Genomic DNA, 137,934 nt, shown 5'->3' on the forward strand with positions numbered 1-137,934 from the left:
TAGGTCACTTTAATTATTATTCGGTACTCACAAGGAAACCACTCAAATTGGGGTTCACTTCAATTTTAATGAAATCAAATTTCAAGTGTCCATGTTTATTTCGGCACTTCTAGCGAATTTTTGAAAATTTAAAAAAGCTTATTCACTTGAATTAGGGCAAATTATCACACTTTTCCATTTTTTTTTTGCTTTTTTGAACGAATAAATATATAGTCTCTTCATTTTAAATTTCACTCATTTCCCCTCATCCAATTGCTCAAAAACAATCACTTTTTTGGGCCATTCGGAGAATTTCACAGTAAAAATTGTCTAAAATAGATCGAAAGGGTCCCAAATAGGCTCCTAATCAAAATTATCAGTGTCAAAGAGTGGATTTTTTTGTCTTCTAGAGAAATAAAAATTCTTGGCGAAAATTGGAAACTCTGTGGCGACTTTAGAATGGTCAGAAATTGTATTTAATTTTTTTTTTTTAGTAGTGCCTACGTGGTTTTGGAAAAACCGATTTCGACGTTATTTTTCGAATTCATTGGTCAAAAATTCATGTTTGAACTGGAACATCTGCAATTTCATAGAATCGGTCCAAATCAGTCTAGATGGTCAGCAATAAGCACTTTACCAAAATTGCAGGAGCTAAGATTCATTCGTGGTCTTTCTTAAGTCATTAAGAAATTTCTCGAAAAACTAAAAATCAGCTCGAGGGTTCAGAATAATGTCAATAATATGGTTGTAGGTTCTGATTTTGAGCATGTATCAAAAGGGAGTTGAAATGAAATAATTATTCGGGCTTGTTCGTTTCAATCCTCAAAAAAGTAACTAAGTTGGAAATTCGCCTGAAATAGCAGTTTTAAAAATTTTTTATCATTCAAAAATTCACCAGAAAATACAAAAATGAATTGGAGCTCCAAAAATTTTGGTAAGTACGTGTGCAAGGATGGGGAGGAAGAGGATAGGACAGGACACGCTCAGGCTCTCAAATTTTGCTCAGTTGAAATGCTTCACTGCTTGAAAATGCCAATTCGGATTGGGATTGTTTTTTTTTGCTGCAGCTGCTTTTGGTATTAAAATTTTATGTTTTTCAGTTGAGACATGCCTTAAAATTGTAAGAAAAAAATTAACGAAGAAAAGTTGATAATTTGTAACTTTTCAAATCATTTCGATCAAGTTTATTTTCGTTTTACAATATTTTGAATAACTTTCACATAATCTTTCACAAATCTTACCACTATTTTCTTGAAAGATTTTCGTTATTTAAAAAATTGGGAATTTAAAATGATCTTTTTTTTTTCATATTTAGGTCAGTGTTTATGCCAGACTTGAGTATTTTTTTTGTTTTTTTGCAATTTTTAGATGAGTTTACTCTCGAATTTTCAATTTTTTTTGTCAATTTGGAACTGTGTTTAACCTTGAAAAAGGGCCCTCTTTTCGAATAGATGAGTAATATTTTACTAGAGAAGCATTTTTAAGTAAAACTTTTTTTTTCATTAAAAATAATTGAAGAGCTCTATTCCAAAGTGGGTTAAGTCATTTTTTTCACCAAAAAATGCGTTTAAAATTTTTGTTGCTAAAATTTGTTCTGTTTCCAAAGGTCGGTGCACCTTTCCTTTCTTTGGACATAGGAATAGAGCTCTTCAATTGAAGAGCTCTATTCCAAAGTGGGTTAAGTCATTTAAAAAAAAAACACGTTTTACGGAGATTTTTACTTCAAAAGTGAGTTAAGTCATCGATTTTTCAAAGTGATTTTTTCTACAAGCAATTGTTCCATGTCCAAAGAAAGGAAAGGTGCACCGACCTTTCGAAACAGAACAAATTTTAGCAACAAAAATTTTAAACGCATTTTTTGGTGAAAAAAATGACTTAACCCACTTTGGAATAGAGCTCTTCAATTAATGTTAACTTTATAAAAAAATTTAAATTGGAATGCTTCGAACTTAAAATCTAAAGGACCACGTTGATTCGTTTTTAAGGGATTTTTATCAAAACTTGGTCCGAGTGAAGATTATAATTTCCTAGGTTAGATAAGTTTTTGTATCTGAAATTGAATGTTGTTTTAATTATGCAAAAATGAGAAGTAATCGACGCAAAATGTAATTGAAAAAATTATCAAAGATCACAGCTTTTGCTTTTTGAAGAAGATTTACTTGGTCATGCCTAGTTTTTTGAAAACAGACCTAGTTTTCTTGATGAATTTATATGGATTCCCAAAATCACGAGGGAAACTCTCTTGAGTGATTTAAAAAAAAAAGATCCGAAAAAATATTATATTTGGAATTTTTAGACAGACATTTACATACGAGTACTTGGCTTTTAAATACAACGTGCTCCAGAGTTCCAAAATATATGCTATATACTTTTTTACAGCTTTTAAAAATTACAAAAACCTCATGTCATCTTCAGATTCTACCCTAAAAAATTAATTTATAGATGTAAAAGCTGGGAATGGAATTTTATGAAGAGGGTTTTAATTATCCACCGTCTCGTGTACCTATTTAAGCTAATTGATCTTATTTTTAAGACGTCCCTTTGAACCTAATCTCGTGGAAAAATGATTGGGTCAACTATGTACATATAATCAGAAATATGAGGTGCAGTGTCAAAAACAGAAGTATACTTTACCTTGACTCAAAATTTCATTTCCATTCATTTTTTGAATATGTAGGCATGGCCTAGAAGGTACATTTTTCTATTAGTAGGTATACTAATAAATTCAAAGTCAACAATAAAATCCTCAATTATTAATGTTCTTCTCATACCAGGCTCAAAAAATATCCAGATCCGGCGAGCTCTTCAAATGGGCCAGAAGACTGCTATTCTCTTATATAACTCAAAGCATCATTCATCTCATCCTATCACGCCCCATCAATAAATCAACATTCAAGTTACCCATATATTATTTGAAAATTGAAAGCAAAGTCTTACTGCCCATAACAAAACTCTTCGCTGCGCACTTCGTTCTCAAATAAATCAAAAATCACCCTTTGGTTCCTCTGCACTTATTGGCGAAATTTTCAACTCAAGAAAATGAATAACTTAAAAAAGACATGGGGAATATTTGAGAATACATCAACCAGCCATGAGGAAGGTTAAACGTACCCTCGATATAAATACAACCCTGTTAACGTAGTGGGATAACTCGCGAAGAGGTATACCTACGAAAGAGATTGTACATAAATATAAGAATCGAGATACACAATAAGTATATAGATGAAATAGAAAAGAGTAAGAGAGAGTATGTGAGAGAGAAAACAAGATCGAATAAAGTCTACATGTACTATAGCCATATACATAATACATAATACATACTATATAGCCTATACTTCTACTACCTATATATCGCACTTTACAGTCTGATGATTTCGCTGAAAAGGGAGAGAGTTGTGTAAAACGTGATTGGCTTGTACTGCGAGCTTCGCTCGTTTAGGCTCCACCTCGCCCTGCTCAGTACGACCAAAGAACAGAATGAATACAACCACTCTCCTTTTATACCACTCGTCTTTTCCTTATATATTTTTCGTTTTTCCCAACGCCGCCGCCGACGACGCTGCAGCTGCGCTCTCTCATAATGTTAAATCAAAAATGGAAAGCCGTAAAGTTTTCGCTATTTTTTTTTCGCTTTCTTCAGCTTCGCAAATCGACAAGTATTGCGCTTTTTCATTTCTTTATAAACGGCGCAGCGCAGAATATCGCGAATACGAAAGCTGAATGCTCTTTTTGCGTAGGTATTACATATATTATTATTCGTACCATATAATATACGAATCGAGAATCGACTGAGAAGCTGGTAATTTTCTCTATGTGTTCAGTGTTCAGATTCGTCCCCCCGAAAGTTTATTCTCTGTAGGCAACATCAATTCGCCCTTCCTTCGCGTACCCCTCAGCCCTCATCGTCTTCATCATCGCGTTAAACTACAATATTTCAAGAAATTCGCACTCTCATAGCGTAAGACGTACCTAATATACCATTTCCCCTCCGATGCATCAGCAGCATTCTCTCGCGCGTTTGCTAAAAACCAACAGCCGCATTAAGCAGTTTAAACTCCAAAACCGGGGTAATGATCCGTGTAAATGTGACTAATTAATTTCATCAACAATCCAAAACAGATAGCCGAGCTTTTGGTACGCGAAATGCGCTTCATTTTGCCGTTTAAATTAACCGTGAAACGTGTGCAAAGATCGTTTCCCTAATAACCTCCCCTCGCCCCGCGTCGTCCTTCGTAATACCTCATAAGCAGCTCCGGTTTCTCGTTGCTCGGTATACTATACCTACAGCTATCGCGTAGAATTTTAAGAAAAATGAAAATTGAAGATTAACGCTCGTGATGAAGTATTTGCTCGTGCACGTGTATGTTGTAGCGTGGCTTATTTGCTCCTATACATGTATACTCCTCTGTCCCTAAGTAGAGTGTAAATGATGTACAAGATGACGTGAGCGTGATCTATGAAACTAATTGAGGACACGAGCAGAAGATGACTGAGGAATAAAATGGTGGTGTGGTGAAAAAATTTGCATAGCTAGGTAATAATTACCTATTTAATTTATGTATAGTGTTTACCAGCGAACGATAAAAGGTACGTAGTTCCAATTTTCAAATTACGAATTCGTATATTATCCAGGTTACTTTATCCAGATTAATTCCTTTTGATATAAAATCATTAGGTACCTACTTGAAAGTTCTGACCAATGAACTCTATTTAGGCGCATATTTGGATTTCAGTGATTTTTTTTTCAAATTGAAAATTCACTTCAATTTCAAAAAAAAAATCAAACAAAAAGATGACTTATTTTCTTGAAGAAGTTTGAAAAATTGCAAGAAAATCTGGTCAATAGCTGCTGCATATTTCAAATTGTCTTCTTCAACATCATTTTGAATTTTAGCAATTTCCCTCGTCGATTGTGTCGAACCTAATTTTCATCAACTTTCTGAAAAGTGGGTCCAAAATATTAGTGCTATTAAAATTGAAGTAGACCTATAACTGGCAAAAAAATTTAGAAAAATTGTGATCACCCAACAAACTTTGTATCGTATTTTCTTTTGCAATTTTTCCAAAATAATTGTGCCCCAAAATATTTTTTTTCTAATTGTATTTTTCTCATGTCCAAAGTAAGCTTCAAAATACCGGACTAGGAAAATCAAAATACTGATGAAAAATGACGACGAGTTTCCAGGTTGCAGCTACACCGAATTTTTCACACTTTTTTCCAAAAAAAAAGGATTGAAGAGCACTATTCCAAAGTGGGTTAAGTCATTTTTAAAAAAAACACGTTTTACGGAGATTTTTACTTCAAAAGTGAGTTAAGTCATCGATTTTTCAAAGTGATTTTTTCTACAAGCAATTGTTCAATGTCCAAAGAAAGGAAGGGTGCACCGCCCTTTTGCAACAGAACAAATTTTACATTTTAGCAACAAAAATTTTAAACGCATTTTTTGGTGAAAAAAATGACTTAACCCACTTTGGAATAGAGCTCTTCAATTGTATCCCTAGTTTTTTTTTTTGTAGAAAATTGGTTTGAAAACGACAAGAAAATTGAATACCTTTGAATCAAACATGGAATTCTCCCAATTTTTAAGAATGCGGTTTCGACGGTTTCGAGTTAGTGGGTACTGGGTATAGGATAGGTAGATACCTATAGACTGCCAATCTCAAGTTTCACCAATCTAACACCATTCTACTGTTATAGAGGCGTCCAAAGTGTAGGGTTGGTATTAAATTCCTCTAGGTTTAACTCCAAGATGCTAAAATTTTATCCTGATGCACTCGATGGAGCTGCCGGAGCTGCCGAAAGTACTGACGATGATGAAAATGAAGATGATCCTATAAAGAACGTTGTGAACCAAAGCTAGATAGCAAAAAATTATGAGAAAATTAATGACCTCAAAATGTCGAATTCTTCGGTCAACGCCTAAGCCTCCTCCCTTCCGTGGCTTCCGTGCGAGCTCAAATTTTGAATTTTTAAAAACATCTTGTTGAAGTCATTTTGCCACAACTTTTGGCTAAACTCTATCAAATTTTCAAAAAAAATTGAAAACGTCCCTCTTTATAAGTCACCTGCTCCTCCCCTTTTCGCCAAAAATCTTTGAAAGATTAGTATTTACCTATTTAGATTTAGAAATGCAAAAGGGATGGAAAAATTGATAAATTGAAATTTTGGATTGAAAAATTGAGATTTTCCAAGTTCTGGTTTTTTTTCTTTCCTGATCCCCGCTCCCCCACATCGCTTTGAACCAAAAATCATTAATTATTTTGAGAAAATAAGTTTACAAAAAATTTATTGCAAAAATAGAAAATCAATAATTTTTCTGGTGGTCTTTTCCAAAAGTTTTTTTTGCATGTTTTCGATAAAGATTCCAAAAGTTCAAAAGGAAGAGGTGTCCATTTTTGTCAAATAAGTATATACCTACTCGTAAGGGTATAATTTTTAGAATTTGGAATAACACCTAAAAACGTTATCTTTTTTTCCTATTGCTCCTACAAAAAAAAAAATTCTAATAAAAAACATTCCCGTTTTCCCTCAAATTCGAACACTTTCTCTCAAAAAATCCTTAAAGTTCTGATCTTGGTTCTTACGAAAATTTTTAGAAATAGAGCAACATTTTTATTACAACAAAATGTGTTTAAAATCAAATTCCTTTGCGAAAGAGTAGTATGCTGATGCTCGTAATTTTTCTCACTCCTCCTCCATTCATGTAAACGTAGCCTCCCCCTCCCCCACACAAAAAATTAAAAATATTGTTCGAACCAAAAAAAAAGTTTAAATAAGATTTATTTCTCGGAACCTAATCTACATTTTCAGTTACCTACAATAAAATTTAATTTTAAAAGCAACTGCTGCTCCTCAAATAAGAAAGATTTTTGAAAATCATTAACATAATCGTTGAAGATTATACGCTCACGGTATATATTATTTGTGAAAAATGTATTGTTTTTGTTTGAAATACTAAATGGACTCAAAATTGATCCCATTTGGGCCCCAATCTCGAAAATAAGCAGGTTTAGCGCTGGGGAAATTGCATTTTTAGCGAGAGCTCGCCTAAGCCTATTTTCCAAGCAAAACATTTCACTTCCCCGATTTAATTCACAAAATCGTTTTTTTCAAGTCAAAATTTTTGTTATTTTGAAAAGAATTTAGTAAAATGAAAAAAAAAAAAAAAAACACAAACAAATAGACAATTTTTATAAGTACTTTCGACTAAAAATTAATAAATAAAAAAAAACAAAATAAGGAAAAAAATGAAGTTTGGAAAAAAAAGTAGGTAGCACAAAACTAGAGAATTTTATCGAAAAAGCAGGATTTCAGCAGAAAATTGACAAAAAATATTTCAATGAGGAGGGGGAGAGGGGCGTGAATTTATTCAAGTCAACATTTTTGTATTTTACGAAAAGAGAACTTTAAAAAATGAAAAAAAAAACATAAATGGAAAATTTATAGGTTTGATAGAAAAATTGGGAAAAATTAAGACACTTGAAGAGTCCAGGGAAAGAACCAGGTAAGTCACTTTTTCAAACTTTTGAGTTACGGCGTTTTGAAGTATCAGAATGCTCCAATTCTGTAGGGAATTTGAATTTCATCAAGGTAATGACTGGAAATACATCACACAACATCCTACAAACACAACTTGAGGCATTGTTGAAAAAAAATGAAGAGATGGGCCAGTCACGACTTGAAAAGTCACTCTTTTCGTGAAAAAATCAAGCAAAAAATCGAAAAATCAGTGTTTTGCAACTACTCGAATTCGATAAAAATCGATTATTATGATGACATAATGAAAAATTTTTGTATTCTAAATAGTTAACGATGTTGAAATTTTCTTCCTATCGCCTCACATTTGGTCTCGGCTCATTTTTCTCCTCTCCTCTTTTTTTTAAAGGCCATTTTAACCATGAAAAATAGATTTTTTTCAAAATCTAAATGGACTACATTTTTCTACTCCTCAGTGTGAATTTAATTCAACCCTAAACTCATTTTTGAAAAAAAGTGACTTACCTGGTTCTTTCCCTGGACTCTTCACTTAGCGGGAAATTTTTCAAAAATATTTTGATGTAGGGGAGGACAGAAATTTATTCAAGTCAAAATGTTTGCATTTTAAAGAGAATTTAAAAAAATAGAAAATACCAAAACTTTTAGCAGGAAATTTTCAAAAAAATATCATTTTGATTAGGGGGAGGGGGAGAGAAGGACGTCTAATTCTTCATGAATTTAGTTTTCGTCAAATTATTGCTCAGTGTCAACAACATTCAAATGTGATGCTTACAAAATTTGGAAAAGCTCACTTCGATGAACTGGGTACGACTCGAGGAAGACTATTTATAGGTATTGACTTTTTTATAGCAAGAATCATTTTGAAAAATAGTTGAGAGGAGGGAGGGAATCTACAAACCCTGGAATCTCGGAGTCTTCATCGAAAAATGCACCAAAATCTGTGGTGTTATGTGCTGAAGATATTTGTACAAATTTTGAAGAAAACCTGCATTTTTACATATTTGGCGATTTTTATTAACTAGGTAAGTGTATAGGTAGGTATTCTGAGTTTTTGAGTCGTTTTAAAAAACGATACGGAAGTAGGGTTCGTACCATTCAAAAATGATTTTGAAATATTTTTGTGCATAAATCAATCTATGTAAAATATCACAAGCGAGTGGTTAGTTCGAGTTAGCACTTAGCAGGTACAGACGAGTTCCATTAAGGCCCTTTTTATGAGATGATTTTCTTGAAAATCTACAGAAAATCTGAAAATCCAATAATGGAGAGACCTTAGAAGAACTACTCGAAAATGTGGCGAATTGATTTGGGGCATTGGAAATTTATATTCACATAAATCAAATTTCTACTTTTTGTCGTAATTTTAATTTTTTTTCTGAATAAAAATTGAGCCCAATTTAAATACGTAGGTACATAATAAATTCAGCACCTGAAATTTAGATATTTAGATCTTCTTTCGATTTTTCTTCGTAAGGTCTTGAAAATTTCCCTAACAGTTAGAACGTTTGCTTCACTTGTTAGTTATTAGGACGTCATTGGCATTATACAAGCTTCTAGCCCGAAATTTTGAAGGATCCTTTTAATTGAACCTGAGATGTTCGTTAATTGAAGCAAGTAGTCTATTAAATAATTTCATGGATTTGAAAATTCTATCAGAAGGCCTAATCCTCCAATATAGAGTTGCCAAATAATGAATCAGTAACTTCGAAAAAAAAAAAAAACGAAAGAGAACGCATTTCTGGGCCTACTTTTAAAAAATGAAGGAAAAAAGCACTCGACTTTTACGCGTAGAAAATGAGGCTTTCTCCGTGAACTATCAACTATAAGAATACAGGATGATTCGATTTCAGGGTTTAGACTCCAGATACATACGTGTAGGCACGTTGTACACGCACATACTATTATCACCATCACAAAATAAAATCTTCCAAAGGATGGTAAGAAGACTCGTACATTCGAATTTCAAAAGGACAGCGCAGTTTATAAGAAAATTTCACGTGATAATGTACCCGACGACGACGACGACGACAACTACAACTACGACTATACGACTTGGGTGTGTGGAGCAGAGACAAGAATCCACAGAGAAAGAGAGAGAGAGGACAAGAACGACGTCGGCAGGCAAAAAGCCATTTAGCAGTCGAGTATCTTTAGTGTAGAATTGCAAAAAGGAGCATTGAGGATAGGATACAGAAGGGAACGAGAGCCAGAGAACGAACGAGGGATGAAGTGAAGAAATAATAAAAATTCTATAAATTCAAAGTACATACTGTTTAACAGTTTGAAGAATAAGTTAGTAATATAATTCGATTATTATGATGGGGGACACGCGGCGCGGCCAAGGTACCTATACATAACCGGATAGGGTGAGGTTCGAGGGAGCTATATAAGAGTGAGTACGCGTCGTGCGCCCGCTTAAAGAAAAGCAAAAAGGTGGAGCCGCGTTGTAATAAAAAATTATATCCGTTTAAACGTTGGTCGGATGAGTGAAAAACAGGCCTGCCCCTTATACCACTTATATACAACTATTCTGTATAGTGTACGGATAAACCTCGCGAAAACACTTCGGTACTCTTCGGCTATAATCATCGTGGTGCGTGGATGCTGTGCCTGTGCAAAGGAACGTACTTACGAGTATATCAGTTTATACAATTATCATATCGCGGGTATGATTTATACCGCGATTTCGTACCAATATTTGTACATATTCGCGGTCATTTTTATTCGTCGATTGTCGCTTGTGTCTCGGTTAGATTTTACGCGATTTTTGAACTAGCTGTGTGGTGCGGTGGAGTTCGCGGAGTGTGATTTTCTATTCGAGGTTTTTCGTAATTTCGTATACCTATTTACTTGGTTTAATCGGTGTTTTGATATGGTTTCGGGTGAGGCGGGTGTCGTAATTTGGGTTTTTTGGTGAGTTTTTTTAAAATTATTGTTGTTGTTTTTTTGTTACGTTCTGTAATTTTTATTAAAATTTATAGATTGAAGGTACATCGTTGATGAAATGTTTCAGCGAAATTTCGTTTTCTATTCTATATTATGCCTATTTAAATTATGAAAATTTCAATAATCTATTTTCGGGCCAATAATAATCATCATTATTACAACTACGTGTTTGAACATTTAATAGTTGATACCTATGAGGAAATAAAAGCTATAAAAATTGAAAAGCGAATACCTATAGTTAAAGTTTCTGTAGTGTTATCACAAGAACAAATTATAGGTATCAGTTGACCTTTTATGAGTAGATAGATTACTTTATGAAGCTAAAAAAAAAACACTCTAAATCCTTCAAATTGGATTTTGACATTTTAATTCTTTCGTGTCCATTTCTCAGAACAAATAGGGTTGACTCAAAATCATCTGTTTTGAATTTCCAATGAAAAGTTTTATCGAAATAAAAACTCCTCGAAACAGCAAAAAATTCTGTTTGCTCTCTTCATCAATGTCTTTTGTAATTTCAAATTTCAATACTAAAGGTACCGGATTACAATTTTGTGTTTGTTAGATATTTCGGAGCTCATTTTGTTCTCAAATTGAAAATTTTGATATTTTTAAAAGCAAGAAGAATGTACCTACCTCGTATAAAAAGGATGGAATTGAAAGGTTCGTTCTGATTTGAAAATTTGTACAGAAAATTGCTTATCAAAGTTCTAAAAAGTTTCATCACAAACCTTTGGTAAATGATCCCTAAGACATCTTAGCACCTATTTAAAGAAATGTGTGAAATTATTTCAAAAATTCAGTTCGAAAGTTGATTTAATGGCTGCAGTTGAAAGAAAAAGTTACGCCCAATTTATTCATCAACTAGAAGAGAATGTGCTAGCAAATTCTGTAAAGCATTAGCTCTTTAGTGAGCTCTACTGAAAAAAATTTCACAACATCTCAGGCGTAGACTGAGACTGTCCTATGATGTTAGCGTAATGATCGCTGAGGTTCCTCGAATGCTGAGAGGTCTCAGAGAGACTCTTACAAATCGAAATGGCTCCAGTTAAAGCTATCATTGACTGTTATTAAATTCATTTTATCGATTCCTTTCTCATATTATATAGGTTTGCTGCAAAATGGTCTTGAATAAATTTCAAAATGTAAATAATTATTCGAAATGGAGGTACGTATCTCAAATCAAAAAAATACATTCCTCTTCTTTGAATGAAAAACTTAATGCTTCACATCTTTGTTTCTGATCATTTTTTGTAGGACCTTCAGTTCTTGAAAATCGATTTTTTTAACTCGCAGATTTGAAGAAAAAAGACGATTTTTATAAGACAATTTATCGACTTTTGGAAAAAACAAAAAATACTTCAAAAATTGAAGAGGAACAAAATTATGGAGCAAGAAATTTTTCATTCGTAGAAAATGATTGATTTTTTTAGGAGCTTTTTGTTCAAAATTTTGAGCTCTTCATTGATAGATCTTTTTTTACTGATCTTTGTTCTTTTAAATGGGCCTTTTTGCAAATTATTCAAGTTGAGAATATTTGTTCTATGTCTTTTCCATCTCTCTCCTCCTCCTCCTCCTCCTCCTCCTCCTTCTTTTCCTTATGAATTCAATGTCATTTTGACGGAGGGCCAATTTTTACAACCGCCATTGCCTGATGAAGTTTCTGACACATTCTCATTCCTTTTTCAGTTTCATCACTAAATGAAATTATTTTTCAACATTTTTTTATCAACTGCACTTGAGTTGGCCTTGAGGATATAATCACTTACTGCATACATTTTTGATTAAAACATAAACTTCTTCGTATTTTCATCCCTCTCCCCTCCCTAGAATGTACATTTTTTCAACTTTATTGCCTTGAAAAAATACAAAATGAGAATTACAATCTAATTTTTCAGAATCTTTCAGAACTTTTGGCAGAAGAATCAGCTAGAAAAATAAGAAAATTGGGGACACCATAAAATTTAATTCTCATCGCGAAACATTCAGATAATTTTTTCTGAGTCGCAATCATGAAATTAAGAATGGTAGGGATGGTTTGAAAAAATTGCATAATTTCCACCTTCCGAGTTTGGTTTCTTGAAAAATTGTCTCCCATTTGGGATTTTTAATCGAAATTTTTAAAAATAGGCCTACAAGGTATGTAACTAAAAAGGTTGCATAAAAAATGAAGTGAAGATTTAGGTAGTATACATAATAACCAAAAGCATTACAAATATGACCAGTTCTTCGGAATTTTTGGTTATTTTGAAATTTTCAGCACTCCCCCCCCCCCGCCTTTAATTCTAGTTAATCGCTTAAAAATGTAGAGAAAGAATTCCGATGTTTTCCTCACTATATTTTCACGAATAGAAATTAACATCTTTCATAATTCACTCGGTGTTTGATTATTTTGGAATTTTCAACGCCCTCTCCCTCCTTTCATCTTTTTTTCAGTAGTGGATTTTCCTAAAAAACCAGAAGAAGATAATTTTTTTCTAGTTTTCTCAAAAAATGATAATATTACTCTAGAGAAAAAATTGTTGAGAATTTGAAAAATTGCAAGAAGCAGCTCGAGGAAAACAATTGAATTTTATATACCTATGAATTTGAATTCATAAAATTATTCAAAATGAACGAAAATGCCTCTGGATTAAAATTACATTTTCAGAATGGCTCCAGAAGAATCCAATAATGGTGTTGTTTTTTTTTTTTTGGTAATAAATCAAATTACGCAAACGCATTTGTGGACTTGGAATATTGTGGTTTTTTTGAATCCCTCTCTTCTTTAATCGACTTGCAGTTTTTCTTGAGTTGCCAGAATTTTGAAGTTCTCAACTTAGATTTGATGAGTATCTTCTGCGAGTTGAGGGGCTCTGAAGTCTGAGGATACATCTTAGAAAAAATTAGAATTGAAAGGGAAAATTTTGATAATGATTCAGCTGTTCATTTTATTCGCGAAGTTGATGCTTTTACCTGTGCGAGCTCGTCTTATGGGAATGTTGGAATACTCAAAAACTCTTATTTTTTTTTCAAAAACCTAGTATCATGTTGGAAAATTTGAAAGAGATCAACCATCATCAAATTTTGTGAAAAGAGCTCTTTCTCTTGTGATTCATAATTTTGATCGTGAAAAATTCAACTCTACATCAGTTCATTTTTCAATGCATATTTTTTCAAGAATATTATCTTTGCCATGCCCCCTTCCTCCTAAAAAAAATCAATTTTATCCATCCGTTTTCTCATGAAAAAATTACCTCGAACCACTTTTCAACGCGTGCCTCTCCTCCTCCTCCTCAAACGACAAAGTTTAGTGTCTTAAAATAATTAGCTGTTTTTACCAGATGTGAATACTCTTTTCCATTTTTCCTATTAATTTTTATATCGAACTAAAAAAAGCTACAGCCTTTTCAAAGTCGACTAATCAGAACTTTTGAAAGAATTGTGACCAACTTGAAATTACTGCAGACCCCCCCCCCCCCCTCATTAAAATCGGCTTATAAGAGTTTAAGTGTCTGTTTTAGAATATTCCAAAAAGTTCAATTTTATTTTAGAAAACTTTGAATCCTAGGTACTTTTTCTGAAAAAAGTATTTTGATCACTATAATCTCTGATTGAGGCCCTGGAATTTCTTCTCATTATTTATTCTAAAATAATGGTAGGTAAGATCCTACCAGAGAAATACATAATTCAGGGTCATGGGTATTTCAGTACAGGATGTCCTCACACAAAAAAGCTTTGAACTCCCCTCCCCTCCTCCTACACCCAAACATAGTCAAATTTTTGGAAATTCTTCCTCCCCATATTTAGAGCCCATTTGGTCTTTGAAGGTTTGAAGTTAAATAATTTTCAAAAAGTAATTCTGCGTCCTTAAAACCGCAACCCCAGGTAAATTTTAAAAAAATTAATAAAAATGATCCCACCAAAGATCCGCAACCCATAGAGGAAAAATAACAATTTTTGAATTACCCTTCATTACACCTTTGACCTGATAGTCATTTAAAGCCCTTCATCTCTCCTACAAGAATATTAAATGCTTTGAATTTAAGCATTTATTCTGCCGATGACTGCGATACATACACGTAGATATATCAGATCATGTCTGCTAATGACATAATGGTCTCTCGTGATAGAATATACCCCTTTTATTGCTCTGCTTGAACTTGAAATTGAAAGTAGATATACAAGGACCAGCGACAATATAAGGGTTTAACCGCTGTCTAAATCTCAATGGATCAACGTCGCTAACACAGTGTACACTGAACGATGCATAAGCTTTCGGATGATATGGGGTTTGCATACCGTACGTCGTCGCTCATCGCATCATTTGACCCCTCTTTAGACGCGTATAAAACTAATTTTCAATTTATCGCAATATAGAATAGTTTAACATAACAACATGATGATAAGCTGAAAGAGTAATGTAGCTCGAAACTATAGCTGTTTCAATAAAATTATTCGTATAGGTAGCTCTGGGCTATAATTTTTTAATTATTGATAAAATCGATTTGGATTTTTGAAATGAAAACGTGAATTGGTGATGAATGAAGAGGGAATTTTAGGTTCGAGTTTATCAAATCAATATACAAAACAAATAGATAGCAAGTGTCTGTATCAAAATGTTTTCCTTTTTTACTTCGTGGCCAACTCCGCCATTTGTTTTCAGCCAATATATCCCTCTCTAAAATATCAAAAATGCTTCAAATTAAAGTTTGAAGGAATGTCGCGGAGAAAGAAAAGAGTATGTTCATTGCTCAATTCATGAAACATTTGAAACTTGTAGGTAGGCAGGTACTGTGATTGTGAAATTTTATTTTAAGCTAGACACCGACTCGAAAGTTTTCCTACAGAAGGAATTTATCAATGCAAAAAAAAAATAAAGAAGGAAAAGTAGAAGCATTCATCAAGTATAATAGGTATACGAAAGAAAGTGACCAAAAACATGATTTCCACTGTAAAATAGGTAACCCAAAACATGTGCGTGCGTGTGGTTTTTTATAGTGGACTGAGTGTAGTAGGAGGGGGGGGGGGAGTTCTAATGAAGTATAAACCAAAAAAATTTCCCTCGATAGAACTTAATTTGTACATAGGTCTTTTTTTCTCATAAAATTCGCATTTACAAACATTTCTCAGAATAAAAGAACTGTTCAGAATTGAATGAGGTTTTCTGAATTTCTGACGGAAAATTATCATAAGACAGAAAACTTCAATAGGTAGCGTAAATCTTAAACTACAGCTCTACAGTTCAAAATCCAATTTCTCCAATCTTGTTTCAACACCATATACATTTTTTTCAATGTATACTCGACTCGATAGTAAATTCCAGTTTTGAAGTTTAAAAAAAACGGACTGGCAAATATTCCTCATTTAAAATATTAATTTTATCCATTGCTATAAAAATTTTCATTTTGGATGAATTGATGTTATTTTTAGGCCAAAAACAATATCCATGCTGAATAAATTTTGTTTCGTGATGGGAGAATTTATTTACGCTCTTATTTCAATTGATACGTTGTTTTAATTGTTTTTCACTCGATGGTCTCGAAATTTTGAACAAGATTTTGATTTCAATATAGGGACTGGGGCGATTAGGTAATATTATCAAATTCATAAACTTCAAGTTCCCATATTTCAGCTTTTTTTTTTTTGAAAAATTGTATTTAAAAATGCCCGAATACAGAGCGGATAATTTTTGCAATAATATAACTTGTATGTATGTCAAAATTTCTTAGCAATAATCACCCGTAGGCCTATATTTAATTTTTATAACAACGTTTCCAGAAATTGGATGCGATTCTTTTACGCATGTCGAGTATCTACATGACCTTTTTAGCAAGCCTCAATCAGCTTTGGTTCTATCAACTGCAAATACAGAAATTCAAATGCACCTGCTGAATCATTGTGGAAGGACTCAAAAAATTTTCAAGGTCAGAATGTTGTGAAAATTTTTCAATTTCTCCTTTCACAAGAAATGCCAATTTTTTGACATACTTAACATAATTTTTAGGTTTCTGTTTCGGTTTTTTCTTCCCAAGATTTTCACGGGTAACTAAAAATACATAATAAGCCATTACAGAAAATAATCATAATCGATTTTATATTTACTAGAAAATATTTTCATCGCTTCCTATCTTACTTCTCTCACAACTTGCTACATCATATCGTACAAATCATAATTATAATATGCCTAGGTATGATAAAAGAAACCCTAACCACGTTTTGGTCAACTAATAAACCAAACAAAATAAAACCAAAATCAGGTAGGTATTTTCAATTAAATCACACATCACGTTACACATATTTGTACACAAGCTATCTCTACCAAAAGTGGTGTTAAATTCGCGATATGCAATACCGTACACACGCGTTGAAAAACAAGGGCAGCGAAAATTAAAGGGGTAGAAATGTGCGACGTTTGTTGTTATTTATTGACACGCCTTTGAAAGACCTCCCTCACGCGTCGAACTTATTTTTGTAAGCTAATTTTACACGTTGTACCGCATTCATTCGCCGTATTGATACAGCCATTTGTACACATAGAAAACCAATAAATTAATTATCATAATTTTCGTTTGTAAAACACAGCTTCGAGCTTTCTATACTCGTATTTTCTATATTATACGTGGTGCGCCTTGCAAACACATTTATCCGATGAAATTAACATAAAACGGATATGTTTCCGGAAATCAGGCCACATAACGTGGAGAGAATCGAGCACAGTCGTAAGAGTCTTACTAATTCGTTAATTTGTCGTAATATCTACGGTGGTTATTATTATTTGTATGCACTCGTGTTTCAACTGCAGCTATTGCAATTTTACGTATTTATTTTGCAATTTTACTTGATTTTCAGGTCCAACCCCATCAATCAACCTGCTCGATCATGATTCCACGTCAGCACAATAATTGATCCTTCATCGTCGCAAATAAACACCAAAAAAACAAAAAATAAAGTGTGATGTTTCCAAACGTTTTAAACTCGCAATCTCTGCAATATTACAATAAATATATCACAGAGTACAGACACCACTACGAAGAGATCCTAAAACACTACTCGTCGTCCAAATCGAAAACCATCTACCAAAACCAAGACGCCATAATAGTACCAACACCTCCATACTTCGTAGAAAACCTGTTGAATGATAAAGCCGATAAAGAAGAAAGCTCCGTAGAGTCGCCTCTATCCTCCGAATACAACGACGACGTATCGCCTCAAAAAACGCCTCCCATGACGACCAATCATTTGACAAACGATGCTCGTGGTAATGCAGAATCGCCTCCAATGTCGCCCGTGTCGCAAGATGGTCATTACGTCGATGGTGCTTATCAGAAAACTGCCAAAAAATCAAATTCTTCGGATTTACCCAAAGATTACAGCGTGTATAGGACGCAGCAACAGTACAGGCATGTGTCTAGTTACGCCATCGATAGAATCTGCCCGAGTCCGAAAACGGTTGCTTCGTCGAATGGTACGAGTAGTCCGGTCGATTCGGAGAATCTGACACCTCCGGCTGTCGGTGAATATAATTCGTATTCCGAGGATGCTTACACGGCTACTCCTTGCTCCGAGAAATTATATGGTAAGTGGAGGAGTTTCTCAAAAAGAAGACTGTATTCAAGAATATGTTGGAGGAGAAAAAATATTCATACAATTGTGATTTGTTTTTGCAGATTCCAATTTTAGGCCAAGTATAGAAAACGACGACTCTTGGGAGAGTAATCGTAACAACATGATCAATTATTATAAATCTAAACCTCGAAGAAATTCCGAAAGTCAATCCGACGACGGTGACACGAAATGTAAAACGTCGTATGCCGATTCTACCGATATACCGCATTCCGAACCCGAAGAAGAATGTGGCCAGAGATCAGACAATAATAATCAGTGCAATAGTTACCTCGCCAAATCCAAGCACGAATGCGCTTTATCGTATATGAAAAACGAAGATGGACAGACTGTCGTCGTTAATCGGCCAGAGATACCAAATAAGCCGATACTTAAGTTTAGTGTGAATGCTATTTTAGGATCCGATCATGGAAAATCTGCCAGTAAGCCGGGTAAGTGTTGAAAATGTTTTTTCGCATTTAATGATATAGGTATGTAGAAAATTTATTCTTAAAAAGGGATCAGTCTGATGGAAAAGTTTTTTCACTTGTCAACATTGATATTTTCTGATGATGGAATTCGGTTTGAAATTTGTGTTTCACTGCAATATCAGCTGTCACTGAATCAAAAAGTTGAAAATAATACAGCTTCTTGTTTGTCCAAGAGCTTAATTTACTGTATCACAATCATGTCTCCTTTCTAACAATATTCAATCTCAGCTTGATTTTTGTCTTCTTTTTTTTTAAAACTGGTCTCAAAGGTTCATTTTCACCGATTCTGAGCACATTAAATTCCTCCTGTTCCTCTTTCTAAGAAATTAAATCGAACTCGTAGTAATCAGTAGGTATTGGGTAGATACATATTTGGTCAGTGTTGTCAACCCTTCGAATTTACTCTTGAAATTGAAAGATATTTCATGCCTTCTCAAGAACAACCAAGGATCTTTAGAAATCTCAAAAAATCTCAAGAATCCTCGAAAAATGATAATAAAGTTCTAGAAAATTCCATAGACTAATTTCTATAAACTTTACGGAAAAATGCATCAAAATTTGACTCAAAATTAAGTACATATCAAAAATTGAAAAATTTTTAACGTTGACCAATTTTTATGCTTTTGAGATCTCATTTTTATAATTTTTATATTCATTTGTACCTTCTAAAGCAATTAGAAGTGGACATTTTTTCACTCCTGGCGCAGAACCCGCCTACCACCGAAGTCAAAATTCCTCTTCACAGCCTTTTAGTAATTTGTAAGATGTGAAAATTTACTGGAATGGAGGGTGATTATAGTCAGACTGCACAAGTGTCAAAAAATTGATTAGGGGGGGGGGGGCGAAAAAAATTTCCAACCACAGATTACCACTTCAAAAACATGATGTGAGAAAGAAGTATACAAACTATTTTCTGCCCATTCGGTCCTTATCAAAGCAATTGAACAATTAATAAAGTCAAATTTTTGCATTCCTGGCGCAGAACCCGCTTACCCTCCAAGTTAATATTTCTCATCAGAACAGCTCTTTTATCCATCTTACGCATTCCTTTGGCCCAAAAGAATTTTTGAAAAGAATGGACATTGGGACATTACTTCTAAACTTTAAAAATTGTGCTTTTCATGGTCTGAAATGTTCAGCCGTATTGACAATAGAAAAACAAGCACGAGTACATATATGAAAAGGTGAGCCCTAAAGATAGGTAGGTACGAGCAATCTGCACAAAGTGAAGAGGTATTCTTGAGCAGAGCTTCAAAAGAATTCTAAGTGCTGAATGTTTTTCGATTTTTGATAAATTAAAATAAATTTTGACTTGTCTCATTTTTCGTAAAAAAATCAAAATTTGATTGAGCTGAAATTTTTGTTTCTACCTACTCTATTAAGTAGGCTATTTGAAATGACTCCCTCAATCGATCGGTAATGATTTCCAACTATTCTGGAGCCTCTCACTAATTTTTGGATTTTCCAATTCTGAAAAAACTGCGCCTTAAAATAAATCAAAAAGGAATTCATTGTCTTTAAATTCGAATTGATCACTTTTAAGATTCTTTTGATTGATATAAGTACAAATTTTAGAACTTTAATTCCATAGATTCATTTCAAACATAGACTTTTCTCCAGGGTTTGTTTTAACAAGAAAAGTAAGTACATGTGAACGAACAAAAAAAACAAAAAAAAAACAGTTAATCAAAGATTTATGGATGTCGAATTGCATTTTAGATTTCTTTGAAACATTTTTCCAAAATGGGAAAATCTGAAAAATCCCCTGGATGCTCCTGAATGGTTCGAAATCATCACTAATGTAGGTATCTACTTATTTGGTAGATCGAAAATGGGATATCATACTAACCAAATTTAAGCTCTCTGCCTCCGCCATGTTTGATTTTTTTTCAAGGGTAAATTTGCAAAAATAATCAATTTTTAAAATTTTGCCTTGTAACATTAATGTTACCTGTGGGTTGGTCACTGTGCCATGTACAGCTACAAGGCTACAGGCACGGGTTATTTTATACTGTTACATTAATGAAAGGTATGTAGTTGGATTTTTGGAGAAAGGAGAGTAAGACTGAAGGGTTTTGAGCTATTTCAGGTAGAGTTTTAGAAAGGTTTAGTGACGTTCTTAAATTGGTATGATCTTGACAGGTGAGTAAGATGTGGGAGATAGTGAGTTATACTTGACATGAAGAGCATATTGGAGGGGATTCTTGTTAGAAGAGGTAAGAGTGCATGGGCGAGGAAGGTATGGCCTGTATATATGTAAAAGGCATAGGGTAATGGCCTGCTTCCTAGGGAAATCTTGAATGTTGGTGGTGTGACTTTGGCTGGGATTAACTGCAAACATATGGATTCCATCACATCAGACACGGGGACGGTGTTTCTGGTACAGGTGAAATTTCAAGTGACTGCTTTGCTACTAAGTCGGCTGTTTCATTTCCCAAAATTCCTGAGTGAGCTGGAATCCAGGCTATGGTAACATGCATGTAACATTGGAGAGATGAGATTTCTGAGACAATTGGATGTTGCTTAGATTTAGATCTTAGTTGAGAGATGGAATTTAGTGAATCTGTGAAGATCACAACTTTGTCGAGTCTGCTCTCAATTGCCATGGTTGAAGACATAAGTACATACTACCAAACAAACATGGAAGAGGAAATAGCAAAACCTTGCTATCATGAATGGCCAAACAACCACAATGATCCACGGGTTTTGACCCATCGGTGTAAAACAAAATGAAATTGATATCATTATACTGAGCAATAAAGTTATTGATGACTTGGGTGCTGAGTTGAGAGTGTTCAAGTACCTAATAATGTATCAAATGAGAGAATATTTTTCTTAATTTTTGTAGGATTTTCTGGATGGAATGGGGGAAGAGGATATAGCTGAATGGAGTTTAGAGTGGAAGAGGCTTTAAGGAGTCATAAGCATATTGTGACCATCCTCAACAAAACCCATGTTGGTCGCAAAAATCAAAATTTTTTCCGAGTATATTTGTCCCCCAAATGGTTAAGGGGGCAAAAATATGAGAATTTTTTTTTGATTTTTGCAACCAATGGTTGGTTATAACACGGATGGTCACATATGGGAGATTGGGACCAATTTTTGAGTCTATGGTGAGGGGGAGACAGTCAACAGTTCTAAGGCGAATAAAAAATTAGGAAAGGATGAGTTTTGATCGTATAGAGGGGAGGATTTCAGATGCTTCCTGATATAATAAGTGTATTATAGGAGTACCTCTGAGGGCTTCAGTAGCCAGTTGAAGAGCAGTGTTGTGAATAGTGTTCAGTGCTTTATGTGTGTTGACTGTTTAGCTGATGAGTAAGTTGGCAACCCATAATCAGAGCTCTATAAATCGATGGCGTGGTTTAAATTGCACGTAAGTCCAAAATCGTAAATTTTTCAGGAGAGCAAAAAAATGTTCAAAACATTCAGATGTTGTTATTTGCAGTTTTAGATTGCATTATTATATTTTAGGGGTCACTTTAGATGAAAATTGCAGTTTTTGGGATTAGCCTACCTTCATTTTTGAAGGATCCATGCAATTTTGAAGTTTTGAAACAGATCAATTTCTGAGAAATTCCAATCATTTGACCGAATAAATGTGCATAAAATAAGACAAGAGTTGTATCAAAACATATCCTCATTTTTTGAAATCAGCATGGTTGAAAACCTAAGAGAATCGACATTACTAAGTCGTGTAAGGTAATATTTTTTCGTTATATTCGCTCATAGATCAGTTAGGGAGTTGAATTTCTATGTCTGCCTTCTCTCGAAAATTAGGAAGTTGATGGTTTTTTCGCCACACGAAGTTATTTTATAATAAAAGAAAGTAAATGAAAGCTGCCTTCCATTAAAATATTTTAATTTATTAAAGAAATCAGATTACACGAAGAAAATATTAAAATACCTATACGATCAATGAATATTTCAAGTAAATAGAAATTAAAAACGATGGAAAAAATATTTGAATTTAAAAATGATCACTTGAAACGATGGTAAATAAAAAAATAAAATAAGATTCAATACGAGTAAGTAAAAAATTAACGTTTTGAAATTCCTACAAATGATTCAAAATTGTGGGGAAAACATCCCTTTTCAACTGTTTACATAAGAGGCAACAAAGACAAACAAAATTCGAGAAAACACCAGCCAACACAATTTTTTGATTCGCGCTGTTGCTCGTTGTTTTCTAGGTAGACACCAACTAATAGATTTTAAAAAAAATTTTAAATGTAAAAAATTCAAACGTTTCCTTTAATTACTAGAATTAACGAGTCAATTTCATCCTACACTAGAGAGTCATTTCCACTTATGTTCGGATCCCTTCGATCAACAATAGGACAGGCCGTTTCATCACTCTCTCTTAAAATACGATCGATTTTATTTCTGGTGTCGATTGGAATTTTCACCCACTTTTTACTATTGGTTTGTCGATGTTTCAAGAGCTTTTTTTCGATTAGTATCTTCATTATAATTTGACCTTGCACGAGTAATCGTCGTTGCTTTCGTAACGTTTCCAATTCTACCAATGCACAGTTCTGAAACAAAATTCAGTCTTTGTTAGTAAAGGTACTAATAGTGGAGGCAAATAAGAAATAAAAAAAAAAAAACATTTTTGGCTACCCAAGCTTTTATGATTAAAAATTGTCAAGGGTGGTCCCCTGAATAATTCCTGAGAAGTGAGAACTACCACCCCACAGACCCCTTGCTAATTTTTTTATGAGAGGGGTGAACCCCCCTCAACCCTGAAAATGAGAAAATATTCAAGTTCTAGGTTTAAATTGCTCTCGAGTATGCACGAATTGCATGAGTCAGTCATGCACAAATTCAGGTTCCTTAGACGATTTCAATGATGCTGACGACCTGGAGCTTAAAGAGATAGCAGATCAGGAGAGTGACAACTCAGTTTCAGATTACGAATAAAAGTGTTCAATTTGATTACTGTGATTCATTTTTTATTAATATTGAAAAGATGATACCTTTGGGAGAGGTGCAGGAAGGGGGAATGAGGAACGATGTTTTCTACTCTGCAATTGCGCAAGGTAAATTGTCACCAAATCTGCAATCTTGATTGTTAATAGGCGTAAAAAAATGAAAAAAAAACGCTATTTTGAGGGGTAGGAGAGGGGGTTGAAAATTTTAGTGGGAATGGGAATACCTACTAAAGATATACATAACATGCTGAAAAATTCTCAAAATCGGTTAAAATGGGACTGAGAAAAGTGTTATTGAAATTGCAGAAGGGGGGGTCCCAAAAAGGGGAGGTGGTGTGGATCTGAAATTTTTCACGCGGATATTTCTCGATGGTACCCACCTCCCATTCTAGTATCAATCCGAACGCTCTCGAAGGCCATTTCACCCCTCCTATACACCGATATTTTTTTGTGTTTTTTAGAAAACTCCGCTCATTTGAATGATTCCAGCCCCACCCCCTTGGGGGTAGAAGGACAGTTGATATATCACTAGATAGGAAATTTTACGTAGAGCAATAAAATAAAGCTATTTTCGACGTAAAACCTGCAACATCTGTGGATAAAACCGCAAAAAAAACATTTTTGGAGGATTCACTCCCTCATAAAAAAATTAGCAAGGGGTCTGTGGGGGTGGTACTTCTCAGGAATTATTCAGGGGACCACTCTTGACAATTTTTCATCATGAAAAGCTTGGGTAGCCAAAAATGTTTTTGTTTCTCGAAAAATGATGCTAATTTGCCTCGACTATAAAGAAAATTTAGATCCTATAGATCAAATCTACTTACCAATTTTTCTGTACGTTGCGCTAACGTTGCTTCACACGATTTATTTAGTATTTTAATCTCTGCAAATTCTCTTATAATGATTTTTACTAAAGTTTTTACGGGTAGATCTTGAAAAGGTTTTCCGTCATAATTTTCAACGAGCGCTTCGTATTCTTTTTGGATCTTCTGACAACAAAAACAAAACAAAAAAAATTAATTCTATTCTGAGTAGTAATGAAAAACTTTAGATTCATACTTTCTCCGAGGAATCTACGTCTGTACAAATACGATTTTCAAGTGCAAGGCATTTCCAACCCTGTTTGAGACTCAAAACTACAAAACATGAGGAAGAATAATTAATGATGCAATAAGGTTGATTAATAGTAGGGTAATTCTCAAAAAAAGAGGTCAATTTTGATATGCAAAATTTTGAAAAACAAAAATCATTTTTTTGGAAAATTTCAAGTGGGAATCATTTGTATAGGTGTCCCAGATCCCTTTTCCAGTGTTGGCCTCAATTCAATCCCCCCACTGTGGGCCCTGACCCCCCTTAAAACGGCGATAATTAGAATTCGACCCTCATAGATGTGTAATGTTTCGATTAATATGTTTTCGAGGTCGTAGAATTCGAATATGGATTTATTTTTTTGGTAGGGGGGTGGTGAGGTGTGGGGAGGAGGAAAATGTCTAATTTTGCTTGTATTATCGTGTAATATCTGAACTAGCGCGATAAAAGTACAGCTGTCTGAAATTTGGACAAGTCGAAGGACAAATGAGCGATGGACAAGCCGAAGGGCAATCTCAACCTTTTTTCGTTTCTAGCTTTACATACTGGACATAATTTGATTTTTAACACGTAATAAATGTGTACTTATCATGTAGAATAACTTCCCTTTCTCAATTATCGTTTTTGGCGGGTTCATCAGGGTAAATAAAAAAGCTAGCCGAAGGACACATTTTTTCCGCACATCAAAATTTTACAGATTAATACGATCAGAACGAGCTGTTACGTAGGTTTTTAAAAAAACGGTGCGGGGTAACATTATCAGCAGCCACTTCAATAACGACGAGAAATAAATAGTCGACGAGTAATTTCAATTAGAAAAACAATTATATTCAAATAAAACAAATTAACTCGGAATAATCATCAATTAGCAAAAATACAGTACAGAACACATAAGTCACGTACGAGGAACAAACAGCAAGTGCGGTGAGTTGAATAAGCTCAGGACGCACATCGTAGGCTTAAGGCCTGGTTACACAGAGCAAGTATCACAAACAGTTAAGCGGTAGGGAGCGCAGCCTAGCGGCCACCAACACTCCCTCCCTGCGCTCGATAGCGCTTAAACAACGTATTTACAGCTTAAATTATAAAATCAGGTAACAGATATCAAAAACGTACAAATAAATCACACAAAAATAATTCATCTTCGGGTAATCAAAATTAATCCTAAACAAAACAAAATCAGGAAAAATCGGGCAAAAATCAGTCTCTCGGATACGCTTGTTCTAAAAGCGGATGGTTTCCCAAAGGTCGATCCGGAGGATTATCCTTATCGGAATCGGATTCGGCGCTTGAGATATAGTCTTCGCAAACGCCTTCGTCGAATTCGGCGGCAGCTTTCTTATGCGCCTTGTTGCGCTTCTTCGCAGCTTTCGCCTTATGACGTTTTTGGTCAGCAATATTCATCCGTTCCACACGTAAAATATCATATGTCCTCTGCGGGATTTCTTTCAGCGTCAGGTTGTGATCTCGGGATAGCCGTAACATGAATTCTAACGCACTCAAAACCATATCCAAATCTCCGGGATCTGTGAACAAAGTTTAGAAAAACACGAAAACATATTTCTTCATTAGTACAGGAAATCGGGCGAATAATTTAATCAGGTATTTCAGGCGGACAATATCGGGAAAAACTCATACTACACTCAACAATCTGTCTCTCAGCTTCTGAAACGCTTCTCTCGGTAACGCTTTAGTCAGGATATCGGCGTCTTGTTCGGCAGATTCTACCCATTCAAGTTTCACTTTATTCTTAATCACGTAATCGAGAATTGTGTGAACTTTAATTTCAGTCAGGTGTTTCAGTTTCGGGGATCCGGGTTTGTTGGTACATTTCAGGGATGCTGTATTGTCTCCGTAGATTAAAATCGGGTCAAGACGTTTTCCAGTAGCTCTTCTTACGGTTTCGTTAACTCCCACGCTTTCGAGGAGACACGAATTTATAGCTACGTACTCAGCTTCGCATGTCGAATTCACTACAGTACCTTGTCTCTTGCTGGACCAAGTCACTAAATCTCCATTCAGACGTACTAAAACTCCGGCTGTTGACTTCTTCGTGTCGTCACAGTCACCAAAACTGGCGTCAGAGTGTCCAACAATTCCTTTCTGGGTTCCAGTATATTTCAGGCCAAGTCGGGTAGTGCCTTTCAGGTATCGGAAAATCTGTTTTACAGCTTGCCAATCAGCTTGAGTCGGGTTACACTGTTTTCGGCTTAACCAATTTATCGCGAACATAATGTCAGGTCGGGTGGCATTTCCTAAGTATAGCAAACTTCCAATTGCTTCTCGGTACGGAAACGGGGCTCCATCAAATTTGGTTTGATTTAGACGATTCATTCGTCTGCGTTCTCTCTTGTTATACTTCTTTCTCTTCTTTTTCTCGGGTACTTTTTCAGGTTTCTTTGATTTTGGGCACATCGGGATTTGCGTTGAATTACAATCTTGCATGTTGAAACGCTTCAAAATTTCTTGACAATAATCAGATTGATCAAGCGTTAAAATTCGGTTCTTTCTATCTCTCTTTACATTCAGGCCTAAGAACTTCGTCGGTTCTCCCATATCTTTCATCTTAAAAATCCGTTTCAATTTCTTGATATATCGGTTCAGTTTTCAGGTCATTTCCGGCAAAAATCATATCATCGACGTAGATAATCAGGAATCCTTGGAATTTTCCATTACGAATCCAAAACAAACAAGGGTCGTTCACATCAGCTTCAAAGTCGAGCTTTTTCAATTCTTCTGCGAACTTTTTATTCCAACATCTAGGGCTCTGTTTCAGGCCATACAATGACTTCTTTAGTCTCAAAACGTATTCTTTCTTTTCTTCAGCTGTTGGTTTCATGCATTCGGGTATTTCCATGTACGTTTCTTCCTCTAAGTCTCCATTCAGGAAAGCTGTAGTTACGTCCAATTGTCGAGCTTCTAAATTCAGTTTGTTGATGATTGAGAATCCTGTTCTCACTGTCGTTATTCGGGAAACTAGTGCGTAGATTTTTGAGATCGCCATATTCCGGGTGTCTTTAAATCCTCGGGCAACAAGTCGGGCTTTGTACTTGACATTTCCTTTCGTATCAATCTTTCGTTTGAAAACCATAGTCGAGTCTACGACTGTGTGTACTTTATGTTTCGTATTAGTCGGGCGGCGGACTTTTTCCCAAACACTGTTGTTTTTCATCGACTTTAGTTCTTCATCGATGGCTCCTTGCCATTGAACTTGTTCACTGGAATTCATCGCTTGTTTATACGTCATCGGGTCAGCAATCATCGACGTCATTAACGCAAAAGTATTCAGGTCTTTGTTTGAGTCGGTCATGTCATAATACTCTTTTAATCGGGCAAACTCAGCATCAAAATGTTCCTTTATTGACATATCTTTTTCCACTTCTTGAGCATTCAGGGCAGTTAATTCAATTTCCTGTTCAATCCATTCGGTTTCTGTCTCGGAATCAGAGTCGGAATCAGAATCAGAATTCGGTTATCTATCAGGTTTACACAGGATGGATATCTTAATATCGGTTTGGGTTCCAAACTCTCGGGTTTCAGGTTTATCGGATGGCTCGTACGGATCAGTTTGCGTATCTCTGCTAGCTGTAGTTAACAGTTTATCAACAATCGTTGGCAACGGAGTTGTTCGTGGTTTATCTTCGGGTTTTCGGTAGATTTCTTCAAAATCTTTCAGCCACTCAGCTTCCGGTACTACTGGACCATATTCCTCCGAAAGACCTTGAATGTCTCTGTAGTTTTTGAACTCAACGCATTTTACGTGCGTAGATCGTATTATCTTATTGGACTGCGGTAGTAGGACTTTGTAACCAGTTGCGGTGTATCCAACAAGAACTCCAATTACAGCTTGTTGATCACATTTCTTTAAATTCGGGTCGTTGCGATGAACATACGCAATACATCCATATCTTCTCAGGTACTGGGCTCGGAGTTGAATGTCGGGAAAAATCATACGAATCGGGAGTTGATTTTTAATTCGGGAATGAGGTGTTCGGTTGTATATTTTTATAGCTGTTGCGAGGGCTGTATCCCAGTGATGCTGTGGTACTCCGGAATCAAGCAGCATGACTCGTACTTTGTTCATAATCGTTTGATTGAATCTTTCAGCTGTTCCATTGTGTTGAGGTGTATTCGGTTCCGTGTATTCAATACGGATTCCTCTATTTTCACAGATCTCTTTGAACACGTTGCTGGTGTATTCACCTCCATTATCGCATCGTAACGTTGCAACTCGGGATTTTCCTCTGGTGTACGTATTTACCAAATTCAGGAATTGTAGAAAACAATCGGGGACGTCTGATTTAAACTGCATCGTATACGCGATTGCAAAACGACTGGCATCATCTATGAACGTAACAATCCAGCAACGATTCTGGTACAATGTAGGTGGGTTCAATGGTCCCATGACGTCAGAATGAACTCGGTCAAAGATTGTGTGCGCTTTTATACGAACTGTCTTGAATGATGACAGCTTCATGTTTGCTAAAACACAAACTTCACACGCACGAATCTGTTGACGATTGAATTTCACATTCGTCAGAACTGGATGTGTTTTCTTCAGCTTCACTAATCGGGAATAACTCATGTGTCCAAGTCGGTAATGCCATCTCATGCCTGGACTATTCTTGAAGTCGACATAATTCATTGGCTGCTTCACGGTGGTGAGATTTTCAGGTTCCGGTGGTTTTTCATTGTTCAAATCGGGTATTTCTTTGCCAAGTGTTATGTCGTCAATAGCCTCAGGTATAAAGGTAAACGGTAGACGATTCTCACCTTCGTCCGGGGTGGGCTCCCTCCTACTGGGAGAACCCTCCCTCCGTTTCGAACTACCTTTATCGCTGGTTTTCTCTTTCTTCTTCGGAATTTTACTCGGTTTCATTTTCTTCTTTTTCTTCACCTTTTGCGGTTCGGGTGTCTTAGGTAAATTCGGTGAAGATGATTCGGGGTTGTCAATCTTCCTTTTCTTGACTGTTTCCGCGGCATTCGCACTGCTACAGGTAGGTGCCGTCGGTGAGCGGTGTCGTTTACGTGATTTCTTCTCGACAGTAGTACTCAGTGCTTTTTCACATTCAGCCGTGGTCATACAAAATTCCCAATACGGCTTATGATACGTTCCAGTCAGAACAGTTCGGTTCAAAATCGGGTCAGTAATCCTTGCGCCTTTGTTGTTTAGAAAAATATCATATCCTAGGTCCGCAAACTTCCTCAAAGAGAGTAAATTCTCAGACAGGCCAGGAACGGACATTACGTCACTCAGATATAACTCAGAACTACAAGAATCACTCGTACCCAAAATCATACCTCTCTTATCAGACTTTAACAAAGCACTCGGGTCTCCATTCGCTCCTTTAATCGGTATTACACTCTCATACGCTTGGGTCAAGTAATCGGGGTTGTTGACAAAATGGGAAGTGGCTCTGGTGTCACCTATAAAAGTGATTTTCTTACCTCCTTCGACTTGTCTGCAAACAGCAATTGCTTGCTCCAATTCTTCGGTTTGCGAGAAAATAAACGCCGTTTCTTCCAACGACAATACAGAGATTCCGTCGTCGGCGCCTTCTGATCCGGGTTGAATAATTTTGGCGTCCAGAATTTCACACTGCGCAGTCAGGACGGGGATGTTGTCTGTCATCGTCTTTTGCACGTGTGTAAATAACACGCTGCGATAATTCGCTCGGGAACGACGAATTGGTTGAGCATCTGCGTTGTACGCTTCCTGCGCCCAGTCTTCTTCACTCGGGATTACTACACTTTGTCTCAGGTTCGCGTGTAATTGCGGCGGTGTAGTCGGGCGTGGCGGATCAATAGGGTTTCCCAACGCGTTAACGTGAGGCGTTGTTGATGAGACAACGTTCTGCGTTGTGGAACTCGGGGTGGACGTCGTAGTAGACGGTTTTGACGTCGTGATGTCGAGTTCTTCGATTCGTACAGACGGCGTCGGCGGCCGTATAAAAGTGCCAGACGTCCGCGGCATCAGCTTAAAACCATTCGGATGAATCGGGAAACTCCGGTTCGGAAAGGGCGGTTGAATTCGGCGCGGTCGTGTACTTTTCCGAAATTCAGGTCCAGTTTTCGGTTGCGAGTCAGTTTTAGCTGGTGTTTTTGCCTCAGCCTTCGGGTTGAACGTATTATCCGCGAATTTCTTCAACGGTGTTTTACCGGCATCAGGTTTAGGCTCGGGAAATTTCTTCGTCGATGTCTGTACAAAGGGTTCGTCTTCTTTCAATTCGGCTTTAGTCGGTTGCCGTTTTTCCGGTGTCGTTTTCGTGCTTGAGCCGCTGGTGTGACTAGTCGGGGGCGGTACGGGAGGGTGGTTCAAAATAACCGGCCCTAAAGCGTCCATCAGCGGAATCGGGATCGGGTTATTGGATGGAAATAACGGAATAACTTCGCGTGCCGCTTCCTCTTCAACGTTTAACATCTGGACACGTAAATCCAGACTCTTTTTCAGACACAAGAGCCAATGTTCGAGCTGGTGAATTTTATTGTGAACTTCAGCTATTGCTGTTGGGCTCATCTCGTTCACTTCAGGAGAAAATCCATATATGGATCGCTTGCACTGGTCTCCATCGGTTCTGGTTTATTCAGGTTCAGAGCTTGTAACGCTTGTTCAGGTGGTGTCACTTCCGTAGTAGGTGCTCGCTGATGAGTGACTTTTACGTTATCAGGGTTGCGGTTCGGTGATCGGCGGTCTTCGCGGCGGTGATCGCGTCTGTCGGGTGAAAATCGGGAATGTCGATTATCAGAATCGTAGTCGCGGTTTCGATGCCTGGAATGATCGTCGTGATGTCGGGAATTTTCGTCGTAATACTGATCACGATGATGTGACGATTGATTATTATTCGGGTAGTCGGGCATAGCGTCGCGCTTTTTCTTCAAGCCAACCATCCGTTCAGCTGAGATCATACCTGCGCGATATAACCCCAACAAATCATCGGGCATCTCGAACTCTGTGAACAAATACACATTACTTTTTACTTTCAGTTACGGTTTTCGGCTCTTTCTTCGGGATTGGTTTCTTCGGGTCTTTATTTCCTTGATAGCCTTTTCCCTTTTTCCTCCAATTTGACTTTGGTGGCTTTCGTCTGTCCGTCTGCCAGTTTTTCTTGGAATTATAGCCCCTATCATTACGATAGTTTCTATTGTTCCTCGAATACTGGTTCGGGCGACGATCTCGGTAGTTATTTCTCGGGCGGAATTTTGGATTTCGGGGACGGAAGGGTCTACGGTTACTTCGGTGTTGTTTACCTGATCGATAATCCCTGTATTCGTTAGGGCAGTCCTTGCTACGGTGTCCCAACTCTCCGCATTTAAAGCATCTCGGGCCTTTGTCCCACTCTGGGCACTCCCAAACATAATGGTGCGGACTGCTGCAATTGTAACAATTATGCGGCGGCGGTCGGGATACGTGAGCAGCGTTCGGTGGTGGAGGCGGTCGGGGATTCGGGTTTCGGTAATACGCCAAGTTCGCCTCTTCCGGCTTCCGGTACTTCTCGGATTCTTCCTGTAACAATAGAATTTTCAGGTCAGGTATGGAAGGTTGATTTGAGCCTCGGGCTTTTAGAATTGTCTTAACGTTCGGGTAAATATTTTCAGTTGCCTCAACTAAACGATCGTAGACATCGGATTCGGGTATTTCGGATTTGGTTTGCATTTTATAATCGAGTAATAACTCGTCCAATCGGTTGAAGAAATCGTCCAACTTTTCACCTCTTACGAGAGTGAGTTTGTTGAACTCAGACTTTACCGATGAACGACTCACGTTGCGTTCGGTTCGCCTTATCTCAAACAATTTTTCAATTACTTTCTCAACTGGAGAGATACAAGTTACTCGGGGTAGGTAGTGGGGGTCCAGCCTGTGCAATACGAGGTTCATCAGCTGTTCTTCTTCGATCTTAGCAGCTTTCTTTTCAGTTTTCCGTTTGTGTATATCGATCTGATAGATCTTCGCATCCATTTCCAGCATCTTATACCAAGTATCAATTCGGGTAGTTTTGGTAAGAATCGTTCGTGACTCATGCTGGCTTCGAAACATATTCGGGTTAAACGATTGATTTTTCTTCTTCTTCTTGGATTTAGTTTTCTTCTTCTTTTCCTTCGATTTCTCCTTCGTCGTTTCTTTCTGTTTCGGCGGTTCAGGAGGTGAGTCAGAAGGGGAGGAGTGGTTGCTAGTTCCACCCGCTCCGCTCCCTCCCTTGTCATTATCGCTTTCGTCGTCAGAGCTCGAATCAGAATCTGAATCAGAATCAGAGTCTGAATCCGAACTGTCGTCTTTATCTTCGCCGTCTTCATCTTCTGAGCTATCCGAACTCTCTTCTGAGTTTGATTTTTCATTCTTCTCGTTTCCGCTGACTTCATTATCACTAGCGTCGCTAACGGATGGTTTCGGAGTCGGAGCTCTTTTCTTCAAAATTCGGGGTTCAGGAATAGATTCGGGTTCAGCTTTTTGTTTCAGGTTATTCAGCATCGTTGCAGCTTGTTGTCCTAAAACACTCAGGCTAGTCAAACGTCCAAGTAGGTCTTCCTTTTCCAGATTCGTAGCATTGTCGGGAACGTTAATTATCGAACGTAATTCGGGAGTAACTTCAACGTATTCAGGTTGATGAGTCGGTGCAGGTTGACTAGTCGGTTCAGGTTGCTGCGCTGAGACGCTCGGTTCAGTCAGGTTGCTAATCGTTTCTATATTTAACGAGCGGTTCGACGGTTGTTGGGATGCTGTATTTGCTTCGGAAGTTTTATCAGATGATTTCTTCTTCTTCTTTTTCTTTTTCTTCGCTGGTTCGTTTTGCACAGGCGGATTAATCGGGGGTGGAGGGGCGGTGTTCGTACTTGTACTTGAATCAGGTTTAGACTTAGGCGCTTTACTTTTCTTTTTGGATTGAGATTTCGAATCGGGCTCGGTAACGCTTTTCTTTTTAGACTTAGACTCAGGTTTAGATTTGGGTTTAGAACTTACTTTACGCTGTTTACGACTCTCAGCTTCCTTTCGACGTTTGCTTTCTTCTTCTCGTTCCTGAATACCCAATAAAACATATACGTAAGTTCAAAGTTTTTGATTTTCAACAAAACCAAAACAAAATGAATCAGGGTTGATGTTCATGCTTCGTAACTCACTCGGTCTTTACGTTGTTGACGTTCAATCCTCGCGTTAGATTCAGCTATCCGGCGACGTTCGGCTTCGATATCATAATCACCGGAGCTGGACCGGCGTTTCCTCCGAGAATCATCTCGGGAATCCGAACGAGATCTCTTCGAACTGCGAGAACTAGAGTGATATTCACGATCATCTCTTCTTCTGTCTTCATCACGACGGCGGTCATCTCGACGATGGTCATCTCGGTAGCGGTCACCCTGCATGAACAATCACAAGTTTTTGGGCTTAGAATCAGGTAGACGAGATCGGGTGTTTTGTGCTTCGGAAATAGCGTAAACAAGAAGCTTAGTAACAAAACAACTTGCAACTTTCAACCGGAAACACTCCTTATCGAAAGTTGAGTCTAATGAGCTGCGATTCAGTTAACCAGATCACACTTCACAGTTAACTTTCACGTAGCAAATTAGCCCGAAAAGTTAGGTAAACGCTCAGTTTTGGAAAAACTTAGTTTCTTACCGCTGAGAATGCTCATCGTACTTTACAAGTGCTTAGGTCGAAGAAAAATCGGGCATGTGCTTAGTGTGATTTGTATCCAGATCGACAAAATAAGAAAGCTAACACTTTTAAAGCAATAAAAACAATCGGGTAAATATACTAAAGCTTAAAATCGGGAAGTGAAACGCACTAGTAACTAAAATTCAGGCACACGTAGCTCTCGAACGTACGATGGAACTTTCGTCTACATAACTTTGACACGCGTGTGTAAAATACAAGTTCACATTTTGAAATCGGGTAGCGAGCTTTTATCCAAAAATAGATGTATGAACACCATAAGCTAACCATAACCAGACATAGCTTAGACGAACTATTACAAACTGCGTTTTCCACTACGTAAAATAACCATCAAATCAGGCTGTTGGCTGGAACTCTTTTAGTAATTCGGGAGCGGCTTAAGGAAATCGGGACCGCGTTACGTGGGCTTTTCACGAACTCTTTTTAATAAATCATACTTTAAAATGGTCGTTTCTTGGACAGGAACTCTTTTAGATTACGCCATGAGTCATCCAAAACTAAACTTAGCGTCCTTTCCACCACGTGTTGCGTCATCTTTCGCATTCGGCAGCCATTACGTAAGTTTGGAAATCAAATCGGGAAAAACATATAATTCGTGTACTCAGGCAGTCGTAAAGTCCGTCAAAAGCATAAAATCGGGTTACTTACAAGCACTTAATAGCTAATTAATGAAATGCGAGGTATTTCAGAGTACCGGCAACATGTGCCGGCCGCTCACGAAACCCATCGCTCTGCTTACCATATCAGCAGCCACTTCAATAACGACGAGAAATAAATAGTCGACGAGTAATTTCAATTAGAAAAACAATTATATTCAAATAAAACAAATTAACTCGGAATAATCATCAATTAGCAAAAATACAGTACAGAACACATAAGTCACGTACGAGGAACAAACAGCAAGTGCGGTGAGTTGAATAAGCTCAGGACGCACATCGTAGGCTTAAGGCCTGGTTACACAGAGCAAGTATCACAAACAGTTAAGCGGTAGGGAGCGCAGCCTAGCGGCCACCAACAAACATTTCTATGAGGACAGTGAACCAGTGCAGCGACTCGCCAGAAAAAAATATTGGGAAGTCAGCAAAAATAATTAAAAATTGCTTTAAAATTGGCGCAAAAACTGGGAGACAGTTTTCAAATGTGAAATGTAAGCTTCCTATGGACTTATTGAGATTGCAATTTGCACAATAATGGACCTTCATGTTTTATGATAATGAGAATGTGTCAATTTTTCCCCCCAAAAAATGAAGTTCATAGCACTTTTAACATGGTGTGAGACAGACAAGTCGAAGGACATTTGGGGTATAAAATCGAATGTACACCAATGAAAGGGGGGCTGAACAGCTCAATATCAAGTGTAAAATGTGAGGGAGGTGATGCTTGTATGGACCAAAAAAAATTTTTTTTTTGAATCATGCTAAAACCATTAAGAAATTTGCTGTGGACACAAAATTTACCATTTTTTGAGAATTACCCAGTTGGTAAATGAAATAATGTGAAATGAAATAGTCAATAAAATACTTACAGCATGTTTTCGATAATACATTAGTTTTACTTCGCATGATGGACAACATTTTACGTTAATATTGCGCTGACACGGCAACGAGCGTTACAAATTTACTTATAAGTGATTGGAGCGTATGAGACCCCGCTAAATTCAAACCAAAAATGAACCACGCAGTGGGTAAGTTTGCCAATATTACTGAAAATGAAAAACAGATTAATGTAAACAAACTTGGATGGACTTATACCTACTTATAGGGCAAAGCGCGCATTTCAGGTTGCATACATGCACCTTGTGAATGGTAGGCTAAACCTTACAAGTCTAGCTGTAAACAATGCTGTTCACTTCTACTTTTCAGCTCGTCAAGTCAATTTTCTCAAGGAAGACCTTTGAGGATTTCAAAAAATGTAGTACCGTTGGAAAGGGGATAAAATTCTCTACAATTTCAAACCATAAAATAATGGGGTCCTTCAGATGGTTTAAAAGTTCTGCCACCTCAAAGTGCAAAGCTGACAGAACAATGAGTTGAATTTTGCCGCATTTTTCTGCTCCTCGAGTCAATTTCCTCAAGGAAGACCTTTGAGGATTTCAAAAAATTTATTACAGTTGGAAAGGGCACAAAATTCTCTACAATTTAGAGCCATAAAATAATGAGATCCTCGAGATGGTTTAAAAGTTCTGCCACCTCAAAGTGCAAAGCTGACAGAACAATGAGTTGAATTTTTCCGCATGTTCAGCTCCTTAAGTGAATTTCCTCAAGGACAACCTTTGAGGATTTCAAAAAATTTATTACCGTTGGAAAGGGCACAAAATTCTCTACAATTTAGAGCCATAAAATAATGAGGTCCTCGAGATGGTTTAAAAGTTCTGCCGCCTCAAAGTTCAAAGTGGACTAAACAATATGTGACGCCGCATACAGAAAGGGGATACGCGCCCAAAAACGCGCTGAAAGTTTTTGAAGTTGTTTTTGAATTTTCCTGTTGTAATTTTAGAAATATTAGGATGGTCACTGCTGGGTATGTTTAAGACACACTCGGGTAGTCTCTTTGAGAACTTTTCGGGATAATTTTACATTATACAGGGTGGCTCAGTTATATTGTGCTCATTTTTAAAAAATTTGTTTACTTTTTATTTATTTTTTATTATTTTAATTTTGAGATCAATTTGGAGGCAAAATGGAGCGTTCCATGAGAAAAATATATCAACCAAACTTGTAGAGAATTCAATTTCCAACAACCTATAAGAGATTCATTTTTCTCCAGAATGCATAGTTTTTCCATTTTTCTTGAAAAACAAAAATCTTACAATGATATTGTAAATTTTCTTATTTTGAGCAAAAACGGAAAAAATATGCATTCTGGAGAAAAATGAATCTCTTATAGGTTGTTGGAAATTCAATTCTCTACAATTTTGGTTGATGTATTTTTCTTGTGGAACACTCCATTTCGCCTCCAAAGTGATCCAAACATGAAAAAATCGATTTTTTGGTCATTTATTAACATTTTTTTTTAGGTATCTCACCCTAGAGCCATTTTTTACCCGTTTAGAGTAAAAATCCGGTCTCAATGATGGTTTCATTGAATTCTACAATGAATTTTACATGTAAATCAATCATTTAAAAAAAATCCATTTTTGGGTCGCGTGTCCCCTTTCTGTATGCGGCGTCACATATGTTAAATTGGCTACCTTTTTCAACTCGTCAAGTCAATTTTCTCAAGGAAGACTTTCACGGATTTCAAAAAATGTAGTATCGTTGGAAAGGGGATAAAATTCTCTACAATTTCAAACCATAAAATAATGGGGTCCTCGAGATGGTTTAAAAGTTCTGCCACCTCAAAGTGCAAAGCTGACAGAACAATGAGTTGAATTTTGCCGCATTTTTCTGCTCCTCAAGTCAATTTCCTCAAGGAAGACCTTTGAGGATTTCAAAAAATTTATTACCGTTGGAAAGGGCACAAAATTCTCTACAATTTAGAGCCATAAAATAATGGGGTCCTCGAGATGGTTTAAAAATTCTGTTGCCTCAAAGTGCAAAGTGAACAGAACAATATGTTGAATTGTCTACCTTTTTCAGCTCCTTAAGTGAATTTTCTCAAGGACGACCTTTGAGGATTTCGAAAAATTTATTACTGTTGGAAAGGGCACACAATTCTCTACAATTTAGAGCCATAAAATAATGGGATCCTCGAGATGATTTGAAAGTTTTGGCATATCAAAATGCAAAGTGGACAGAACAATCACTAGCTTGAAGCCTACAGAATGTAAGGGGAATCAAGATCCGCAACCACTTATACACTGTGTGACGTCAGAGCGTTTTGCCCTGTACCAGGGACTGAAAGCTTCAAAATGAAACTTGACTTTTGGCTTCCAACTTCCAAAAGAAAAAACTGAAACTTTTGGCTTTAGCTTTTGGCTTTCGCAATTAATTCGGCTAGCTTTTGGCTAGCTTTCGGCTTTTCTAAAAGCTGAAATTTTGAATGAAAAATATTTAATTTTTGAATGAAAGGGCCGTATTTGTAGATGTTACATGTTACTTACAGATCACTTAGCTAAGTGGTGAATTTTGATTCAATTTTTCTCGTAAACGAATAAAAATTTCATATTTTTAGAATGACAAATCAATACTTCGGAACATCGGAGCCCAATTTCTCAATTTATTAATTAAAAAAATTTCAAAAAATTCAGTTAGTGGAAATAAAACAGTCACCAAAACCATAAAAAAAAGCTTGGTAAAAAGCCGTATGAAAAATGAAACTTCTAGCTGGCTTTCAACTTTTTCAAAATGAAACTTGGCTAGCTTTTAACTTCCAAAATTTTGTGAAAAATATGAAACTTTCGGCTTTTTTCGGCTTTTGGCTTTCAGCTTTCGGCTAGCTTTCAGTCCCTGCCCTATACCCAGTTTCGTTCTTGGTACCTACTTCAACTTCGACTTTCATTTCATTTGAAGAGAGGAACAATGAATTCTAATACCCCATACCCAAACAAAATAACATGATTATTGTCCTAATGATAACACATACCTAGTAATGTGCAATGCGAGAAACGCTTCCCAGATAAAATAATATACAATATTGCCGAAGATTGCGTCATCTAATCAAGCATCGCGTTACTGTAAGATTTGACAATAACCAATAAACCACACAAGTAATACAGGTATGACACTACGCATAAGAAATCACAAGACACTAAGACAGGGTAATAATACCGACTTACGGTGATTATAATTCGTTGAAAGTCCAAGGATATAAAACTTTCCGCCATTCGATAAGGGCTGAAAACGGCGACGTACATTAGCTTTAGCTTCGGAGATCGAATCGCAAACAAAACAACTGCACATTTAAAAATAAGCCAAGATGAGTGAAGTGATGCAAATTAATGAAATAATGATTAGCACTACGAGATTATAATAGAAAAATGTTGAATGGCAAATACTCACCGATGGCGAAAAGTTAATCCATATTACACATTAGCATTGATTTTTTACAAAATCAATGAACAGCCGTAACACGTGTTGAATACAAATACAAAATATTTCATAAGAATCTTACTGGACGCACTCGTAAAGAAAAGAAGAAACAAACAACGAAACAACTGACTGAATCCGTCAGATTTTAAAATCTAAATACATGTATTTTCTTCAGAAATATTTTCAAAACACGAATTCGAACCATTTTTTATAAAAACAGGTTGTATAAGATTGGAGCGAAAAAACTCCTTACGATTTTTTCGAAAATACTCTTGAGGCTAGAATTTCTTCTGGATGGCTTTCAAGTTTAAATTCACTATTGTAAGAGGTGCCACTCAATTAGGTCAAAATTCTCTCATTTTTTCTGTTGATCTGGGTACCCACGGTATATTATTTGAAAATTATTTTATTAAAAACTAAACATTTTTTCTGAAAAATATCACAGGATGGCCTTTCAAAATCATACGTATATTTTTTTTGTAAAACATTTTTAAAATTCCTACCGTTTTTTTATGTTTAAAAATACATATTAAATGGAAATTTCAAAATGCCATAATCTTTTTTAAATTCTCCATAAAATTGTGGTAAAAATTTGAAAATAAGATAAGCTCGTCATATTTGCTCAATTCAACTCTCCTTCTTTTCTCATCCTGTATAAATTCAACAATAGCCAACCTATAAGTTGTAAATCTCATTATTGAGCAAATTCATAGCTATATTACTAAAAGAACTCGACATTTTCTCTTTTCTGACGTTTTGATTGAGAAATCTTTCATAAATTTCTTCTCCTGCGAGTTATTAATAACGCTCCAAAGCAAGCAATAAATGCTTAGATTCGAATCGCCATTAATTACTGTGCAAAGCATCGAAATACAAACCACAGCGTTTTCATTCGATCAATGACTCGTCGCCTTTCATTCAATCGCTTAGGTATTATTCTTTCAAACGTCAAAGATGAAATTTTCCCTCCGAGTATTTTATTTCCATTTATTCGTACCCTACCTACTCGTACTTGGCTATAATGCAACGTCGTCGAGGTAATGAAATCTCAGCACATTGTGATTGTGAAAGGTTACGATACACTTAGACGATATTCTCTTTGAAAATGGAGGAAAAAGAATCAAAGCCATAGAAGAGATAAAACAAGAATAATTACATTTAACGGGTGCGTTGACGATGCGCTGTATAAAATGGGTAGGTATAGGTAGGTACCACCTACAGCGAACTATGAGCTCTTCGTGCTGGTGTAGGAGTTGCGCATTTCGCGACTACAATATACGAGTAGGACTCTTGTATGTAGTATAATATATTTGTAGCATGATAACTCGGCTTGTGTGTAAAAGAGCGAGAAAGATAGATAGATCGAAAAAGAGCGAGAGGCTAACTTGACGTATCAATTTGAGAAAAGGCGAAAGAAGAAAAACGTCATAGTGAAATACGCAGGGGGTTAAAGTATAGAAGAAAGGGTACGCGCGCGCGAAAACCCGACAAAAATACCAATAGGGAGAAAAGCAGAGAAACGCACTGTCGACGAAAATTTGCCGATATTGCTTTTGTATAGATGTGAAAATACGATCTTAAACGAGCCGTTACGTGTAGATGGCAAATATAGTAAGAATGGGTTCGGAGGTTTGTTACATTATGGTGCGCTTCGGAGAGAGAGAGAGAGGCTGCAAAAGTTGACTTTATACTTTTATATGTGGCCTATACACGCGTACAAATCGGGTATATGGAAAGCTAACGTAAGATGGGTGAAATTTAGGACTACGTTATATTATTGTTACTAAGTGGTTTGCCAGCTGACGCCGCCACTTTCTGTTTTTCTTTTTTCTTTTTCTTCTTTTTTTTTTTATATGTATGGTCTTTCGGGTTTGGGTGTACTATGGCTACTACTATTATAGCCATAGCGCCTGCGATGAAGGGAGAAAAATCTCCTGTTCGTTGCACCGCCAGCCAGCACCATCGTCGGGTCAAACAATATGTTCTATCGATGGAAATTTGATTCTTTCCCATGTAGTGCTAAAGACAAATGATATCGCTGGCTGAAGAATCATTTGGTAAATATTTTCACGCGAGGTGACAGCTGATACTTTAATTTACCATCGATCGACGTGTATAACGCTGGATATTATCCTATGTAGACTTTTTAACCCAGATACTCGTATACAGGGTGTCCGGAGATTGAATAGCTGAATTGAAAGTTTGGGTATGGGTATGACTGAAGGTCACAAAAAAAGAGCTTCGAATGAACATGTTGCCTTGCCTATTGCGGAAGTTGAAGGGGCTTGTTTTGGCACCTTTTGCAGAAAAATGGGTGTAAAGTCTCATCTCTAAGGAAAGTTTTAAATTCAATTTCATTCATTTCCAAGTCAGCCTGATTCAATTTGAATAGAAATTCCACAGATTGATGATTTTTTTCAGTTTTTAAAAATCTGACATACCCAATGTCAAGAATTCCTCACAATTTTTTTCAAGTTCTACCAAATTTTTGTGTTATTCTGATTGGAGTTATCACACTTTTAATTTTCAAAACAACTTTAGAAATTTGTATGATAAAGATATTCCTCTGATTTTTTTTCATGTGATGCTCGATTTTATCTAAATTTTTAATTTATGGTCACTCATTCCGTGAACTCTCTGTGTGTTTGAATAAGGAAATATGCAGTACCTATGCAGTATCTCATTTGACGAAATTTCGATAAATTTTAACCCATTTTTCTCTCGATTCTCTAGTACCTACTTAATTCTGTGTATTTGTATGTGTAATATGTATTATATGTATTTTGTTTATAAGAATTTTTTGTTCATCCTACAGGAAATAATACGCAATTTTTAAACTATGGAGCTTGTGGTACCAGTGCAAGAGGTATTGCTAAACCTATTCCAAGACCTGCCTCGTATAGTTTACATCATACGTTACTGGCGTGTGGCCAACCTTATTTAACAGGTGATTATTGTCTGATTTTGTTACTCTACAAAAATATACATATTATTGTTTGTATACCTACTAAATAAGTCAAGGTTTAAAATTTCAAAATTGAAAAAAAAATCTGATAAAAATTAAAATATCAGAAATTCATTTTTGAAAGTTTGATAGGTACCTACATGTATAATTTCATTAATTTATCAAACTGGAAATATCATTTTTTGGAATCGATAAAAAAAATCAAAATACCGTCTAAAAACACACCACCGAACATCATTTCAAGTGTTGGTATTTCATTTTTTCATTGTTGATGAATTTTTTAAACTTCCGACTACTGATGTCATACTATTATTTTATTTAAGTAAAAAAAAATCAAAATTTGATTAAATTGAGGTAAAATGCTAAAATTTGGGTTTAAATTTTGTTTCTGATCTCTCAAATCGATTAATCGTGGTTTCAAGTCATTTTCTTGGCCAAGAATTTTTTAATCATTAATGAAAGGAAAGCTCTAAAAAAATGTTCGTTACCTAATTGACTATTAAAATACATATCAGAGAACTTGATTATATATTTCGACTGCAAAGATGCAGGACCAGGACACCGTAACCTACAATTTTTAAAAAAATGCAATTGTTGCAGTTTCTGATCATTTGGGACCTAGTCTGCCACAATCTGCAAAAATTTTCTGTAGTATGATTTGCTTCATTAGCCTGCTCTCGCTTTCTTCCAAAAAAGAATCCCTTTTAAAAGGAAAGTTATCGAATTAATTCCCAATTGTTGAAAAATAGGTACATACATAATTGAATTGATTCTTACCTAAACTTTTTTATTATCTGTTTTTTTTGTTTACAAAATTTTAAAAAATTTCGCTATTTTCCATTTTTTTGATCAAACTTGAAAATGTTCAGTTATTCTAACTTACTTCAAATTTTGACTTGATTGAATTTTGGCCTTCTTCTCTCACCTTGAAATACAGAGTGGGCCAAAAGTCAGTATCCCGATTTTCACGTTTTAGTTTTTCTTTAAAAAATCAAAAACTAACGACACTATGTCGATTGGAAATTTAATTCGCTACATCTTTGTTATCAGAAAATTTTTTCTTGACGCTTCCTTTCGCCTCCAGATCGATTTTTGTGACCGGATGATTTTTATGAAAAATGTTTCAATAGTTCATTTCCAAGAGTTTTAGTTTTTTGTAAAAAAAATCAAAAACTAAGCATCCTAGAAAAAAACTAACGACCTTATGTCGATTGAAAATTTAATCCTCTACAATTTTCTTCACTGTAATTTTTTTGTAGGACGCTTCTTTTTGTCTCCAGATCGATTTTAATGAAACTCAGTTTACAAATTTTTGAAAATTTTTGCAAACTGAGTTTCATTAAAATTGATCTGGAGACGAAAAGAAGCGTCCTTCGAAAAAATCATGTGAAAGAAAATTGTAGAGAATTAAATTTCCAATCGACATAATGTCCTTAGTTTTTTTCTAGAATGCTTAGTTTTTGATTTATTTTACACAAAACTAAAATTTTTTGAAAAATTTGCCAACTGAGCTTCATGAAAATTGATCTGGAGACGAAAAGAAGCGCATTGCAAAAAAATTGTATGGAAGAAAATTGTAGAGAATTAAATTTCCAATCGACATAATGTCGTTAGTTTTTTTCTAGGACGCTTAGTTTTTGATTTTTTTTACAAAAAACTAAACTAAAACATAAAACTCTTAGAAATGAACTTTTGAAACAAATCAATTCGATTACAGCCTTTTAAAAATAAACTAAGCGGCGATTTTTCATCTTCATTGGAAGTCGTACTAGGTACTTATTCTTATGTTTGCCAAAAGATAAGAACGTGAATATTTCCATAAGTACTCTCAGTGTCACGATTTTCCAAAATCTATTTCTGCCTATTTAAATCCAGACACCTTTTTTCCTTTCAAAAATTAACTAGGTAACTTACATATTGGGGGAAGATATGAGTTTCGGGAAATAGTCTATTCTAAAGAAATTTTTTCAGAATTGTGAATTTAGAAATCCGCTGGAGACTCCAGGAAGGTTCAAATCCACCCTTCAATTGGTGTTGGAATCAACTTTTCCCCCTCGAATTGATCAGTTTTTACTTGACTTGTCATTTCTAAGCCAAATTGGATTTTTTAAAATTGTACCTATTCTTTAAAAAATTGTCGAAAATTATTTTTAGATGTTCAGAATTTTTCTCCACGACATTTTACAAGGTTTCACATCCGTTAGGTATAAAATTCAAAAATGAGAAAGAAATGGTTGATAATTTTCTTGAGTTAAAGTACTCGTAAAAGAGAATGAACACATTGAAAAACGAACAATTTTTTTTTGAAAATTCGTTGGCATATTTTCCATAAAAAACTCAAAATCTGATCAATATAATATGAGATACCCAGGTATCTTTTAAACTTACTTACCTGAATATAAATCTGAAAAAGTTGGTAACTGTTCTACTATTTTACACTTCTTGAATTGATTGATGATGATTTCGAACCGTATTGGAGTCTCCATCGGATTTTTGTATATTTCTCCAGCTCTGAAAAAAATTGTCATAAAAAATTGAATGTAATTCAGCACCTATCAACTCGGATATAGGCCTACTACTGTTTTTGTGACCCTTCTGGTCAATTTTAGGCTCACAATTTCAAGGTAGCTTCTCTGATTCAAGTCTCAAATTTTATCTAGCGAAAGTTCTTAAAGAATAAAAGTGCTCCATCCCCCCTCCTCCAAAAATAGTTCACTTGTTTTTTTATCAAATCTGAATACACTTAAAATTTCCTTTACATTTTTGAAGGAGGTTTTCAAAAATCAAAGGAGAGGATGTAATACAATAATTCCAGATTATCAAAATCGTCAAAATATTACGCAGATTGTTCACCATTGATTTCTCATTTTTGAATTCTGATAGATTTGAATTTGAAATGTTTGAAAAAAGTGGCACACCGCCTAAAATTCTGAAAAGAGAAATTAATTTTGAAAATTTTCTTTTGATAGATTTCCATCAGAATTTTTTTATGCTTTTCGTGAAGAAAAATACCTATGTTTAAAATGAGATAATTTTGAAATAATCTTGAACTTGCTCTTAAAATGTTTAATATTGCTCAAAAATGTGGGGTTGTTATGAAACGCCATCTCAAAGTTGAATTTCAGTTTGTAGGTGCTGAATTTTAATTTTTAAATTTTGATTAATTTTGAAAATTTCAACTTGGCTTAATGAAGTCAAAAATCTGATCAAATCGAGTACTTAGTTATATGTACTTGAAGCAGATGTTTGAATTTGCATCCAATTTTTGAACTTATAGGTACTTATAAACCGAATGGGGGCGACTTTGAACTACTCTGGAGCCTTCAGCAAATTTCTGAACTCATAGTTTTGCAAAAATTCTCCTGAAGATGACTCAATAAAATTTTAGCCAGCCTTACATTTTACTCCTAAAATGAGTTTTTGGGGAAAGAAATCGTTGCCTCGATTTGAGAAAAACGAAAATAAATTTTGAAAAATTGTCCCTCAATCGCCATCATTTTTTTGTAAATACCTTCGTAAATACTTGACGTAAATTTTTCCTCAATTTGATCTTGAAAATTGCGACCCCTGAAATCCATTTTGCAGAAACGATTTCTGAAAATTTGTTTAACAGTATGTCCGAGTTGAAAGTGCTGAATTTAATGTTGGCCTTTTTTACTACCATTTTTCGAAATTAAAAAATTCAAAAATCTGATGGAGGCTACAGAATGGCTCTAAACCATTAGAAATTGATTCAGGAGCTCAAAAATAGGGCAGAAACCAAATTTTAGTTCGCTTTCTCCATCCGGTCATATTTTTTTTGGTGGAAAATGGATCAGATTTGAATTTTAAAAATTTGCCTAAAATAAATAGCACCTGTATCAAAATTCAGCACTTGAAATTTAGTCTAATGGTGTGCTTTTGGGTGCTGTTTCAATTTTTCTTTACCTAATCTAAAAAAAATTTCTGTTCATTGAAATTCTTCCCTTATTCGACACGTTTTTCAAAAAATGATTTAACGCTTCTTTCTTTTTGTAGATTGAGATACCTACTTGAATTTTTTTCCTCCTCTTTGGCTATCTTACTCATGATGAAATATCTTGCGAATTAGGAGGAGGTGTTGGCAATCTTTTAATTAGAAAATACGTGTATGTATAGTGGTGATTTTTGACTTCTATTCCCTTTTTGATTATACCTAGAAGGGGGTTGACATTTTCACTGCTTGCTCCAAAAAATTCTTCCTGTTCTACTCCCTTTCCCTAAATAGTTCAAATGAATGTGATGAAGTATAGAAATTGATATTTTTACTGCATATTTAAATGAAAAATCTAATGTCTGTAATTTTTTTCTTTTTTGCTCTGTTCAGTTAGTACACCTAATCTGAATAACCTTTCTTCTGGATCTAGTGCTGTGTTCCCATTACCAGGAAATTTTCCATGGACTCATAGCACCAGAGGTAAACCCAGAAGAGGTATGATGCGCAGGGCTGTGTTCTCCGATCTCCAAAGGAAAGGCTTAGAGAAAAGATTTCAAATACAGAAATACATTTCGAAGCCAGATAGGAAGAAATTGGCTGAAAAACTAGGCCTAAAAGACTCTCAGGTAAGCTATTTCAGAGACTATACTGACATGTACATTATATAATCGCTATTTACTTAAATTGCTGCTTGAAAGTCCGCATAAATTCATATCGTAGGATATACATACAGGGTGTCCCACGATATACGTCTGTAATGCCTACTCCTACTCCAGTTTCAAGGACCAAAGCTCATTAACGTCAAATAAGGTGAATTTTGCACCTGTTCAAAGGTTAAACTGACTCATGAGAAAGGCTCGATGAGACACCCTGTATACGTAGGTATATTAAACATACACCAGGGAAAGTTTGATTTGAAAAATTTTAATGCATTAATAAATTACAAATTTCGGGGCCACGAAAACAAAAAAAAACAAGGCCATCGCACATGGAAGAACCCGAGAGTAAAAAAGCAGGCGAAAAAATACCCCTAGATTACGCAGCGAGTATGGGGAGAGATGTAGGTAACGAGTTTTTAAATAAATTAAGCTGCACGTCTGACTAGTAACGCGTCACCGGGGTACCTATTCGCAGTTTAAAATTTCGATTCGTTTAACGCCTTTAAAGTAAGTATAGAGAGAGAATTTTGAATAGAAAATACGGTAAACGGCGCTGCGGTGTTTTGAGGATGAAGTACGTATATACGAGAGAGAGAGAGGCACAAGCCAGGGAGCGGGTGAGCGAAGGTGGATCGAGAAGAGGTGGCGGCTCCGACGACGGTTTTCCCATTATTATTCTTTTTATGCTTAAAGCCTGTCTCTGACATGAGATACCCGCTTTGACTAATCTTTCCTCCGTTTAAAACTGTGCTTCCTGTTTTCAATTGCTTTTTGGGGTACGCCTTTCGCCCTTAAAGCTGCCTTCACAGTCAGCGTGCGTGGAGTGCGCCTCCTCCCTTGTATTCTCGCTGAGCTGCTTTCACCGCTCCGTTTCACCCGACCTATTACTGTATTATAACTTTCTATTCTATCGCGTTCATAATCGTTTGCCAACTGTTACGTAATTTATGCGACTGTAATAAAATCAAATAAGTAAACCGGCCGGAAAACAGGAAAACTCTTCGTTTTCTGCGCTACTCTCTCTTCACTCCTGTACCCCCCTCCCGCCTCACGACCGCGTCTCGCTATCTCTCTTTATTCAAAGATTTTTCATAATTCTCGAGCTCGCCTCGTCGTCTATCTCACTAGCTATACCGATTTTCATCCGTGATTTGTAAAGTAGTTATATTAAAAATACTCTAGTTTTTGTTTCCCCTCGTCGCGTCGTCGCATCGTCTTTCGTTTTATAAAACACACTTACGGCTTGAAAAAGATTTATTATATTCCCTTCGAGCCTCGACGAGTCATCAGTTGGATGGTTTTTCAACGCCGAAAGTTTCTTTGTGTAAATATAATGCCTCGTGTAAGTGTGTAGGTTAATTCGAGTTAACGCGAGTAATCGTTTTGTAATTTGGTTAATGAATATTGATATCGAATTTACCTTTTTTTTTTAGTTACGAGTAATTACTAATTATGAATCTATAGTTATACCTACCAACATATGTACAATTGAAAAATAATTTTTATTCATTTTTTTAAAAACCAAAATTGACTTCGAAGCAAAATTACACGGAAAAAAAGTATGGATAATTTTTACTATTTCATACAGTAACCGGATCCCATTCAAAAATATTGTGATTTTTACTATGAGAATAGTAAATTTTACTATGAGATTAGTAAATTTTACTATGAGAGTAATAAATTGGTACCTAATTCTAGATAAAATGTATTTTTTGGCTGAGTAAAAATCACTATTATTTTTGAATGGGATCCGGTTACTATACTGAAATAGTAATTTTTATTAATTTTTTTTTCCGTGTACTGAAAATTAAAATAATTTTCTAGTTAAAATAAGTCGAGGTTTTAAGCAAAAAAAAAAAAACCAAGAAATTCCGCAGCTCAAACTATCAAAATAATATGTAGTAAAAGAGCTAAGTTATACCTACTGTGATTGCCCCGAAATAACTGAAAGCTGGGCCTGGTCTCAAAAGTTAGTATTCATACCCCTATTTTAAAAGCACTCGGTCTGCCAAATCGCAGCTGCTTCTTTAAAGCTCAGCGAAAGCTCAAAAATTCACAATTTTTCTAAACTTTTGGCTGAGAAAACTGATGGCTCAAATTGGTGGCAAATTATAGCATTTTTTGCGCTGAATCCGAATATGTAGGTCTGCCGACCCGAAAGTGCTGCCAAAGCCCCGCCAGACTGGTTCAAAGATAGAGTAAATTAGGCAAATTTGCCTAAAAATCATCTTAACCCTAGAGCATTCCATTGAACTGCTTTAGAATAATTTTTAACCCAATTTTATAAATTTTCATAAGGATTTAGCACAAAAACACAAAAACATGAAATTTGCCAAATTTACTCCCACTTTGAACCAGTCTGGCGGGGCTTTGGCAGCACTTTATAGGGTCGGCAGACCTACATATTCGGATTCAGCGCGAAAAATGCTATAATTTGCCACCAATTTGAGCCATCAGTTTTCTCAGCCAAAAGTTCAAAAAATTGTGAACTTTTGAGCTTTCGATGAGCTTTAAAGCAGCAGCTGCGGATTGGCAGACCGAGTGCTTTTAAAATAGGGGTATGTATACTAACTTTTGAGATCAGTTCCAGCTTTCAGTTATTTCGGGGCAATCACAGTAGGTATAGCTCTTGGACTATAAGCCCTGAAACTGATATCAATTTCCCAAATCCAAATTTCACTATTTTCAGGCATTCTGGAGCCTCCAGCGCGATTTTTTAATTTCTCCAGAATTTTTAATATACTTCAGAAAGGTCGAATATAACACACAACTCGATTTTTAGCTGTCCAACTTCATATTCACGCCTTCTGGAGCAAATTCAAAAGTCAAAATTCTGGAGAAACTGAAAATCGCGCTGGAGGCTCCAGAATGGCTGGAAATGGTGAAATTCGTCTGGGGGGGGGGGTTAGTTCTGGACAAAATATAGCGATTCACGCAAATCTCGAAAATTTTCTCGCAAACGGGAAACTTGGTTTTTTGGATATTTTATATTATGAAAAAAGCTGGTCAAAACACCACTGTTGAGGATTCACTCCCAAAATCGGTTCAAATGTGGATAAACTCGTTAAACTGGTCGAATACATGTAACACACAACTCGATTTTTAGCTATCTGACTTCATATTCGTGCCTTCTGAAGCATATTCAAAATTCTGGAGAAATTGAAAAATTGAGCTAGAGGCTCCAAAATGGCTGGAAATGGTGAAATTTGGGTTTGGGGAATTAATATCAGTTTAAGGACTTGTTTTGTTCATTTTTACTGATTAAGTAAGTATAAGTACGTACTTTTTTCTAAGAAAGCATAAATCACCAAAAACGTGGTCGATTTTGAATTTTCAAAAGTTCGCAAAAAATTGAAAAATGAAGTTGCACAGCTAAAAATTTGTTTTTGGGGGGTTTTAGACCACGCTTTTCCCGAAAATCGCGGTCCCGTTAAATCGGAGGGTAACACCTCAAGTGGTTCCCTTGTTAGATTCCTATTTTCAGAAAGCTAAACTGTCATAAAGTAGGCCTATTATTTGTTCAATTTTTCAAAATTTGATTTTTCTGGATTAGAGCATTATTTCAGGGTGAAAAATTCAGCTAAATGAAATCATTGAAAAAAAGGTTAAAAATTGAGGCAATGTAACACGCTGACTCCAAAAATACTGCAATAAATTGGCATAAAAATTAGGGAATTTAGGTAATTTGGGTGATAATTATCGAGAAATATTTTCCAAAAATAAAAATTACGTCAACTTTCCGAAATTTTAAAATCGATTATAGGTGAAGCTGAAAAAAGCAAGAGAAAAATTTGAAAAAAAAACTATTGGTACTTATTTGTGCTGAGAGAAACATTCTCACTTACATGTCTTTCAGAATTTTCGACCAAAAAATGGTCAACATCGAGTTAAATTTTGAAAATTCTGTGTTTAAGAAAAAAACAACGTTTATATAGAAACATTTCCAACTACGATCACATTTTGGCAGGGGTTGATAGGCGATGTTTCTGGGGGCGAGAAAATAATTCAGCAGGAGCCTATTGATTGTGCAGTGAATTTATCGAAGTGGCAGTTTCAACCATAGGGGTGTAGGAAGAGGTCATTTACGTAAATTCCGAGTAAATAAGCTTCATTTTTCAAATATATTCCCTCCCTTTCTCCATTTTCCAAGAAATCGTGAAAAATGAAATTTGTGCTTGAGTAAAAAATGTTGTTTGTTTTTCAAAAACAAAAAAAAAAAACAGAAAAAATTACGTTTATTTTAAAATAAAATCCATGATAATCATCCTCTCAAACTTTTTCGAAAAAGATGCTCGAGCAAAATTTTGAAATAATGGCATTTTTAATTGGACATCCAATGACAGGAATTTTTCAAATTTTTAAGTCAATATGAAACAATAAAAATTCAATATTTTAAGTTCAAGCTCTGAAAAAATTTCCTCTGCGGCGATAGCAATTTTCAAGAAAAAAAATTAAAATGAATGGAATCAGTTCCTGGAAACTCTAATTTGGGTATTTTTTTATGCCCACTTTGATCAATTTGAACACATAAAACCAAAGAATAGTTTTTTTCAAGGAGCTGAAACGTTCAAAAATCTGCTGGAGTATCCAGAGTAACTCAAAATGAAAAATCCCACAGGTGGATTAATCGAAACAGGACCTTCGAGAGGGGGCAAAGGGGACAGTTTGCCCCACGAGCCCGTACTTTCGAGAGATCCCGGAAAAAAAAGGCCATGTGATGAAAGAACAACTTGTTTTTTTACTTCTCAAAAGGCTATAATTTTCGAAAGCTTTTTCCATCCATCGATTCACTCAGGCTTGTTTTCTTTTCTTTTTATACCTACTTATCGTTTTTATGCTTCTCAAAATACAAATTTTCAATTACTACTTCACCCTCACTTTTGGTCCTGTTCTCTTTTCTTTTTCCAAATTAACATCCTAAAAAATCTTTCAAATTCCAAAATCTTTCAAATTCCAAAATTTTTAAAGCCAAAAAAAAATAAACTCCTCGCATAAAAATACATCGTTTTTTAGTTCCCTTGAGGTACAAATTTTCAAAAGTTTTCACCCTCGATTCGCTTGGACCTGTCCTAATTCTTTTTCAAAATCAACTTCTTAAAAAAACATTGTTCTTAGGCGTCTCGAAATCAATTTTTTTTTAAATTTTGTACCAATTTGTTTCTTGTTTTAAAATTAAAAAACTCGCATTTGGGCCCCTAAAAATTCAAAACAGAAAATGAAAATTGTTATAACTCGTATGAATATGATATCAATTGGCAAAATTGGTATTTTTTTCAGTCAAACCCCCTCCCCCCTCTTGAAAAACCTCCATACAATTTTCACCCAAGAAATGGGACCGAATTATGTTTGCTTCAGGCCTGCATTGGCTCTCGACAGCCCTGGTCGAAAGGATCGCAAAGACAATCTGAGTTCATGGGAATGAATTCCATTTTGGACCATTCTAAGACAATTTTTCTATAAGAACCTATAAGTACATACAATAATATCCAAGACTCCGGAAAAAGTCGAAAATAAGACATTGGTAACTAATTAAGGATTGAATTTCAATATTTTTTTTTGATGAAAAAGGGATAAATTTAGATTTTTGGAACTTAAGACTCAACAAACGATACCCATTACCCATTCACTTAAACGATGGGTTACTTACTTAGTTTTCGAAAATGAGGATTTTAAATGATTTTTTCTCGAATCCAGTTACGACTATGTATCTGTTGTTCACAAATTCAAGTTTTTCAACTGACATCCTTTGAATTTTTCAGAAATGACTTGAAAACAATCAAGAAGGTAATCCAAAGTTTCTGAGGGTCACTTTTAGCCTTCCTGAGTAATTTGAAATTCATCAAGAAAATTGAAAGTTAATACTTCGTCTCAAAAGACGTGGTTGTTTTCGATTTAGAAAGTTGAAATGGTAGAAGTATTCTCATTGGTTCATTTTGGTTGATTTTTTTAAATGTGAAAATTCACTGTTCTTTAAGAAATAAAAAAAATTCTAGAAGGAAGATCAAAACAATTCGACTCGAACATGCTTGCAACAAAATGGTGACCTACAAGGCGATTGTCTCGAAAGTGGTTTTCAAGGCCATTTCAGCAGTAAAAAAAATTAAATTCACAATATATTTAGGTACTCAATACTCATGCACCCCCCCCCTCCCCGTTGCTCTCCATTCATACAATACAAAATTTGAAAAAGAATCAATTTGAAACTCATAAAGATGGAAAAGGAATGCCATGAGAAGAAATGTATTTTCCGATCTCCCCTTCAACTTTTCCCTTCAATGTCTAAAACGAAAGAACACACCTGTCCTCCAAATGATATACGTATATGTTTTAATTTACCCTTCCCCTCCTCCCTTCAATGTCTGGAATGAAAAATCACATCTCAAGGGTACTGAAAAAAATTGAGAATTAATCAAATAAAATTTTGCAACGAAATATTATTTAGGTAAATTGAAAAAAAAAGGTAATCATTCTTAAAATTGAAGCTGTTTAATATCACTTGAAACACATCCGCGTTAAAATCCATTAAATAAAAAAATCGACTCATAAAACTTTAAACAGGGGTCCCGGGTCTTATCATGAAAAGTACGAGATCCAGGGCAAAAAAAAGAGAGGAAAAAATCAAACCAATTACAACAACGACGCCGCTAAACGATACTTGGCATCGATGCGTAAAATTAATTCGATTAATTCATACACGTACGGCAGACATCATAAACACGCTAGAAAAGCCAACTGAAGGGAGAAGGATCAGTAGAAATAAGAGAGAAAGATGCTGGAAAACGATGATGACGAGTGATGAGAGTAAAGGAGGCGGAAAGATACGTTATTAATTCTCTCGTTCGTTCTCTTTTTAATAATTAAAACTTTTCGTACGTCATGGTTTCTTGGGAAAAATGCTCGTTTATAAATGAGATTTGTCGAAAACATGTGTTCCACGTCTCATTGTGCAAAGCAAACGAGATATTTAGGGATCCGAACTGCGAACTGCGCGAAGGCGAAAGCGAACCACCCTTCTTATGAAAACCGTTAAAAGCTGGCAGTTGTCGTTGATTTTTCCTCTCTTTTAATCGGCCTACTTCTCTAATCTTAGCTAAATGATAAACCTAGCGTATTACAATCGCTGCGTTCGTCGTCATTTGTTTTTTTATTAGCGGTTTCCACCCCTTTTTATACTCTAGCAATTTATGTAGTTATATCGTAACAGCCACAGCCACACAGCGTATCGGATTGAGATCTTTTATTAATTCGAGTTATCAACGCGATTTAACGACCGGAAAAAGCTTTCGATATGCTTTTGACAGATTTCTTCTATCATTTAGCGCTATATACCTACCCACGAGTATGGTACCTTATGCGTTGACGATGTAAAAATAATAATTGTTTTTTTGTTTTTTGCCATTAGGTCAAAATATGGTTCCAAAATCGTCGTATGAAATGGAGAAATTCTAAAGAACGCGAGTTATTGGCCAGCGGTGGCTCGAGAGAGCAAACTTTACCAAATAAAAATAACCCGAATCCTGATCTAAGTGATGCGGATGCTGACAGGACGAAAATGGATTTATCAGATGTTGCGTTGGATGACGAAGATGAAGATGTAGTCAGTATGAATCAGTCGAAGCGTAATTCCAACGAAAGGAATCAGTTTCAGAAACACGAGGAATTTGGCCAGCAACAGTGGCCTCCTGATGACGAAGAAGATGTAGAAATTAATGTTACCTAATTCTTTCGTATTAAGTAGTTGAATTTTATCGTGTAATTTATCGTCGTAGGTACCTATATATTTTTATATACAGGGTGTTTCATTTTGAAAGTGCATGAAAAAAATCATGAAAGAAAAATCAAGAAGTCCGAAAATATTCTTTTAGGAAAAATTTCAGTTGCTGAATTTTACTGTGGATTTTTGGTAGAATTAAAAAAAAAATTAATGCCAGAAATACATATTCCATATAAGAAACTCCAATTTGGTAAAGTTGAAGAAGAAAGCTGAAATTTTTATTTACACTCAATTTTTGATACCTATCTCAAATCGGTTATTGAAGTTTTTGAGCTATTCAGAGAGTCTTCGGAAGATTTTTTGAAATTTTTGATTCGAAAAAAATTAATTCAAACATTTGATGAAGAAATGAGCCTAAATTGATCGAAGAAATCGTGAGAAAGGTTGAACTGATTTTTATATGTAGTTTGACTTACGTGTGGGCATTTTTCTGAATGTTTTTTTTTTTCAAGTTAGATGATCCGAAAATCTTCTGGAGGGTTTAGAACAGTTTCAAATTATCACCAATTGCCTCAGGAGTTCGAAAATTGGGTACAAACAAAATTCTAACTTTCTATCTTAATTCTATCAGTTTGTGGTTTTTTTTTTTTTTTTTTTTTTTTTTTTAATAAAGAAAATGATCCAAAAATTGAAAGACGAAATTTTTTCCCAATTTTGAGAGATAGAACACGATTTTTTTTCTTTTAAAATGCGGGACTTGCACCCATTCAATTTTTTTCAAAAAAAAAGCAACTTTGGTGAACAAAAAAGCTCGAAAAATTCATTGAAAAGGAACCAAAAAAAGAGACAAAACGCAAACAAACCATTTTAATGGGGGAAAAAATCACAAAAAAAAAACAGAACATACAAATTAAAATCTTTGTTTTTAATTTTGAAAAATTGAGCTACAAGTATTTTGAAACTTCCTCGATGAAAAAGCGAGGCTTTTTGACAATTTATGGCAACAAAGTAAGAATTTTTGCAATTTCCGTCAAAGTAGCAAATTTTTAGAAGAATAGAGTGAGACTCAAACAATTCCACCTAGAGGAAGACTTTTTTTTGGAAATTTTTGCCAAATAAACTTGACTTTTGGGGATATTTTTGAAAGAAAAAAAAACGAAACCTTTTGGAACTTTTCGTAAAAATTGATAATTTTTTGCAATTTTGTTGGAAAGCAAGAATTTTTAACAATTTTTGGCAAAAAGCAGGACCTTGAAAATTTTAGCCAAAAGAAGTTTTTTTTTTTTTGGAATTGATTGCAGAAAATGCGATACTTTATTTTGGCAATTTTTGAAAAAAAAACGAAAATTTTGCATAATTTTTGAAAAAAGAAAAAAATATTTTCAAATTATTTTTCAAAAAGCTGAAAATTGACAAGTTGATCAAAAATAAGCAACTTTTGGGAATATTGAACAAAAAAATTACATTTTTTCGCAAACATTTTTCGATAAGTGAGGCTTTTTGCATTTGTTTTTTTGAAATGAAAAAACCATCATTTTTTCCAATTTTTTGCAAGAAAGTGGACAATTTTTGGAGATTTTTTTAAATGCAAAAACCAGAATTTTAGACAATTTTTGGCGAAAAGCCGCACTTTTGAATGAAAATGATTTTCTGTAGAAAAGTTTCATCTTTGAAAATACATACAGTACTTAATACTACATGATTTTAATGTAAATTTTTTAGTGCTCTTTCAAATGTTGGATTGTAAATTCTTGCCCAAAATTACATGGAAATAATCCGGTATGGATCATTTGTTCAATCCATAAGAATCTATTCAAAATTTTGCCCCCATTCACATTTGAAAATTGTCACTTTTTTTCTTATTATTATTTCTTTAAAAAAAAAAAAAAAAAAAAAAAAAAAGATTCAGTAATGTTGAAATAATAATAATATTGACAAAAAAAATATATTCGCCAGATTTAAAACTAGATTTTAAACATCTCAGCAAATCTAATTTTGGAATTTTTTTTCGATTTTTTCAACATTTGGGGGGGGGGGAGGTCTTTATTTTATATAGCAAGGTGCATAAAAACAAAATCATACCCATCAAATTAAGTGGACCTGAATCTAAATTATGACAGATATTTTTATGAGACACTCAGTATTTTTTTTGTAAAATTTGTGTAATTATGTAAATACGCGGTATACTTATTTCAAAGTCTTTATATTTGATTACCATATCGTTTAAATTATACGAATACCTAAATACGATTCAGAAAAAAATTCAAAACTGATATGTTGTTGCTCTTGACTTGAGAAGTTCATTCACATTGAAAGTGCCCAGTAGTCAGCATTTTTCGATCTGATTTATATGTATAATTCATCATTTTATATTCGATTATATTGAATAATATTGTAATTATGTAAACTTGAATAAACGATTCGATTATTTTTTGAACGGAATATCAACTTCGACAATTTTTATTTTTAATTTTCATGTGCGTTTATTAGAACTAAGTATGACGGATAAAAAAATTTTCCCCGGAAAAAATTCACTCAAAAATACTGGATATGCGTCCTAGAACGTTCATAATTGCTCGTCGAAATAACGCGATGAAATAAAGCATGCAAAAATAATGGCAAACATTTTATGAAAATATAATACAGTCGATGTAAAACAGAACAAACCTCTATAAATACTTTAATATCATTATTATTACGGTTCAACATTGCAAATTTTTCTAAACAAGAAATCAAAAAAAATTCCAATCAAATAAATCAATAAAAAAAAAACTTCCGAAAATCACTACAATAGAAAACCCAGCATTAAAACAAATTAACATACTATTCCCAAGTCATAAAATCCTTCAAAAAAGATGTACAAAAAAACCTGCGTTCGAAAATAAAACAATACGTCTTCGATGAGCTTCTTCATTTATACTTAAATTGCTCTACAAGAAAAATACAATCGGAAAACAAGAGGAACGTGTCGGTTGAATGAAATTCAGAATCAGAATACATCACGCGAAATTGTACAACATTAACGAAGCTTTCGATATTTTCTAATATCAAATTAACAACTATAACACCTTTGTGAAAAGATACGTACAATCTTAACATACCGTACAATAAAAAATTCAAAAAAAGTCCTAATTAGAATACACACACGTAAATGTATTGCTTTTTTAAAAAAAAAACATGGCAAAACTTGAACGAAATGTTTTTTTTTAATATAAAAAAAAGGTAACTGAACGTACCATAGTTTAGTTTTAGTCTCTTCGGGGTCTGTCTTTATCACGGTGTCTTCCATTCAATTCTGAAAATAACGAAAAAATTAAGTCCACGACGCATAAAAGAAAGAGTGAGGGGGAGGGGGGGTCGTCAATGCTCATAAACATTTTCTAAGGCTTCAGATGAGTATGTAAAATACTTACTACGATCATCGTCATTTCGATGTTTATCTTTATATTTATCTCGATCATCTCTGACACGAGTTTCACTACTACGTCCGTGGCTGCTGTTGTCTTTTCTAATATGCTCTTTCGATTTATCACGATCCTTCGACCTGTCGCGGTCCTTCGATCTATCACGATCCTTCTTTTCTTTAGATTTACTTCTGGTGTCATCTCGTTGACTACGATTCTTTTTATCTCTGTCTCGTTCGCGATCTCTGTCTGGTCTTCGATCATGATCGCGTTCTCGGGTTCGGTCTCTTTCTCGACTTCTAAATAAACACAAATCTTATTAGTTTTTTTCGAAATCATAAACATCAACACTGAGTCGATACTTACTTCGACTTATTATGCAACTCATACGCATAGATATTTTAATGCTTTTTGGCGCATAGAAATTAATATTTAAAGAGTTTGATAAAAAATTGTAGCGTCTCGCACTCACTCAAACCAATGGAAAAGAACATAAATGAAACGCTGGGTTACGTTGCTGTAGGTAAACTGTACCATTATATAAGAAAAACCTCGCTCGTACAAATATAAAAAACTTAAATTTCTACAACAATGTACAATTATTGGTACCTCGTAATCGTAAACGAAAGAAACCGGTAGCATAATTCCTGTTCCTGTACCTAATTTTTCGTTACAATGCGTTACAGTAGTATTTGGATCTCTAATATAAAATGTTGACAGGTTCCTGTTTTTAAAACATCACAAAACTATAACACACAGTTTTCCAATTCCACATGTGATTCTTAATCACAAACTATAATACGCTGTATTAATTAGCAATTAAAAAATACACATCCAACCGGTGAACATCACAAAAGGCGAAGATGGCGTCTCAAGAAGCAATTCGTCAAAGTCAACAATCCAAGAGCCAAAACGAATTCAGTTCATTTGCAGAAAATTTTCAATTTTGCAGCAAAATCACTTCGTAAGGTACATTTTGGAGCGTGGAATTGCGAGCTAAATATAAATATCCCTTGGCAAAAGTAGGTCTCGTATTTGTAAGACTTGTTTCTTTTCGGGTTTAAAGCAGCAGCGAGTATTTTAATATGAAGAGAGGTATCAATTATACCGTACCTAGATCTATTTATTCGTCGACTTCGATCATTGTCTCGTCTTTTATCGTCTCTATCACCGAATCTTTTGTTTCGTTCTTCTTCACGTTTTCGCAGTCGATCTTGTTTAATATTTTCATGTTTTTTCTGAAATTAAAAATAAAATTACAGATTGAATGTACGAACAGCTACACGTTGGGATACCCTAATCTTCAAGTGTACAAGTACTTGAGAAGTCGAATCAATAAAGAAAAATAATAAAATCTGTCCTCTCCCCCTTGATGTTTAAAATTCCCATCGCCAGTGGCAAATTTTGCTGTACATTTATCCAACTACGTTGAAAAACAGTAGTAAAACCTTAGCTAAGGATTAAAATGTACGAATACAAGGTAATGAAACGTGTCTTATCGCTCACTCGAGTTTTTTCTAATTACTATCGCACTTAGCAGCGATAAATAACCAATTAAACGTACAGCCAGGTTTCAAAACGATAAAAAAGTTCACACCTCGTCGAAAATGTTGACAACTAACCGTTATTTCGTCGACAGCGTTTTTCAAACGTCCATATCCAGTATGCTGTTTACCCATTAAATGGTCATCGATACGAGACTGTGCATCGCCGACGATTAAAAACGCTCCGCATACTTTACAAACTTCCATTTGTTTTTCTTGAGCGACAGCCAACTCGACGGTAGCCGACCAATGGCTGTTTTCATTCTGACGTACCAAAGTCTCTCGTTCTTCTTTCAGTTTATCGCATAACTTCATCAACCCTTGGGCTTGTTCGACGTTTCCTTGGATACCCATTTGTTCAGCTTCGCTGACTAAATTGTTGATTTTTTCGCTCAATAGGGTGATCTGTTCTTCATTTTTTTGCGTTTGCGCGCTCGATAGTTGCGGCGGCTAGAAAAAAATAACCAGAAATTAAAAATCGTCGTAGGAAGGAGGCATGTTAAAAGAAGCTCGACGATTCCGATTTTTATATTTAAAATTGGGTACCTTCAATGTACGAGTATCCAGATCAATTCAAAATTCGATATAAAATTTTGTTTGTCGGAAGTTATAAGCAAAATTGCAAGGGAAACTTACAGGCTCCGATTTGCCCATGAGAGCAAGCCGTTGTTCACCTTTAATGATTTTTCGTTCAACTTCGTTGAGCATACCTTGCGCAAAACGTACAAAATCTTCTTCGTATTGTAATTTCATGAAGGTATCTTCGGCTTCGCTGAATTGACCTTTAGCTTCTTCGCAGTGCAGTTTCGTACATGGTCCTAGATCCGCTTTAGTATTTACGAATAAATCGTGAGGGCAGAATTTGACCATGTAGTATTGACAATACTGTAAACATAGGTACGTTAGATTGATTCTAAAGTATACGAAAATACAGGTACTAGACAGATGATTAGTTTTGAATTTTACAACCTCTGGGTCTTCCCATTTCACTTTTTTCTTCTTCACAGCACTACCATCGTTTCGACTTCGGCCCATAAGCTCATCAAGTAAAGCGGCCGCTGCAGCTACCGCCATTTTAAGCAAGAAGTGTTTATCGGATACGAAACATGAATAAAATTGATTATTTAAAAATACACAAACGTATAAAACACCGGTAGAAGAACAATTGACAAACTAGAAATTCGCTCGATTAATTTTACACGCGAACAATTGACTGATTAACAACCACTTCAAGCTTAAAGTTTGATATTTTCGTTACCAAGGAATGGAATTTCAATTTGAGCTTTTGAGAATTTGGCTCGCAATGCGCATGCGCGCGTATTGAGATCCTTCATGGAGCACCTGTATCTTGGTTCTGACCTTGTATTTTTTCGATTTTTCTGCATTTTTTTTGCAATAATTTTTTTAATTTTTTTTTCATTTTTCAACTATAATATATCAAAAATTAAGAAATTATTCAAGTTTCAAGAAAGGTCATTCGGTTTTAATTATGCAATAATTATTTTTTCTGTCTTTGTGTTTACTGTTTGCACATTAATAATATTATTGATCAACTTCATCGACTCGAGTATAATTATTTTTTTCATTGATGAGTATTGAGTAATCTTCTCAAAAATTTAACATTCATTCATACCTCTGTAGTAAATTAAATTCTTTGATAATTTTGTAATCGTAATCTCAAAGCTGTGTTTTTCTTTCTTCTATCTTTCATGTTTAAAAATACTTTGAAAAATTGAAATCAAAATAGTTAGAAAAAGAATTTCAACTCCAAAAACCAAACCAAATAACTACAGAACAGTACAGCAAATGAATAGGAAGAAAATACTATCATTTTATCAATAATGTATAATATATCCATAAAACAATACACCGTGAATGATGCAAGTCTTGATTTTTAAAAAATAATTACAAGAAAAAACACTCATAATGAGATATCACAACGATGCAAATACAATACGTTTCACAATACAATGGAGGAGCTCATTGCAAAAGTAGCCCTTGTCACATCGCCACTTAGACCCTATGCACTCCATTGCACCTACTGCCAACTGCGGAGATCATGTTGTGATGATGAAATGGCCGTCAAGTTGGTCTACCCTGAGTAGCCCGGAGAGGAATTGCGTTAGAGAGCTTACATTCATGATACTGGGTACGCTCAAGGAAGAGTTTGGAAGTTGCACAGGTTCTAAGAGGTCATGTGACAAGGGCTACTTTTGCAATGAGCTCCTCAATGGTAAACAATATTACAATATTCTTCTGAAACTACTAGACAAAATAATCACGAAGAATGATTAAACCGGACACGAAAAAAATAGATTCTAATCAGCTATTTGGAACTTCGGGATTCAAAACCTTCAAACACCTATCCTTATCTCTGCAAAGAAAACAAATCAAATGAAACACATCGTACAATAGAATTCAAATCTCAAATCAAGATTTAGCCAACTTACTCGAGACAGTCGTGAATTGAACGATTATCGTGATGAATCTTATCAATGATTTCTTTCTTCAGTGTCTTAGGGATTTCTAAATGTTTTACATTATCGCAATTTCGCATATAGTTAGACAGATAATTGATAACGATGGTTTTCAACTCAGGAATAGGTTTACTAATAGCGACACAATATCTGGACGGTTTTGAAGAATTTTTACGCATACCCATACGGTAATCTTTGAGCTTTTGCTCGTCGGCACAAAAGTACTCCTGGTTATTCAACAATAACGTCTTATCCGTGTTTTTTTCTCTGATAATCCAATAATGACCAGAAAACGTATTCACGTCGACGAATTGTTTCGGTTTCAAGCTCAAGTACGGTTTGAAATTTCCTTCGTAATCTATCCATAGTAAATCTGCACTGACTACGGATAAATTGAAGAATCGTATCGATATCGGTTCGCTGGTCTGAGATCGCAATTTCATTGCTTGTATCGATGATACTGACTTGAAAATAGACATGGTAACGTAAAACGATTGAGGTAACCTTTAACTAAGAATGAGTATCATACCCTAAACAGATATTCGAGTCATTGTACGGAGCGATGTTATACTAATAATGAAAACGGTTCAGTTTTCTATGTGGAACCGGATTTTAAATTAAATAAAGTAGAAAAATAGTGCACAAGTGGAATAAACTTTCAAATAAAAGGATCAAACTCAAACTTTTATCAAACTTTTTTCAACAACAACATTGATAAAAAAAGTAATGATGTTTGCATGTAAACTTACTGGATGGTGCAAATTATACAAAACATGTGATTGGTGGGTTGGGGTGGGAAAGGGAAAATTGAAAATTCGCTCCGAGCTCCGACCAATGAAAACTACGAATTCTTTTATTGAATTTTATTTTTTAATAAATTTAAATAAATTTTGATTTTTGAATTTTTGATATTTTGATTTTTGAAATGAATTAGTTTACTTTACATTACTTTACATTACACTATTACATTACACGACTTACACTCCTCGACAGTTTACTCGTTTTGCTCATTCTGAAAATCTGAATTCTGAAAATCTGAATACCTACATAGGTAATTAACTATTAAGTGTAATTGTAATATTATTGAAGTTCGAAAAATACGTCTGTCTCTGTGTCTGCAGAGTGTAGAACTAGAAGAGAACAAAATGTCATGTCAACTGAAAACTTGAAAACTGGAAAGTGAAAAAATATAAAAATCTAGCTGATAAATATAAATTGATTGATATTAAGGATAAGCTTGTGCTTGATGCTCCGAGCATCCGATGTTCGAAAAACAGTTTTTAAAAAACACTAAATTAGATGAGAAGTTATGGGTGCTTGACTGCTTGAGCTTGAATCTTGATCTTGAATGTTGGAAATGTGAAAATTGAAATATGTGTTATGAAAATTGGAATTCCCTGGAAAAATTCAACCCAAAACAGCATCCAAGTAACTTTTCAATAGTCGTCCACTCTAGACAAAATTTGTTATTCAGTGGCGCAAAGTGCAAGTCTCTACCTATCATGGTTCTCAACTTACACCAGGTTGAAATATCCAACCAACATTCAAATTTTTTTTCAAGTGAGCATACGAGTAAGTTTGCTCCTTCAACCCAAAAGATGAGCAAACATACACATCTGTGCTCAGCATGGCTTACCTACTCACCCGATGGAAGGATGTAGGTAACCTATGAAGCACCCTGTGTAGCATATTATTAATGATTCATTACTTTTATCAGTTTTGATTTCAGCGAAATATGACATTTTCATTATATCGAAACGATACGTAAAGAGTTATCATCGTTTCATCAGAAAAATTTCCATTCCACGAAGGATTACCCACGTTGGCATTCGATAATGTACCCTAGGACAATCGACATGAAAGTAATTAAAATAATATTCCACATTCCCGGCACGAAAATTCACAACAGGTACAGTAAAAATCCATCAAGTCAATCGTTGCAACCCTCCTTCCCTTTTACCTGTGAAGTAATCTGGACGGACCGAAGTGATTTAGAATATTTATGCGTAGATAATGAATACCTACCCACAGGTTGATAGGTGGAAAACTAAAAGCCCGTATAAAGTATTTGAAAATATCGAGGCTAATTAACGTTTCGTGTGGAGAATAAAGAAATTAATGAGATTGAAAACAACGATAACAATGCGATTGTTTTTTAATCGTACATTTCTGTCTGTCGTGTCCATGTACATATATTTTCCAGGTGGCGTTCGGGGACCACCTCACTTTGATAGAATGGACAGCTATAGTAGAAAAACAGGGAAAACAAGCCATCGCTATTCCCCAATAGCAATTAATTCATGTTACTTATTCTCATTTCTATCACAATCATTGCAAAATGATTTCCCTTAAAATTTCGCTTTCAAGTAATAAGTTGTAAATGTTTAGTCTCGTGTTAAAAATTTCTTGTACTGCTCGCAAAGCTTTCCTTTTGGCTCTTCCTCTGGGTACAAGCTTTGGATTTTCACTATGCCGACGAGAAGAAAAGTGTTGCATGAGTATGTTTCTAAGTCTATCTAGTTGTTCAGGTGGAAGTAACTTGTGGAGATGCCCAGGATTACAGAGGAGTCCATCATTGACGGAGGTGTTCAACTTTTCAAAGTTGACTTCAATAAAGTGGGGGTCTTGTAAATGTAGTCCACCTACGAAATAATTTCGCATGTCTATGAACCAATTTCCCAGCACCTGATTACGATCCACATCCTTCACGTTAGTTAAGATAAGTTTTGGCATTTTGTGAGTAGAATGCTTATTAGGACCCTTCGATTTTTCACTTCTTACACCGTAGCCAATTTCGAAAATACTATTTATAAATCGATCATTCCAAGTTGAACACTGAAACAAACAAAGGGAGAAAAATTTATCCATGTACCTTGTACCCTATGTTCCTAAGTGAATGTACCTATTACTAAATTCAGTAAACAACACCACAGCATAACCATGAGGGCAAATTGGACATGTAGCAAGGATTAAAAGAGTGAAGTGGGAAGGTAAATGCCAAATGCCAACCACCTAGGTCAATTTGGAGGAATGGGAGGGCGTGACACAAGATTTTTTAATGTCAAAAAACCACGAAAACTTTAAGAGGCTGAAGGAAATATAGACTCTCGGGGAATAAAAACGGATTTCATGAAGCTTTATTTTTCCTTCGATCTTGTAAGAAAAATTAGGATAAAAATTTTCACCAAAAGAACACGTAAAACTTGAAAATTTCAAATTTAGATTGCATTTTTTCATCAACTAGAAGGCACTTTTCTACGATTGAAAATTCTTTTTATGAAAACCCAACTTTGATTCGTGTGCAGTAAGTCAAAATACCCCACCCAATCACTTAGGTAGGTACCATACTTTTCACAATGATTTTGAGAAAAATCTCCAAATTTACATTTTTGCTTGAATTGTTTTTTGCATCCACTAAAATGAGTGGAAAATATGAATTTCTAAAATTTGATCGAAACGATCGCGAAAAGTGTAGTAACCGTGGTATTTTGACCCGCTAAACAAGATTCAGCGTAAGTTTTTCATAAAAAGAATTTTTCATGATGACAAAGTGCTGTAAAAATGATGGGAAATTGTAATATTGTCGCGAGCCGTAAATCTTCAAGCGCTTGGTAAAGGGCCACAACTGACAAGTGGTATTGAATTTTGAATTCAATGGGTAAGAGAAGTTCAGAAACTCTACTAAACAAAACTGGTAAAAAGCTACGATTTTTTTTTCTCGAAAATGACCCCACTCTGAGGTTGCTCTGAGACCTGCACTCGAAGTAAACCTTCCCATTTATTTTCGTCAAAATTCAAGGTAGGTATGGTTTTTTTCGATCCATCTCCAATACTTAGGTACCTTACATAATCAGTAATATGCCTATAGTTACATTACCCATTAAAAATTCAACTTATTTACCTTTTGGCGTTGTAGGTATTCCTTCATTTCCTTTATACTTTCATCCAATTTCTTCATTTTTTCGTATTTCTTTATACCTTCATCCAATTTCTTTATTTTTTCGTCCATGTGTTCATTTAATTTATTTATTTTTTCGTCCATGTATTCATCCAATTTCTTTATTTTTTCGTCCATGTTTTCATTCCATATGTTTTTACTCACGTTCTTCTTAATTTCTTCTATTTCTTTTTTTACCAGGTCATGGTCACTAATATTGAAAATATGATTCGTGAATATTCCGCAGTGAGGGATTAAAATCTAAAATCCAACAGAATATCTATTATTTAGCATTTGTTTCGTCATTCTAGTCTTTCTCCCTCCCTCAAATACCTAATGGATAGGTATGTCGAATTGTCGAAATTGATTTCTAAATTTAGTAAAAATTTTCCGACAGGAGTGTAAACTCGGACAAAAAACACAATTTCACGTTGAAGTCAGGAACCAAATTCAAATAATACTTTGAAATTTTTTTTATGCGCAGGTGTAACTCTTCACACTTATCCTGGAAATATGGTTTAAAAACAGAAAACTTTTTCAGTAAGTCCTCATTTTTTTTTTAGTCCTCCTCCTCCCATAGCCCATGAAAATTCTTACGCAAGTCCTCTTTTTTATCAATTTGCAAATACCACATTTCACATCTGAAGAAGTGAAATTTCGTACCTAATCATTTTAAATAAAAGAAAGTAGGTATAGGTATTTCCGAATTCACGTTCCTTTATGTAAGTTATACTTAGATTTAAAGCCCCTCCCGGTAGAAATTTAAGTGTGCCCCCATATTCTCAATATACTCGCTCCATCCCCTCGTTTGGGAAGTGGAGTCCCCGGAAGAAAGAAAAAAATATCGCTGTTGGTAGTGTTGCTGTTGTCTGAAAAGGAGATACCGTTGCATTGACCAATCAGGGTCGCGTTCACTTTGGAAATCGAAATCGTTAATTGAGAAAATATGCTTACCAGCGAAATGATGAACGAGTTTACATGCATTTTAAAGTTAGGCCATGGTTTACACGTTTCAAAGACTCGATTCTGATCTTGTCTGAATAACACAGTCTACTCTTTTAAACTTGAATCAATTCATTGAACGAACTTCAAATAAATTTAAATTTTTTATCTGCACTTGCATCATTAAAGAGAATACTGATTAGTGAAATTGATATCAACAACCCAATCATTTATCTATTAGAAGTTTTGGAAAATAATTAAGTATGAGCGATAATTTAATATTTACTTGGAGACGGCAGGGAAAAAATATACCCGTCTAAATTTGAGTATTTTAGCAACAAAAAAAATAATAATAATAATCTTGAGTTGAATGAACTCGAAAAACAAAAAATATGGGTTTCTCGAGAAGTCGAGATCAGTTCTATAGAACATTTTGGTGTTCGTTTCCCAGTCCATATGTTAGAATTTCAACTTTAAGACAACAGATGACGTTAGTTCTTTGCTAGTACATATAAGATATTTCCAAACTGCGAAGCAAAAGCAAAATCACCAGTTTCCAGATCAAATAACTTACGAAAGAAAGAATTAATTTTCCCGAGTGGGTGTTTTTTTCCGCTGCCAAAAATGAAAAATAAATAAAACGATGTAAACAGAGTTATCAAATGTACATCGCGAGTAATTTATGATTCGGTGATTTTTTTTTACCTATACGGTTGCGTGTGAAGGTGCTTTAAAATGCGAATTAACGATTTACGATCCACCGTTCCCCTTTTTCGATGTTATAATGGAGTGTAATTACTCGCTACCGTGTAATTAATATGTCTATTTTGTTTATAGTATTTTGCAGACGGTCGAAAAAAGGTGAGAGGTGAGGAATGCAAAGGAATCAGTGCACGTTTTATTGATGATACGAGATGGAATATTTTTTGTTGAGGAATCGAGGACGAGAACTTGATCTTCTTCATAAGCCCAATTTGAATTTTCAAAAATTTTCCAACAAGCTAAAAATGAAATACCTAGGCGTCATCGGAAAATTTTGTAAATGCGAGGAAATGGTTTTTAGATGCTCTTTGGCTTTTTAAATCTCGAACAAAAATTTTTCTACCGGTCGATAACAAGGTACTATTCTTCCTGATGATGTATTGCCCATTTTTTCTGAAAAATAGATGCCTACCTACTCATACAGTTTTGAATTTTTTTCAAAAACATTGAATGAAAAAATTCGAAAATTTTCTAAAAATTCTGCTCCTTCACTGCCTCAGGCGGAAATCACTCGAAAATCAAATCAGCTAGAAGATAAAACGAAATCCTCTTTCATTAATCAATAAAAAACGTGAATCGTGAATGATTCATTCACCGACGATTTGCTCAGATATTATGAATCGGTCATTCGAGAACGTCTGAATCACTCGAAAATTAAATCAGCTAGAACATAAGATGAAACGAAACCTTTTTTCATGAAAAATGTGAATCATTCGTTCGCGAACGATTTGCTCAGAAATTATGAATCATTCGAGAACGTCTGAATCAGTGAATCACTCCACAATCAAATCAAATCAGCTAGAACAGAAGATGAAACGAAACCTTTTTTCATGATTCAATAAAAATGTGAATCATTCGTTCACGAACGATTTGCTCAGAAATTATGAATCATTCGAGAACGACTGAATCACTCGAAAATCAAATCAAATCAAATCAGCTAGAACAGAAGACGAAATGAAACCTTCTTTCATTAATAAATAAAAAATGTGAGTTGATCGTTCGCGAACGATTCTGCTCTTCTGAGCAAATCGTTCGCGAACGAATGAATCACTGAAGCATCAAATCTACACGTATAGATGACATTATCAAAGACTGATCTCAGTTCGTTCGCGAACGATTTGTTCAGAATCGACAAATCATTCATGAACGACTGATGCGAATTTAATTTTTTAATTGAATTCACTCATTTTCGCGCCAATTTTAGAAAAGTTTATCGATAAGCAAAAACATACTCTGAAGCTGAACAGCTTTGTCATTATATTGAAGTTCGTTCGCGAACGATTTAATCAGAAGTCAAAAATAGATCGCGAATTAATGAATTGTCAACATTTCAAACCAGATGAAAGATTACACTTTAAACCTGGCATTACACAAAAACAAAAATTGTGAATGATTCGTTCGCGAACGATTTGCTCAGAAGAGAAAAATCGTTCGTGAACAAATGAATCATTGAGAAATAAAAACTGCAGCAGTGATGGCAAAACTTTTTCATTTCAGTTCAAGTTTTTAGTTTTTAGTTTCAGTTTTATTTTTTTCAGTTCAAGTTTTCAGTTTTTAGTTTCAGTTTTATTTTTTTCAGTTCAAGTTTTCAGTTTTAAGTTTCAGTTGTACTTTTTTCAGTTCAAGTTTTTAGTTTCAGTTTTCAGTTTTGCTTTTTTCAGATCAAGTTTTCATTTCAGTTTTCTATTTCAGTTTCAGTTTTCAAAATTTTTCTTAAAGTTCAAAAAAGGAAATGAAAAAAAAATTTATTTTCTTTCATGAATTTTTTCATACCTACATTAATCTAATTTGCTACTTGGCAACAAAAACTTCAAATTTCAAATACAAACATTTCAAATTCAAAAATTATGAATAAATATGCAGGGCTGTGCAGAGAAAATCCGGGCCTGAGGGGACCGAAGAAAAGACAAGTTATGCTATACTTGGGAGGAAGATAGCATCGTCCTTTTGCCGACAAAAAATTGTTATTTTGCCACAATAATCAACATTTTAATTAACATGCTGAGCAGTGAGCACTATATAGAATCAAAAAACTTTGAAAATCCAGTAGTTCTGTTCTGTTCAGAAAAAGTGAAAAATTTGCATTTTTTGTACACCTACTTACAAGTGGGTCATTCCATGTCAACTCAACCAAAAAAAGGCGATTTTGAAAGTCATGTCTTTCGATTTCACCCTATTTTTTTTTACAATATCTACCCACCCAGTAAGTAAGAAAGCCGCAATCAGTTTGGCCCCAGCCCCCTCAGGGGGTGGGTGGGGGAGGGCTTCCATTATTTCCACATTGTCTCGAGGTACTCAACTTCAGCAGCCCATTCCTCCAAAACTATGATACTTTGATCAAAACTGATTTTACAGTTCAAAAGGGCATTGAATTTTGAACTTTTTAAGTATTCTGAAATTTTCAAAAGTTGAAAGTTGAACTTTGAATTTGAAAGTTCAAATTTCAAAATGGTGCTGTAAGTGGGAGCTACCATTTAAAATTTTTTAAAAATTTCCATAGATGTACATTTTGATACTTTTTCGAAATATTCAAGTTTCGAGATGGCACTCGTTGACGGTGGGGGAGCATCCCCACCCCCAATTTTGGGTGAAACGTTCGAAAGAAAATCTGGGGCATGTGATATATCGAATTGTATGTTTTTGGTGACGCTGAACACGAATATGACGTTAGATTTTTGATAGGACCCCATCCACGGCCCCCAGCACCTCCCCAAAGGGGGTAAAAGTTCAAAAAAGTGTTTTGTTCATGCCACACATGGAATAATATGTTTTTGGTGACGCTGAACACGAATATGACGTCAGATTTTTGATTGGGCCTCATCCACGGCCCCCAACAATTTTTTTGGACTTTTACCTATTGGGGGAGGTTCTGGGGGCCATAGGTGAGGTCGATTTAAAAAACTATGGCTATATTCGTGTTCAGCGATATCGAAAACATACTATTTCATGGGTCACACGAATGTTACCATTTTTTTTGGGGTTACCCGCTTTGGGGAGGTGCAGGGGGCCGTGGACGGGTCAAATCACTGACTTTTGTCGACAAAATCATCAATCTATTCTCAAAATTCTTATTTTTTTCAAAAATTTTTGCCCTCGCTTCGCTCGGGCCAATTTGAATCTTTTCTTTCCAAAAAAAAAACATTGATGAAAATGAAATTTAGAAAAAGTTGAAATCAGAAAAACAGAATAGCGAATTCTCTCATTAAATTTGATATTGTTCTACTTTTTGAACTACAAATTATCCAATCTTTTGCCCTCGCTTTGCATGGGTCAATTTGATACTCTTCTCAGAAGTCAGAGTTACAATTTCAAGAAACCTATTAAATTTGAAAATCGATTGATGTCGTTCTACTTTTTAAATCACAAAAAAATTTTCCAAAGCTGAAAACTTTTGCCCTCGCTTCGCTGGGGCTATTCAAGATGCTACTTGGGTCATTCCATGTCAACTCAACCAACGTTTTTGGGTCATGTCCTTCGATTTCGCTCAAATTTTTTTTACAATATCTACCCACCTAGTAAGTAAGAAAGCCGCAATCAGTTTGGTCCCAGCTCCCTCAGGGGGCGGATGGAGGGGCTTCTATTATTTTCAATACTTTGATCAAAACTGATTTCACAGTTCGAAAAAGCATTTAATTTAGAACTTTTTAAGTGTTCAAATTTCAAAATGGCGCTGTAAGTGGGAGCTACCATTTAAAATTTTGAAAAAATTTCCATAGATGTACATTTTGATACTTTTTTGAAATATTTAGGTTTCGAGATGGCACTCGTTGACGAAGGGGGAGCATCCCCACCCCCAATTTTGGGTGAAACGTTCAAAAGAAAATCTGGGGCATGTGATATATCGAATTGTATGTTTTCGGCGACGCTGAACACGAATATGACGTAAGATTTTTGATAGAACCCCATCCACGGCCCTCAGCATCTCCTCAAAGGGGGTGAAAGTTCAAAAATGCGTTTTGTTCGTGTGACACGTGGAATAATATGTTTTTGGTGACGCTGAACACGAATATGACATCAGATTTTTGATTTGACCCGTCCACGGCCCCCTGCACCTCCCCAAAGCGGGTAACCCCAAAAAAAATGGTAACATTCGTGTGACCCATGAAATAGTATGTTTTCGATATCGCTGAACACGAATATAGCCATAGTTTTTTAAATCGACCTCACCTATGGCCCCCAGAACCTCCCCCAATAGGTAAAAGTCCAAAAAAATTGTTGGGGGCCGTGGATGAGGCCCAATCAAAAATCTGACGTCATATTCGTGTTCAGCGTCACCAAAAACATATTATTCCATGTGTGGCATGAACAAAACACTTTTTTGAACTTTTACCCCCTTTGGGGAGGTGCTGGGGGCCGTGGATGGGGTCCTATCAAAAATCTAACGTCATATTCGTGTTCAGCGTCACCAAAAACATACAATTCGATATATCACATGCCCCAGATTTTCTTTCGAACGTTTCACCCAAAATTGGGGGTGGGGATGCTCCCCCTTCGTCAACGAGTGCCATCTCGAAACCTAAATATTTCAAAAAAGTATCAAAATGTACATCTATGGAAATTTTTTCAAAATTTTAAATGGTAGCTCCCACTTACAGCGCCATTTTGAAATTTGAACACTTAAAAAGTTCTAAATTAAATGCTTTTTCGAACTGTGAAATCAGTTTTGATCAAAGTATTGAAAATAATAGAAGCCCCTCCATCCGCCCCCTGAGGGAGCTGGGACCAAACTGATTGCGGCTTTCTTACTTACTAGGTGGGTAGATATTGTAAAAAAAATTTGAGCGAAATCGAAGGACATGACCCAAAAACGTTGGTTGAGTTGACATGGAATGACCCAAGTAGCATCTTGAATAGCCCCAGCGAAGCGAGGGCAAAAGTTTTCAGCTTTGGAAAATTTTTTTGTGATTTAAAAAGTAGAACGACATCAATCGATTTTCAAATTTAATAGGTTTCTTGAAATTGTAACTCTGACTTCTGAGAAGAGTATCAAATTGACCCATGCAAAGCGAGGGCAAAAGATTGGATAATTTGTAGTTCAAAAAGTAGAACAATATCAAATTTAATGAGAGAATTCGCTATTCTGTTTTTCTGATTTCAACTTTTTCTAAATTTCATTTTCATCAATGTTTTTTTTTTGGAAAGAAAAGATTCAAATTGGCCCGAGCGAAGCGAGGGCAAAAATTTTTGAAAAAAATAAGAATTTTGAGAATAGATTGATGATTTTGTCGACAAAAGTCAGTGAATGGCAAAACTTTTACATTTCAGTTCAAGTTTTTAGTTTTTAGTTTCAGTTTCATTTTTTTCAGTTCAAGTTTTCAGTTTTTAGTTTCAGTTTTATTTTTTTCAGTTCAAGTTTTCAGTTTTCAGTTTAAGTTTTTCTCATTTCAGTTCTAGTTTCAGTTTTAGTTTCAGTTTCTCGATTTCAGTTCAAGTTTTTAACCAGTTTCAGTTTTAGTTTCAGTTTCAGTTTTCCATCACTGAACTGCAGGCAAGAATGAGAAGACAAAATTGACCGTTTTAATCCAATAATCAAAAACTGGACTCGGTTCGTTCGCAAACGATTTCCTCAAAATCGACAAATAATTTGTGAACGATTGTACCGTTGTAGATCAAATCAAATCCAGTAGAAGAGGATCTGAACGTGGCAAAATTCAACTTTTTCGAACCGATCATGGAAAATTGAAGATATTGACGATGTAAAGCTGCGACGGCTTGTCTTCAGTGCTACGCCAGGACAATATGTAAGTACGAATATTTCGTGTTCAAGAAACCTTAGATGCTTTCAATAATGAATTTTTGTAGCTATTTCATAAAATCTCATATTGTTTTGTCGGATCTTATCTATAACACACGCAAAACACGGAAGAACAGGCAGAAATATCCAAAGGCCTATACCCATTCCCAGTGTGAGAAACCACAATATGCCCTATGATGAGTTATTATAGATAGAACTACTCGTATAAAAGTCCGTTTATGCGTTATTTTTTGTTTCCCGAAAAATTCATGCTCACGCTAGGCTATACCTATACACTTTCCATATTACGACGACCGACGGCCGGGTCAATGTAGTATATTATTTTAACGATGCACGTCAATATACAAAACTGACCATGCGGTACGATCGCATGAAAAAGCTCAGCTACGGGTCGGAGCTTAATGGAAAGAAAACATGCTAGAATTTTGCGTAGTAGACACGTATTTCATATCATATCCAACACGATTAATATTTATTAAGGAACTTCAACGGGGAGGTGCGCTAAAGACAGCTTGTTTCATTAGATTCATCAAAATGAACTCATGCAAGGTCAAAAATGCTGAAGGAGTAATTGCAAAGGGTCTCGATCTATACATGCTCCAAGCATCTCTATTTGAAGAATTTTTCGGACACTCGGGCTTCTATTCTATAGATTGTTAGAAAAATATATCTGTACTGAAACCCGAATTACACAAGTGTGAATTGATTTGCCAAACATGGAAACTGCAGGGGCAAAAGGTTACACAACTGGTCCTTTCACATTGCAGATAGATTGAATGTGAATGCATCAAGTTGTAGGAATTCAAAATGTGTACAAAAGAAGTCCTCCTCACTTCGAGACCAACTTCAAAACTATTTCCAAGATTCTAAAAGTAACAAAAAACGCTAGATCTAACCTCCAAGCACCCACTAAAAACAACCCATCATTTCAACCTGAATATTATAAAACCCTTTCACTTTCAGAACCAACATCCAAATCGAATCTGAAATAGGCATTGATACCTAGATATGTGAGCATTTTACGAGAAGGCGGCGCAACTCCAAAAGAAAAAAAAATAGGCAGGCGATTTAGCTATGTCACAGGTTCCCGAATAAAACGCTATAGTTGTCTTAAAAGCGGCCGTAAAAAAATACACAAAAAAAGTTACCGGAATGAGTTGTGTCCATTTCACGTTCGGCTCGGTGGGAATTTGACCACATGACTACGTTAAGTGTAAACTAAAGAAAAGCTTATAAAGCCTGCAAAATTACACCTTTTGCGAAGAAACAGCTCGAAGCGAACCCGCTCCCGTGTTCTTGGTCCATCTGTGCTACGAAACACAAGAAAAATATTTCATCGGACATTATCCATCGGTGGAAAATAAACGGCGTTTTTATCTCGTACTTTGGCGTATTTTTGTTGATATTTTTCAAAAAAAAAAAGTTATACGTCGTCACACCGTCGCTCGTCATGAAATGTACAGCGAAAGGCTTGAAAATGATATTGAGGAAGGGGTGGGAGAGACTTTGAAACGGATCATAGAGTCGAAATGCGTATTATTGGTACGCTTTGGCATATATTAAAGAGAAGAAAATGAATTGCTATTTATAGCGAGTGAGTCGTTCTGTCAATAGTTTGTTTTTTATTTTTCTATAATTCGACAACGACAACCTTCACCAGCCTTGGCTTGAGTGAAATTGTCAAGAGTTTACGAACTAATGTTTGTTATTTAGGTACCTATCTGTTTCTAGTATATCTTTACCTTTCATTCATCATCACATGTGTTTTTTGAAGAACATTCATGTAGGCCTTGGCCTACTATGACTGTTGTCATTTTGGAGGTCTCAATTTGAAGAATTATAGAAGAGAAGGGAGAAGGCCGAGAAGCGTTTTTTAAAAATGGTATCTCCAAAAAATAATTCGCGTGGTCTATTGCTCAAAATTTGAAATTAACCAGAAAAAATCGTTTCTACAGGGTTTAAAAACTCACTGATTTTTTTTTTTGGTTCACTGGCTTTTTTCTATTCACTTTCATTTTTGTCTATTTTCAATTGAATTTTTTCGAATATGCACTTTTTGAGCTCTTTATACCTTATACTCCTCACCCTTCACAAAGGGATCGCTCCAACTTGCTCCAACCTTCCACCTAAAGGTTGAGAAATTCTTAGATATCAAAAAGAGCAAGTAAAAAAAATCCAATATAAATTCATATTATCTAAATTTTTAACAATTTTTTTAAAAGCTAAATGATTCAAAACTTGTCAAAAAAAAAACAAATGAAACCAGCATACCTACCTGAGTCCTGCACAGTGTAGTTAAAATAGCCAGATAACCGCCAGAGCTATCAGCTAATCTAACTACAGGGTACTAACTGCAGTTATTTTTGTCAGCGCGCGCAACCAGTGGTAAGTTAGGTTAATAAACATAATTATGTTAACCACCTTCGGTTCTCTGGTGTCTCATCAATACATTTTGGTGACTCATCAAACAGATAAGACAGAATTGACATTACATTTCTGATAAGAACACAGTATAATCACAGCCCACAGGTAGTGTAGTTATTTTAACTACAAGTTAGGTTAAAATAATTCTTTGGCTTATAACCGCTTTTGGATGAGTTATATTTGGTAGCTTACCACACTCCACACACAACTAACACAGATAACTTTTAACTACACCATGCAGGACTCTGATACTTACTAATTCTGGACAAGCCAAACAAAGTTCCAGAGAGCCGAAAGTTGTTCCAGAGTTGCAGACTGAACCTCCAAAGAAGACTATACTGAAGAGGAAGGTCAGATTCCAAGGAACCTACTCAAAATAGTATCCTTTTTCTTTTTTAATCTCTCGTTTCTTTTTCTAACATATTATGTAAGCATTATAATAATTTAATCATTTCAATTTTTTTTATTTTTATGTATTTTGTCATGTAATTCTAGTCATTTTTATACTAATTTTTCTCATTATTGTACTCGTTTGTTTTTTACTTTTTTTCAAATTTTTGTAATGTTTTTGGCATAAGTATGTATTTTATATGTATATTTTTACTGTGCATTTCTTGTATATTCGTAAATGTTATGTTGTTTCGTATTCATATCACGGCTTCCCTCTGGAGGGGAGTACTGTGGCGTTGCGTGAATCAGGCGACATATTCGAGTCATCCTGATGAGGTGACTTATCAGAGGCTTCAGGTATGTGACTATGCAAGGTGTTGGTTGCTCAAATGCAACAGCATGACTGCTATGCGCATTGGTACGAGCTACGAGCAGCTAGTATAGTTCAAGTATGATGCACATACTGTACCTCTTGCCATATCCAATATTCATTCATTATCTATTTGTTGTATGTACTATACATTTGTAATTATTCGCTAATGAAACCATTATTCACATTTGCTCGTGTCTACTATTTTATCCAAGCAAAAGCTTGCAAAGTTGAGATGCAAAATCTCACAGTAATACTATAAATAGAAGTAAGAAGCTAGTCTTAGCTAATAGTTGTGTTCATACCAGGGCTGTTAAATTACCGTAATTTATTCGCTGGGAAATACGGCAGTAAAATACGGTAAAATATGGTATTTTACTAATTTGGATATGAAGAGTTTTTTTTGTAGTTTGACTTCGAAGTTCTGAACTTCTAACCTGCCTCTGAAGTAAATTTTCATCTCTTTTAGGTGTTATTAAAGATTATAGAAAATTTTCCATGGACATTTTTTGGAAATTTATGGGGAAAATTTTTTGTAACTTTCAAATCATACATTTCCATGGAAATTTGGAAATTTATGAAGGAAAGATGGAAAACAAGCCATCAGCTAATCGCTGATTACAAAAGAGTTTTTGCGTTTAAGGTATAATGAATTCACTTGAATCATTAAAAAAAAAGGTATTTAAAAAAAGAAAGTTCAGGATAAGTTTGAATTTAAATTGATGTAGGCGATCTTTTTAAAATCCAAAAGTCACTCTTCAACCGAAGCAGTTTTACAATAATTCTCATCCTTGGTTGAAGCAGCTATTTTTACCAAATTTTTGAAATATTTTTAGGGTAGGAATTTGATGTTGAAAAAGTTTTATTGTATACATTTTCAACTATCTCCCAAATTTTTTCAGAAAAAACGTAAAAAATGGCATTTTAAGACAGTTTTTAAAAAAATGAACTCGTTGCAGATAATTCTTTTATTCGAATCGTAAGTTGGTTGAAAGTACTTTCCAAAATACACAATAAATTATTCGCTCATGCTAAGTACCTATTGAGAAATTCAGCATTTAAACATTTTTGATTTATTATTAGGTCAATAGCGATTTTATGAAACTCCTTTGGAAAGTTTTAAATGAGAAATCCATCTGACATAGAACCATGTTCTGCAAAATAAAAGAGAATTGATTTCAATCAGTATTTTTTTTATAATCATTAAATTGATCAATTTTTTCAATTTTTATGAAACTGGTTTACGACTTTATAAGTTAAGGATTCGATCTGGATGCGCAAAACCTTTCATATTATAACAGATCGCAAAATCTTCGCTCTTCATTATCATCAATATTATCAACAGTAATATTTTGAATTTTATTCGGAATTTAGAAAAAAAAAACGTAGCCAATTATTTTTAATGCATATTGCTTAGCATTTTACAAATCTACAAAAAGATTTATGACGACGATGACTACGATGACTACGATGACTACCATGAAAAAGTGATTACAATAGAGTTTTTTCGCGCTTCGCGCAAAAACTCTAAACAAAAAACAAAAAGTGTTAATTAGGCTTTTTGGTAAATTATGGTAAAATATGGTAATAAACTTTTGGTAAAATACCGTAAAATATGGTCATAAACTTTTGGTAAAATACCGTAAAATACGGTAATAAACTTTTGGTAAAATACCGTAAAATACGGTAATAAACTTTTGGTAAAATACGGTAAAATACCGCCGACATTTACCAACATAAATTACTTTACAGCCCTGGTTCATACCAAGCTAAAAGCTTGAATGAAGTGCCTAAAGTATCTAGCACGTTTATGTTTCTCTACAAATTTTTCAAAATAAAACTCATAAATCGTGGAGACTTTGAAAAAGGTGACTTACAGAGTCCCCTTGAATCATAGTAACTTGGTAGATGATTAATTTCAGCCTTGTTGGACCGGACCAAAAAACTAGACCAATGACCACAACCAGGCCCAAAAATGCTCACAAGACAGATTGGACTGAACCAGACGCCAGACGTGAGACATGAGACCTCTAAAACAAATTTATGTACACAGTCTAGCCATAAGTTCTGACCCTACTTTAAACGCTTCTGATACAAAAACGAAATTTTAAAAACGTAAAAGTGATTATATATTCGAAAAGTAGATGAAAAAATCTTTAATTTGACTGTACTTAGCTGCAACATGCTGCTCAAGGAGCTTAACAAAACGGGAATGACAGATGAAACAACAGAAGCCCCACGTACGCAAAAAACCAAAAAAAAAAATTGACCAAAAAATTTTTTTTTGAAATTTTTTTATGCGCATCAATTTTTTTTTACTAAAATAGTAATTTGGTGATCCTGGAGCACAAAATTATTGTTTTAGTGAAAAAAATTTGATGCGTATAAAAAAATTTCAAAAAAAAAATTTTCGATCAATTTTTTTTTTGGTTTTTTGCGTACGTGGGGCTTCTGTCGTTTCATCTGTCATTCCCGTTTTGTTAAGCTCCTTGAGCAGCATGTTGCAGCTAAATACAGTCAAATTCAAGATTTTTTCATCTACTTTCCGAATATATAATCACTTTTACGTTTTTAAAATTTCGTTTTTGTATTGGAAGCGTTTAAAGTAGGGTCAGAACTTATGGCAAGACTGTGTAAATATTAACTGAACAGATGACCCGCTTCAAAAAAAATACCAGGAACAGACTGAGACCAAAGACCTTTCTAAAAAATCCGAACAATGACTGTGATTTGGACCTCATTACATTCAACTTTTCAAACTGAAAAATGAAGACTGTTTTTTGGACCTGGGCTGGCCCATGACCAGTATAAAAATTTCTAAAAAATGTAGAACATGAATGACCGGACCGTTTGAAAGCTCCAAACAAAGACCTTGATTTTAGAGCAACTGCAAAACCTCAGTAGTCCTCCTACAAGCCCAATTATTGAAAAATGAACCTGTATTGCTGAATTTTTCGATAAGGAGGTATTTTTGAGTGATTTTTTGTTGAAGACAGCTATGGTTTTTCGATTTTACATAAAACTTGAAGAGAACTCACTTCTAACATATAGAAGTTGGTTTTCGATCAAAACTGGTTCAAAAGTGACTTCAAGTGTTCAGAAACCAGGCTGCAATTTTCAAATTCGAATAGTAAGTAAATTCTAATCAGATTCACCTATTTTCAGTCCAGTCTCGTCATCCATCATGTACCTACGCACCTACAGCATTACATAAATACGATTACAAAGCAACTTCAACCTCTGCACCAATTCGCTTTGAAAACACCATCCATTAATCTACGGGTTCGGTGCTGCCTTCTTTCCACAACACGCAACACACCGGGAAGGGGAAAAAATGCACGTTGCTTTAATTCAACGTGAACTAAACAGCAGCGATGAGCAATCATCAATTTAATTCTTCAGTACATATTTTTTTTCGGGGGATGCGCTGAAAATATATTCTATCGTTAAAACCAGAGTCCATTCAACGCGAACATTTTTCTCATCGCTTTGTTAAATTCTTTATTTATTTCACTCACACGATATACTTACACATAGTACGCAGATACACGAACCCATCACGGAATATGCCGTCAAGATTTCCGCGTAGAATGAAATATTCCTTCGAAGGGCAATTTGGATTTTTCTACAAGGCTGTTCCGGTAAAAAGAACCCATTTACGTCTTCACTGACTTTTGTCGACAAAATCATCAATCTATTCTCAAAATTCTTATTTTTTTCAAAAATTTTTGCCCTCGCTTCGCTCGGGCCAATTTGAATCTTTTCTTTCCAAAAAAAAAACATTGATGAAAATGAAATTTAGAAAAAGTTGAAATCAGAAAAACAGAATAGCGAATTCTCTCATTAAATTTGATATTGTTCTACTTTTTGAACTACAAATTATCCAATCTTTTGCCCTCGCTTTGCATGGGTCAATTTGATACTCTTCTCAGAAGTCAGAGTTACAATTTCAAGAAACCTATTAAATTTGAAAATCGATTGATGTCGTTCTACTTTTTAAATCACAAAAAAATTTTCCAAAGCTGAAAACTTTTGCCCTCGCTTCGCTGGGGCTATTCAAGATGCTACTTGGGTCATTCCATGTCAACTCAACCAACGTTTTTGGGTCATGTCCTTCGATTTCGCTCAAATTTTTTTTACAATATCTACCCACCTAGTAAGTAAGAAAGCCGCAATCAGTTTGGTCCCAGCTCCCTCAGGGGGCGGATGGAGGGGCTTCTATTATTTTCAATACTTTGATCAAAACTGATTTCACAGTTCGAAAAAGCATTTAATTTAGAACTTTTTAAGTGTTCAAATTTCAAAATGGCGCTGTAAGTGGGAGCTACCATTTAAAATTTTGAAAAAATTTCCATAGATGTACATTTTGATACTTTTTTGAAATATTTAGGTTTCGAGATGGCACTCGTTGACGAAGGGGGAGCATCCCCACCCCCAATTTTGGGTGAAACGTTCAAAAGAAAATCTGGGGCATGTGATATATCGAATTGTATGTTTTCGGCGACGCTGAACACGAATATGACGTAAGATTTTTGATAGAACCCCATCCACGGCCCTCAGCATCTCCTCAAAGGGGGTGAAAGTTCAAAAATGCGTTTTGTTCGTGTGACACGTGGAATAATATGTTTTTGGTGACGCTGAACACGAATATGACATCAGATTTTTGATTTGACCCGTCCACGGCCCCCTGCACCTCCCCAAAGCGGGTAACCCCAAAAAAAATGGTAACATTCGTGTGACCCATGAAATAGTATGTTTTCGATATCGCTGAACACGAATATAGCCATAGTTTTTTAAATCGACCTCACCTATGGCCCCCAGAACCTCCCCCAATAGGTAAAAGTCCAAAAAAATTGTTGGGGGCCGTGGATGAGGCCCAATCAAAAATCTGACGTCATATTCGTGTTCAGCGTCACCAAAAACATATTATTCCATGTGTGGCATGAACAAAACACTTTTTTGAACTTTTACCCCCTTTGGGGAGGTGCTGGGGGCCGTGGATGGGGTCCTATCAAAAATCTAACGTCATATTCGTGTTCAGCGTCACCAAAAACATACAATTCGATATATCACATGCCCCAGATTTTCTTTCGAACGTTTCACCCAAAATTGGGGGTGGGGATGCTCCCCCTTCGTCAACGAGTGCCATCTCGAAACCTAAATATTTCAAAAAAGTATCAAAATGTACATCTATGGAAATTTTTTCAAAATTTTAAATGGTAGCTCCCACTTACAGCGCCATTTTGAAATTTGAACACTTAAAAAGTTCTAAATTAAATGCTTTTTCGAACTGTGAAATCAGTTTTGATCAAAGTATTGAAAATAATAGAAGCCCCTCCATCCGCCCCCTGAGGGAGCTGGGACCAAACTGATTGCGGCTTTCTTACTTACTAGGTGGGTAGATATTGTAAAAAAAATTTGAGCGAAATCGAAGGACATGACCCAAAAACGTTGGTTGAGTTGACATGGAATGACCCAAGTAGCATCTTGAATAGCCCCAGCGAAGCGAGGGCAAAAGTTTTCAGCTTTGGAAAATTTTTTTGTGATTTAAAAAGTAGAACGACATCAATCGATTTTCAAATTTAATAGGTTTCTTGAAATTGTAACTCTGACTTCTGAGAAGAGTATCAAATTGACCCATGCAAAGCGAGGGCAAAAGATTGGATAATTTGTAGTTCAAAAAGTAGAACAATATCAAATTTAATGAGAGAATTCGCTATTCTGTTTTTCTGATTTCAACTTTTTCTAAATTTCATTTTCATCAATGTTTTTTTTTTGGAAAGAAAAGATTCAAATTGGCCCGAGCGAAGCGAGGGCAAAAATTTTTGAAAAAAATAAGAATTTTGAGAATAGATTGATGATTTTGTCGACAAAAGTCAGTGAATGGCAAAACTTTTACATTTCAGTTCAAGTTTTTAGTTTTTAGTTTCAGTTTCATTTTTTTCAGTTCAAGTTTTCAGTTTTTAGTTTCAGTTTTATTTTTTTCAGTTCAAGTTTTCAGTTTTCAGTTTAAGTTTTTCTCATTTCAGTTCTAGTTTCAGTTTTAGTTTCAGTTTCTCGATTTCAGTTCAAGTTTTTAACCAGTTTCAGTTTTAGTTTCAGTTTCAGTTTTCCATCACTGAACTGCAGGCAAGAATGAGAAGACAAAATTGACCGTTTTAATCCAATAATCAAAAACTGGACTCGGTTCGTTCGCAAACGATTTCCTCAAAATCGACAAATAATTTGTGAACGATTGTACCGTTGTAGATCAAATCAAATCCAGTAGAAGAGGATCTGAACGTGGCAAAATTCAACTTTTTCGAACCGATCATGGAAAATTGAAGATATTGACGATGTAAAGCTGCGACGGCTTGTCTTCAGTGCTACGCCAGGACAATATGTAAGTACGAATATTTCGTGTTCAAGAAACCTTAGATGCTTTCAATAATGAATTTTTGTAGCTATTTCATAAAATCTCATATTGTTTTGTCGGATCTTATCTATAACACACGCAAAACACGGAAGAACAGGCAGAAATATCCAAAGGCCTATACCCATTCCCAGTGTGAGAAACCACAATATGCCCTATGATGAGTTATTATAGATAGAACTACTCGTATAAAAGTCCGTTTATGCGTTATTTTTTGTTTCCCGAAAAATTCATGCTCACGCTAGGCTATACCTATACACTTTCCATATTACGACGACCGACGGCCGGGTCAATGTAGTATATTATTTTAACGATGCACGTCAATATACAAAACTGACCATGCGGTACGATCGCATGAAAAAGCTCAGCTACGGGTCGGAGCTTAATGGAAAGAAAACATGCTAGAATTTTGCGTAGTAGACACGTATTTCATATCATATCCAACACGATTAATATTTATTAAGGAACTTCAACGGGGAGGTGCGCTAAAGACAGCTTGTTTCATTAGATTCATCAAAATGAACTCATGCAAGGTCAAAAATGCTGAAGGAGTAATTGCAAAGGGTCTCGATCTATACATGCTCCAAGCATCTCTATTTGAAGAATTTTTCGGACACTCGGGCTTCTATTCTATAGATTGTTAGAAAAATATATCTGTACTGAAACCCGAATTACACAAGTGTGAATTGATTTGCCAAACATGGAAACTGCAGGGGCAAAAGGTTACACAACTGGTCCTTTCACATTGCAGATAGATTGAATGTGAATGCATCAAGTTGTAGGAATTCAAAATGTGTACAAAAGAAGTCCTCCTCACTTCGAGACCAACTTCAAAACTATTTCCAAGATTCTAAAAGTAACAAAAAACGCTAGATCTAACCTCCAAGCACCCACTAAAAACAACCCATCATTTCAACCTGAATATTATAAAACCCTTTCACTTTCAGAACCAACATCCAAATCGAATCTGAAATAGGCATTGATACCTAGATATGTGAGCATTTTACGAGAAGGCGGCGCAACTCCAAAAGAAAAAAAAATAGGCAGGCGATTTAGCTATGTCACAGGTTCCCGAATAAAACGCTATAGTTGTCTTAAAAGCGGCCGTAAAAAAATACACAAAAAAAGTTACCGGAATGAGTTGTGTCCATTTCACGTTCGGCTCGGTGGGAATTTGACCACATGACTACGTTAAGTGTAAACTAAAGAAAAGCTTATAAAGCCTGCAAAATTACACCTTTTGCGAAGAAACAGCTCGAAGCGAACCCGCTCCCGTGTTCTTGGTCCATCTGTGCTACGAAACACAAGAAAAATATTTCATCGGACATTATCCATCGGTGGAAAATAAACGGCGTTTTTATCTCGTACTTTGGCGTATTTTTGTTGATATTTTTCAAAAAAAAAAAGTTATACGTCGTCACACCGTCGCTCGTCATGAAATGTACAGCGAAAGGCTTGAAAATGATATTGAGGAAGGGGTGGGAGAGACTTTGAAACGGATCATAGAGTCGAAATGCGTATTATTGGTACGCTTTGGCATATATTAAAGAGAAGAAAATGAATTGCTATTTATAGCGAGTGAGTCGTTCTGTCAATAGTTTGTTTTTTATTTTTCTATAATTCGACAACGACAACCTTCACCAGCCTTGGCTTGAGTGAAATTGTCAAGAGTTTACGAACTAATGTTTGTTATTTAGGTACCTATCTGTTTCTAGTATATCTTTACCTTTCATTCATCATCACATGTGTTTTTTGAAGAACATTCATGTAGGCCTTGGCCTACTATGACTGTTGTCATTTTGGAGGTCTCAATTTGAAGAATTATAGAAGAGAAGGGAGAAGGCCGAGAAGCGTTTTTTAAAAATGGTATCTCCAAAAAATAATTCGCGTGGTCTATTGCTCAAAATTTGAAATTAACCAGAAAAAATCGTTTCTACAGGGTTTAAAAACTCACTGATTTTTTTTTTTGGTTCACTGGCTTTTTTCTATTCACTTTCATTTTTGTCTATTTTCAATTGAATTTTTTCGAATATGCACTTTTTGAGCTCTTTATACCTTATACTCCTCACCCTTCACAAAGGGATCGCTCCAACTTGCTCCAACCTTCCACCTAAAGGTTGAGAAATTCTTAGATATCAAAAAGAGCAAGTAAAAAAAATCCAATATAAATTCATATTATCTAAATTTTTAACAATTTTTTTAAAAGCTAAATGATTCAAAACTTGTCAAAAAAAAAACAAATGAAACCAGCATACCTACCTGAGTCCTGCACAGTGTAGTTAAAATAGCCAGATAACCGCCAGAGCTATCAGCTAATCTAACTACAGGGTACTAACTGCAGTTATTTTTGTCAGCGCGCGCAACCAGTGGTAAGTTAGGTTAATAAACATAATTATGTTAACCACCTTCGGTTCTCTGGTGTCTCATCAATACATTTTGGTGACTCATCAAACAGATAAGACAGAATTGACATTACATTTCTGATAAGAACACAGTATAATCACAGCCCACAGGTAGTGTAGTTATTTTAACTACAAGTTAGGTTAAAATAATTCTTTGGCTTATAACCGCTTTTGGATGAGTTATATTTGGTAGCTTACCACACTCCACACACAACTAACACAGATAACTTTTAACTACACCATGCAGGACTCTGATACTTACTAATTCTGGACAAGCCAAACAAAGTTCCAGAGAGCCGAAAGTTGTTCCAGAGTTGCAGACTGAACCTCCAAAGAAGACTATACTGAAGAGGAAGGTCAGATTCCAAGGAACCTACTCAAAATAGTATCCTTTTTCTTTTTTAATCTCTCGTTTCTTTTTCTAACATATTATGTAAGCATTATAATAATTTAATCATTTCAATTTTTTTTATTTTTATGTATTTTGTCATGTAATTCTAGTCATTTTTATACTAATTTTTCTCATTATTGTACTCGTTTGTTTTTTACTTTTTTTCAAATTTTTGTAATGTTTTTGGCATAAGTATGTATTTTATATGTATATTTTTACTGTGCATTTCTTGTATATTCGTAAATGTTATGTTGTTTCGTATTCATATCACGGCTTCCCTCTGGAGGGGAGTACTGTGGCGTTGCGTGAATCAGGCGACATATTCGAGTCATCCTGATGAGGTGACTTATCAGAGGCTTCAGGTATGTGACTATGCAAGGTGTTGGTTGCTCAAATGCAACAGCATGACTGCTATGCGCATTGGTACGAGCTACGAGCAGCTAGTATAGTTCAAGTATGATGCACATACTGTACCTCTTGCCATATCCAATATTCATTCATTATCTATTTGTTGTATGTACTATACATTTGTAATTATTCGCTAATGAAACCATTATTCACATTTGCTCGTGTCTACTATTTTATCCAAGCAAAAGCTTGCAAAGTTGAGATGCAAAATCTCACAGTAATACTATAAATAGAAGTAAGAAGCTAGTCTTAGCTAATAGTTGTGTTCATACCAGGGCTGTTAAATTACCGTAATTTATTCGCTGGGAAATACGGCAGTAAAATACGGTAAAATATGGTATTTTACTAATTTGGATATGAAGAGTTTTTTTTGTAGTTTGACTTCGAAGTTCTGAACTTCTAACCTGCCTCTGAAGTAAATTTTCATCTCTTTTAGGTGTTATTAAAGATTATAGAAAATTTTCCATGGACATTTTTTGGAAATTTATGGGGAAAATTTTTTGTAACTTTCAAATCATACATTTCCATGGAAATTTGGAAATTTATGAAGGAAAGATGGAAAACAAGCCATCAGCTAATCGCTGATTACAAAAGAGTTTTTGCGTTTAAGGTATAATGAATTCACTTGAATCATTAAAAAAAAAGGTATTTAAAAAAAGAAAGTTCAGGATAAGTTTGAATTTAAATTGATGTAGGCGATCTTTTTAAAATCCAAAAGTCACTCTTCAACCGAAGCAGTTTTACAATAATTCTCATCCTTGGTTGAAGCAGCTATTTTTACCAAATTTTTGAAATATTTTTAGGGTAGGAATTTGATGTTGAAAAAGTTTTATTGTATACATTTTCAACTATCTCCCAAATTTTTTCAGAAAAAACGTAAAAAATGGCATTTTAAGACAGTTTTTAAAAAAATGAACTCGTTGCAGATAATTCTTTTATTCGAATCGTAAGTTGGTTGAAAGTACTTTCCAAAATACACAATAAATTATTCGCTCATGCTAAGTACCTATTGAGAAATTCAGCATTTAAACATTTTTGATTTATTATTAGGTCAATAGCGATTTTATGAAACTCCTTTGGAAAGTTTTAAATGAGAAATCCATCTGACATAGAACCATGTTCTGCAAAATAAAAGAGAATTGATTTCAATCAGTATTTTTTTTATAATCATTAAATTGATCAATTTTTTCAATTTTTATGAAACTGGTTTACGACTTTATAAGTTAAGGATTCGATCTGGATGCGCAAAACCTTTCATATTATAACAGATCGCAAAATCTTCGCTCTTCATTATCATCAATATTATCAACAGTAATATTTTGAATTTTATTCGGAATTTAGAAAAAAAAAACGTAGCCAATTATTTTTAATGCATATTGCTTAGCATTTTACAAATCTACAAAAAGATTTATGACGACGATGACTACGATGACTACGATGACTACCATGAAAAAGTGATTACAATAGAGTTTTTTCGCGCTTCGCGCAAAAACTCTAAACAAAAAACAAAAAGTGTTAATTAGGCTTTTTGGTAAATTATGGTAAAATATGGTAATAAACTTTTGGTAAAATACCGTAAAATATGGTCATAAACTTTTGGTAAAATACCGTAAAATACGGTAATAAACTTTTGGTAAAATACCGTAAAATACGGTAATAAACTTTTGGTAAAATACGGTAAAATACCGCCGACATTTACCAACATAAATTACTTTACAGCCCTGGTTCATACCAAGCTAAAAGCTTGAATGAAGTGCCTAAAGTATCTAGCACGTTTATGTTTCTCTACAAATTTTTCAAAATAAAACTCATAAATCGTGGAGACTTTGAAAAAGGTGACTTACAGAGTCCCCTTGAATCATAGTAACTTGGTAGATGATTAATTTCAGCCTTGTTGGACCGGACCAAAAAACTAGACCAATGACCACAACCAGGCCCAAAAATGCTCACAAGACAGATTGGACTGAACCAGACGCCAGACGTGAGACATGAGACCTCTAAAACAAATTTATGTACACAGTCTAGCCATAAGTTCTGACCCTACTTTAAACGCTTCTGATACAAAAACGAAATTTTAAAAACGTAAAAGTGATTATATATTCGAAAAGTAGATGAAAAAATCTTTAATTTGACTGTACTTAGCTGCAACATGCTGCTCAAGGAGCTTAACAAAACGGGAATGACAGATGAAACAACAGAAGCCCCACGTACGCAAAAAACCAAAAAAAAAATTGACCAAAAAATTTTTTTTTGAAATTTTTTTATGCGCATCAATTTTTTTTTACTAAAATAGTAATTTGGTGATCCTGGAGCACAAAATTATTGTTTTAGTGAAAAAAATTTGATGCGTATAAAAAAATTTCAAAAAAAAAATTTTCGATCAATTTTTTTTTTGGTTTTTTGCGTACGTGGGGCTTCTGTCGTTTCATCTGTCATTCCCGTTTTGTTAAGCTCCTTGAGCAGCATGTTGCAGCTAAATACAGTCAAATTCAAGATTTTTTCATCTACTTTCCGAATATATAATCACTTTTACGTTTTTAAAATTTCGTTTTTGTATTGGAAGCGTTTAAAGTAGGGTCAGAACTTATGGCAAGACTGTGTAAATATTAACTGAACAGATGACCCGCTTCAAAAAAAATACCAGGAACAGACTGAGACCAAAGACCTTTCTAAAAAATCCGAACAATGACTGTGATTTGGACCTCATTACATTCAACTTTTCAAACTGAAAAATGAAGACTGTTTTTTGGACCTGGGCTGGCCCATGACCAGTATAAAAATTTCTAAAAAATGTAGAACATGAATGACCGGACCGTTTGAAAGCTCCAAACAAAGACCTTGATTTTAGAGCAACTGCAAAACCTCAGTAGTCCTCCTACAAGCCCAATTATTGAAAAATGAACCTGTATTGCTGAATTTTTCGATAAGGAGGTATTTTTGAGTGATTTTTTGTTGAAGACAGCTATGGTTTTTCGATTTTACATAAAACTTGAAGAGAACTCACTTCTAACATATAGAAGTTGGTTTTCGATCAAAACTGGTTCAAAAGTGACTTCAAGTGTTCAGAAACCAGGCTGCAATTTTCAAATTCGAATAGTAAGTAAATTCTAATCAGATTCACCTATTTTCAGTCCAGTCTCGTCATCCATCATGTACCTACGCACCTACAGCATTACATAAATACGATTACAAAGCAACTTCAACCTCTGCACCAATTCGCTTTGAAAACACCATCCATTAATCTACGGGTTCGGTGCTGCCTTCTTTCCACAACACGCAACACACCGGGAAGGGGAAAAAATGCACGTTGCTTTAATTCAACGTGAACTAAACAGCAGCGATGAGCAATCATCAATTTAATTCTTCAGTACATATTTTTTTTCGGGGGATGCGCTGAAAATATATTCTATCGTTAAAACCAGAGTCCATTCAACGCGAACATTTTTCTCATCGCTTTGTTAAATTCTTTATTTATTTCACTCACACGATATACTTACACATAGTACGCAGATACACGAACCCATCACGGAATATGCCGTCAAGATTTCCGCGTAGAATGAAATATTCCTTCGAAGGGCAATTTGGATTTTTCTACAAGGCTGTTCCGGTAAAAAGAACCCATTTACGTCTTCTTACATATGTATTACCATACGACGTTCTAATCGTACGAGTACATCAGTGTGAGTTTGCAAAGTAGGAGCAGGACTATTGAGGTATTTCACTTATTTTATTTCGTATTTTCATAACGTTATCTGTTCTTACACGATCATAAACTTCATTGAATTTTTTTTTTGAAATGATGGATACCATTCACAGGAGCATTGTTGATGAATAAGGTGGAAAAGCACTACCATTGCAACACAAAAATATACTTGAATTAGAAAAAAATTCCAGCTGCATAATATATCGTCGTATCCCTTCGCGTCACATGTTTGCTGTCACATTAAATGACCACCTGATGCTCAGACGAAAAATACAACTCGATTTCATATACGTAATATCTCCTCCAGAGGATGCTATAACCAGGAACTTAATCTTTAAAGGTTTACTATATTCCAGCCCAGATCTCCACTCCACACTGTTGACATCCATGTAACCGCAGCAATACACCACAACGATACACTTTATAAACCAAACTCTCAAAGAGAACGGCAAAATATTTACACTGACTTTAAAAAAAAAACACAGCGAGAAAAAAGAGCAGGTACAAACTCAGAATAAAATTTATATTCCCTCTCACACCTCTTTCTCCACAGACACATTACTCATCATGGTACTCTTACCTTTATGTCCTATACAAGTTTTTTTGAGTTTTGAAAAAAAAAAGCGAAGAAGGGAAAAAAGTAGCATCACGTAGAGTACTCCCAATGCTACAATTTTTCGCCATCGTCGTACTATTTATGTATATTTGCATTTTGACGTGGCACAAGTACATCTGTCTGCCCCGCCAGCGACGAAATGGAAATAGTCGACCGCGTTTATAATATCAATTTTGAAATATTAACCGTTTTCTCCGCTGTGGAGCTGCGCCGAGCCCCTCGAACGTATTCGTCATTGCCAGATGAAAAGCTCCGAATGTGGGTACAAAAAAAAGGTTCGAGTAAATAGTTTCTCTAGGTTTTCGCATGTATGTTGTCTGCCATCTGTATGTATACATGGAGAAAGTAACCGTGTAAATAATACTGCGAATAAAACTCCTGTCAACGTAAAAATAATACTCGGTGTGGCATTTGCCCAAAAAAATAAATAATAAAACAAATGTAATAGGAAAATTGCGTCGAATGATAGTTTATTTTAGATAGGTGAAGTACGAGTATATCTATAACAAAACCCCATACAAAATATGTAGTGTAGATAGAATGATATACACGAGGATGATGGAAATTTTGATGGGAATAATATTGTGGGTATTATCTATAACTAGACTGAATACCTAAGCCATACATCCTTTTACATATAATGAATAATTATGCAATATTTATGGTTAGGAGGACGGTGAAGGAGGATCTTTTTTTTTAAAAAAAAATTGCGAAATACCGCAGAAAAAAGACCTGCGCATGCTGTTGAAATGTCAAAGAATTGTCCAAATCTGCTTTTAAAAAAGTCGTGACACATTTTTTACAAACAGAAAAAATACTCATAATAATAACAGAATCAATAAAGAAACAATAAAATTGATGATGATTAAAAATTATTCGACAAAAGGATAATAGGTACGATATTGATGTCATTTTTATCAATTTTTTTGGTGTACTTTTTCAGTTGAAAATCATCTACCCAATGGGGAGGACAGAGTTTGAGTCATTTTCATCGATTTTGTAAACCTGGTGACTTCAGGTGAATCAGTCCCCAAGATTCACCAGAAGTCACCAGGTTTACAAAATAGTCATATTTCATTCCCTGGTGACTTTTTGGTGAAAGAAGTGGCCTTATCTGAGCGATTTTGTAAACCTGGTGACATCTGGTGAATCTTGGTGACTGAATCACCAGAAGTCACCAGGATTCACCAGAACATTGAAAAGTCAAATTTCATACCCTGGTGTCTGTTTGGTGACAGATCCGCCAAGTAGTGCTCATATTTGAGCGATCTTGTAAACCAGGTGACTTCTGGTGAATCTTGGTGACTGATTCACTAGAAGTCACCAGAATATTGAAAAGTATTTGATGACAGATTCACCAAGAAGTGGCCATATTTGGGTGATTTTGTAAACCTGGTGATTTCTGGTGAATCTTGGTGACTGATTCACCAGTAGTCACCAGAATTCACCAGAACATTGAAAAGTAATATTTCATACACTGGTGACTTTTTGGTGAAAGAAGTGGCCTTATTTGAGCGATTTTGTAAACCTGGTGGCTTCTGGTGAATCCTGGTGACTGATTCACCAGAACATTGAAAAGTCATATTTCATACCCTGGTGACTTTTAGATGACAGATCCACCAAGAAATGGCCATATTAGAGCGATTTTGTAAACCTAGTGATTTCTGGTGAATCTTGGTGACTGATTCACCAGTAGTCACTAGAATTCACCAGAACATTGAAAAGTAATATTTCATACCCTGGTGACTTTTAGGTGAAAGAAGTGGCCTTATTTGAGCGATTTTGTAAACCTGGTGACTTCTGGTGAATCTTGGTGACTAATTCACCAGAAGTCACCAGGATTCACCAGAACATTGAAAAGTCATATTTCATACTCTGGTGACTTGGCCTTATTTGAGCGATTTTGTAAACCTGGTGGCTTCTGGTGAATCCTGGTGACTTCTGGTGAATTAGTCCCCAGGATTCACCAGAACATTGAAAAGTCATATTTCATACCCTGGTGACTTTTTGATGACAGATCCACCAAACTGTGCTCATATTTGACGGGTTTTTTAAACCAGGTGACTTCTGGTGAATCTTGGTGACTGATTCACCAGAAGTCACCAGAACATTGAAAAGTACATATTTGATAACAGATCCATCAAGAAGTGTCCATATTTGAGCGATTTTGTAAACCTGGTGACCTCTGGCGAATCTTGATGACTGATTCACCAGTAGTCACCAGAATTCACCAGAACATTGAAAAGTAATATTTCATACCCTGGTAACTTTTTGGTGAAAGAAGTGGCCTTATTTCAGCGATTTTGTAAACCTGGTGACTTCTAGTGAATCTTGGTGACTGATTTACAGAAGTCACCAGGATTCACCGGAACATTGAAAAGTCATATTTCATACCCTGGTGACTTTTTGATGAAAGAAGTGGCCTTATTTGAGGGATTTTGTAAACCTGGTGGCTTCTGGTGAATCCTGGTGACTAATTCACCAGAAGTCACCAGGATTCACCAGAACATTGAAAAGTCATATTTCATACCCTGGTGACTTTTTGATGACAGATCCACCAAACTGTGCTCATATTTGACGGGTTTTTTAAACCAGGTGACTTCTGGTGAATCTTGGTGACTGATTCACCAGAAGTCACCAGAACATTGAAAATTACATATTTGATAACAGATCCATCAAGAAGTGTCCATATTTGAGCGATTTTGTAAACCTGGTGACCTCTGGTGAATCTTGATGACTGATTCACCAGTAGTCACCAGAATTCACCAGAACATTGAAAAGTAATATTTCATACCCTGGTAACTTTTTGGTGAAAGAAGTGGCCTTATTTCAGCGATTTTGTAAACCTAGTGACTTGAAAATCACCTACTCAAGGGAGAGGACAGAGTTTGAGTCATTTTCATCGAGTTTGTGATATACTTTTTCAGTTGAAAATCACCTACCTAAGGAGGGAGGACAGAGTTTGAGTCAACTCACCATTGTATCATGTAATTTGAACGTGAAATCAGAGTCATGTAAATCCAAGATGCTTTCTCTCTCTATTTCCCCTTGGATTATTGAATACTCGGTAGAGAGGATAATGCCACGTCTACGTTGAGGTGATTCGAGACAAAATAAGGGGAAATAACTAACCTACCGCAGGAATGCAATACCGATCAATTGTAAGCTTCTTAATGCAGATTTCGAACGCATTTACAACGTGTAAAACCATCGATAATAACCTCGACTTTGTAATCGTATTACAAAAAAGCAGATTACAAGAGCGTGACTGTTGAGTGTTGGATTTAACTATTTCTTTCTCCGATTTTTTTTTTTTTTACAAATAATTTGTTCGGAGAAGGTGTAACCACGATGTAAAGTTGATGTAAGATTATTCAAGTTGTTGTTTTTTCAATAGTTGTTCTTTCTTACGTATTTCAGTTTTACACGTGTTTGTTGTGTTCTAATACCTTTTTAATATTCAAGAAGCTCAAAATGTGAAGTGGATATCAATGTACCATTTTTACGATTCTTTGCAAATAAATAATTCATATTTTCATTGTACAAAAACATATCTATTAAATAAAAAAAATTCAGCGATATCACATTTAAAAAGTTTAGGTAAAATTCTCACAAATTGACCTCCACCAACACCGTTAACCAATCCAACTACACCAGATTCAAAACCTTTAAATTGATAAACATAATCATAATTTCAACTCGATCTCCATAAATTTTCATTTAATTCCAGCGTTACCAATTCTTCGGCGTCAAAATCCCTGCAATACTCTTCGATAATGTAAAACACCATGAACCCAAGACAAACGCACATCAATGGTAGAAAAACATCTTCCAAAGACGATTCTATGCTCCGGGGAATAATAATTGCATCTTTTTCGGACACCAATTTCCACCCAAATGCCATATTGTTCAACATCCAAATTCCAAAACCAGTGTGTCTGTAAAATATGTACGACGAAAGGAATTATAATCGAGAGTAAATTTATTCCACTTTGTTAACATTAGGTATACAAATAAGCATATTTTCTCAAAAAATTATCCAGTCAACGAGGAAATTTTTTCGCGATTTCGTTCACGATATAACGAGGTGTTCGCCACTACTATCGTAAATTGTCTCCATCGTATACTTATCCGCCTCGCTTCGCCAAAACGAAAAAAAAAACCTGTACAGTAAACACGTTATTTTTTCAAGCAGGTAAACAAAGTAACGAAATTTATCGCGAATTAGAAATGACGACTTGGAAACGAGATTACATTCGGGAGCAGCTTTCTGCAGTAATTTTTCACCTCTGCCCTTCACCCTTGTACAGAGTTCTTTACTCGATTCTTTTCTCTTCTTTTTTTTTCTTATATAAATTGAGTAAAGTATGACGTCCGTTCGGGTTTATTCGAGGGTAATCCTCAACAGTGAGAAAATTGCGCCTGCCGCTCTGCAACTTATTTCCCATGATGGAAACAAACAATGTATATACGTTGTGAAAAGAACAACCGTTGCCGAAGAGGAAGGGTGAAAAAAACTAAAGCAATTTACTACTTTTTCGTAAACGAGTAGAAAAATAAACGTATAGCAAAAAACCGGACAATCTTGGCCTCGAATTCGAATAAATAGTCCGCAGAGAAACCCATCTCCTCGTTTCGCATCTATCTAATCTACACATACACACGAACCTCCTTTTAACAAAACGTTTTCTCCGATCCCTCCTACTGACCGCAGCTTCCTACGTTTCTCATCGCGTTCGTCTTAAATTACCCTTCTACACGTTTTTCGCTCTGGTTTTACCACCTTAACGTGTAGTAAGACGCAGGATTAATACATATTCCTCGAAGATCCATCCATTAAATCAATCCGCCTCGTCTTGCCTCACCTTCGGCTGTCGACTACCTTCCAAATCAACCGTTTTGATTACACCTTTGCTGGTCATCTTTGCTCGAGATGTAGCAATCTCTTGATAAAAACGCTTCGACCGTTTGCCTTGTGTTGAGTTTTTCTACACGGCGAGATGAAAGAAAATAAATAAAATGTTCTCGACGTCTCACTTACTCACTCGCGTACAGGTAAATTTATATTATGAGGTCCCCGTAGAGATGGATAGGGATTTTTGCCTTCATTCTGACTGTTTCGTTGCTCGATTTTCTAGCAACATGATTTCAACGCGAATCGACGCCATAAATAGGTCCTATTGCTTCAAAAAAAAGAGTAGGGAAATCCTCGATTTTTTTGAAAACTTTCAAATTATGGGTATTTTTTGAATACTGGATTCCAGAAGTTGGTATTTTAATAAAATTTCATCCCCTCTTCCACTCAAAAAATTTCAATAAGCTCAACTTGGAGATCTAAAAAGTGGAATGAAGACGTTGATGAGATTTTAAAAATTAGAAAAAATTTTCGACGCTTTGCTGAGTTAAAATTTTACTATGTATTTAAAAAATTTTCTTTATTTCCAAAAAATTGAAAAAATAAACATAAATTACCTATGTTGGAAGGTTGGAACCTCTTTTTGAATTTTCAATTGCAAAGGACTTACTTACTCGTACAACTGAGCAAAATTAAAATTTTCTAAAGAAGGAGCGAAGCCCTTCCTACTTAGCCATGAAGGAGGGGAGAGTTGTAACTTTTTCCATTTCACATAGGTACCATTGGAAGTAATGTGCAAAAGAACTGCTCTCAAAAGTCGGTTGGTTGTTGAAGTGACGTTTTTTTATCAGGCGTCGTATCATCCCTTTATGAGCCCCCTATGGAAAAATGTATACGTTAATGACAGAAAATTTTTCTTTTTTGATGTTCTACGACTTTTGTTCTATCTGGGTAATTTGAAAAGTTATAGCTGAAAAATGAAAATATAGACCCTCTTGACCCCTTCAAAAGGGTCAAGATATCTACTTCTACAGATTTTAGGGAAGTTCTGAAACTTCTTCCTGAGATTTTTTTTTACAAATAGACCTAAGAAGCATGTACTATACATACAAAGTGCTGAATTGAAAAATGGAGAAATTACCCTCTAATATTAAAGAAAAAATCTAAAGTTACTTGGAGCTATGTATTTTTTCTAATATTTAGATGGAATTTTGAAAACAGAAAGGAAATAATTTTAAAAGAAATCTGCTAAAAAAAACTAAACAAGCTTCCAAAAATTACATAAAAGGCTCCAACTTTTTTTCTCCTTAAATTGGAAAATTCTTCTTCCAACTTATGGTTTTTTGAGTTTCCATAGGTGCTGATTTCGAATTTTAAATTATTTTTTTAAATGAACTTGAGTCACTCAGAACTCATAATAAGCCTCAAAATTTCAAATGACTGAAGAAATTGAATGATTCATGTTTTGTGGTGTTTTTAAATACGCTGATTTCAAATTTTGAAATCATTTTTTGATTCCGCCCATTCCCATCCATAATCTGGACTCGCCTCAAAAAGATTCAAAAAATAAAATTAGCTCCTATAAAAATCTATGTAATAAAGCATAGATCAAAAAGATAGCTTTTCTAATTTTATAAAATTTTGAGACTTATTGAATGGTCCAAGAGCCTCTCGTATCAGAAAACCGAGTTGAAATTTGTAACCAACACCTAAAACCATGCAAACCACAAGTCAAATTCATTTTACATTTTTTTAAAAGAAAGAGGGGCATGGTAAGTTTTACAGAAATGTTACCAAAAACCGTAAGTCTCGTGGATTTTTCAATTTTTAAAAAATTCGGTGGCTTATTGTGCGGTCTTGAAGGCTGATATCAAAAAAGTAATTGCAATTCGAAATCATCATATCGAAACAAAAACATATAAAACAATAGTTCACACAATTTTACATTTTTAAAAATTTGAATTTAAATAAAAATGGGAGAGGAGTTTCTTAGTTCTCGGATGGGAGGATGATGATGGAGCTCCGATTTCGGGTGCATAAAAACCCAAAATAAGTTGTATGAAAAGGTACCAAATGCTTAAAAATCACAACTTCACCTCCCCTCATCCTACTCCAAAAAAAAAAAGTTGGAAGCCTTTCAAAGCTGACTGTTGGAATTTTTTTGAAAGTGAGAAATCATGGCGATTTTTTTACTTCTGAGAAAGCTGGAGAAGTCAACTTTAAACGACTCTAATTTTTTTTGTAGCAAGATAGAGGAGCAGGGTCCTGATTTCTGAAATTTTGGGACTTTGTACATGAAAATTCGCTAAAAAGGTCAAAACCACTTTTCAGGCAACATCGCCCAAATCTTATTCCAAGACACATAAAATTATAAAATTGAGCATTCACAAAAAAGTTTTACTCAAAACTTTCAACAATTCAAAAAAATGATTTTTAAGCTCATTTTAATGCTTTTTAAATCAATGAAAGCAATGTTTACTCAAATTTTTTGCTGATTTCAAAATATAGAGCTTCAAATTTGGGCACTGAAAAGGAAAATTAGAACAGTACAAAAACATTTAGGCTCCTTTTCTGATCCATGAGAGCTTGGGAGTGAAATTCGCTTGAAAAATTCAAGAACAATATTGAAAGTAACCTCCCCCCCAACCTTAAAAAATTATAAAAGCTTTTTCAGCTCAAAAATTACATTAATGATAAAAATAATTCCAACGTACCTAACGTAAGTTCAATAGATGATTGCAATCATACTATTTGCATTGGAAAAACTAGTAAAGAAAAAGCCAAAAATTGAAGATAGGTAAATACTTTGGATAAAAAAAAAGTAAAAACAAAAAAATAGAAAAACTTAAGAATAGGTGGATATATGTACCTAGCCTAGGTTGGTCTTGATGGGTGCTAACTTCGTAAAACAAAGCAATTGGTTTCAAAATTTGGTGTGTTGCTAACCAAACAAATAAAAAAAATAAAAAGAGGTCAAAAACCAATAAAATGAAACGAAAAACTGAAAAAAATTTAAATCAGGTTAGGCAATAGAAATGAAAAATCGTGGTTTGAGAAAAAACTAAATAAAAATGATTATGAACTAATTTTTAAATCAGAATCAATAATGAAAATACCTAAGTGTTTGACGAAAAAACGAAAAGAAATACTTAAAAAAAAAAAAATTAATTGGCCAGTTTTTACATCGAAATTCAAAATTTCTATTTGCAATAACTTCTCAAAAAATTGGTTTGTAAAAACTCGTTTCTCTTGTTTTTAATTTTTCAAAATCATCTGCCGTATAAAAAATAGATACCCGCATTAATGTAATAAAATGAAAACATTTCTACATGATTAAAATAAAACTTGGAAGGTGTAATAGGTACCTATTCGTTTACCTGATGTTATCACTGTTATCTTTCACGCGTGTTTTCTTCAATTTTTAATAAAACAGACACATTTTAATTTTTAAACTCGTTTCAGGATTCAAACATCGAAAATGACGCAGCATTATTATACCTACTCGAGAAAAACAAAAACTCGAAGCACATTACTTAATAGAAACAAACTGTGTCCACTCAACAAAATTCGATCATTTTGGCAAAAAATTAATTCACGTTGTTCTAACCTACGTAAATCCATATCTGAAAATGTTTTCTTTTAAACTATGTACACAACTTGTTATTGAAATACGATTAAGTATGTAATTCAAATATAAGTATTGGGGCATATCTAAAGTAAACTTGATAAACATTTCGTTCGTTCGATAACATAAAATCAATAATCAACGAAAACGAAGTAGGTACCCAGCAGCTATCAATTTACAATGTAAGTTTCCGGTTCAACCTTTACTCAATTCAAAAAACATGTTTTTATTTTATAGCATCTAATCCAAAAAGGTGTCGAAATTCACACATAATTAAAAAGATGCTTCCTCTAACAGTAAGTAAATTTCAAAACAAACAATTGCGATTTCCTCGTAATAAAATAGATTTTAGATTCTGATAACTTAATTAACTTCTTTCAGTGTGCTTCTTTTCTACTGAATTCGTCCAGTTGATTTTTACATCTTCACAAATTATGATTTATCCCCCCTTGTCATCACTTTTGATCATTTTGTTATCATCCACTTCACTCGTTCAATCGACCAATCCACCTACAGAAGTTCAATTCGACGAAAACTTCATCGTGAAGCATTATTTCGTGGACAAAACGCTCCTACTACGAGAATTATTCAAAGACGACGGTCCCGATTACAATTACATTAGTTACCCTTCAAAATGGGGCAAAACGACAACCCTGCAAATGATAAAACGCTTCGCTCAAATCGAAATAGGCAAGAATCGCGTCCCTCTGAACTGGAACCAGACAAAAGCTTATCAACTTTTCAAGAATTTGAAAATCGCTCGACATCCAGAAGTACTCGAAAAACACATGGCTCGTTACGCCGTCATTCATTTAGATTTAAAAATCGATATCGAAGAGGAAGAACCGATCAACGACGATAATGTGGTCAGAGCTTTAAACGAAGTGATTCGCAAATCCTACTTTGAATACCGTTGGCTCGTCAAGTTGGCAAAAAACTTGGTTAAAGGTGTCCCAAAATCCGAATCTATCACGGATAGAGCTCTGCAAGGTACACTCGATCAAGTAGAGCAACGAGAAAGTATTCTCTTTTTGGCTCAACTACTGAAAGACTTTTTCAGAGCGAATGTGCTTCTGTTAATCGACGATTACGATTATTTTTCAAATAAAGCTTTCGTGAGCGGACGAAAGTACATAGATCGGTATAAGAAAATTGTCAGAATGATCGTCAAGAAATGTTTCACGTATGGAAACCTTTACATAAGTCACGCGGTCATATTTGGCAGCAGCAGTCTTAATTATAATTTCAGTTCGTACAATTACCCCAAAGTAGGACATTACGAGCTCGGAAACCGGATGTTTTTATCTGATGATCGTTTTGGAGCTTTTTTAGGATTCACTGAAAACGACGTGAATACTCTTTGTCACAAATACCAATGCACTGATGAGGAAACTCAACAATTGAGGCTATGGTACAATGGCTACTTGACTCGAAAGTTACATTTACACGACGAAGAAACTAATAAATTAAAATGGATGGATGTCCAAACATTCGGAAGCGAGCAGAGATCAATCTATAATCCTTATTCCATCACTCAGTATTTTTCTCATCGATCATCATCCAAAAAAATGACCCCAGTTTTTAAGAATTTCTGGCCTCAAAGTCAAGATCTCCAATTCATGTATAATTTCCTACGAGTACCCGAATTTCGGGACAAATTCGTGGGGCTTTTCAAATACGACGGTATCGAAATGCCATTCGATCGAAACGAAATACCGCAGGCTTTTCATCAGTTCACCTCGATGGAAATTTTCAACGATCAAATGATCGAGCTACAAGATGCTGAAAATCTACTCGTAGGTTTTTTTTTCGACTCTGGATACCTGTGTTATTCTAATGATCTTTATCACGTTGCTCGAATACCTAATTACGAAATTAAACATACCCTGATCGAAATTCTCTTGGATTTTTATCAAAAAAGAAACATGCCTATGGATGAAATTCGCGACTGTTTTGATCGTATAATCACAGCTACCTCTTGGAATGATTCTGTAATCGTGGCTTCAGAAGCTCAAGAAGTGTTATCAAGGACATTTAGAATTATTAGTAAACCGTATTACTACAAGAGAATGCCCACAAATCAGGACAGCGAATTGGAACCAATTCGTCAAGTTCTTCTACCTAAAGGACCAGAGTTGCATAATATCATTTTCACAGCAGCTCTGCATACCTCGCTGGGAAAAAATAATACGGTGGTTAATGTGACTGAGACTGGAGATTATCGTGAACGAGATGATATCTTGGTGCACGATCGCGCAAACAATAATGCTTTGATTATTCGGTTTAGAAATCAAACTAATATGGAGAAAGCAATACCGGTGGGATTTAGAAGAGCACTAAAACCTAAGAAAAATATCACTAAGATTAAATTTCTCGTTGTCAAGGTTGATCAAAGACAACAAGTTGAGACTTTGGTGCAAATATTTAACTGAAAAGTGAGCAAATACCTTGATTTAATGGCAAAAAATTGCGACATTAGGAAAGTCAACAGGTATTAAATGAAACAATTGGCATATTTTGACATTTTAAATTCACAAAGAAAATATTTGAGAAGTTTTTTTTTTTTTGAAGTATCATGTACTTATTTTTTTTTAAACAGCAAAAAATCAAGACCATTTTCAAAATTTTCGGATTTTGAACTCTGGCGGAGAAAGTCGAACGATTGGTTTGAAAATTTGAAACTTTTCCTACGTCTTATTAAGATCATTTGGCCTATTAATTTATCACACTCCAAGAGGAAAAGTTTGAAAAAATCAGCCTAACCATATTTAATATTTTTGACAGGGTTTCGAGGACATTATCAGCTGAAAGTAATGGAATTCAGTTTTGGAAATTTTTCATCAATTTTATTTAAAAAGTAGGTAGGTAAGCTTATTGCAATTTTGGTACAAGAGTTTTGAAACCCGCTCTTCATAAAAAGTCAACTTTCGTTGAAATCGAGCCAAAATGTTTAACTTATTCAAAATTTGAAAATTCTGAAATTCAGCATTCTACCACTAACTTACTAAAAATTATTTCAATTCAATTGAACTATGGACACAAGGTATATACATATTCCTTTTTCAACACAGTTCTCATATTTTCAAGCAATGAATAAATCATAATTCAGTAAACAATATTGACTTACTCATTATTATCACGTTCTTTGATATTTACATATGTCAAAAATTTGTACTCACCTGAAACAGAAAAACAACAAAAACTTTCGATTAGTATTTCCAGGAAAAATAATTTAAGAAGAAAATCGATTGGAGTTTTCTTAAAGTTGTTTTTTTTACTTTTCATCTTTTTTTATTTCTTAGATAATAATTTGAAAATATTTTTTATTCTTCTTCTGAATTTTTGAAACATTTAATTTTACATCAAAATTTCAGTCAAATAATATTTATTATCAATTCATATTCTGAAAAAGTTTCAGAAAAACAAACAAAAAAAAAACAACAAACAATCAAAGTGATTAAATAGGTAGGTACCCAGTTAGGTATAGATAGGTACACAAAATTTCAAAACTATAAAAAAATAAAACCATCCAATATTTTGATATTTATTCAAAAATCACGCAAACAAAAATCAAAGAAATTTGTGAGGGCGAATGGGAAAAGGGACCTCCCGACCAAAAAATCAATTTCTGTTTTCTTCGCTAAATTTTCTTGGGGACTCTTTAAAAATCGAGTGGAACCCTCAACAGGCCTCAATTTTCATCATTTCATCGAATTTTTCTACTTTTAAGCGAGGCATGTATAAATTTATTACTTACAAAAGTAGAAAAATGACGCAAAAAATTCGAAAAAAAATGTAAAAATGCGTAAAAAATTAAAATTTTACAAAAACTCATTACTTTTAAAAGAAATACGTGAAAAAAAATATAAAAAATTTTTGCCGACTGCGGGACTCGAACCCACGACCTCTGGCGTGACGAGCCGCCTCTGTACACACGTAGCCACCGGGAGTGTTGTGAGAATCGGCTTTCTAATGATATACAACTAATTTTATTGTGAAATTAACATGAATAACACGAAAGAACAGAAAAACATCGCCAAAATCAGCCGCAAATCAGATTTTTATTAAAAATGAAATACTAAAAACCTTGAATATACTCAATCTATCAACTTTGAAGTGCATAATTTGGCCAGTAGAGCTTGTTGGAGGACGTGCGTGAATGTTTGGTAGTATGTAGAACCTTCGAAGTTCAAATAGCCATACATAATCTTACAAAATAACAGAGGAAATAACGCAAAACTTTAAACCTCCCCCCCTGTAAAATTTTACTTTTGGTCGGGAGGTCCCTTTTCCCATTCGCCCTCACAGATATTGGGTTATGCATCGTTTGGTAATTTTGGTCAACCCCCTCTCCCCCCCATATGAATTTGAAAAAATCGACCGTTATGGATCAAAATCTAGAATTAAAAAATCGATTTTCAAACGATTGCAACTTTTTATCGATAATGAAACGAAAAAATGAATGGGTACTTAATTTTTAACATGATTGATGGAATGAATCGATTTTTAATATTCAATCAATCGATCCTTGATTCTGACCGATTTTTGACCGGAAAGTATAAGTATGTACTATTTTCGCGCCAAAAATTATTTTTCATTTAAAATCTATTCGATTATATGAGATCGAAAATTAGAAATTAATCGATTTTTGGGATTCGAATTAGGTTATCGATTTTTCATCATAATTGTTTTTTGATCCAGAAGCCTGTTTTTGAAACTGAAATTACTTACTTCTTCATTTCAAATACAATAAATTGCAGGTCACATGCGATCAAAAACCGTGAATGAATCGATTTTCTGGATTCGTTCATCAATTTTCGATCACGATTAATTTTTGATCCACAAACTCATTTTTGAAATCTGAAAATTATTTTCTTCATTCTACTTAAATAGGTATGTACGATCGCTCATATGCGATCAGAAATTGGAAATGAGTCGATTTCTGGGATTCGATTAATCGATTTTTGATCACAATTAGTTTCTGATCCACAAAGTTACATATTTTTGGAAGTTGAAAATGAGGTTCTCCATTCCAAATGCTTATGTACGATCGCCCATACGCCATCACCCCATCAGAAATCGCAGAGGAATCGATTTTTAATTTCGATTAATCGATTTTTGACCACGATTAATTTTTGGTCCGGAAACCTATTTTTGAAAGTTGAAAATTCTATGTTACATTTCAAACACGATTGACCATATGCGATCGATAATCGCAAATAAATCGATTTTTGGTTTCGATTAGTCGATTTTTGATCACGATCAACTTGATCCAGAAGCCTACTTTTGAAGCTGAAATTTAATTTTTAATTTCAAGCACAACTTATGATAAATTAGATCAAAAATCGTAAATAAATCGATTTCTGAGATTTGATGAGTCGATTTTTTATCTGGAGGATTTCCTACGTTTTTGGAGGCAATGAGAACAGTAGTATAGGGGTCACTATAGAGCACTCCCGGGCACACCCGGAAGTGCTCTATACTGACCCCTACACTACAAGTTTGTTGTTATTGATGCAGTTGCAGTTGCAGTTTGTTGTTGTTGTTGTTGTTGTTGTTGATGCAATTGCAGCTGCAGTTTGTTGTTGTTGTTGGAGGTCATCCACCTAGTGTACTATATCCTATAAATTTATAGTGCACTGTTGTTGTTGTTATTGTTGGAGGTCATTCACCTAGTGTACAATAAATTTATAGTACACTGTTTTTGTTGTTGTTGTTGTTGTTGTTTGTTGTTGTTATTGTTGGAGGTCATTCACCCAGTGTACTATAAAATTACTTGAGATAGAACACTAGATCGATGACCTATAGTTACTTAATCTAAAATATATCTAATACTTAATCTAAAATAATATTAACCACTTCCCTGTATTATACTTAGTATAAGTAACACAACACAAACAACTGACTCCTAATGAACAGTGCACTCCTATTTATATATTTTTTCATTACCCCCACTCCTAATCAAATAGTAGGGAAAAAAAGGAGTGGGGGGGATGCGCGCACAACTTCTACAAAACACGTCTGTCATGTATGAGATCCCAATGAGTTGTGACTTCTAATGAACAGCGCACTCCTATTTATAGGTTTTTTCATTACCCCCACTCCTAATCAAATAGTAGGAAAAAAAGGAGTGGGGGGGGATGCACACGGAACTTCTACAAAACACGTCTGTCGTGTATGAGATCCCAATGAGTTGTGACTTCTAATGAACAGCGCACTCCTATTTATAGGTTTTTCATTACCCCCACTCCTAATCAAATAGTAGGAAAAAAAGGAGTGGGGGGTTGCACACGGAACTTCTACAAAACACGTCTGTCATGTATGAGATCCCAATGAGTTGTGACTTCTAATGAACAGCGCACTCCTATTTATAGGTTTTTCATTACCCCCACTCCTAATCAAATAGTAGGAAAAAAAAGGAGTGGGGGGTTGCACACGGAACTTCTACAAAACACATCTGTCATGTATGAGATCCCAATGAGTTGTGACTTCTAATGAACAACTCACTCCTATTTATAGATTTTTCATTACCCCCACTCCAATTTATATTTTTTTTTTCATTACCCCCACTCCTAATCAAATGTAAGTTAAAAAAAAGGAGTGGGGGATGCGCGCGCATCTTCCACAAAACACACGGAAATAAAAGAAAAAAAAGGTGTGGGGATGCGCAAACAACTTCTACAAAACACGTCTGTCATGTATGAGATCCCAATGAGTTGTGGCCTCTAATGAACAGAGCACTCCTATTTCTAGGTTTTTCATTAACCCCACTCCTAATGAAATAGAAATAAAAAAAAAGGAGTGGGGGGATGCGCATGCAACTTCTACAAAACACGTCTGTCCTGTATGAGATCCCAATGAGTAGTGACTTCTAATGAACAGCGCACTCCTATTTATAGATTTTTTCATTACCCCCACTCCTATTTATATATATTTTTTAATTACTCCCACTCCAACTTCTAACTACAGACATGTTGTGCAATAATTCTCAGAAGTGTTTATCTTATCAACAGGAAATGAGTCATCAGTTTTAACTTGTGGTAAACAAGAAGGCAGCATTCTCTTTAATCTTGATTTTTGTTTTATCCAGTCAGAATTCTCAGAAATTCTCATCTTATCAACAGGAAATGAGTCATCATTTTCAACTTGTAGTAAATGAGGCGGCATTTTCTTTGATCTTGATTTTTGTTTTGCCTAACCAGAATTCTCAGAAACTCTTATCTTATCAACAGGAAATGAGTTACCAGTTTTAACTTGTGGGAAACAAGGTGGCATTCTCTTTGATCTTAATTTTTTGTTTTATCTAGACAGAATTCTCAGAAATGTTTATCTCATCAACAGGATATGACAACATATTCTCTAATGCTGAGAATAATTCTGCTTTGTGAAGTTTATAATAATATTTAATGTGTGCAGCACGAGCCTTTTGTTTCAGCTGCTTGACAGTTAATTTACATAAACTAGAACCATCATTCTTAGAACTGTTAGAAGCTAGTGTTTGGTTTTTCACCATTATAAATATCAGGGCAAATGCCCAATTTTTCCAATGTAGCCACCAAAACTTGTTTTTTCATTTTTGAAGCATATCTTACATTATTTACACGTGCTATATAACACAAATCCTTCATGGAGTAGCCCTGAAAATGGCTGTTTTGGATACATGTAGTATCATTAAATGAAGAAGTAGTATCATCAAATAAAGAAGTACTTGAGCATGCCATAGTTGAAACACAATTGAGATTCTCTAGTCAAGTACCTGTATATATATACTTTTTTTGTAGTTACCCCCACCACTTGAAATCAGGGCAGTCAGCAGTTGAAACAAAAAAAATAAGGGAACCAAGTAGGTACCTACCTAAAAAGTACATATGAATACATACATTGTAATTTTTCAAAAATAACCATGTTACTACACCTGCAGTAGTGTACTAGAATTTGGTCCTTTGCAATTCTTGCTTATAAAATTTTCCCACAATGATATCACCATTCAGGTCCTTCAAAGCAAAAGTTACAGGTATGGTCAAGGGGACTCTATGAACAACAAAGATTTCTGTTGTCCATTTTCTAGAGTATTTGTTTGCAAAAGTATATATGTAGCTTGTGATGCAAACATGGTAACCCACTTTCAATGTTGATGTTGGAAGTTTGAAAAAAAAAAAAATTTTTGTTGTGATATTTGAATTTTACTCATCATAAAATTTCATTCAGTGGTAAATTTGAATTTATCTTGAAATTTCAACTATTACTGATATGTTGAAGGACATAGAACTTTTTCCAAAGAAAAAATTACTTTTTATTCACATATTTTCTCACATAATCTTATTTTTGCATGCATCTTCACACATTAGGTATTGCATTTTCTTCAATATGTGCCAGTGAAATATTATATCAAGTTGGCATTCATATACTACTGTTTATAGTTTTTTGAAAGAATTCTTTGTATATGTCACACAATTGTTTGCGATTTTTGATACCAGTCATGGTGACCTTCCCTGATCTAAAAAGTGTTACCTTGGTTTTGCCACTAGTGTAGTACATACCTGGAAATGCTTCAGGGTTGAAAAATACACAATCAATGTTATCATAATAAAAACGATCAAACATTGGTTTAAATCCCAAATCAGTACTACCAACAATGTTAACTATGTGAAAATTAGTTAGCTTTACCGGAAAACCAAGTTTTTGAATAATTCTAGCAAATTTACGTGTTGCTAGATGTGCACTCACTTCATCAGAGGTACCTAAACAGACCATTTTACCAGATGTGAAAAGATTGGCACTTGCTCTAGGGTTTCTCAAACGCATGGTAACAGCACTAAACTTGGTTGGATTATAGATGACATTGAAACTGTGTGAAGCAATATGTTGTAAATTGAGAACACACTGTAAATCAGCTGTAGCTATGATATTGTGGATTGTTGGAAGTTCAAGTTGAAATGTTTGAAAATTAGACATTTGGACTGGATATCCTATGTCACCTATACTGAGAGCAACCATTTTTAATGCCACATAAGCCCATGTTTCATCTTCAGCATCCATACACAAGAGTTTTCCAGTATTGGTGGTAGCAGTAGTAGTATAAATGTTCACTACACAGTGTGGTACTTCATATTTGATCACAACAACATTGTTAGAATGGTCTACAACACCTGCACAATTATCTGCAATGTAGTCTAAATGTAGAATACAATTCAGATCAGCAACAGCATAGCAAGACATGTGTTTAAGGTGACACATCAAGGAATGATGAGGAAATCATTTAGTAGCCTGAGTATTTATACAGGAATCAAATTTTTCTTATATTTACATTTTTTCACATTGCACAACATGTCTGTAGATAGAAGTTGGAGTGGGGGTAATGAAAAAAAAAAATATATATATAAATAGCTCTCACATTAAAAGACAGGAAATGAGTCATGATCTATTTTTATCTTATCAGAATGGCAATTGGCAACACATCAATGCACAGGAAATGAGTTAGCATAACATAAATTATCAGCCATTTTTATCTTATCTCAAATCAATCTATAAGAAATAAGTCATCATTGCTATTTATTTTCATCTTATTAGGATGGTGGCACATCACAGCACTGGAAATGAGTGAGCATTCCATAAATTATCAACAATTTTAATCTTATCTTGAATTTTTATCTTATTAGAAAGGCGACAATCCCTTTGATCTTGATTTTTGTTTTGTCTAGCAAGAATTCTCAGAAACTGTTATCTTACCAATAGACATGTTGTGCAACTCTTATCTTATCAACAGGAAATGAGTCAGCATTCCATAAATTATCAACAATTTTAATCTTATCTTGAATTTTTATCTCATTAGGAAGGCGGCATTCTCTTTGATCTTAATTTTTGTTTTGTCTAGCCAGAATTCTCAGAAACTCTTATCTTATCAACAGACATGTTGTGCAATAATTCTTAGAAACTCTTATCTTATCAACAGGAAATGAGTCAGCATTCCATAAATTATCAACAATTTTAATCTTATCTTGAATTTTTATCTCATTAGGAAGGCGGCATTCTCTTTGATCTTAATTTTTGTTTTGTCTAGCCAGAATTCTCAGAAACTCTTATCTTATCAACAGACATGTTGTGCAATAATTCTTAGAAACTCTTATCTTATCAACAGGAAATGAGTCAGCATTCCATAAATTATCAACAATTTTAATCTTATCTTGAATTTTTATCTCATTAGGAAGGCGGCATTCTCTTTGATCTTAATTTTTGTTTTGTCTAGCCAGAATTCTCAGAAACTCTTATCTTATCAACAGACATGTTGTGCAATAATTCTTAGAAACTCTTATCTTATCAACAGGAAATGGGTCAGCATTCCATAAATTATCAACAATTTTAATCTTATCTTGAATTTTTATCTCATTTGGAAGGCGGCATTCTCTTTGATCTTAATTTTTGTTTTGTCTAGCCAGAATTCTCAGAAACTCTTATCTTATCAACAGACATGTTGTGCAATAATTCTTAGAAATTCTTATCTTATCAACAGGAAATGAGTCATCATTTTAACATGTATTTATAGATTTTCCAGTACCCCCACTCCTTTTCACCATACCCCCACTCTTTTTTATTCACACTATCTGTGGTTGAGAAAAGTATAAATAGAGGTACTAAGCTGAAATTTCTCATTATGTTTTTAAAATGTCGTGCAACTCGGTTGTTAATTGTGATTGTACCATTGTTAATACTAATAGTTTGGTTAAAAATAGTGATAATAGTTCGTGTATCGATCGTGAGTGCTTAAGTATAAATCGAAATAATTCGTTTATTGATCGTGAGAGTTCGGGTATACTAACTTCGATTGTAAATCATGATAGTTCGGTAGTGAATCGTGATAGTGCGCGCAGTTTGAAACGAAAAATAGTTTCTGTCAATGATACTAGTGTTGTAACTAGTTCTTTCGTGAAACTTCCAATCAAAAAACGTATTCTACAACAACATCGAGCTTCCCAAGAAGAACCATTGGACTTGTCTGTAAAACAACATGAAGATAAACCGTTGGATTTGTCCATGATGCCACCAAGATCGCCAACACAAAATGTATACATTGGCTATGGTACTGTTGTTACTCCTACTGCTCCTGTTGCTGCAGATGACATAGATTCCAAGGTTGGTAGTGATGATGATGATAATAATGACCATGATGACTATGCATCATTGCAATATATAAAAGTGAAAGAAATCAGCTCCCAGATCACCAAGAGAATGGGTGTACAGTTCCGGGATTATGAAATGCGACTGAAAAAAGATGTTGAAAAACTGCCACCAGTTGACCTCATAACCAAATCACTTGAAGAGATGCTGAATTTTGCCAAACAACAATCACAGTTCCGGAAAGGTGATAAAATTGATCTCGGAGTAAGTAACCCTCAATTCGGCCATCGCTATATTTCCACGGGTTATAGAAAAGAAGATGATCATATTCATGCATTAAAGGAGAAATTAATGCAAATCCTTACTTCAGATCAGAATGTCGATCTCTTCCAGTGTACATTCAACGTACACACAATAACCATGCCACGTGGTGGAGCAAGAACACGCATAGTTAATCTAGCTGAAGATTTGCACACTAAGAGAAGCGTTGTCAAAATAAGAAATGATGATAACTTGTGTGGACCAAGAGCCATCATAGTAGGACTCACTTATTATCCAAATAATATTCTTGGTCATGAGTTAAACGCCTCTGACATTAAAAACACCAGGATTGGTAGACTTATTCAAAAAGAACTTGCTGAAGAATTGTGTAGACGCATTGGATACAATTTGGAAGATACTCATGATGGATTCACCATTGAGGATTTCAAAAGAGTAGAAGAAGAACTCGACATTCAAATAACAGTACTCAATGCAGATTTCAACAACAGTGTATGCTACAGAGGTGATGAAAAAGATGTCAAGATCTATCTCTACAAGCAAGGTGACCACTTTGACACAATCACAAACATGAAAGGTTTCTTTGGATCCAAGAACTATTGTGAAAAATGCCTGACATCTTACTCGAAGAAGGATAAGCACACAACCTGTGTGAAAGGTCCCAAATGTTATCTATGCAGAGATGTGAAACACGATCCTGAAAGTGTTAGGCGTGTTTTTTGTGAAGATTGCAATAGATACTGCATGAATGAACAGTGTCTGAACCAGCATAAATCATTTGTATGCAAAACATGGTACAAATGTAAGACTTGTAATGAGCTGGAAAGACGCGATAATGCAGAAAACCATAAGTGTGGTTATGCCAAATGCCGGAACTGCAAGCAAATTGTGGAGAAAGCAACTCATAAATGCTACATGACAATGACAAGCGCCAAGGGTGGAAAATGTGAAGGAGGCTGCCAGAACTGTGATCCAACATCAAAGACCAAAAATAAAAAGTGTACCTACACTGAAAAGTACATTTTCTTCGATTATGAAGCTCAGCAAGAGACGGGTCAACATATACCAAACCTGATTATTGCTCACGATTTTTCTGGAAATGTCTACAGCTTCAATACTAACGATGACTTCTGTGCATGGCTCATTAGTAGAAAGCATAAAAACTACACCGCTATAGCTCATTATGCACGAGGATATGATGCCCATTTCATTCTTCAATATTGCCTGAAACAAACAATTTTACCTAAGACAATTTATAATGGCAGCAAGTTAATGGAACTGAAGATCAAGACCCTCAAATTACGTATCATCGATAGTCATTGTTTTGTTCCATCTGCACTTTCAGACTTTCCAAAGACTTTTGCACTAACTGAATTGTGTAAGGGATACTTTCCTCATTTATTCAACACTGTTGAAAATAAGAATTACATCGGAAAAATACCAGATAAGAGATTCTACTGCGCAAATCGTATGAAACCTGATGCTCGAAAAAAATTTATTGATTGGCATAATGCAAGAGTTGCTGAAGGCTATCAATTTGATATGCAAAAAGAGCTCTTTGCCTACTGCAATTCAGATGTGGATATTTTACGGCGTGGATGCTTACAACTTCGAAACGACTTCCTGGGTATTGCTAACATCGACCCCTTTTGTTATATCACCATTGCTAGTGTATGCATGGCTACTTATCGTAGCATGTACCTGAAACCCAACACCATAGCTGTCCTCAACAAGGAGTTGAGTGATCAGTTCTCAGAAATTTCACTTATGTGGTTGAAATCTCTCAGCAATAGCGAAAATATTACTCATGCTGGTAATGGTGGTGAAGTATCCTTATGTGGTGTTAAAGTTGATGGTTTTGATAGTGATACCAACACTGTGTACCAATTCCATGGGTGTTTCTGGCATGGTTGTCCAGATTGTTACAACGAAGAAACTGTCAATAAGGTAAACAATTACAGCATGGGTGATTTATACCAGAAGACAATGGATCGTACCGAACAACTGAGACTAGCTGGATTTACTGTCATAGAAATGTGGCAATGTAAATGGTTAAAATCATCCGAATATCGTAATTACAAGGCCAGCAACATTACCCAACAAATCACCAACCCCCTCAACCCAAGAGATGCCTTCTTTGGAGGTAGAACCGAAGTTTTTAAGTTGAAGAAAGTAGTTGATGGTGTGAAAGAAAAAATCAACTACATCGATGTATGTTCATTGTATCCCACAGTAATGTATTACGACGATTATCCAGTTGGACATCCTACGAAGATTTATTCACCTGCTAATCATGATCCGAGTTGGTTTGGTTTCATAAAGTGCAGAATCTTGGCACCGTATGATCTGATCATTCCTCTGTTACCTATCAAAGTGATGATGAATAAAACTGAGAAACTATTATTCCCATTATGCTTAAAATGTGCCATTGAAAGTCAACGGAAATGTGAACACTCCGCTACCGAGCGTCAATTTGTTGGTACATGGTCGACAGTTGAGGTTAACAAGGCCATCGAAGTTGGATACAAGGTTCAAGAAATCTACGAAGTCTGGCATTTTGAAAAATCCAATGAAATGTGGCAGGAGTACATCAGTGCAATGATGAAAATCAAGCTAGAAACTAGTCCACATGGCTACTCTACTAACACGGAATATGCTGAAGCAGTGGAAGAACACTACAACATCAAGTTGGACATCGACCAGATAATACCTAATCCAGGCAGAAGAGCCGTTGCGAAATTGTGTTTGAACTCCCTTTGGGGAAAATTTGGTCAACGGTTGAACATGAGCCAAACAGAATATCTCACCGATCCTAATCAGCTTTATAAACTACTACTTGATGACCGTTTGGAAAACTTACGTCTTGAATATGTGTCCGAAGAAATGGTTCAAGTGAACTACAGGCATAAGGATACATTCATCGAAGACAACTGCAAAACCAATATTTTTGTTGCTGCATACACCACAGCTAATGCAAGACTTCGATTGTATGATTTACTTCATGAACTTGGTGATGCTGCCCTCTACTGCGACACTGACTCAATTATCTATGTAGATAATGGTCTAAATACAGTAAAAACTGGTGATTTACTTGGCCAATGGACTAATGAACTCGGAGATGGTGTGTACATAACCAAATTTCTATGTACAGGTCCAAAATCGTATTATTACATCACCAATACTGAGAAAGAGTGTACAAAGGTGAAAGGATTCACCCTCAACTTTGCAAATGCCAGGCATATTAATGGTAAGGCCATGGAACGAATGCTTGAACATGAACTTCATTGTGTCTGTGTTACCAATGTAAATATCACACGTAATAAGAATACCAAACAACTTACTACTGTGTATCAACCCAAAAAATTCACCTTTGAATTTAATAAACGCTTAATTTGTAATAACTATTCAACTATACCTTACGGATATAAGCAATAGGTTAATGCTCCAACTACACCCTTCAAAAAAATGTTGTTTGAATTTTTTAAATAATGTATGAATTTTTTAGAAATAATGTATACATTTTTTTAAAAATAATGTACAATTTTATTAAAAATATGTAACGAAAATTATTGTAAAAAAAATTTTTAAAATGAAAAAAAAAAAAAACAAAGAAAAAGTGAGAAAAAAATAAGAGAATATGAAAAAAAAAACAAAAGAAAAAAAAATGAAAAAAGAAAATGTGAAAAAAAATAAAAAGGTTTTTTCCTAGTCTTTGGGGTCACTTGTTTGGAGCGTGCTCCAACTACACCCTATTAAAAAAAAAAAAAAAAAAAAAAAAAAAAAAATGAAAATGATATAAACCTGATGACTCAATACTTGTTATCAAAGACGTGATAACTCATTTCTTTGTTGTATGTATCACAATGCTGGCAATCAATACTTCTATTTATAGATTGAGGTTTACACATTTGTTCTCAAATTAAAAGACAGGGTATGAGTCATGAGCTATTTTTAACTTATTAGAATGGCAGCACATCAAAGCACAGGAAGTGAGTCAACATTCCATAAATTATCAACTATTTTTATCTTATCTCAAATCAAACTATAAAGAATGAGTCATCATTGCTATTTTTATCTTATCTCAAATTTTATCTTACCAGGATAGCAACACATCAAAGCATAGGAAATGAGTCAGCATTCCATAAATTATCAACTATTTTAATCTTATCTTGAATTTTTATCATATTAGACAGGTAGTATTCTCTTTGATCTTAATTTTTGTTTTTGTAGGGAATGAGTCATCAACTTCTTATCTTATCTTGCCTCAAAATAAACTGCAGGAAATGAGTCATCAACTCATCATCAGAAATTTTTGTCTTATCAACATATCCCACTGCTGATCCAGTCAACTGTCAAGAGTGGGGGGTTTGAAAAAAAAACAACCGTATCCCACTACTGATCTAGGTAAGAGTGGGAGTTGAAAAACTGTTATAAAACCAAATGTTTGTATCATAAGAGCTCATAATATTTGAGATGTCGACAATGTCAAGTTCTTCCAATTGTTTGTGCTGTGCTTGTGCTGAAGTCATGAAGAAAATGAAGAATGATGAACACTGCTACAAGATGGATATTCCCAGTGCATTTGACTTGAAATTTGAAGATTCTGAAATTGTAATTGAAGAGTTTATAAAGTGGGATTCAAAACATGTTCACATATACACTAAGGGGTTTGGTTTGCGTACCTTACCACCAGTTGAGAAAACAATCACAAAAAGAAGAATTGATTTTTGGAATAATATGGATCTAAAAACTCTACACATAGAATATATAGACTTTGGAGAGTATGAGTATACTCTATATGGTGAATACATGTCAAAAAGAAAATATAGAATTGGATGGTTATGTCACCAATATAACACATTTTATTACACTGAAAAATTAGATAGAATATACTGAACAGCAATAAAAAAGAAAACGTGAAAAAAAATAAAAAGGTTTTTCATAGTCTTTAGGGTCACTTGTTTGGAGTGTGCTCCAACTACACCCTATTGAAAAAAAAAAAAAAAATGAGAATGAAAATGATTGTTTTCAAATTAAAATGGCCCTTTTCAGGGCCACCAAAATGGCCCTTTTTAGGGCCGCCAAACTTCACTTCTTCACACATAATGTGTATGTACACTACATTGTTACCTTTGAGAACAGCAGTGTAATCCCCCCCCCCCCACTTTTTTCTGTTTGGCTAAAAGTGGGAGTAGAAAAAAACAACTATAAATACAAGTGTGATTGCCATTGATTCTCATAGCTATCAAGACAGCCATCATGTCAAGAACTCATTATAAGAGCTTACCTAAATGTTGGTTTGGAGACAATAATTACAAGATTCTCATTTTTCAAATGGATCGAAAAAGAGGGAAAATTGTAATACACACCAAGGAGTTTATGTTTGAACTACCATTTCTACATGTATGTGGAGTAGGTGAATTGTATAAAATGAGTTTGAAAGATATTTGTCATTATATTGACTATTGGAATTCCTTACCAAACCGATACCTGAGAGGATACTATGACTATGAAGATTTCACGTGGGAAGTGTGGGCTAGAGATGTGATGCGAGGTTTATTCATTGACTGGTGTCCTCGCCAACCTTGTACACTACAAGTATTAGCTAGCAACTCCATTGTTGACCAAAATATTGATTTTAGACAATTACCACTGTGTCTCCAAAACCATTTGAAGAATTGGAAGATCCTCAACCGTATGTATTGCAATATGGGTCAAAGATAGAAATGATTGTTTTCAAATTAAAATGGCCCTTTTCAGGGCCACCAAAACTAATTTCTTCATACATAATGCGTGTACACTTACTCATTTACCCGTAGAGCGTTAGTGTTGCTTCCCCCACTACTATTTGACCAGAAGTGGGAAGTAAGTTGCACATGCGCACCTCCCACTCTTTTTTAAACTGATCCATATGGTATAAATACAAGTGTTGTGCTGTATTTTTGACATTATTGTACGAGATGGCTTACATTGTGGACTTTCAAGGCTTCAAGACTATTGCCAATAGATTCATCATTAAGGAGCTTGCTGTTGTTCGTGTTGATGGTAAGGTAGATGAAGTACTGAACTTATTGATAAAATCACCTCGGCCATACAATACTCTTAGACCACTAATGAAGAAGCGTGTTGATTTCCTGACAAAATATATTCATGGTATCAAATGGGATTGTGGTAATATCAAGTACAATGATGCTATCGCACGTGTTGTCAAATTACTACATTACAAAGCCCATACAGTTTATGTCAAGGGTAGTGAACGCACTCGTATAGTTCAACAGCTACTCTATGATGATAACATCGTGGTAAAAGATTTGGATAGTCTTATAAATAGGTATAACCTACCTCAACCTATACCAACAATTGTAACTTGTTGGTTTCATAGAGGTACCATAAATCATGGAAGATGTGCCAAAAATAAAGCAATCACATACAGAAGATGGTTAATAACACATGGTTTTCACAAGGATGCAGATGAAGATTCTGGATACTTTACAGTATAAACAGTTTCAGTACATGACAACAATTAAAACGGCCCTTTTCAGGGCCACCAAAATGGCCCTTTTTAGGGCCGCCAAACTCATTTCTTCAAAATAATGTGCTTATATACTTGCTTGTTTGCTTCCCCACCACTTTGAAAAATTCATATGACAGATGTGCCATGTGATGAGTTGTGTATGCGAACCCCCACTCTTTTTATTCTCTCTTTGGATAGAAGGGAGGGGGTACTGAAAAATTGTATAAATATAAGTGTATAAACCTCAAGTCTTGTGAGATGATGTGAGAAAAGGTGAGAAATTGTGAGAAAAATGTGAGATAATGTGAGATAATGTGAGAAAATGTGAGATATTGTGAGAACATGTGAGAAAATGTGAGATAATGTGAGATATTGTGAGATATTGTGAGATAATGTGAGATATTGTGAGATAATGTGAGATATTGTGAGATATTGTGAGATAATGTGAGATATTGTGAGATATTGTGAGATAATGTGAGATATTGTGAGATAATGTGAGATATTGTGAGATAATGTGAGATATTGTGAGAACATGTGAGAAAATGTGAGATAATGTGAGATATTGTGAGATATTGTGAGATAATGTGAGATATTGTGAGATAATGTGAGATAATGTGAGAAAATGTGAGATATTGTGAGAACATGTGAGAAAATGTGAGATAATGTGAGATATTGTGAGATATTGTGAGATAATGTGAGATATTGTGAGATAATGTGAGATATTGTGAGATAATGTGAGATATTGTGAGATAATGTGAGATATTGTGAGATATTGTGAGATAATTTTCCTCTGAATATGCATTTGTGGTTTTCTACCAGGTGGTAGATAATTATATAGGAGTGAAAAAAAAAAAAAAAAAAAAAAAATGGAATGGCAACGAGCTTTTGGAGTGTTTTCGAAAAAATTCATCAAGTATCTCTGGATAGGTAAGGTACAATAGTTTAAAAAAAAAAAAAATGAATTGAGACTGATGACTCATTTCCTGTTGATAAGATATGAATTTCTGAGAATTCTGGCTAGAAAAAACAAAAATCAGGATCAAAGAGAACAAGTTAAAACTGATGACTAGTTTCCTGGATAAAAATAGTTGATAATTTTATGGAATGCTGACTCATTTCCTATGCTTTGATGTGCCGCAATTCTGATAAGATAAAAATTCAAGATAAGATAAAAATAGTTGATAATTTTATGGAATGCTGACTCATTTCCTGTGCTTTGATGTGCTGCAATTCTGATAAGATAAAAATTTAAGATAAGATAAAAATAGTTGATAATTTTATGGAATGCTGACTCATTTCCTGTGCTTTGATGTGCCGCAATTCTGATAAGATAAAAATAGTGTTGACTCACTTCCCATACCATCTCCCCATTCAATCTCCCACTCTATTTCCCACTTATTATTTTTTTTCATAAATTAAGAGTGGGAGTTTGATCAAGGTGTATAAATACAAGCTCTCAGTCAACAAATGATCATTAGTACATGTTGATCTCATCAAGATGACGTCTTTCATACACCATAACGATTTACCTGAGCCTTTGAGAAACGAAGAGATTGAGTATGAAGTTACTCAGATAGAATTTAAACCTACATCCGGTCGAATCATCGTGCATACAAAGGAGTTTTCAACTTTCCTACCTGCCAAATGGACCAACCACTATACTTGCTTGAAATCAAAGGCATTGTACTGGAATCGGCTACCTCAACTATGCCTGAGAGGTTATTGGAGATCATCGGAAGAAATTGTATGGGAATTGCGGTCAAAAGTCACCCAACTTGGCTATTGGACTGTTGGTGGTGCACCTCACATTTGAATTATCAACTGGAATTTTGAACTAAAACGGTCCTTTTTAGGGCCACCATACTTATTTCTTCATACATAATGTGATGTTCACCTACAGAGTGTTGAAGTTGTTTACCCAGCACTTTGAAAACATTAGTCAGACAGACATGTTGTGTGATGAGTTGCGCATGTGTGATGAGTTGCGCATGTGCAACACCCTCCCCTCTTTTAAGTTGTACCCACTCACCCCCACTCTTTTTTCTCTGTTTGGTCAGGAGTGGGGGTAATGAAAAAATCTATAAATAGGAGTGCACTGTTCATTAGAAGTCACAACTCATTGGGATCTCATAGACGACGGACGTGTTTTGTAGAAGTTGCGTGCGCATCCCCCACTCCTTTTTTTATTTCTATTTCATTAGGAGTGGGGGGTAATGAAAAATCTATAAATAGGAGTACGCTGTTCATTAGAAGTCACAACTCATTGGGATCTCATAGATGACGGACGTGTTTTGTAGAAGATGCGCGCGCATCCCCCCACTCCTTTTTTTATTTCTATTTCATTAGGAGTGGGGGTAATGAAAAACCTATAAATAGGAGTGAGCTGTTCATTAGAAGTCACAACTCATTGGGATCTCATACAGGACAGACGTGTTTCGTAGAAGTTGCGTGCGCATCTCCCCACTCCTTTTTTTTAATTTCTATTTCATTAGGAGTGGGGGTAATGAAAAATATATAAATAGGAGTGCACTGCTTGTTAGAAGTCAGAACTTGTTTTGATCTCACACATGTCAGTTGTTTGTGTTGTGTTACTTATACTAAGTATAATATAGGTAATTGGTTAATGTTATTTTAGATTAAGTAACTATAGGTCATCGATCTAGTGTTCTATCTCTAGTAATTTTATAGTACACTGGGTGAATGACCTCCAACAATAACAACAACAAACAACAAACAACAACAACAAAAACAGTGTACTATAAATTTATAGTACACTAGGTGAATGACCTCCAACAATAACAACAACAAACAACAACAACAGTGCACTATAAATTTATAGGATATAGTACACTAGGTGGATGACCTCCAACAACAACAACAACAAACTGCAGCTGCAATTGCATCAACAACAACAACAACAACAACAACAACAACAACAAACTGCAACTGCAACTGCAACTGCATCAACAACAACAAACTGTAGTGTAGGGGTCAGTATAGAGCACTTCCGGGTGTGCCCGGGAGTGCTCTATAGTGACCCCTATACTACTGAGAACTTACTCAATTAGTATTAATTCCTCAATTTCATAGTCTTAGACTACCTTAAAGCCTCAAATTTACGTGAAAATTTCCAAAAAAAATAACGAAATGTAAGTTCCAGACTACCTACCTATTTCAAAATTTTTAAAACACGTGAAGTAAAAATCAATGAAACCACATTTACTTAGATTTAACTGAATTTTAAAGCTTCATTCAAAACGAAAAAGTTTAGATGCTCATCGTTGTGGAGAAGTTGAGTGGATTTGAGAAATCGATGTAACTATTATTAAAACTTTTTCCAATAATGATAAGTCAAAATTATCTATTTGGAAAACAAAATTGTCAAAAAACTCAGTACAAAAACTTAAATAAAAACTTAGGTTACCACAAAATAATTGAAAAAAAGAATCTCCAGTGACCAACTTAATACATAGAAAATTAAATAGGTAGTTTATAATTATAAATAATAATTCTGATTTTCCTACTCATGACACAATAGAAACAACTCAGACTGGAAGCAACGTTTCCATCGCAATTTTTCGAGTAGAACTCGAATCAGAAAGAGGGTAAGATCGATTATCTTTATAATCTCTCAACCAAACATCCAGCACTATTTCATCGGTTATTATCACGTCGAGAATTTTCACTCGAATTCTACTCATTTCTGGAAGCAGGGCATCTCTCAAATAGGATGGTAGCGCAGGTTCCAGAGCGAAATCATCTCTGATCCTAACAATCAACGTTTCATTTCGATCATTCAACAAAATATGATCACGACTCGGGTATTCACGCGAAATACGAGCCACCAGCATGTCTATACCTTTCAGATGCATTTCTGTAGCAACAGCCATTATTACATTATGGATTTCTACCCTTATAACTTCTGGTTTGAAGATCCATACACGAGGAGAACCGTTATTATTGTCATCATCTTCAGTGACATTGGTAGAAGTCGAATTGATTTCGACACCGTACTTCGTATTCATCAATTTCAACGTCGAATTGACGTATTGTCTGATACTCAGCAGTATATCGTTCGAGTCGAGGACATTTTCGAGGACGAGTAATTCTTCGAAGCATTTACGCAATTCGTCGATCGTGTAATTGTTTTCTTTAAAGAACTGCACCAAAACTGACGACAAAAATTGTTTGATATCGCCGTTTGGTATCCTCACTCGATTAAAATCTCTCGCATCGTAAGTTAAGAATCCAGAATCGAAGAAATATCCGAGAAAAGAACTATTATAAGGTTCGTACCAAGTTCTCAAATGATCAAAAGTACAATACGAAGTAGGTAATGCATCTCGAGGACCGATAAAAATCGATTCGTATTTCAACAATTCGACGAACTGTTTACGAAAATGCAACCCACGTAAAAACTGGTAAATAAAATTTGTATCTAGACTTCGTATCCAGTAATTTCGAAAAGGCATTTCGGCTTGTCTATTGGCAATGAACTCGGTCACGGAAAAAGGATTGTACAAGCTTTTCAAATCAGACTGGAACAAATCAGGGCTGGTATATCCATCGTATAATTGCTTAAGCAGCCATATTTCATCATCGGTGCATTTATACTGTTCACATAAGCTCACCATTTGAGGCTGATTGAAACCAAAATAAGCAGCAAAACGATCATCCAATAGGAAAGGGTGCGTTTTAACGGAGATCGATCTAGATGAGGTCGCATTTTCGTAATCTTTCAAATTGTAATTCCACATACTGATTCCTGAGATTAGAGCATGACTCACGTAGTGTTCTTGAGGCTGCAGACAAGTTTTCAATATGATCATAGTGAGTGGTTTCAACACCAGTCGTTCATTTCGTTGATAGACGAACATCGTGTTGAGCACGAGATCGTAATTATCCACCAATAAAACGACCCCAATTTTGAAATAATCATTTAACAGATGAGCCAAGTTCAATAAACTCTCCTTCAACTCTTGTTTACTCAAAGTACCCTCGAGAGCTTTTTCCATCATTTCGTTGTAATAATAAGTGTTGGGATTTTGACGAGCCAACTCGACTAACCAACGATATTCCGAGTAAGATTTCTTGATTTGTTCGTTTAAACGAACGATTACTTGGTCATGTAATCGGCCTGGGCCTCCTTCGAAGGTGAAATTCAAATCGAGCCAGATAACTGGGTGTCGAGCCAAATGCGCCGAGAGAACGTCTCGATTACGAAAAATTGTTAAATTCCGGAAGAGCTGGTAGGATGTAGTTTGAGTCCAATTAATGGGACGTTTTTCCGAATCGAGTTCTACTTGACAAAAACGTTTTATCATTTGTAAATTATGTGTTTTTCCAAATTTCGAAGGGTAACTTACATAGTTGTAATCAGGACCGTATTTGGTTTTGAAAAATTCACCCAGTAATTCGCTTTTATCCACGTAATATGGCTGCTTGATGAAATCTTCGTTAAATTCGGTGGTAAAAGAGGAGTTTTCGGATATGACAACATCGAATAAAATGGTAAAAAATGCAACGAGGAAGATGGTTATAGAAATCATCGTGAAGATTGGAGGAGTGAATGAGATTCAGTCGAATATTATGCCAAAAATAAACTTACGAAAAAAATTGTCCTAAATCACAATCATCACAAACATTTGACACATGATGGGGGAGGGGGAGGGGCAAGTAACCTACTCAATCCGTAAACGAAGTGCAAAATACTTCCAAGATCCTAAGTTTGATCCAACCACAACTCAGAAGCAAACTACATTACTTACTCGAAACAATTTAATTCAGATCAATCAACATTCAAAAGAGATAAAAAGCTGCCTACGACCTCTTCAGACAAAATTCCCGAGATAAACAAGCTATGCACGTTTTCATTATTCCTTATCAGAAACACTAGTATATTTTGAAAATGTTTCAATCATCGACGCATCACTATTTAAAATTCATATAAGCAGAGTGTCGTGATTCTAAAATTAATATCGTGAATTTAAAAAAAATAATTTTATCAAAATGTTCAAACTGTGGCCATCGTTACCTATCGATGACCTTCGATTCATAATTCATCCTCTGTTTGAACCAGTCATTTGGTAAATGTGCAAAACTAGTTCGCGAATATGTTCTTAAAAATACCCATACAGCTGATAATTCTCATCACGTCCCTATTTATCAACCTGGCAGCTCAACAGCCCCAGAAAGGCTCCTCATTCACCGAGTTCCTAATTAATTCGAGACATTTCGTCGATAAAACCGACATGATAATCGACTTCTACAATAATAAACCATCCCACAGTTGGACTCTGATCGGTGCACCTCCTCAATTTGGCAAGACAACAAATCTACACATGCTGGAACGATTCTTCGGGTACGAGATGGACGGCTCAGGTGTTCCTAAACATTGGAATGAGACATCGGCGTATAAAATATTTAAAAATTTAAAAATCGCCAAAAACGAGTCGTTTTTCTCTAAGCATTTGGCTCAACATCCGGTCATCTATCTCGATTTGAAGTTCACCATCGAAGGGATCGCTACAGAAGATCGAATTCTCACCGAATTGCGTAGAAAAATCCGCCAGTGTTACTTGGAATACGAATGGATTCTCGGAAAAATACAGAGAGACGATCATATCCTGGCTTGTTACTCGGATCACATGGAAAATGTCCTAAATGGCCAGCTCGATCCTCACGGGGTGGCTGAAAGCATCTTTATGTTGAGCAGCATTGTCTACAGGTACTTTAATCGATCCAGAGTGGTGGTCTTGATCGATAATTACGATTACGCTCTTAATGTGGCCTTTCTTCAGCAACAAATTGGAGGAGATAATATCCACAAGTTGATCAATACAGCTGTGGCCTTTGGCAAAGGTCACGTGTTCGACAGCGTCGGTTTAATCTTAGGTAGCAGCCTACTCAGTTACGATCTAAGCCACAACACGATGTCTGACATTCGAGGATACAACTTCCTCCAGCAAAATGAATTCACCTCGTATTTTGGTTTCACCCAGCTCGAGATGGATCAACTGTACGCCAAATTTAATTGCACTCGAACAGAACGAACAAAAATCAAGAACTGGTACAACGGGTACTTGACTAGCAAAGACCATCTTCCTATCTACAATCCGTATTCCGTTTCTAGGTACTTTATATATCGAAACATGGCTAATCAAACCGAACCTCGAGCGTACTGGAGTCTTCTGCAAGATCCTGCATTGGTGTTGGATTTTCTCTACAATGCTGACTTTCGCTACAAATTGATCGATATGTTGCAAGAAGGATCCTTGGTATTGCATTGTAAACGAATGCTGACTTACGAAACCCATCCTCGAGTTCCGGAGCTGAAAATTCAAGATTTCGAGATACCAGAACCTTGCGTAACCGACGAAGCGTTACGTTACGTTTTTGAAATGGGTTACTTTACTTACGCTTCGAGCAACGACGAAGAATTCGTCAATCACGAATTCCGAGTACCGAATTGGGAAATAGAAGAACATCTTTGCGATATCCTATCGCGATACTACCTTTCTCAAAAAATACCTATAAGAGAAATTCGAGACTGGCTGATTAAAATTATAGAATCACCCGACGCTCATGAAAACTTCACTCTGGCAGAACAACTGCAGCTAACATTGGATTACGTATTCAATACGGTGATCAAGCCAAGATTCTCATTTTATACGGATTACTTGAATGCGAAAATACTAGAGTATCATTCGATCATCTATGTGGCGGCATTGCAAACGAAATTCGTCCTTAGCGGAGTCGACGTCGTAGTCAACGAGCTATTTTATTACGCCGAACGCGAAGATATTTTCATTAAAAAAAACGACACGGTCGTGATTATTCGTATAAATACCGATATCGAAGACGAAAAGTATTCGCCCAGCGAGAAAGTATTTTCCAAAATGGATCGTAACTCGACCTCGTTTAAACTGATATGCATAAATGTGAACGAGACGCACCTGTTTAATGTAGCCCTAATGGGCGGATATAGATTGCCGTACGGAAGTGCCTTTTGAAGAAAAAAAACGCTTAATTTGATCTTTCGGCTGTTTTTTTCTTTCTTTCGTTTTTTTTTTCTAAAAAAAACTTACAAGTATTTCTCGCGAAGCAGTATTTTTGTTAGATGTTCATTCGATGTACGTAATTCAAGAGTATGTAGTGATCATAGACAGTGGACTTATAAGTCATCGTCGAGAATAGCACGTTATATTAATTAAAAAGACATGTAATTTTTTCAATTGTACCTTGATCTGTAAATAAAAACATACTTCATCAGGTTCCTTGGAAGTGAAAATTGTAAGTATGTAGGGTCAGGGGTGGTTAGTTGTCAATAATTGTTAGTTGTCAAATTGCATTTTTAAAAGGATACATGAACGCTATCTCCACGAAACCTTCATAATAACTTCATGCTATACCTACTAATGTTCCAACATGCAAAATTGGCAACATAGCTTTTTATTTGGGGATACAGTTTTGAAAAAAGTGATTTTACAGGTGCAAAGTTACATATGTTAAATTGGAACTTTTCGTTTTTAAACATCAAAAATTTGTCAAAAGTAAATAAATTATACATCAATTTAAAGGAAATTTGATCACGGATTCAGTAATCACATGTTCAATTACAAAAAATTTTGAAATGAATAAAATTTTTTGGTACAAAGATGAAAAACGAGAAGTTGTTAGTTGTCAAAAAAGGGAATATTGTTAGTTGTCAATGAGATAGTTTACCAAAATATGCATCAAAGTGGAAAAATATTTTTAGAAAATTATCTATTGCATTATTGAATCTTTTTTTTTTCTGCCTTTCATTCTATAAAACGAATAAAAAGTTGAATTGATCGATTTACCTACGCAAAAAAAAATCAAAGAATGACCAGTCAATTTTCAAGTCGTTTATGGATATTTTTTCAAGTTTTTGGGTTTATCTAAAAGTTTGGTCCTTCTCACGTGTTATCTTTTTGAAAATTTTCGAAAATTGAATTGTAAGTTTTTTTTTATCAATGGTGAATGCGTGTTTGACAACTTACAACAGGGGTGGTTGTTAGTTGTCACAAAAAAGTGTCTCACTAAATCCACCATTAACTATTCATCACATGAACCAAAATTCAATTTTAAAAAAAGAAAACACGCGCAAAGAATCAAGCTTTCAAATGAGCCTAAAACGGCAAAAAAATATTCATAAATGGCTTCAGAAACTTCGAAAAACATTTTTTTTTGACAACTAACCACCCGTGACCCTACCTACCTAAACTTTAGCTTTCGTTTTTCAATCCATTCAAATACGTGGCAAAAGATAAACAAAAACAATTGGAGAGATTCATTTTCATAATTTTATTCTTCAAAAAAACTGATTATTTGAAAAATTCCCCCCCCCCTTCTTACAAGAAATCAAAGTAGTAATGGATTGATCGAGAATATTGGGGGAAATCACATTGGATTTCAAAAAAATTTTTCTTTTAGACATTGGGTATTTCTTTTTGGATCATCTACGAGTACCTAATTCTCTTCCTTCAAAAATTTGTGAGAGTAAAAATGAATGAAAAAAAATTAGGGTCATACCCACATCAAAAATCATTCTTATAGCGAGTATTTTTTCAAAAATTGAAAAAATTTTCACGAACGTCTTCACAAATATTCCTATTGAGGCCATTTTTACTCATTTTTTTGCGGAAATATTTCTTAGAAACTGTTGCAAAAATCTTGACAAGTACCCATTTTAAGTGTAATTCTCAAAAAAAATTACACACAAAAAATTAAAAAAAAAAAATATCAACGTTCCACTGTAATGAGAAGCACAAATTTTTATCACGTTTTTTGACATGGATATTGGATACATCAACATGGATATGTTTTTTGCTCCAGGGGTCATTCTAAAATTTGTGTTACGTTGATCTGTGTCAGCTGATTTTTGAAAAATCGAAAAAAAAATCCATTCAACTTTCTGGCATTATGTAAGGCTTCTAAAAATGAAAGAAAATCGATCGTTTTTTTTTTAAATTTATGAAGAAAATTCATTAAAGTTCCGTTAAATTAAAAAAAAAAATCACGATAATTTTTAAAATTATGTAAGACTTTTTGAAACTTGGAAAAAATTCTTACCGGGCAAGAATTTTTGATACTCGTATTATAGTCAGGGCAAATTTTATTTGAAGCTTTCAAAGTTTTATAAAAAATTATGATTTCACGGTGAATTCTTAAAATTTAAAAACTTGAAAAAATTGATTTTTCAATTCTAATTAGTTCTTAACAATCTGATAGCGTCAGACTTTTGAAAACTTCGAAAAAAAATCAACAATTTCTGACATTTTTATAAGTATAGGTATTATTGGACAGCTGATAACTTTTTAAAAAATGAAAAAATCAATCTTCATTTGGAAAAATTATAAATAATTCTCAACATCAAGTAAGACCTTTAAAAACTTTTAAAAATTTGATCAGTTTCCAATATTTAAATAAGCCAATTTTAGAATATTTGGTCAGACTTTTGAAAACTTAAAACAACTTCCAATGAATTCACTTTACGTGGGACTTTTAAAAACTGAAAAAAAATACAAATTTTTGAAATTGACTTTTAATTTAGGTACAGTATATCAAGTTTGACTTTCGAGCACTTAAAAAACCCAGTGAATAACTACAACAAACTATCAAACATGACGTTCTAACATTTTATCAGATTTTCCTTTTTATTCAAAATTCCAAACTTTCAAGTGAATTTAGCAAAATACATATCCATGATTTGAAACTTTACTTGGAGAGGAGACAATTACACTCATTTTTGGGGGGAGGGGAGCGGATCTTTACGAAATTTGTGTGACGCCAATCTGCGTCACGCTGACTTTTGAAAACAAAACAAAAATCAGTTGACTTTCAAACATTTTGCCACATTTTTAAAATCTTGGAAAAAATCGATCCACTTTTAGAGATGCTGACTTTTGAAAGCTTGGGAAAACATGTCGTGTACTTTCTGACATTATGTCAGACTTGAAGGGAAAAATCAATGCAATTAGCAATTACTTTATGTAGGTAGAGGTACCCAATACACATCAAACATTCGAAAATAAATTCAATTTATACCCCTCATTTTCAGTCTCCCAAACCGATTGGTGGCGGCTTCAAAATGCTCTTAAGCCTTCAGCAGATTCTCAATCCCTTCATTTAAAAATTAATTTGTACCCAAAATTGATTGAAAGGGCCAAGCGGTGGTTAATCTATCAAGAGAATCGCTCAACACCGAACTCTCCTATTGGAATGAAATTTAAATTTGAATAGATCGAAAAAAAATACATAAATTTTTCGAATTCAGTCGAATTTTTTGAAAATCAAAAATTTACCATTTTCATAAAGTTTGTCGAAGCGATTTTTTTTTTACATTTTCCGGCCATTTTGAAGCATCTCGCTCAATTTTCAATTTCTCCAGAATTTTTGAATTTCTTTAAAAGGTGTCAAAATTAATTTGGGCATCTATAACTCAACTTGTGGCTTATTCTTGACCCTGAATAATGAGTTTACCTCCTTTGAGCTGATTCCAAGGGAGACCATCAATCGAAAATCCCGCTGGAGACTCCAGATAGACATTCATGTAAATTTAAAACATTTCTCAACGAACAGAAAATTTTTGATTTTTTTGAAATTTATTTATTAAACAAATCAATACCTAATAAGCTACAACTCAATTTGTAAAAGTCTGGATTATTTTCACGCCTTCTGGAGAAACTCGAATTCCACAGGATAGGTTCCAGAGTTGATATCATTTTCAGGATTAATTTTTATCATTTTTACAGAATAAATTGTAATAAAATTTTTTATTTTTCAAGCACAAATCTCCAGAAATGGCTAATTTGGATTTTCAAAAATTAAAATTTTGTTTTTTATTGAGGAAAATCACTTTTAGCAGTTGAAATCTTGATAATGGAGATCCCAAAAATCTAAGTTCGGTTCAAATCTGATGCAGACATCTTGAGAGGGTTCTTTTCATTCTAAGTCAGTAATTTTTTCTCAATATCTTTGATTGAAAAAAAAATTGAAATAAAAATGGAGACTCCTCGAGATTTTGTTCTTTGCATTATTTCCTACTCAACAGTTCAACACTCCACAATCTGCTCAAAGAGGAACAAAAAATCGTAATGAAAAATTCTTTAGTTTTCTCCAACTACGTAGGTACTACCTACACCTAGACCTATACTGGCAAAAAAATATGCTGACAATTTTTTCAGCCAACTTTTCACCTCCAATTCGACATCCAAGCAGCATAACATCCAACTTTATCTCATATCATGGCATTCATTCATCAAACACCTCACACAAAGCCTTACAAGCCCACAACTTTTTACAATTCCTAACAGGCTATTTCCTAGCATACATACACCAAACATAAAAACACACACACACAAAACCAAGCATTCAAAGAATATTTTTAATCACGCTGAAAAAAAAAAGCACAAACACACAACGTACTAAAAAGTGAAAAAACCACGGCGAGTTGGTTTAGGCTACACACACACACGCACACACGTATCGTATTGAAAATATGAACGACAAAATAACAAAAATACCACGTCAATGGTTTACCGAGAACAGACATCTCTATTGCCTACATTTTTCCGTGAATTTTTTCAGGCAGAAAATAAACATACGAATAGTCATCGTCGAACTCTAAGTTGTCCTCACATCGTATAAATAAAAAAATACATGTAGTACGTACCATACTATAAGGACACATTCGACCATACGAACTCGAAAATTATTGACTTGAGTAAATTAAAATTAGTTGGACGGTTTTTTTTTTACTATACCCTTTTTTCAAATATGTTTTCGTTTTATTTACATGTTGGTCGGATTTATACATCGCAAGCTATATTATATACGAGTACTATTCGTCTCGCGTATTTATTTTCGAGTTTTTTTTCCTCTTCTTTTTCTTTACATCATTTTTTTCTTCTTTACGAGCGCATTCGTCCGTTCGGTTTATTTATGCTGAACGAAAATAGTCCCATTTTTTGGAACGTAGGTGGAGGCTGTGTTATTTCGCCAACATCGTATTTGTTTTATATTTGGATAAATTACCCTTATAAATAAATATATTTCAGCGCGTATAAATGACTCTGTGTACCACCGTCGACCGTCGTCGTCGCCGTCGCCATACCAGTCTTTTATTCGCAAAAAATGGTATGTAAATTACAAATAAGTACGCGAATTTTACCCCATATTATTACGTACATACACATTTATTAGGATATTTAGCATGCATATGTGTAGGTGTATAGTGGGCTGGGAGCAGATCTCTTTCCTATATCTTGAAATGGGGTTATCCTCGAGCCTAATATGCGGAGAAATCTTCAAAAAGGTAGGTATACCTTTACAATATTTTTCGAACGCCTTCGAGAAAGAAATTCATTCGGGTGTGTACGTTTTCTGTATATTTGTCGATTGAGAGCATCGACCTTTTAGTTAACCTAGACGGCTACTCATACGCAAAATTATCCCACTGGTTATGTCGCCAACTCTGTGGATTTCAAATTAGAAACAAACGCATCTGCGCATGTCTCAGGAAACGTGTGTGTGTATTTTGTTGTCAGTGGATTAGTGGTTGAAGTGGGGGTGCTGGTGGTGTTTCCGTTTACTGTTCACAAGCATCAATTCCTGAGACATGCGCAGATGCGTTTGTTTCTAATTTGAAATCCACGGAGTTGGCGACATAACCAGTGGCCTCAGTTAACGTTAGAGTAGCCGTCTAGGTTAATTAAAAGGTCGATGATTGAGAGGTGTAGGTAATTACCACCATCGTGCCGTGCGGCTGCTGTCATTATTAGGTATTAACGTTTCCGGCCATTCTTCCGGGCCTTTGTCAGGGTTAACGTCACGCTCTTCGAGGAAGAGGGAGAAGGAGAAGGAATGCGAACGTAGGTACGCGGATAATATTCTCTTTTAGCGAATACCTACCTACGTGCACACAAAAGTACGTAAAATTTATTAGTTTCGCGACGCACTAACTACATACCTAGGTTAACTAACAGTAATACAAGAGAGCGAGAGAAAACGTATGGTTGGAGGGGAAAAGGGAACAATTACGCTTCGCTTGCATCAAAACTGAACTGATTGTACTCGTATTTCGGCGGTAAATTGCGTGTAATCGATGTGCTGTTTGTAAAATACGACCTACACGACGAACATAAATCATAGAATTTACAACGAAACGACGATGGCGTCGGTCGGGAGGCATCAGCAACCATATTTCTGGAGAAAGAGGCAACATTTTGAGGAAATGGAATGCAATCGAGGTGATTTTGGGCATTCATACGTTTTGCTTTTTTGAATGGAAAGAGACAGAGTAGTCTAGATCCAGGAAAGTGAGCAAAAAATCATTGAAAAAAATTTAAAGGGGTTGAAAAGTTTAAAAAAAATAGGAAGTTCTCTACATTTATTATTTTCTAAATGTTTTTCTGTCAAAGGGCAGAAAATCAAGAATTCCTATTACTGAAGACTTTTTGTCCAAAATTGAGTCAGGGCTGACTAACACAATGTTATCTACTTACCAAACAAGAGCATTTTTAAATAAAATTCCATCTTCATCTTCGAGCACAATAACCTACGCACACGAGGAGTAACAATTTGATTCAGTTACCGTAAATGTGTAGTTAGATTCATTTACCCAAAACTATCCATACCAATAGGGTATAGTATGGAAAGAGGAGAAGAGGTAAATAAAAGTAATGCACACATGCCGTGTATCACGACGAGATCGAACACTCGTCATTCAGCCTTCGAGCTGGCATACGAAGTAAAAAGCGCGTTTCGCTGGATTCCTCTTGGGGAATTAAAAACGTGAAATTGCAATGAAAATACTCAATCGGGAGTTTGAATTTAAATTCGATTGTAAACAGGAAGCAGGCTGTCTTCTAAAACGAACGATAAAAGAACTGTGTGCGCGGCGTTTTTAAAATGCCCTCAGCGACCTTTTACTATTGTAAAACTACGATCAAATTAACGCTTCAGTTTTAATTATTAATCCGCGTATATACGCGATCGTTTTTCGAAGATTTTACCCTCGACGTCTCCTCCGCAGCAATCTCTTTTACTCTCTCAATAGCTCTATACCCCATCTGCATACTGTTTTTTGTGCAAAATAAAAAAAAAAACTACGTCAGTCGCGGCGAGTTACTCTTGCCTGCCACTGTTCTCGTTCGCGGTCATCGATTACGAATTAATATGTATTTTAATCGACCAACATTGAAATTCGTCGTCGGAATTTAATCTCGTAAATGAGGTTTTTCGTCTTTTTCATCCCCTTTTGTTGGCGTCCTCCGGTCTGTCTACTACGTCTTCTTCTAAAGCACTCGGTATCAATGTGCTTTTGAAGATGTCGATTAAAAAAACTACAGCGGATTAGGCGGCCATTTTCCATATTTATATGTACTACATCGAATGAATGTAGTACATGATTCGAATATCAAAAGTAGGTGTGTAAAATGTAGGATTAACTAAGTATATAAATTAGTGACAGGGAGATATTTGTCGGTAGTGTAATAATTTGGGTCAATTTTTGAGAAATTAATTAAACTATCAACTACGATAAGCAAACAGAGGTTTAAAATTATATAAGTTGAGTTTTTTGAAAACAAACAAAAATAATGAAAAAATTGATTATCACTTAAAATTCTGTTATCATAACACCTAAAGAATATTTTATGAAAATTGTCCAAATGTCCGGATATACATGCTTGAAAGTCATTGATTTCGAATAAATTGTATACTTAATTCAATAATTCTAATGATTTTTTTCTGAGTGGAGAGAGGAGGGAATTTCATAGTTGTTATTTAGAAAAGACTATGTGAGGTAGCATCCATGCCAGTATGTGATACTATGATCGTGACTGTATTATTCTCCTCCTTGGTCTATGTGTTAACTCCCATTTAAGCCAAACCCCAAAGTGACTGGAACAGTTCGAAGCATCATGCACCAAACTGGAACTTTCTCTCGTCACTGCATAAGTACAAGTTAGTATAATAGCTGCGGCGAAGAAATACAAAGGAGAATTCAGTCTGTTATGTTTATGTACGTATGTCCTCGCACTGTAGGTGACCAAAGATGGTAATCTCAGGTACCTGATCAATACTTGAGCCCTTTGTGCGTGTCATGTTGTGATATGTGATTCTATTAAATTGTTGCGATATACGAGGGGTGTTTCATAAGTCATAGCCACGCATCTGTAGCTCAGCTTCTATGAGAGCTACAGAAACGAACGACCGCTCGTTGGATTCAGCAGGATTTTTTGAGTTGGAATACAAAATTTTGTGTCGCTAGGTACATTTTTGTGTGTTTGACACTCATTTGAAGTGAAAAGTCCTCTGTCGTGTCCGTCCAAATTTGGTAAAAGACGTGCAGTAGTCAATTTTCACGTTGAGGAAAAAATTTTGAGGAAAAAAAATCACCGATCAATTGAAAAATGTTGATGGAGAGCGTGCCATGCCATTTCGAACAGTTGGAGCTCATGTAGGATGATTTAAAGCGGGTAGAGAGCGAATACTCGACAAAAACCGAGCTGAAAGGCCGAGCCCACTGTCAACTGCGTTTTTTGGCCTTTCAGCTCGGTTTTTGTCGAGTATTCGCTCTCTACCCGCTTTAAATCATCCTACATGAGCTCCAACTGTTCGAAATGGCATGGCACGCTCTCCATCAACATTTTTCAATTGATCGGTGATTTTTTTTCCTCAAAATTTTTTCCTCAACGTGAAAATTGACTACTGCACGTCTTTTACCAAATTTGGACGGACACGACAGAGGACTTTTCACTTCAAATGAGTGTCAAACACACAAAAATGTACCTAGCGACACAAAATTTTGTATTCCAACTCAAAAAATCCTGCTGAATCCAACGAGCGGTCGTTCGTTTCTGTAGCTCTCATAGAAGCTAAGCTACAGATGCGTGGCTATGACTTATGAAACACCCCTCGTATGTACATATGTTTTTTACATCAAGCCCTTAAATTGTTGTGATATATGTTACTATTTTGAAAGGTCTACCGCGAACACGGATTCCTTCTCATCATAAGGGACGATATGTCTATTCTTTGTGAATATATTCTGACCTTAACCACCCCTCTGACTAAATGTCATAAATACCCCCAATAGCATTCTCTTCTCATTAATCTATTACAACTACATTTTTTTGGTAGCGATTCAGTTTAGATTTTTTTGTATTTTCGAGAACTTACTTATTCTACTTTTATTGCACGCAAAGTACGAGTAAATGCCCGCAATTCCAAATGAATTTTTTGAAGTGATTCTAAATGAATTTCACTTTTCCATAATGATTTCAGAATTTCATGTTTAAAGACGTGTAGTTAGGTATATGTAGAATCTTAATTTTTGTGGCGATATTGAATCGTGTTTATTCTGATATCAAATGGACTTCTTATAGTGTTGATTTTTATTGAATTATTTTTGAAAATGGCTGAAATAGCCCATTTACTGGCAAGGTTTTCCTAAAAATGGTAAATCACGAGATAAAAAGCTAAAATTTGGGTTCGGATACTAGAGTCGACCCCTAAATTGATTGCGACCATTTTCGAGACGATTTGAAGACTTTTTCTCCAGCATTTTGGAATCGCTCCAGAGGGTGCTGTAATCAACTTTGGCAGGTGAAATTTTAATCCTACTACAAGGTCGATATTCTCGATCGGTTAGAGTGGTTAAATCGCGAATTCTAGGTAAAGACATCACAAGTGCATTTTTTTACACGTTGAAAATTCCATACCTATTTTTAAAAAAATTTCAGTAACGCATATTTCTAGAAAAAATTGCTCAAAACTTCATCTTCTCAATTTCGACCATTTTCGAGACAATCTGGAGTCTCCAGCTGAAATTGTTTTTTTTCAGCACACTGGAATTGCTTCAGAAAGCAATATAATCAACTTCAGGAGCTGAAATTTGGTTCTGTGGTGTTGATGACATGAACTTTCAATGTACCAAATTTCAGCCAAATTGGAGGTGATGAGTGAGCAAGGTTCCCTTGTTAGTCGTTTAGTTTGCCACATTTACAAAAAGTGGTAACTTTTTGACTATATTTCTCAATTTATGCAAATGACAATAATGATACGAGTACTTGAAAATTATTACACCCCTGCATTCCAAAATGCTCTCTTTTTTCAAAAAAAAAAAAAAAAAAAAATCAAAAATGAAAAAAGTACATTTTGCAATATCTTCTAAAATATTTTTACAATTTCTTAATTTTTTTTTTCATAGTTGATCTATGCATGATTTCGAAGGATTTCTATACAAAGTATTTAAATCACTAAATAACGAATACCAATAAATATTTTTCATTTCATGACCCAAGCATACATATTATTTTCCCTTCTACACCTATTTTATATGTACCTATATTAAAAGCACCATAATATTTTATTTTTTCCCACGAGGAATATTCAAAACCATCGAGGTTGTGCGTATAGATATATTCATAGGTTCGATGGTCGACACCGTACGCTTCCGGTCATGATAACCGCAGTCTTCGCAAACCTGGACCTGACGAATGAGTAATGTCGATGTGGCACGCTATTTCATTTTTTTGTGTCCCCCTTGATACAACTCCATCGTTGTTTCTTTTTCACATATTACAAGGCTGCCTTGTTTATCCGAAGTAACGTCTTTCGATTTGCTATTTTCTTCATCGCGAATACATACGCCCTTTTTATTAATTTTTCATTCTGTAAATTACATGACTACGTAGATAGAGGTACGGTATACCTGAGACAAATTACGTGATGTGACATGCGCTAGAGGTATTCGAAGCCAAGACCTGTGCAAGTATTGGTTGGACTTTATGACGTAGAAAGTAACGTAGTGTTGAGTGAATTATTGTGTGGAGATTTCAATCATGTAGGTATACATTAGTCATTTTCATAATTTTTTAGCAGACTATTTTAGAAAAGAAGAGAACGTGAAATCTGAAAGAAATCACGTGAGAAGTTGAAAGAATGAGCAGGAAGAGATTTTAAAAAAATTATGAATTCGCTCAAGTCGTCGTAATTGAAACACTGTGTTAAAAATTCTCTGAAAAATATTGGAAAAAAATTATGTTGAATCAAAACAATCATCATCGTATTTACCTACATACAACTGGTAATGTATCTAACGCATGGCGGATTTACGGCGAACTAGTTAGGCAATTTTATTAACGTGTTTTGAAATAAATGATAAGAAGGCATGGCGCGGGGTGGTTCTGGATGAATGTAGATTTTTGGCATCACGTTCCAGCTGTTCCAAGCCTTCCAACTTCACACACCCGAACTAGTTCACAAAAATGTTTCGTTTTCCGAATTTAGAAGTGCCTATCTAAAGAAAGTCCAAATTAAATTCCCATACTTTTTGGAAATTTTAGTCTACTCGAAGCTTCTTTCAATTCATTTAGAGGAGATTGAATTTTTTTGAGTAATTTTCTGATCAAAATAATTTTTAATACTTAGTGCTTAAAAGGAGAAAATTTCCAAGCTTGCAGTTCATTAGAAGATTGTTTCCATTTCTTTATTGAGCGAATGCTGAAGTTATATTTTCTAGACTACGTATATTTTTCCTGACAAGAAAACGTACCTAAAAATAAAAACATGCAATTTTGAAGATTTTTCTATTTCAAACGATTTTTTTTTTGGTATCACATCAACACTTGCATAAAAATAAATCAATTTCTCGAGCTTTCTTCTTCTATTAGATATACTTGAAGGGTAAAACGATGAGTAAAAATGCAATGATGCTTTATACAGTATGCTTATGTTCATCTTTTATACCTACTTAAACTTTACTATCTGGTGCTTTGTGAAAAATACATTGTTCAAATGGTAGAATATTTTGGAAAAAAATCACCTATGTATATTCAACACCGGAATTTTAATTTTTGTTCGACGTCACGTATAGCTAGATCATTGAAGGCGAATTTTTGAAATTTTCGAAAATACAATAAAATACTAAAATAAACATTAAGCGGTATGGTAACGCAGAAACCGAGGCTGTCTTTCGAAAAAGTATAGAAGAACGTAGACTAGGAAAAAAAGTGTAGATGTAGAATATGTTAGGTACTGTAAGTTATACTATAACGTAATGGTATTTTGCATTCCGCAAAATTCCAACATTACTACTGTATAGCTCGCGATGCGACGGATTGTATAGAAATATACGCGAATAATATAAACGAAAGAGTATACGTAGCAGGGTGTAACATATTTCGTACGATATATATAAGGTAGCTACTCTTACTCGTACAGTACATGATGACTCACACACCAGCACACGAGTGCTCTCCGCGTCTTGGATCTGGAAGAACGGAATTGTTCACCTTTCTCAAAGGCGTACTTTTATTTCAACGATGGCGAAAGCAACCCTGCGAATGGAGTAGAAGCGTAGAAAGCAAAACTTGGCTAGTTATCCGAGTCATTTACGTTTTGTTTTAGATTTTTCTAGACGGATTGGTTTTGGCCGCGATTAATTTACACCATTTACGATTACGTTGGTCGAGCAGATGGGACGATGAGGGAGACGCGAACAAAAGTATTATGAACATGTTTTAAAAACTATCGAGTAAATTCACCAAGTTTTTCTCGAACGGCTGCGAGCTTTTTGATTAATGTCACACACATGCTAACCGTCATTATAAACGTTTCATTATTGTTTGGCGAAATTTCACCCACGATGAGGTTAAAAACTGTGAACGATACGAGCAGGTTTTTAGCGAGTCTTTTCATGTTGCAGAAATTTATCTTTGCCGTAGCCGAGGTAATGCTGAAGTACATACGTGGATATTAACGTTTTGGAGTCAATTTTTTTTACAAAATGTAGAACAAGAGCAAGTATTGTTTGTTATTATTTTCTTTTTATTTTATTTTTGGAATATGGATGTAGGTACGTATTTGTATTTTGGCTCTAGTGTGAAAAAAATTTGATCTTATTTTGTTTTTCGTACTTTTTATTATGGTATCACCATTAAAAATCATTAAAAATCATGGGGAAGAAATCTAAAATACATACAAAATTGATTAAAAATTATGACAAAAAAATTCACTTGAAATTAATAATTTATTCAAAATCACCTCGAACAAGACGTGCTTTCTTATAACAAAAGATTAGATGGTTCAAGAGAAGATTCGGGAATAAAAAGCCATCGAACTTTTCAAAT

At 35.0% G+C, this 137,934-nt stretch overlaps 8 protein-coding genes across 10 annotated transcripts; 4 read left to right on the plus strand and 4 right to left on the minus strand.

Annotated features, from left to right (window-relative positions):
* Positions 1-10,036: 10,036 nt before the first annotated feature.
* On the plus strand, positions 10,037-56,890 carry Dbx. The gene is made up of 6 exons (XM_065364566.1): positions 10,037-10,390; positions 17,252-17,978; positions 18,070-18,456; positions 41,971-42,102; positions 46,466-46,701; positions 54,137-56,890. Exons 2-6 carry the CDS (start codon positions 17,357-17,359, stop codon positions 54,452-54,454), a joined length of 1,695 nt encoding a protein of 564 aa, XP_065220638.1. The 5' UTR covers positions 10,037-10,390; positions 17,252-17,356; the 3' UTR covers positions 54,455-56,890.
* Positions 22,341-39,364, minus strand: LOC135845754 (uncharacterized). The gene is made up of 6 exons (XM_065364575.1): positions 39,126-39,364; positions 38,903-39,018; positions 35,711-35,887; positions 24,489-24,565; positions 24,254-24,418; positions 22,341-23,033 (listed from the first exon to the last, which is right to left on the minus strand). The coding sequence occupies exons 3-6, from the start codon at positions 35,757-35,759 to the stop codon at positions 22,782-22,784; spliced, it is 543 nt and encodes a 180-aa protein (XP_065220647.1). The 5' UTR covers positions 35,760-35,887; positions 38,903-39,018; positions 39,126-39,364; the 3' UTR covers positions 22,341-22,781.
* LOC135843376 (bromodomain-containing protein 4-like) lies at positions 31,041-33,924 on the minus strand. The gene is made up of 3 exons (XM_065361243.1): positions 33,633-33,924; positions 31,497-33,531; positions 31,041-31,426 (listed from the first exon to the last, which is right to left on the minus strand). Exons 1-3 carry the CDS (start codon positions 33,873-33,875, stop codon positions 31,041-31,043), a joined length of 2,664 nt encoding a protein of 887 aa, XP_065217315.1. The 5' UTR covers positions 33,876-33,924.
* Positions 56,891-57,061: 171 nt separating the features above from the next.
* LOC135845752 (luc7-like protein 3) lies at positions 57,062-60,725 on the minus strand. 2 transcript variants are annotated; one of them, XM_065364572.1, is made up of 6 exons: positions 60,366-60,706; positions 60,033-60,281; positions 59,475-59,846; positions 58,966-59,090; positions 57,862-58,151; positions 57,062-57,743 (listed from the first exon to the last, which is right to left on the minus strand). In XM_065364572.1, exons 1-6 carry the CDS (start codon positions 60,468-60,470, stop codon positions 57,697-57,699), a joined length of 1,188 nt encoding a protein of 395 aa, XP_065220644.1. In that variant the 5' UTR covers positions 60,471-60,706; the 3' UTR covers positions 57,062-57,696. The 2 variants fall into 2 exon arrangements, with proteins under 2 accessions (XP_065220644.1, XP_065220645.1); XM_065364573.1 differs by lacking the exon at positions 57,062-57,743 and adding an exon at positions 58,462-58,576 and having other exon boundaries at positions 57,975-58,151; positions 60,366-60,725.
* A 501-nt stretch (positions 60,726-61,226) lies between these two features.
* On the minus strand, positions 61,227-62,594 carry Vhl (von Hippel-Lindau). Its single transcript, XM_065364574.1, has 2 exons — positions 61,847-62,594; positions 61,227-61,770 (listed from the first exon to the last, which is right to left on the minus strand). The coding sequence occupies exons 1-2, from the start codon at positions 62,350-62,352 to the stop codon at positions 61,719-61,721; spliced, it is 558 nt and encodes a 185-aa protein (XP_065220646.1). The 5' UTR covers positions 62,353-62,594; the 3' UTR covers positions 61,227-61,718.
* A 36,355-nt stretch (positions 62,595-98,949) lies between these two features.
* LOC135845747 (uncharacterized) lies at positions 98,950-101,978 on the plus strand. Of its 2 annotated transcripts, XM_065364565.1 has the most exons (3): positions 98,950-99,017; positions 99,103-99,161; positions 99,247-101,978. In XM_065364565.1, coding segments are annotated over exons 2-3 (2,052 nt in total). In that variant the 5' UTR covers positions 98,950-99,017; positions 99,103-99,160; the 3' UTR covers positions 101,298-101,978. The 2 variants fall into 2 exon arrangements, with proteins under 2 accessions (XP_065220637.1, XP_065220636.1); XM_065364564.1 differs by lacking the exon at positions 98,950-99,017 and having other exon boundaries at positions 99,020-99,161.
* Positions 101,979-109,899: 7,921 nt separating this feature from the next.
* Positions 109,900-113,694, plus strand: LOC135845153 (uncharacterized). Its single transcript, XM_065363616.1, has one exon. The coding sequence runs from the start codon at positions 109,900-109,902 to the stop codon at positions 113,692-113,694; it is 3,795 nt and encodes a 1,264-aa protein (XP_065219688.1).
* An 8,971-nt stretch (positions 113,695-122,665) lies between these two features.
* Positions 122,666-125,048, plus strand: LOC135843194 (uncharacterized). The gene has a single exon (XM_065360983.1). The coding sequence runs from the start codon at positions 122,887-122,889 to the stop codon at positions 124,783-124,785; it is 1,899 nt and encodes a 632-aa protein (XP_065217055.1). The 5' UTR covers positions 122,666-122,886; the 3' UTR covers positions 124,786-125,048.
* The last annotated feature ends 12,886 nt before the right edge of the window (positions 125,049-137,934 follow it).

The sequence above is a fragment of the Planococcus citri genome, chromosome 4 (genome assembly GCF_950023065.1).
Source record: "Planococcus citri chromosome 4, ihPlaCitr1.1, whole genome shotgun sequence".
Taxonomy (NCBI): domain Eukaryota; kingdom Metazoa; phylum Arthropoda; class Insecta; order Hemiptera; family Pseudococcidae; genus Planococcus; species Planococcus citri.

Bases quoted from the DNA above. Each gene is read 5' to 3' on its own strand.
- Vhl (XM_065364574.1), bottom strand. From the start codon at position 62,352: ATGTCTATTTTCAAGTCAGTATCATCGATACAAGCAATGAAATTGCGA. The intron at 61,771-61,846 runs GTAAGTTGGCTA...TTTTCTTTGCAG, and splicing joins TCAATTCACGACTGTCTCGA to AGATAAGGATAGGTGTTTGA.
- LOC135843376 (XM_065361243.1), bottom strand. From the start codon at position 33,875: ATGCAGGGTGACCGCTACCGAGATGACCATCGTCGAGATGACCGCCGT. The intron at 33,532-33,632 runs GTGAGTTACGAA...TTGGGTATTCAG, and splicing joins GTCAACAACGTAAAGACCGA to GAACGAGAAGAAGAAAGCAA. The intron at 31,427-31,496 runs GTAAAAAGTAAT...TATATCGCGCAG, and splicing joins GCCGAAAACCGTAACTGAAA to GTATGATCTCAGCTGAACGG.
- LOC135843194 (XM_065360983.1), top strand. From the start codon at position 122,887: ATGTTCTTAAAAATACCCATACAGCTGATAATTCTCATCACGTCCCTA.
- Dbx (XM_065364566.1), top strand. From the start codon at position 17,357: ATGTTTCCAAACGTTTTAAACTCGCAATCTCTGCAATATTACAATAAA. The intron at 18,457-41,970 runs GTAAGTGTTGAA...TTCATCCTACAG, and splicing joins AAAATCTGCCAGTAAGCCGG to GAAATAATACGCAATTTTTA. The intron at 42,103-46,465 runs GTGATTATTGTC...TGCTCTGTTCAG, and splicing joins TGGCCAACCTTATTTAACAG to TTAGTACACCTAATCTGAAT.
- LOC135845153 (XM_065363616.1), top strand. From the start codon at position 109,900: ATGCCACCAAGATCGCCAACACAAAATGTATACATTGGCTATGGTACT.
- LOC135845754 (XM_065364575.1), bottom strand. From the start codon at position 35,759: ATGTTGTCCATCATGCGAAGTAAAACTAATGTATTATCGAAAACATGC. The intron at 24,566-35,710 runs GTAAGTATTTTA...CATGTTTTGTAG, and splicing joins TGTATTATCGAAAACATGCT to TTTTGAGTCTCAAACAGGGT. The intron at 23,034-24,253 runs GTAAGTAGATTT...ATTTTGTTTCAG, and splicing joins CGCAACGTACAGAAAAATTG to AACTGTGCATTGGTAGAATT.
- LOC135845752 (XM_065364572.1), bottom strand. From the start codon at position 60,470: ATGGCGGTAGCTGCAGCGGCCGCTTTACTTGATGAGCTTATGGGCCGA. The intron at 59,847-60,032 runs GTAAGTTTCCCT...ATTTTTTTCTAG, and splicing joins TCATGGGCAAATCGGAGCCT to CCGCCGCAACTATCGAGCGC. The intron at 58,152-58,965 runs GTACGGTATAAT...GTGTTTATTTAG, and splicing joins CGACGAATAAATAGATCTAG to AAGTCGAGAAAGAGACCGAA.